Source organism: Pan paniscus, chromosome 13 (assembly GCF_029289425.2).
Source record: "Pan paniscus chromosome 13, NHGRI_mPanPan1-v2.0_pri, whole genome shotgun sequence".
NCBI classification, from domain to species: domain Eukaryota; kingdom Metazoa; phylum Chordata; class Mammalia; order Primates; family Hominidae; genus Pan; species Pan paniscus.
Genome location: NC_073262.2, coordinates 122141751 through 122279095, shown reverse-complemented (window position 1 = coordinate 122279095; position 137345 = coordinate 122141751). Strand labels below are relative to the sequence as shown.

Here is a 137345-nt window from a genome sequence, read left to right as displayed (position 1 = left end):
GCCCATCGTCTGGGATGTGAGGAGCCCCTCTGCCTGGCTGCCTAGTCTGGAAAGTGAGGGGCGCCTCTGCCCAGCCGCCCCTACTGGGAAGTGAGGAGCCCCTCTGCCCGGCCAGCCGCCCCGGCCGGGAGGGAGGTGGGGGGGTCAGCCCCCCGCCCGGCCAGCCGCCCCGTCCGGGAGGGAGGTGGGGGGCTCAGCCCCCCACCTGGCCAGCCACCCCGTCCGGGAGGTGAGGGGCGCCTCTGCCCGGCCGCCCCTACTGGGAAGTGAGGAGCCCCTCTGCCCGGCCAGCCGCCCCGTCCGGGAGAGAGGTGGGGGGTCAGCCCCCCGCCCGGCCAGCCACCCCATCCGGGAGGGAGGTGGGGGGGTCAGCCCCCCGCCCGGCCAGCCGCCCCGTCCGGGAGGTGAGGGGCGCCTCTGCCCGGCCGCCCCTACTGGGAAGTGAGGAGCCCCTCTGCCCGGCCAACCGCCCCGGCCAGGAGGGAGGTTGGGGGGTCAGCCCCCCGCCCGGCCAGCCGCCCCGTCCGGGAGGGAGGTGGGGGGGGTCAGCCCCCCGCCCGGCCAGCCGCCCCGTCCGGGAGGGAGGTAGGGGGGTCAGCCCCCCACCCGGCCAGCCGTCCTGTCCAGGAGGGAGGTGGGGGGGTCAGCCCCCCGCCCGGCCAGCCGCCTCGTCCGGGAGGTGAGGGGCGCCTCTGCCCGGCCGCCCCTACTGGGAAGTGAGGAGCCCCTCTGCCCAGCCACCACCCCGTCTGGGAGGTGTACCCAACAGCTCATTGAGAACGGGCCATGATGACAATGGCGGTTTTGTGGAATAGAAAGAAGGGGGAAAGGTGGCGAAAAGATTGAGAAATCGGATGGTTGCCGTGTCTGTGTAGAAAGAGGTAGACATGGTAGACTTTTCATTTTGTTCTGTACTAAGAAAAATTCTTCTGCCTTGGGCTCATGTTGATCTGTGACCTTGCCCCCAACCCTGTGCTCTCTAAAACATGTGCTGTGTCCACTCAGGGTTGAATGGATTAAGGGTGGTGCAAGATGTGCTTTGTTAAACAGATGCTTGAAGGCAGCATGCTCTTAAGAGTCATCACCACTCCCTAATCTCAAGTACCCAGGGATACAAACACTGCGGAAGGCCGCAGGGTCCTCTGCCTAGGAAAATCAGAGACCTTTGTTCACTTGTTTATCTGCTGACTTTCCCTCCGCTATTGTCCTGTGACCCTGCCAGATCCCCCTCTGCGAGAAACACCCAAGAATGATCAATTAAAAAAAAAAAGAAATACCTGAAACTGGGGCCAGGTGCAGTGGCTCACGCCTGTAATCCTAGCATTTTGGGAGGCCAAGGTGGGTGGATCACTTGAGGTCAGGAGTTCCAAACCAGTCTGGCCAACATGGCAAAACTCCATCTCTACTAAAAATACAAAAATTAACCCGGCATGGTGGCGCACACCTGTAATCCCAGCTACTCTGGAGGCTGAGACATGAGAATTGCTTGAACCCAGGAGATGGAGGTTACAGTGAGCCGAGATGGCACCACTGCACTCCAGCCTGGGTGACAGAGTGAGACTCTGTCTTGAAAAAAAAAAAAAAAAGAAGAAAAGAAAAGAAAAAAAAGAAATTCCTGGAACTGGGTAATTTATAAAGAAAAGAGGTTGAATCGGCTCATGGTTCTGCAGGTTGTACAGGAAACACAGTGGCTCTGCTTCTGGGGAGACCTCAGGAAACTTACAATCATAGCAGAAGGTGAAGGAGAAGCAGACATGTCTTAGATGGCCAGAGCAGGGGTAAGAGAGAGAGGGGGGAGGTGCGACACACTTTTAAATGACCAGATCTCATGAAACCTCACTCACTATCACAAAAGCACCAAGGGGGAATCTGTCCTCATCATCCAATCACCTCTCACTAGGCCCCACCTCCAACACTGGGGATTGCAATTCAACATGAGATTTGGGCAGGAACACAGATCCAAACCATATCATATGCCTACTAACTGTACAGTTATAAAGTTAGTACTTTTCCTTTAAATCAATTCACTAGTTTTAACATACGTATTTAGACTTATCCTACACAATACTGTCTGCAAAATTATGGGGCTCAAGTACTCATTGTATTTTTTTCTAAAACACATGAAAATATATAACTGTGACAGCTAAACTATCAAAACCACACCTAAAATCATCTCACACACCACTACTGGTATCCTTCCCCACTTGGGGAAATATTGCCTAAGGACTCCTCTGATCTCAGAGAAATGTTCCCCACTTCTGGGCTCTTTTCAGTAGTTTTGAGGACTTGCTGCTTTGTATTTGTTGACACAACTTGGTTATTTTAAAATGTTGTTTGCTGATTGGGTACAGTGTATACGGCTCGGGTGATGGGTGCACCAAAAGCTCAGGAATCACCACTCAAGAAGTTATCCATGTAACCAAACACCACCTGTTCCCCAAAACCTATTGAAGTAAAAATAATTTTAAAAATTAAATTTAAAATATTGTTTGCTGTGTGGGCCACATTCGTAGAACAAATCCACCTATCTCAAGAGCCTGATATCCTGACCAACTGCTCCGGACCTTATAGTCTAGGCTGGATGTCCCTGGAAGAGACACCACTTCCTGAGAGTGTGTCCTTCCTAAGCTCCCCCAACCCACCTTCTCTCTCCCAAGCCTGGAAAAGCTGCATGAGCTCCCTGGTGGCCCTAGAGCGCAAGGACCGCTATGGTCTCTCTTATGATAACCAGTTATCACAGACAAGGACGCACTGCTCACTGGATCTAAATGTGGTGGAGACTGTGACCTCTTGGTCCTTCTTTCTCTGCCAACTGCTCACCCCCTTACCCTCCATGCACCCCTGTGGCCAGGCACTGTGGGAGGCATTAAGAGTACAAAGGTGACTCAGGCCAGGTCTCTGCCCATCTCACAGCCTATAGGGAGACAGACAAGAACACGCAATGGGCGTGCAGTGAGAGAGGAGGCGTGGCAGGGGATGCTCAGGGACTCACAAATGAAAGTCTGGTTTTGCACCCTCCTCCACGCTCCCCTCACCCCCACCTTCCCACCAGCTCTGAGCCCTTGCTCCCAGCCCCTTCCTCATCTCCAGCTGTGCCCCACCCCCTCTTTGTCCCTCCTCTCCCATGGTCCTAAGCCTTGTCCCTGGAATTGCTGGCATTAAAGAGCTCCCTGCTCCTCCCCTCATCTCCCAAACCCAACTGTGACTCATCCACCATCCAGAGAACAACCCAGTGGCTGTCCGCTTAGTCAGCACTTAATAAAGCATTGTTCAGTAAAAAGAAACAGTTCCAACAAAATTAAAAATAATCTCAGCAGTAGGCTCAAATATTAAATCTTCCTTCCAGAACATAAATCCTACAAACACTGGAGTCTGCTTTTTGCACAAGTGGTGAATCACAATTATATAATTTATTTATCTGGAAACTACATTCCTCACTTTGCATTTCCTTTTTTGCCACACTGGATTCAATCCACCATTCCCTACTTGCCCAAAATCTGTTTTATTGTTGTTTTCGGCAATGGCTTAATCGCCAGCTGCATAGGCAGCGCTCAGCGCAAGTGCCCTTGAGTTCTGTGTCACCTTTCCTTTGCTGCTCAGAATTCCCTTTGAGAGCTCCAAGTGTCAACAGGCATGATCATTATTTGAGTCACCTGATAAGATACAAGAAGAAATGTCACACAGGCTGCCAAATGGGACACATTATTGCCACGTTCTGTGCCCTAAAGGAGGGGCCTAGGGCAGTCCCAGCAGATGGTCTATGAGCTCTGACAGCCAGACGCTGTCACAAGGGCATCAGATATCTTGAGTGAGCCGAATCCTCAGCATGAACAAGAAAGTGACAGCCGCCCTCTTTGCCCAAAGTAAAAGAATGAGCTAGCACTCCTCAGGGCCTGAAGTGGGCCTGCACTTGTCCGGGGATAATGAAAGCTTTGGGCAGCTACCCAAGATGTGGCCATAACCCCACTCAGAAAGCAGTAAGGGGCGGGGGAAATAGCGACAGGCCGGATGTCCTTACTGAAGGGCTGGTGCATGTGCACATTCCCAAAGCCGCTTCCAGTCCAGAGCAGATGGCAGAGAGGCCGGATGTTCAAAAATACAATGGCCTTTGTCCCCTTTTTAGTAACTGTCCTGTCCTACCCCCCAGAGCTGGGCCATCAGGGCCGGCTGGGGCTCCCCTCCACTAACTCTCCTCTGCACCTTGAAGAGGGCCTGAGTTGAGGGCCCCAGCACTCCGAGAGGAGAAGTTCAGAGGCCCAGTAAAGAGAAAGTCAGAGGAAACACCGGGGCTACAAAGGGCTTCAGGACAAACTCTGAATGTCCCCAAATGACATGCTCTCTGACCAGCCAGGCCCCAGGCCAGTCCCGGTTGCCTTTCTATGAGTTTGCCATGTATCTTGTCCCCCAGGTTATTTCTGGCAAAACTGAGGCTGTTGCACAAGGAGTGGCCTCGGGAATCCCAGAACTGCCTCTCTAAGCCAGCAGAATCTAAAATGGCCCAGGGTCCCCAAATCCGGCATCACCCTGGCGTCTAAGGGATTGGGCTGCTATCTCTGCTCCTCGGAAGGCCAGAGATCAAGAAAAGAAGAGAGACATTTTCCATTCCCTCTGTGGCCCCACAGCCTCTGATTTCTCCAGTAGCTACAATGGAGCTCATCCCCTGTGTCACACACCCAAGCTGGGTCTCTGTTTCCTCTCCTATCCCTCTGGGTCTCCATCCCTGGCAGCCATTTTGGTTGCTGCAGCGTCCTGGGTCTTCTCAACCCTCCATGGTCCCCCTGAGTGTGCTGGGTGTGTTGGGTGAGCTCAGAATGTTAGCTAACCCTCGCCTCCTGCCCTTCCTAAACTACGGCTGCCCTCCCTTGCCATAGATGGGTCGTCTTTAAATGAGTAAGGCTGCCAGGGTGACAAGCGGTTATCACTGGCTGTCACTGAAGCTTTTTCGCCTACTGCTCTGAGGCCTCAAGGCCTAGCTTTGCTGGAGTCCACCCTGACCCACCAACCGGGACCAGGACTCATTCCCCTTGTCAGAAGGCCCCGCCCCTCTTTTCATTTTGCAGTGGAGGAACACCCACAGTTCGCGGCTATTTGCCAAGCAGAGATGACTGACACCAACTGTGCCCAGTGAGGAATCCACCTTCTGGGCCCACACAGACATTTCCTTGCAGGGGCTGGAAAAAGTGCAGTTCCTTCCTGTGGGGTCTAGGCATCCCCGAGACCAAACAGGAGAGCCTTTCCCGCATCCGGGCCCGCAAGGAGAATCAGGACTCTAGGAAGGAACCAGGGTTCTCATATGCAAAGCCTCTCAACCAAACTTGTCTGAGAGGCCCCTGACATCTGTGTTTGGAATCTTCTCTGCACATGTCCCTTCTAGGTTTTGCGTTTGACCTTGACTTTGTTCCTTGGCAAAGTTCTTTTGAAATTCCACCCAGCCTTGGCCAATCTAAAGTAAAAGGAATCTTGTCCTCACATACACATACAAAGGAGAGGCTAAATGTAGTTAGAGGCCACATGGCACCAGAGACCCAGGGAGCCGAGGTGGACTGGAATAAAATACTTACACCCGGACAATAATCCAGGGCAGCTGGAGGGCTCTTCTCTTCCTTAGGAACACAACAAACAGCCTCACGGTGGCCTGTCCCTTCTCTCCTGACCAGTTTCGGGGCACCAGCTGTTGGCCTGAACACCTAGGAGTGTATGGTAACCGCACCTGACCGCAGGAACTTAAGCACAGCCTGAGAATGGCCCTGTGTGGCAGGCACACCTGAATGTATCTTCCAAGCTAGGGAATCCAGGAGTCGCCAACCTGGAGAGTCCTTCCTTGTCTATGAGAAACATCTGAGCCCCCAGGCTGTGGAACACGGGCCATAAAGGGAAAGGTCCAGGCCCAAGTCTGGGTTGAATGAAGATCCCCAGGTGGAGGTTGTTAGGGGGAAGGTGCTAAGTGGAAATGCTATAGAAACTGCTTTTTGCAACCGGTTGTGGTTTCTCCTGCCCCCGCTCACCACCAGCGGACTCTCTCCCCTGTATGTAAGCCCCAGTAAAACCCCATGTCTCGTTTGCTAGTCTGGGTCTCTTCTTCCACCTCTTGAGCCTGGTGCCTTCCCCACTGGTGTTGATAGGAGTTCAGCACATTGGGGAGCAAAATTGGAAAAAGAGAAGAAAGCAGCAGCACCAGCTCCGGTGGAAACCGCTAACGTGGAGCTGAGGGATCCCCAGCCTCGGAAGCTCTGAGCTGCCCAGAGCTGCAGAACACGGAACTTGCCTGACCGGGCTTGGTCTCCGCGGGAGGAACTGGATGCGCTTGAATGGGCTCTCTGAGCGCCGCGGATCCACCAGGTGGCAGTGCTGCTATTCCTCAGTCGGGACAGAGCCTGCAGCATGCGAGAGCGGCCACCGGAGGGCAACGGGGGACGATGCGCTCCTTCAGGCTGGTGGTTGCCTAGCAACTATGACGCAATGGGCTCCCGCTCCCCTCAAGTCCCCCAGGTTATTTCTGGCAAAACTGAGACTGTTGCACAAGGAGTGGCCTCAGGAATCCCAGAACTGCCTCTCTAAGCCAGCAGAATCTAAAATGGTCCAGGGTCCCCAAATCCGGCATCACCCTGGCGTCTAAGGGATTGGGCTGCTATCTCTGCTCCTCCGAAGGCCAGAGATCAAGAAAAGAAGAGAGACATTTTCCATTCCCTCTGTGGCCCCACAGCCTCTGATTTCTCCAGTAGCTACAATGGAGCAACTTTCTCCCTCTCCCCTCCCCGGTTCTCCGTCTTGCTAAGCAGGAGTTGGATTCATGGGCATGTGATCTTGAGCAGACCTTGAGTGCTCCCACCCCTACCGCCCGCTCCTCGGCTGCACTTGAGGGGGCCTGGGGGATGATGATAAGGCCCAGCTCTGGCCTTCTGTAGTCTCGATTCTCTCTTTTTCTCCCAAGGACTCTCCTTGACTCAAACCTCTCCCTGGTTTTGATAACCCTGAAAATAGAATTCTTCCAATTCCAAATGGATAAGTATGACCTGAGAAACCAAAGATGAAACCAAGAAAGTGAGGCAGACACGAGACAAGGAGTGTGGTTATAATGAGCTCAAAGCCTGTGCCGGTCTGGTCTGTGAAAGGTGAGGCGAGGTCAACACCCCGGGCAGAAGTCAGGGGGGCCACTCTAGCCATGGCATCAGGAGTGGTTCCAGGCACATCTCTGGGTCCTGAGGAGCTCCCCCAGCCCAGGGCTGGGCTCTGCCTGAGGCCCAGGTGTCAATCCCTAAGGTCTTGGGGTCTCTGAGGGGCACTGTCTTCAAGGGTCACACTGGCATGTGCAGCTCATTGTACTCATCCTGGCCATCCTCATCGAAGTTTGGTTCAGCATCTTCCGAGTCCAGCTGCAGAGGGAACAGAAGGTTGGGGAAGGCAGGGAAGCATGCTTGTCCCCTCCCATTCTCCAACTCCTCCTCCAACCTGCAGCCCTCCCTGCTCCCTGACCTTTCCTGGGCCTCTCTGCAAGTACCATGACCCTGGGTGGCAGCACTGCCCTTGACCAAAGCCTTCAGGTCACCTCCCAGACCAGATACCTGGCCCCTCCTGGTGATAATAATGATTATTATTATGAAGCTCTTTCCTGAGGCCACTTCTAGTTGCTATGGTACCTTTGTACACCATGTTTGAGTATGGATAAATTGCAAAAAGATGTCTTTTCCTCTAGGTGACAAAAACAGGGCTCAGGGTGGACACCAGTGCCACATCAACCCTGTAGCCTCTCAGCTGGGTGTTTTTGGTCAGGCACTACCTGCACAGCTGTGTGCAGCAGCCCCGTGCCAACTCCCTTACAAAACCACCATCCTAAGGCCTTTACCTGGACTAGCACTTGACCCTCCCAACAGTCCTATAAGGTAGGGTCTATGATTACCCCTATTATACAGGTGAAAAATAAGATTTCGGAAGGTGAGATAACTTGCAACACAAGTTACACAAGTTTCACAACTAACACAACTAGTGGGTGGCCAAACAGAGATTGGAACCCAGTGCCCATTTGCCCTAACACTGTTTCCCCAGACCACCACCCCCTTACCGCCTGCAGCTCCCTGTCCTGGAAGAGCCGGGGCAGAAGGCAATGCCTCAGAGGCACCGTGAGCAGCAGCAGGAAGGGAAAGGCGAGTGAGGCCGCCGTGGACTTGACCACCCAGAGCAGTGCGATGCAGCCCAGCTGGATGCAAGTGAACAGATGCATCCGCCACGTCTTCACCTAGGGGAGCAGCCAGTGGGCCCCAGTGCACAGCGTCCCGGCCTGCTCCCACCCACATCGTGGGGAATTTGGCTCCCAGGTCACAACTTCTCCTTCATATTCATCCCGTCCATCGATGCTCCCAGATCCCTCTGGATCCCCTTCCCGTCACCCCACTGCCCTACCCCCATGCTTCCTGGCCCTACCTTGGTCACATAGGGCTGCTCAGGATGGTGTTTTGCCGGCATGAGGATGAGCAACAAACGCTGGGACAGCTGGATACCAGACAGGGACGTGACCCCCATGTACAGGAAGATCCCAAAGAGCACAGCCAATGGGATCCGACGCAGCACAGCCCCCATGACGATGGACAGGCCTGGAGGAGGTGACACAGACCCGCCTGACCCTCAGACAGCCCCCGTGAGGATGGACAGGCCTGGAAGAGGTGACACAGATCTGCCTGACCCTCAGACAGCCCCCGTGAGGATGGAGAGGCCTGGGGGGAGGTGACATGGACCCACTGGACCAATCAACTTGGCCTTATCACCCTGAACAAGAGAAGGAGGGGCGGGGGGGGCAGACGCATTGGCTCACGCCTGTAATCCCAGCACTTTGGGAGGCCGAGGTGGGTGGATCACAAGGTCAGGAGATCAAGACCATCATGGTTAAGACGGTGAAACCCCTGTCTCTACTAAAAATACAAAAAATTAGCTGGGCGTGGTGGCGGGCGCCTGTAGTCCCAGCTACTCGGGAGGCGGAGGCAGGAGAATGGGTGAACCTGGGAGGCGGAGCTTGCAGTGAGCCGAGATCGCGCCACTGCACTCCAGCCTGGGTGACAGAGCGAGACTCCGTCTCAAAAAAAAAAAGAGAGAGAAGAGGGGGCAGGACAGAGAGCCAGAAAAGGACTCCAGGAGTAAAGGGCTAGGGGAATGCTGGGAAGCAGGTTTGGGGGTCAGATCGAGGGCAACACACAGCACATTGGGAGATTCAGGGTCAAGCCTGGGATAGTGAAGATGTAAGGCCATGGGGCCCAAGGAAGGGGGTGTGCAGGGTGGAGGCGGGCTCTCACCCACGAGGCTGGCGATGAGCACACCAGTGACCCGCTGCTCCCGCACCTCCTGGATCTGGGGCTTGTCACCAGGCGCGATGGCAGTACGCATCACTGTCAACGCATTGACATGGGTGACGGAGCGGACCGTGGCAGCCGTGAGCCAGGGCAACCCAAACAGCCCACAGAGCCCCCCCAGGGAGCCAATGAGGAGCAGGTCCAGGTGGAAACCGGAGCCCTTGAGCAGCCTCCGCGCCTTCTGGCTGACGATAAGCCTGCAGGGAGAAGGTGGGGAGCGGGGTGTGGCTGGCCTGGCAGGGGCAGGGGACAAAGACAGGCACGCACACAGAGACGAGATGGTGGGGGGAGGACGTGCAGACAACAGTTCTCTCTAGGACTGCCAGCTTCTTCTTTCAAGTTCCCAAATTGAAGTTCTCACATTGAAGCAAATGTGAGACAAATTCTCATACTGTGAATATTTAAAACACCACAAAAGCCAGATGCCAGATCTTACCACGTTATTGTGGTTTAACCAAAATTAGATACATGTGAGCATCCCTGGGTGCAAGCTTAGACTGCTAGAGTGTTCTGAGCACTGTCAAGTGCCACCCTGCAAAGAGTGGTGGCAACAGATAGATGTCATGTCAAACCATCACGGGGAAACCATGCCCCTGCCCCGGATGCCACTGCTCTCTGCTCCTCCCCCACCTCCTCCTCACCCCTGCCAGCTCCTCCACACACACTCTCTTCCTCAAGGATTGCCACCAGATCCCACCACCCAGCACCCTGATACTGATAATGATGTCCCTGCTATAACCCTGAAACCAAGCCAAGGAGCCAAGGAGCTTGGCCTCGTCCCTCCCACCTCCTCCTCCCATCTCTCTCACGCCGTGATCTGTGTCTCCATGAAGATCAGGATGAGGACGAGGAGGGCGGGAACAGCGGCTGCCACCATCATCCACGGCGGGAAAGGACGGGCACTGCCCAGGGGTGGGATGAACCACGAGCGCTTATCGGGAGAGGTCACTGAGAGCCCTGTAGGCACTGTCAGCTTCTGCATGGCAGGAAAACAGGGTTCAGGGACACAGCCTCCCCATGCTAGAAAGCCCACCAAGCAGCCCACTAAGCTGCATCCCCAGTCCAGGACTTCAGGGAGCTGGGGTGTGAACAGGTTAGGGGAAAATTAGTTTTGCATCCTCCAGAAGTCACTGTCCTTTCAAGGATCCAATAGAGGGCAGGGAAATGAAGCGCCTCCTCCCTGAGCCCCAGAGCTTCAGGGGACCTGTGTGGGATACTGTCATTCTGCTCCCAGCCCCACACCTGCTTCTCCCGGATTCATCACTCAGGCTCCCTGGGGAAGGCCCTCAGCCCCCAGGGCGGCCACTCCACTGGGAAAGTTGAGTTCAGGCCTGATCCCAATCCCAGGGCCCATGGAAGTATGTTGTGGGCTCCCTCTCCTGGCCTGGGGGTGACAGCAGCTGCCACAGGCTGGGGCTCCCTCACCTGCGTGTAGGTGTCTGTGATGGAGTAATCCACCAGGACCATCACCAGGATGGAGATGGGGATGCCAAAGTCCCCGATGATGCGACGAGCCTTGAGAGGGGCCAGTTGGGGAAGGGAGCAAAAGGTGGAGGCAAGGTCAGCAGACTAACACGGGGCTTGCCATCTCTGGCCCTGCCTGGGTCCAAGCTGGAGCCAGAAGGCCCCCCACCTGCCTCTCAACCCCACAGGTGCCAGCGCAGCCTGGGAGGCTGTTGTCTTGATTAGACTTCTCTGAGCAAAGGGCAAGAAGACACCCAGGGAAGAGGCTTCCGAAGGGGTGAGGGGCTGCCCGAGCTGGGTTTTGGTCCATGGGCTGACCGGCGAAGGGGTGCAGCCTCTCTGGGGAGCTCCTACAGCAGGAACTGTGGGACTCTTGGGGGCTCCACACCCAGCAGCCACGCACCTTGCCCCCCAGGAAGCGGCTGTTCCTGAACTTGCGCAGGAAGAAGGCTATGAAGAAGGTCCCGAGCATGAGGATGAGTGAGAGCAGTGCCGTATTGGGCTGGTTCCTCGGGCTGGGGGGGCCCTCGGTGGGGGGCAGGGCACTGCCATTTGGCTCCAGACCAGCATCCAGGGACCCCTCGAGGGCCCCCTCAGGGGGGTAGAATGGCAGCAGTGGGTGCTCTGTGAACACCTGTGTGTGGATAACAAGGATGCCTTGTCACTCACCTGGCAGGTGACCTGACTTCATCGTCATCAGTACACCTGTGAGAGAGAGGGTGGCCCCTCAATACCTGGTCAGACAACAGTAATGCACGGACATCCAGCTGCACCATACACACAACACACAGAACACACACATACAACACACACAACACGTAACAACACACACATAACACATACAACACACAAAAAAACAACATACCACATACACACCACACACACAACATACATACACACAACACACACAACATGCACACACAGGCACACACATGCACACACACACACACATCACACACACACACAACACACCATACTCACATCACACCCACACACACGCACACACACACACACACTCCTCTACAAAAGGTGACCCAAGGACACCCAGCCCCTTAGCACTGACAGCTCCCTCCCCATCACATACCTGTGCAAGTGAGTCCTTATTACTAAGCCTCCAACCAGGTGCTTGGAGTCGTGACCTGGCACCCACCCCCTGGGTCTGACTCCCTCCCCTTCAGCTCAGACCTAGCCTAGGGTGTCCCTAGAACCCCTCACTCCCAACACAGTCCCTTTCCTTGTCCCCTAGTTCTCCATACCTCCCCCTCCCATGCTGTCCTCCCCAGGGCAATGTCCACCTCCATCTCTGCCACCCCCAAGACCTCGCTGGACCTCCACCTTGTAGAGCTTGTAGAAGGTCTCGTAGATGAAAATGAGTGAGATGAGAAAGGCAAAGATCTCCTGGGTGAAAGGCGAGATGTAGCGGACCAGGAAGCTGCCTTCGGCGGCCACCAGGGCAAGGACGAAGACCACCAGCCAGAGACCAACCCACACCCGGCCAGTGAGGTACTCCAGGTCCTGGGCTCGGCAGAACTAGGTGGGGGTAGGAGCGGTCGTTACCCACAGGTGGACTGCCCTGGGTGTCAATGCCCCCTGGAATAGGCAGCGGATGAACTCCGAGGAAGAGGGAGAATGCAGGGACCCATCCCCTAGGTAAGGAAGAGTGTGGGGCAGGATGTAGGTAAGGAAGAGTGTGGGGCAGGATGTAGGTAAGGAAGAGTGTGGGGCAGGATGTGCGTAAGGAAGAGTGTGGGGCAGGATGGATGGAGCAGGGCAAGGCTTCGCCTCACCTTGAAGAAGGCTTCCTCAAACACGAGCAGCGGCCCAGAGAAGCCAACCACGAGCAGCGGCTGAGCTCCCAGCAGAGAGAAGAGGACGCCGAGCACAGCAGTGGACACGATCAGCTCGGACACACCCATCAGCCCCTCGGTCTTCTCTCCTGCGGTAGCACGGGTAGGATGGCCCTAGCCTGGCTCTGTCTATCTGCCCCCTTCTTCATCTAGCTTGTCCTAAACTGGGGCCCCCAACAAAAGCAGAGCAGCCCCTTAGAGCGACACACAGGGCCTCTTCCATACCCCATTGCTCCCAAACCCTCCCCACTAGCCCCCAATGGTGATCACAGGATCCCTCATCCCTTACACCTCTCCCACACCCTCACTTTATAGCTCCCCAAAGGTGATCGCTGGGATTCCCTGATCCAGCATCTCTGTAAGGTGCTTACACCTTTGCTAGCACGTCTAACCATTGGCCCCCTAATGTGATCACACCCAGACCCAGAATCCTGCAAGTGACACTGGGACCAGAAGTGACTAGAGGAGCCCCTCAACTCCCCAAGCCCCAGTCCCTTACCCAGCAGCCCCCCGAAGGTGATGGCAGGGCTGAGGGCTGCGAAGTAGATGAAGAGCACAGCGGCCACACACTGGGAGTGCAGCGCATCTCGCAGGTCACTGGGGTAGTGCGGGTACCGGCGCCTCACATCCCGCACAAGCCCCCCAAATACCGAGCCCGTCCGCAGCAAGGGGTCATCTTCAGGGGTCGCCTCAGAGCCCCCCAACTCCAAAGACAGTTCTGGGGGAACAAGGGGCTGCTGGGGCACAGACCACTCCCTCTGGCTCGGAGGCCCCGGGCTATTGGGATCAGGGATGCAAAGGGCTCCAGGAGTCAGGACGGGGCTGGGGTCACAGCCTTAGGGCCCTGGGATGGGGGAGTGTGTATTGGGGGCACTCAGCCTCCAAGGGTCTGACCTTTCCCAGGGGCCGTGTAGCCACCCCGTGTGGTCATCTCGACTTTGGTCTGTTCACGCTCTCGCCGCTTCCTAAGCAGCTCTCGCTGGAAAGCAGCCACGGAGCGCAGCAGGTCACGGCCCTCCACCTCGGATGGGGGGATCACAATGCTGCCATCCAGGAACTCGCTGATGGCGCTTAGGAGGTCTTGCCGGTCATCTGCCTGGTAGGCAGCCTCATGAAACAGCTGGGGGCAATGAGAGGGCCAGGACCCTCAGGGACAGCCAAGGGAGCCTCCAGGAGGGAGACTTGAGGCAGGTGTTGGGTCACTGAGCTACAGGCAGGGTGGACATTCAGTCGTAGATACTGGGCCAGTCCAACAGTGTTGGCTGTTGGAACACCGACACCCATCCCTGCAGGCCAGCAAGCCACTGCCCCAAAGCCCCAGGTGCCCCCCATTCCCCCAGGAGATGCCAGACTTCCACATGCAGCAACTAAAGGGATAACACCTGGCAGAGCAGGGGCTTCCAGAGCCATTCCAATTGGATCAGCTACACCTTACAGGCTGATAAATATTGTGAACGTTGCCCCTGGCTAAAGGACCCTCCTATCTAATCCCAGGAGAAGCCACAGCAAAGACCAGCGCATCCAGCCCTCCTGATCAAGTCTCACATCACATCCAAAGCTCTGGGGTCTGGGCTTTTCCCCGTATGTCACCAGACCCTCCCACAGCCACAGCCCAAGGCTCTCTCTTCTCCCCTGGGCCAACAGCTCCCCCCACCACCCTCCAGGGCATGGCCTCCACCCAGGGGCCTCTAGCACCCTTGCCTCTATGGGCACCACTGTGGACAATGAGGGACAGGGGTAAGCAGGGCCTAGGAGAAGAGGCCTTGAGAGCCAGCACGCGCCCAACCTTGTCAGACATAAGGGTGGCAATGGAGCGCCCAAGCTCGTGATAGTCAGTGCTGGTGTGGCTGGGCCCCAGCATCACGAAGAGGAAGCGGACAGGGACAGGGACCTCAAGCACAGACTCCAGGAGTACAGCCTCATTCAGACGCACGAAAGCTGCTGCAGGCTGCTCCAAGAAAGGCACACAACCTAGGGGAAGAGGAAAGCACAGGGCACTGGGCAAAGAGAAGCAGTCAAGGCAGGCTCTGGGGCAGCTATCTAGGGCTATCATGGACAGTTGAGCAGGTTGTAAACTGCGCAAAGAAACCCAGTCTAAAAGGGCACTATTCGCTTATGTGTCTACACATTGATTACAATTCACCAACAGATGGAAACTCAGGATATTAAAGAAGTGTTGCTTTTTTTTCTAATTCCAACTCCAAGATAGCAGAAAACTGGACAGGAAGCAGGCAGGGGACTACGAAAGAAAGGGCTGGGCTAAGACAGGTTGTGAGGAACAGCAGGGACCAGGTGGGAGCCTGGAGGGAGATGGAAAAGGCGGCCTCGAGGCCAGAGCTCAGACAAGCAGGCCCCCAGGAGAGGCACACACACACTGCAGACCCTGCCCCCGGCGCCCGGCCCTCCTCACCCACAAGCACAACAGTGGCCTCAGCATCTTCAGGGATCTTCTCCAGCAGCTTCAGGCTTTTCCCCCGGTGACCATCTCCCCCAGGCATGTGGAGGGGCTTCTGAGGACGCAGAACTGGAATAGGGCTGGGACCCAGACCGGAGGCCGTGGCAGGCCCTCCCAGCCCTGGCTCCAGCCCTGGCTCTGAGACCTGCTTCTCCCTCCCAGAGTAGGCAGGTACTGCACTGTGGCCCCACACTGGGAGCCACCAGCTGGGATGTGGACCCTGCCTCGATGTCCCCAACTACCGCCTCAGCCTTATCTTGTTTAAACAGCTCCTGTGGGTCTGCCACATCATCACATTCAAACCTCCTGCGTCTCAGGGCAGGGACCCCTCATGCGGGTCTCCTCTAGGTCCCCCAATGCCCAGCATGATGCCAGCAATCCAACCTTCCCAACCCACTCAGTGAAGTCGTTGATGACCTCGACTGAAACTGGACACCCTCTCAGTCCCCTGGCCCAAGCCAAAGCAAGGGCACTGACCTCCTTGGCATCAGGGTCATGTGGCCAGAGTGGGGCTGGCTCCCCCAGGTCATCAGCCATGGTAGGCACCGCCCCATCAGGGCCATGGCTGGGAGTTGGGTGATGATTCCCCAGAACCGAGTTCATGCTGGAGCTCGATGGGTTTCGGGGAAAGAAGCCACTGTCCTTGTCATCGTTGGGATGGCTGGAAGGGGCAGGGTGAAGCAGGTGAGGAGGAGAGGCTCATGGTAGACTGAGGTCATGAGGTGAGTAGTGGAGGGTCAGGACCTCCATCCCTCTGCCTCAGTGTAAAAAGAAACTTTATAATGATTGAAAGTGTCAAAAGATAGAAATGAGCTCTCTGTCACTTGTGGCATTCAAGCAGAGGCTGGGAGCCACTGGGAAGAGGATGTGCTCCTGGAAGGGCAGCTGAGCCGGACAGGCCCCTCCCAGGGACCCACCCCGGCACCTGTGCTTCAGTAGCAGGGTACGTAGGACGCTGGCCCTGTCCTCCGGCCGGATCTGGTCAGACACAATCATGGTCTCCACCACGAGGTGTGCAATGCCTGGCAGGGTGGTTTGCTCCAGGTCCAGGAGGGCAGCTCCTAGGGGGACAGTCAGGCACAGAGAGGGCACAGTCCCATCAGACAGGAGAAATCTCCTCCCACTCTGCCTTGCCCCCAAAAGCATGCGAATGTGCTGGAAGGGCAAAGCGCCCAATGTACCCAGGTGGATACACAGCTCCATATTGCCACAGGCCAGTCAGAGAGGGGCCATGAAAATGAAGCATGGAAACGAGGGCACGGCCCCTCCCCACCAAGGAAGGGGAAGCCATTTGTTGACTGACTGCATGCACCAGATACAGCCCTGCCCCTCGGGGCTCACGGGCTGCCCAGGCAAATGGACCCCCACAGTCCCAGGTGGCAGTTGGATCTTGCCTGTGCCCAGGACTCTAGAGAGTGTTCCTGGGAACTGAGCAGCCTGGCACAGACTGAAGAGGGCATGCAGCCTCGGGCCAGGCCTGGGGGTCCCTACCATGGGCGATGGTCCTCCTGAGCTCCAGAAGGCTACGGAAGGAGAGCGAGGCAACATGGGGCTTCCCCCAGCGCTCCGTCTCCTCCTCCACGTCCTCCTCAAACTTGATCCAGCGGGCCGTCTCCCGCCAGTGGGGCTCCTGGCTGCGGTCCAGCATCAGCTCATTCAGCTCCACGAACACCTGGGGGGCATGCCAAAGGTGAGGGCCCGGGGGCCAACAGGTGTGGGGAACACCATGATGGGGCAAGGCAGGGGGGCAAAGAGAGGAGGGCTCCGGGGCCGAGGGGCATGAGGAAGCCACAGGCCCACCCAGTCAGCATTCTGACCTCATGAGGCCTCCGGTCCAGCTTTTTCTTCTTCTTCTTCCTGCGAAGGATGGGGGCCAGGCCGCTGGGACTGCCCCTCCCGCCCTGCGTCCGGGACGGCTTTTTCACTAAGTGTCGCCGCACACCAGGGTTGTCTTCCAGTCGGTGACCTGCAGAGAAGATGGGCTTGGGGGTCCCACAGGTCCAGCTGGGGCCCTCGGGGTCACGGCCCAGCTCCTTCTGCCCAACCCATCTACTTGGTGAGCTCTACAGTCACCAACAGGCCATGCCGACGGGAACCACATAATCCCATGTGGCCATTTCATTGATAAGAAGACTGAAGCTCAGAAAGAGGGAAGGACCTCCCCATGGTCACCTGGGACCACCGGCCAAGATGCAATCCAAAGGTGGACCCAGCTCAGTCCACAGCCCCAGCCAGACCCTCCAGCCCCTGCCATGGCCACTGCCCCTCCTTCTCCATCTGGGTCCCATGACAGGCACTGAGTCAGAGTCCCCAGGCACTGAGCCCCCAACACTTTCCGTGCACCCTATCTCAACACCCACGTCCCCTCCCCGAAGTTACACAGCCCAGCAGACTCAGGCAGGGCTTCGCTCCTTTCCTCCTGTCTGCCCCACCCAGGCCAGCAGCAGTCGGGGAAAGGCCAGCAGCCCCGTTACTCACAAGTTGGTGGCCCTGCCATGGGGCCCAGCTGGCCCCTGATGGACTCCCACAGGTCACCATCCTCAAAGTCCAGCACAAACATCTCTAAGTCTTCCGGGGCCAGTGAGTCTCGAGGACTGGGGGCTGGATCCCTCCCAAAGCCCCAGCTATTGGTATCCCCAGGCCCAGGGCTCAGTGCCCCATTGGGCTCAGGGTCCTTCTCCAGTGGGCTCGTCATTCTCCCGGTGGCCGAGACCTCGGCCTCCGCTCCCTACCAGACCCCTCGGCTCTCCTACAAGGTGGGAGCCTGGACGGGGTGGCTTCTGTCCAACCAGAGCTGAAGGTGGCACAGCCTCCCGACCCCAACTCCCCAAGTCCACAAGCCTGCTCCCTGCGGCATCCAGCCCCCACTCTGGGTCTGTAAACACGCCCTCCCCCACCCCCCATCCTGCTGCTACTGCTGCCATCGGATTGTTCCTGTCCCTGTCCTCAGGCCCTGGCAACTTTCCATGACGTATTGAGCTCAAAGCCCTACCCTTCCCCCCACCCCACCCACACACTGTGGCTCGGAGGAGGGGGAGGGATCAGTGATACCCCTGGCCTGGGCACAGAGCCCCACGGGTGATGACAGGTGGCACAGAAACCAGGGCACTGATAAGATGGAAGGAATGTGCCGAGATCACAGCCAGGCCCCCCGCCAAGGGTAGTGGGATGGGAGTGAAGGGTCCTGACACAGGGAGAGGCAGGGGTCCAGAGCAATGGCTCAGACTCAGGGCCTGGTTTGGAGGGGATCAAAGAGGAGACAAAGAGTTTACCCTGAGAAGAGGGGCCTTGGGGAGGGATACAGTAATGTGAAAAAGAGAGCTGCCTTTTTCTAGGGGTGACTCAGAGGACAGAATCAGGACTGAGGCGTGAGGTGTCAGGAAAGGAAATCTCAGCTCTGGCCATCAGAGAGGGTGGCTGGGTGAGGTAGTGAGGTCCCCATCACTGGCCATATCCCAGCAGACAGGGATTCAGAGAGGACTCAGCCCTGAGCAGGGGACAGCTCAGAGCCTCTCCAAGGTCACTCGCAGGCTGGGAGTCCGTCGCAGTGGACCATGGGGGCTGCCACAAGGTCTCACTCACTCTTCATGTCATCCAGGTCTGCAGAACCCAGCATCTGGGCCTCCGCCTCATCTGTGGGCACCTGCTGCTCTGGACCACCTGGGTTGCCCACGGCACTGCCTGGGCACAGTCGCTCCCGCAGGTCATAACTGGCCGATGGGCTCCAGGGCCGGCTTTTCTCCCCAGCGAGTCGGGAGGCCCGGGCCCGGGGGCTGGGGGAGCTGGGGAGGCAACACAGCACCCTTGGACTTGACAGGGCCAGGTCGGTGGTTCCATCACCGTCCCTCAGCTCAGAGCATGGCCTGGAGTAGACCCTGAGCATGAGACCCAGGCCCCTCCTGGGCAGAAAAGGATGCTGACCCAGGCCCCCCTCCCCATCCCGTGGCTCCCCCTTTCCTCCACCTTTCTCCTCACCCTCTCTACTCTGTCACTCTCTCCTGGGGAACTCCTAACCTCTTCACTCTGCTCTTCTCTGTTTTTCTCCCCCCTTGTTCTCTCCTCCTTGTAAATCACAAGGACAGAGAAGGATCCCCACCCCCCTCCCACACCCTGCTCCTCTTTTCTCAGGGTCAGAGCTGGGGACACTCCCCAGGGTCAGGAAGGAGGTGACTGCCAGGAGCTCTGGACCCTGTGGCTCTGGGCTGGGCCCTGCTGAGTAGAGGCTGCAGCCAGTACCTGCTGGAGTGCTGGGGGCTCCTGTCAGTGTGTGGGCCCACCGAGGGCAGGGGCTTGGTGACAGCAGCCCTCCCGGGGAGGCCTGGACTGTCATCCTCGTCACTTCCAATGGAGAACTGCAGACATAGAATGTGCCCTGGGGCCTTGCCCCGACCTACCATACAGCCCCCAACCCCACCCAGCCTCACACAGGCCCCCAACAAGCACTCCTCTCCTCCTCTCTGTACCCCTCCCTGACCCCTGACCTGCCACCCATCCAAAGGGAAGCCCCTACCTTTGCCTTCTGTGGGGTCCCTGAGGTGGGGGGCTCCACAGGTTCTGCCTCAGATTCTCCTTCCTCTTCCTCCTCTTCCTCCTCTTCCTCATCCACTCCAGCTCCCCCCTCCTCCTGGATGGGAGGGGTCCCCTCGGAGGGGGGAGCAGAGGTTTTCTCCTTCTTCCTCTTTCTCCTGGTGTGCCGGGCAGAGGTGGGGGGCAGCCGCCGCAGCTTGTGGGGTGGAGGCAGGCGCGCTGAGAGCGGGTGGTGGGTGTGGTGGGATGTGTGCCGGTGAACTGGGGGTGCAGGAGATCCGGTTGAGGCCCCCACAGCAGAAACAGGGGCCCTCCCCACCCGAGGGCACACACCTTCCAGCTCAAGGCCGCAAACAAGGGCACCCTAGTCCTTCCTCCAGGGCCATGACCCCCCAACACCTGTGTCCACGTGCCTGTCATTGATGAGGTCTGGTGGAGTGGGAGGAGAGGGCGGATGGACAGGGAAGGTCATGAAGGGGGCTGGGAGGGGAGACGTGATACAGCAAGGAGGGGAAAGGCGGAGTTGGACTAGCCGAGGTGGGACAAGGAGGGAGTGAGTGGGGACGAAGGGGAAGGGGAAGGTCACCGTGGAAGGGCCCAGGCCCAGCTCCCTAGATCTCCCCTGGTCTGGGGCCCACCTCCCCTGGCAGGCGGACAGGCGATGGGTGGGGGAGGCAGGATGACTGAACACGGCATGTGGCCCAGCACAGAGTCCAGCACAGTGTCCGGCACAGGATGGCACTGGGTGACCAAGCCGGAGGTGAGCGCGGTGATGGTGGCGATGAAGGTGATGGTGGCGAGGGCGGCCGCACTAGGGGTCCCCAGGCTACCCACACTCAAAGTCCCGCTCGCTGTAGCTGCGGCTGGGCTTCTCGGGGTCCCAGGCCGGGGGCTTGCTGATGAGGTCCCCAAACCTGCTCACAGCCAAGGTCTTGCCCAAGTCATCGTCCTCCTCCTCCACGTCTGGACTTAGAGGGGGCTCCTCCAAGGGCACCCGGACCTGCAGGCCCAGACGGCCTCTGCTAAGGACCCCTGACCCATGAAGGCCCCACACCCACCCCAACTCCAAGCCCTAGTTGGGGGAGCTCAGCAGGCTCTCGCACCATCGGGCCCCCTCCCCTTGCTCCCAGGCCTGTGTCAGCATCCCAGAAACCACCCTCTCTGGGCTCCCAGAGCTTGTAAAGAGAGAGGGCTACGGATCTGGAAAATACCAAAAACCCCCCTCTTTCTCCGTAACCCCCAGCCCAGCTCATCCCTGGATCTGGGGGGTCCCGGGGTCGGCCAGAGGACTCCTCTACCCACCCTAAGGTCCCTCCCCTCTCCTCCCCCATCTCTCCCCCGCCCCCGCGCGCGCCGATCACCTGGGGTAGGGGGGAGGCGCCCCCGGGCGGCGGGATCACTCCGTTGGCCATGGCCAGGTAGGCGGCTGGGGACGCTCTCGCTCACTAAGGGACCCGAGACCCGGGTGAGAAGGAGGGGCCACTGAGGGGGGCTAGCGGGGAGCCCTGGGGGAGGAGGGCGGGGTCAGGTTCCTTGCGCTGGCGCCCCCCACCCGGGAGCCGGATGCACGCTCCCGGCCCAAGCGCCCCTCCGAGGCCCAGCCACGCCCGGGACAGCCCGGGTCCCCCGCCCTGCCCGGCGTGCCCCGCCCCGCGGTACCTCGGGGCTCCGGAGCCTGCGAGGCCCAGGCGGGCCGCCGCGCCCCATGTCCCCCGCGCTCTCTCCGGAGCGCAGCCGCGACTGCCGTCCGGCCTCTCGCAGCGCAGAGCCGGGCTGGCCGGGCGGACGCAGGCGCCGGAGCCCGCAGCCCGCGGCTCCACCTCCTCGCGCTCCGCTCCGCACCTCCGCCGCCGCCGCCGCCGGGCCGCACAATGGGAGCGGGCGGGCCGTGACTCACCCCGCCCCGGCCGGCGCGGCCCCCACGCGCGGGCACCGCAGCACCCCACCTGCCCGTGCGCCCCTTCTCCAGGCGCCCCACGCATCGCTGGGGGCTGGGGCGCGGCCCGATATTCCCACAATCCCCCAGATTCGCTCCCCAACCCTGCTTTTAGCCTCCCCTCCCCTCCAGAGCCCAGGAAGCCACCCCCTCCGCAGACACAGGCCCCTCCAGTCTTGGGAACGGAGCTCACAGACCCCTGGAAGCACCCACCACCTCCCCTTTCATTTCCACCACAGCCTTGCCCCTCAAAGGCCTGGCTTCTGTCGCGTGGCACCACCCAACGTTTGACCTTGACACAGTACCTCCCCTCCTCCCGCCTCAGCTTCCCCAGCTGTAGCGAGAGGGGCCTGCAATAGGGGTGTTCCAAAGTTCTATCCAACTCTAAGACTGTGTGGCTCCGTTTCCACATTTCCTCTCCCTTCTCCCCCTATCCCTGAGGTCACATCTCATTTTCCAAGGGCAAAAGGTCTTTCGAAGGAGCCACTGGACCCCAATCGGCCCCTATCCCGAGATCAATGAAACTGGACTTCTACACAGTGCGATGCCATAACAGCCCTGTGACCTTGGTACTTCACCCCGTCTGACCCCTGGCCTCATCTAGATCTCAGCTCAACCCAAGGAAAGATTTTCTGTGTGCGTAGCCTTCCAAGGGGAAGGGAGCTAGGATCTGTTGGACGCCCACATCGTCTTGTGTGTGCTCACAGTCCTGTGCTAGGTAGGCCCTCTCCAGATGGCTGCCTCGTCTCAGGCATAATAATAAGAGGAGCTGTTATGATTCCCATTTGGTCAGCAGAGGACAGTGGAGACTCAGGGAGGCTCGTTACCTGCCATGGTCACAGCTGGAAAGCAGGCTGCCGACAGGTTTGGGCATCATTATCCATGTATTGAAGTGACTCTCCAAGCCACAAACAAAATTTTTAACTGAAAGAGATGAACTATCCTCCTAAGTCTCACAGGGTGAGTCCCAAGGTGGGAATTCCTAGGGTGGGAATCAGCTGTGCCTAGGCAGAGCACAGCTGTGCCCCAAAACTCAGAATGGGAGACCAGCTGTTGGGAGTTGAGTAGTGTCCCCCAAAATTTATACGTTGAAGTCCTAACCCCTGGTACATCAGAGTGTGCCCTTATTTGGCAATAACGTTCTTGCAGATGTTAAGATAAGGGTGGACTCATCCATTATGACTGGTGTTCCAGTGAAAAGGGGAAATTGGCCAGGTGCGGTGGCTCACACCTGTAATCCCAGCACTTTGGGAGGCCAAGGCGGGTGGATCACCTGAGATCAGGAGTTCGAGACCAGCCTGGCCAACATGGTGAAACCCTATCTCTACTAAGAATTAGCTGGGCGTGGTGGCACACGCCTGTAATCCCAGCTACTCAGGAGGCTGAGGCAGGAGAATTGCTTGAACCCAGGAGGCAGAGGTTGCAGTGAGCAGGGATCGTGCCAGTGCACTCCAGCCTGGGTGACAGAGCAAGACTCCATCTCAAAAAAAAAAAAAAAAAAAATATATATATATATATATATATATATATGGGGGAAATTTGGACAAAGAGACGTGCATTCAGAGAACGCTTTCTGAAGACTGGAGTTATGCTGCCACAAGCCAAGGAACTACCAAAGCTAGGAGAGAGGCCTGGAACAGATCCTTCCCTAGTCCCTTCAGAGAGAGCCTAGCCCTGCAGACACCTCGATGTCTGGCTTCTAGCCTCCAGATCTGTATGACAGTAGATTTCCATTGTTTAAGCCACTGGGTTTATGATACTGTGTTACAGTAGCCCTAGCAAACCAGAGCTATCCCAATTCTTTATTCCTCTGAGCCAGGCAACGTGGTTCCAAGTCCCTACCTTGAATTTTGTTTTGGTAGGGCCTTCACGTCCTTAGAGACACTCAAGAGCCTTGGAACCTTTCCTGGTCGGCATTGCACAGGGGCTCTGGTCTTCAATCCACCTCGACATTGTGTTCCCAGCCCCGCTCCTCTAGCCTGTAAAGTCAGACAGCAGTTACTTTAATACTGAGACAGCCTGAGAAGGGTCTTGCCAACCAGGGACCCCTGGTGTACCAGGCCATGTACATCCTGCACACCAAGATGCCATAAGGGTGTCACAGGACTTGTTCCTCTGAGGTTCCATCCACCCCAGAGAGGATGCTGAGCACAGGCCCTCAACTTTTGGGAGCCCCAGACCCCCATTCTTTCAGTTGGAGACCCGCACCCCACCCAGAGTCTGAGGCTTCGTTCTCTACCCTTACAGACCTTCCTCTCTCCTCCACCCCTCTGAGATGATGGAGTAAAATCTCCCCTTGAAGAGCCTTTAGACACCCACGTTTATCTCTTTCTTTCCAGGCTGGGGGGAGTAAGATGATGCTGACACCCACCAACTCATTTGATGAGTTGGTATTTCGTACCAACTCATCCTATTAGACATAAACGCATGCTTTCATTAGGCCCGCTCTCGTCTTTGACATCCTGCCTGCGGTGCACCTGTAATTGTCAGTCCCCTACAGTGTGTTCCCGATGGGGTCTTCATTTCTGTGACAAAAGAGCACTCCTTGCATGCACAAAGGATGGCCACTCTGGGTATGTGTCAGCTTCTAGCTTACAGCCTGTAGACACTGAAATGGTGACAGAAAAGGTGACAGCAAAGGCTGAAGCCAGCGACAGGCCAGCTTAGAGCAGTAGCCAACTGTCACACCCTTCCCCACAGTCCAGTCTCATAGGAATGTCCCCACCCTGCATGCTGGCAGCATAGGACACTTGTCTGCACATGCAGCAGCACCACAGCCTGTCCCTTAAGTCCGAGGGAGCAGGAGCCATCCCGCCACACCACCCAGATTTGGAGGCAAAGCACGCCGTTCTCTGGGCTCCCCATGAATGGGCCAGAAGCCCTCAGGTGGATTCCTCTGATTCTGTTCCCTGAAATCACTCTGTGGGTCCAGCGTGCTGGGAACTAGACCAGTATGGCAGATATTTGTCATCTGTGGCCACCCAGATCTTTGAAAACCCACTTTTACATTTTGGTCATTTCTCATAAGTCTTCTCTTGCCAAGATAGAAGCCAGAAAACCATTGCAGCCAGGGCACAGATACTGACCTCGGTTCCACCAGTCAGACTCACCTGTGTAAGACCTGAATTTAGAAGTGAGCATTGTGCACAGGAGACTCAGACTTCTGCAGGCATGGAAGGCAGAGAAGTTCTCATGTTATAGCTGGTCATTAAGTCCTTGCTCTCTATTCCTCCCGAGAATACACTCTAATCCTCATTATTTTTTAGTAAATTCCCTTCCAGCTTAAAGTGGCTGTTATTTGCAACTAGGCATCCTGACTGCTAGAATCAGGGGAATGGGCTCTAAGTCTAGGTCATGGGATGAGCAGGCACCAGACATTAGTGATGCCAACATCAAGGAGCTGGCAGAGAGGATGTGAGGGAATGGCCCTCCTGTTAACAGGCCTGGGTAGCCCCTGCCTGTCTTATGATTACTGTGTCATTCGCCATCATCTCCATCCAGTGCTCTTAAGGATAACAACAATGATAACTTCATTATTTTAAATGCAGGTAGTGCTTTCCGGCTTACAAGCCACTTTAATATTCATATTCTCATTGGTTCCTCACAACAACCCTCTGTGGTAGAGCATCTTAACCCCATTTGACAAATGAGAAAAATGAGGCTTGGTAAGTTTAATTGGCTTGCCCAAGGTCTAAGGCTCATAGACAACATGGCCAGAAGCAGATGCAAGGGCTTCTGGCTTTATGTCCTATATTTATCCTCATATATCACATACCACAGTACCTCCCCGCACCATGTCTTTTTTTTTTTTTTTTTTTTTTGAGACAGAGTCTCGCTCTGTCACCCAGGCTGGAGTGCAATGGCACAATCTCGGCTCACTGCAACCTCTGCCTCCTGGGCTCAAGCAATTCTCCTGCTTCAGCCTCCCAAGTATCTGGGACTACAGTCGGGCACCACACCCAGATAATTTTTGCAATTTTAGTAGAGATGGGGTTTCACCATGTTGGCCAGGCTGGTCTCGAGCTCCTGACCTCAAGTGATCCACCCATTTCGACCTCTCAGAGTGCTGTGATTACAGGCATGAGCCACCACGCCCAGCCTCCCCCACCATGTCTTGATGCCCTCCCACAACTGTTAGACCTTCCATGCCATGGGCACAAACTGAAATAGACCACTAACTTCCCAGATCGACTTTTCAAGGAGACCACATCTTTGTGACTAGCGTCTGTATAGGGGAATAGTTAAATGTGAAACCTCTAGAGCCAAGCCGCCTGAGTTCATAGCACAGTTCTGCCACTTGACAGTTGTGTGACTTTGATCAAGTTATTTGCCCTCTCTGGGTCTCAGATTGCCTATCTGTAAAATGGCAATAATAACAGGGTTGTTGAGAGGATGAAATGAGTTCATTTGTATAAAAGGGTGACTGGCCTATAGTAAGTGCTCAACACTGTTAGCTAGTTTCAATACTACTACAAATCTAAGAGACAAAAATACCAAAAAGTCCTCAAATAACTTGCACTGTGAAAAATGGTGAAATGTACACACGTAAAATAAGCAAAAGCTTGTCCTTACCAGAGCAATAATTCTAAGAGCCATATTAAATATGACAATTGCAAACTCTAAGAAGGTGGGGACATCCAGAATGACTTTTATCCCCATCAGGGTAGATTGTGACACTCTTTGGTCATGGACCAATCTTTGCCTTGGAAAACCTAACTTGGCAGGCTGGAGAGTTTCTGGAATAGAGCAGGGTATGGGTTGAGCTAGCCCCAGTTTCACTTAGACTCTTGCCAAAAGTATCTCCCCACTCCCCACAGCAGAGCACCCAGTGCCATTTGCTGCTGACTGGCCTGGTGGTGAGTAAGATCTTATTTTTACACAAGAGATAACATGGCATTGAGAAAGAGCTCAGACTCTGGAGTTAGAGATGCTATATGTAAAATGCCAGTTGAATGCTTGGCACAAAATAGGTGCTCAATAAATGACATTCTTATTATTTACTATTGTTGTTACTCTGCGGTGGTTTATCCCATCATAATTCATGGGTTGCTTGGTAAATTTGGACTCAACTTTGAAATAAATCCAATCTCAGGACAGCACCAATGTCCCTGAAGTTTCTCCCACCCCTGCAGAAACCACCTTCCAGCTCCCGTCTTTACTGATGTATTTGGCTAACATAGAATTTTGAGATACAGATCTATGTCCTTGCATGCTCCTCTTCTGCCCCTACCCAAGCAGGTAACCTGCTTCGAGTTTTGTTATTTGGGGCGAATGGGTAGGACAGAAAGCAGAAATCGCCTACGAGCCCTTCTGCCTTTTGTTCTTCCAGAGACAATGCTTTAGGGAACCAAGGGAGGTTTGTGAAGGAAGAAAGAGGAAGAGGGTTAGCAAGAGAGACAGTGTCTTGGCTGGAAGATGGGGAAGGAGTGGAGGAGCAGACCCTTTGACCTCCCCCATCAGCAAAGCAGGAGGGTCCCCAAGATGCAGAGAGGGGAGGAAGTGAAGTCGGTGAGTCCTGCTAACCCTGTGGGATGGGGGCTTGAAATAAAATCAGGCTGTTCTGCAAATGTTATAAAGTAACATTTCACGCACCCAGTGTGTAAACTGAAGCTCACACACTCACTCAGAACTCCATGCCAGGTTGCGTATATATTGGTGAAAAAATCCTGGTCCCTGTTCTTGGGTACCTTAGAGACAACAAACAAGCAAACACAATTTATAATTAAGAAACATGGCAAAGGCCATGAAGGGAAAGGACAGTTACGGTGAACATTCAGGAAGTAGGATTAGGGACATCCTCTGTAAGAAGGTGACAAGGAGGAAAAACCTGAAGGGAATGAAAGAACTGGCCATGCCATGAAGGGTGAGTTGGAGAAGTGGGGAGAGAAGAACATTCTAGGCAGAAGGAAGAGCCTGGAAAGGCCCTATGGCAGGAAAGAACAGTCTGCCTGGATATTTAGATGATCTGGTTTGTGTTTTTCTGGAAGAATGTGGTTTCCCTGGAAGTTGGTGCCACAAGGAGATGAATAGAAAAGAACTGAAGGTCAGGCATGGTGGTTCACGCCTATAATTCCACCACTTTGGGAGGCCAAGGCAGGTGGATCACCTGAGGTCAGGAGTTCAAGACCAGCCTGACCAACATGGCAAAACCCCATCTCTACTAAAAATACAAAAATTAGCTGGGCCTGGTGGCACACGCCTGTAATTCCAGCTACTCGGGAGGCTGAGGCAGGAGAATCGCTTGAACCCTGGAAGCGGAGGTTGCAGTGAGCCAAGGTTGTGCCCCTGCACTCCAGCCTGGGCAACAGAATGAGACTCCAGTCAAAAAAAAGGAAAGGGACTGAAGGGGGAAGTAGGGTGGGCACTCTGGAAGGCCTGAGAGGCAACACAGTTGAGAGGAAAGAGCACAGATTCCAGACAGATGGCCCAAGTTTGACATCTAGTATCCCCTTGGTGAGATTCCCTGTATTTAACCTGAGCCTCAGCTTCCTCACCTGTGAAATAGAGATCACACTTTTCATTCAGGGTGGTCGTACTGAGTGAAATAACGTGAACAAAATTATTAGAGCAGGTGATCAGAAACAGTCACTATCGCAGTATTCTCCTACTGTAACCTTACCCAGCCTTCGCGACCACCTCCAGGGCACCTTTCCCCGTTTCCTCCCTGGACTATAAGCTCCTTGGAGGCAGGAGCATGTCTGATTCATCCTTGGATCCCTGCCCCCATCTTCTCACATACAGCCTGGCACGTTTTAAGAGCTCAATAAATGTCTGTGGAATTGAAAGCAAGTGCACAAGTAATTATAGTAACTAATAAACTGAAAAATGTTTTTGTGGAGAATGGAGAAGTCACTGAGTCCAAAACAATCAAATGACAAAGATGGGCCAAAAGAACAACAACTATGCTATGGTTCACTCCTGTCCCCAGAAGCGTCTGAAGACATATCCCCTTAGAAACACATGGGCAATAAAATGCAGGCTTTTTTTTTTTTTTTTTGAGATGCAGTCTTGCTCTGTTGCCCAGGCTGGAGTGCAATGGCATGATCTCAGCTCACTGCAACCCACTTCCCGGGTTCAAACAATTCTCCTGCCTCAGCCTCTTGAGGAGCTGGGATTTCAGGTACCCGCCACCAGGCCCAGCTAATTTTTGTATTTTTAGAGATGGGGTTTCACCATCTTGGTCAGGCTGGTCTCAAACTCCTGACCTCAGGTGATTCACCTGCCTCAGCCTCCCAAAGTGCTGGGATTACAGGCGTGAGCCACCATGCCTGGCCCTTCCCTCTTTTGATTACAAATAGTATTTCCAGGCAACAAAGCAGCTTGTGATAAGTAATAGGCAGGTTTTTGTTTGTTTCTTTGTTTTTTGAGACAGAGTCTCGCTCTGTTGTCCATGCTGGAGTGCAATGGCACGATCTCAGCTCACTGCAACCTCTGTCTCCCGGGTTCAAGCAATTCTCCCTGCCTCAGCCTCCCAAGTAGCTGGGATTACAGGCACCCATCACCACGCCCAGCTAATTTTTTGTATTTTTGGTAGAGACAGGGTTTCACCATGTTGGCCAGGCTGGTCTTGAACTCCTGACCTCAGGCAATCCACCCGCCTCAGCCTCCCAAAGTGCTGGGATTACAGGCGTGAGCCACCGCACCCGGCCTAGGCAGGTTTTTAACCAGCACTTATTTCATGTTTTATGGACCACATAGTACTTCCATATACATGATTACACACAAAAATTTTGTGAACTAGGTAAGTTACTGATCAGTCTCATCCCCAGGCAGTAGATGAGGGAACAAGGGTGAGCACTTTTGTGATTAAATATGGAGCCACAAAACTAAGGCATAACCCTGGATGTTTTAGAGCTAAATCCACCATCTCTTTTCCTATACCACCACCACCACACCACACCACCCCTTGAGTAGATGAATAGATAGATGTGAAATAATGCATATACTCAGTGATGGGCAAAACATAACACACAGAACCATAGCTGAATTTTCAACCACAGCCAAGCAATCTGGGTAGGGTCTCTTCAGAAGCTACCGCAGCATCTTGACAAGGGTGGAGGATGTCGCCTCCACGTGGCAAAGATGGACCCTCTCCTACAGAGAAAAAGAGACAGGTCTGTCGAGCTGGCCTGCTCCCTGCTTCTGAAATCTTAGTCATTGATTTTTCTATCACTTAGTTAAGTCACTAACCCCCATAGGGCCTTATATAAATTTTTAAATATAATTTTTGAATTTATAATACAGAGGGTTTTTAATTTTTCTAAGTACAAAAAAAAACCCCTCACCTCTGTGCCCCTTCCTCCTCATCCTCATCTTCATTCCCCACCACCGATTTCCTGCTTCTCCCTTGGATTTAGTTTCAGGTGAGAGGATCCCTTCTCTCCACTGCTTTCCAGGAGCCAGAGGTCTGCGTCCTTCATGCCAGCAAGCCCAAGGCCAAACAGAGGCCAGGCGATCAATAAGCACTTGCTGGAGGGAAAAGGCCAGACTGAATGGAGGAATCCATCTCTGGGAGTTGTCCAGGGTCAAGGGCCTCCTACTGACACCTGTGCTGAGCACCAGTGGGAAAGCAGTCACCTTTGCTCAGAGGGCGGAAGGGTCAGAGGGGCAGGTGCACCTGGGTCACCTGCTCCTAGTGAGGTGCAGAACTAAAGGGACAGACACCTCCAGGAGTGGTGATGACCTCACACTTGACCTCTGTCTTCTGCGTCACCAAAAAAAGAGCACTTTTGCATAAACACTGCAGAAGACTCCACTGCACTGTTCTAGAAAACAAGGTGTTCACAGAGATGGTAAGCACAAAGAAATGGAAGGAACTCCTCTTCCAACTCCCTGCCTCGCACTTCTCTACCAATCACCTTGAATGACTGGAGATTATTCTGCCCCATCTGCACCATGGCCTGATTTGACCCGGCTTCTGGGGAAGTGCCTGCAAACAGGCCTGGTGTGAAGGGCAGCCTCTGGCCAGGGAAAGGCCTTCCTCAGGACCAGTACCAGCTCCTGTTTGCAGATGGTCCAAAATCACTGACTGAGAAGGGGGTGTGTACCTTGCCAAGAAAGTGGACTAATATTTTTGGGAAGTTTTAATTTGCTTCAATTAAAAACTGAGGGCAGTTCTGAGCAAAACAGAAGTAGGTGAATTTATTTTCTGGGCCTCTGCACAGATCTTTCTGGGCCCTCAGCCTCTGCAGCTGTTTCCAAGGGGCCTCTACCCCAGCCAGCATTTCCCAACTAGCCGGTTCCATGACTCCTACCATTCCCCCCCTACTCTCCCGCCAAAGCAGGCCAGACCTGCCAGGGAGAAACTAATCTTAGAAATCTTTTTTTTTTCTTTGAGACGGAGTCTCGCTCTGTCGCCCAGGCTGGAGTGCAGTGGCACGATCTCGGCTCACTGCAAGCTCCGCCTCCCGGGTTCACATCATTCTCCTGCCTTAGCCTCCAGAGTAGCTGGGACTACAGGCACCCGCCTCCACCACTAATTTTTTGTATTTTTAGTAAAGACAGGGTTTCACTGTGTTAGCCAGAAAGGTCTCGATCTCCTGACCTCGTGATCCGCCCGCCTCAGCCTCCCAAAGTGCTGGGATTACAGGCGTGAGCCAGTGCACCCGGCCAATCTTTTTTCTAAATGGAAGTGAATGGCTTAATTACCCTTTTCTGGGGAAAATTGTGTACATGCACTGAGATTTTAACAGATACACAAAAATTGGGTAAGAATGCTTGAATCTAGAGTTAGGGGGTCAGGCATATGAGAGCAACTCACTCTACATTCTTAAGTACAGTATACATTTTTTTCCTGTATACATTCTTTTAAATATTTTTAATAATTTTAAATAAATGTAAAAGTACAGGATTTTCAATGACCCTTTTTCATTTTTAAAAAGTTCGCCCCATGGATTTAGAGATGTAGTGGGCTGGTTAGGCCAGGCAACCCTTCCCACACCCTTTCCAGGTGGAAGGCCCCAGTGACACAGCCCCAGTCCTGCTGTTCCCACCAAGCAGTCGGGTCACAAAGTGGTCAAGGCCATAGACCTGACACAAAAAGTGAGCTGGATTAATCATTCTGCCTCACTTCAGAATCGGAACCAAGAACCAGAGCCTCTCTGCACAACTGTGTGGCTGTAATGATCTCCATTGTGTTCATTCTTGGGTACAAGAAACAGATCTCAGCCCAGCTCAAGTTGGAGTTGGGGTTTGTTTAGTTGGGACTCTTGGTGGCTCATACTTGCTTCGAATTAGCTTAAGCCATAGAAACGGGGAGGGGAGGGCTTCTTTTTTAGATCATGTTACCTAAAGTCACAGGGGTTTCTGTCTTCGGGCACAATTAGACCCAGGGGCTCCAAAGATATCCCCAGGGTCTGGCCCTGCTCTCTCCATCCGGGCCATCTTCCTCTCTCTCATGGTTCCACTTTAGGAAAGCGCCTCCCCACTGCCAGCAGCTCCAGGCTTATCCTCACAGCAGCCCTGAGAGGAAACTTGCCTCCTTCTTGGTTGCTCTAGTCAAATGCCTGCGCTGGGGCTTCATAAGCCAAACGAATTCACATGAGGATTCCTGAACCAATCACTGGGGCCAGACTTGGAGACAAGAGGTGAGAGAGTAGGGCTGACCATCCAGGCCTCCAGGCTGAGTGAGGCGGTGCTGAGAAGGCAATGGCAGGAAGCACCAGAGGTCACCACTCAACTCCACACACCCTCTCCCCAGACACCCTCTGCGATGGCCTGAAGTCCTCACTACTTCCCATGTAAAGTTCAAGACAGCAGGACCGTATCTGGCCCGGCTACTTGTTTGGCAGCAATTCCATGCCAGGCCACATGACAAGTCACTGCCAGCTTGGGGCTGTGTGCCTGTGGGTCAGGAGCTCTACTTGATCTCCCATGCTGGGACCACAGTTGGGTTGGAGATGGGGTCTCATGGCACAAACAAGGCTGCTTGGAGCTGCCCATTCAGGAAAGGTGATGGGTGGGATAGCTTCTGTCAGAAGAGGTTAGGGGAACTGCAGGCCTTATGAGTGACTCTAAGTACCACACATGACCTATGAGTTGGAAACAACTTTATTGATACCTGAGAAAAAGTGCAGGAAAAATATTCCTCCTGACCAGGTGGCCTGTCCCCTGAGGCCAGATCATTCTCTCGCCTCTCCCTTAAGCCCTGGGTCATTTGGGGCCTCACTGGCCAGCACCCAGAGGCTGAAGACGTCCACAGCCAGAGCCTGGAAGCCAGACCCAGAGACCAGGAGAGGGAATGTCTACAGCGTGGCTCCTGAGGTCAGGGCCAAGGTCAGCGTGGGACCCTCATCGGTCAAGGGCCAGCGCCTCTTGGATCACTGTCCGGAGTCCGATGGAAAACAGCTCCTCCCATGGTTCCCGGATCCAGGCAAGCAGGGCTGTCAGCTGCTCCTGACACACCACACGGAGTGCCCAAAAGCTCTCCAGCCGGGACACCTGGCAGACCGAGCAGTTAGCAAGGCGAGGCTCATGGGGACCACACCAGGGTGGGTACAAGGGAGGTCTCTGGGAAGGCCTCACTGTCTCCACCTTGGCTCAGTGCCTCTCCCCTTCCCCAGGCCCGTGTCACTCCCCATAAAAGATCCTGACTCTGAGCTTCGTAAACAGAATCCAGCCGACGTTTACTGAAAGCCTCCAGAGGACCTGTCTTTTTCATCTTCCCTGTTGTACAGAAGATGCGGACTCAATTTCAGGGAACTGTGGATTCAATTCCCGGCTCCACCACTTTGGCCTGGGCAAACTGGTTAACATCCCCAAGCCTCAGCTTCCTCATCTGTAAATAGGACCAGTAACCGTATCTCCTCAGGTGGTGGTCACAAAGGCCAAACGGCTGGCATACAACCGGCCCAATCCTGCCAACTCAAAGCTGCCGGAAACCTCACTGAAAGCCTTGTGGCCCAGATAAATGGCTGGGCTCCCAGTCCAGGTGTCTCCCCTGCCTACAGCTGCCTCCCTCTCTGACTTGATATTCATCCAAGCCTAGAGTCCCCCAGTTCCTCCAACCCTAGTTCTCTCATCTGTAAGTGCCATCCTGCCACCAACGCCCAGGGTTCCTAGACCCATTTCCCACCCTGCCCTCATGGCCCCAACCTGTGCTCACCATCTCCCCTCCCTCCCTCTCACTGGAGATACACACACACACACCTCATCATAGAAGAGCAGCCGCAAGTCCTCAGGGGCTGAGCGGTAGAGCAGCACGGAGCTCAGGCTGCTGAGTGGCTGCTGCTCCCTGACACGCACAGCAGGGCCCGGCCCCGAGGGAGGCACCTTCTCAGAGGCTTCGCCAGATGCTGCTGGAGGAGAGGGCTCTGCCGGGGACCCTGCAGCATCCTCGTCTAACAGGAACAGGGTGGACGGAGTCAGCAACAGGGATACGAGGCAGGTGGAAGGGCCTGTAGGGAAAGAGGCATCCAGTGTGGAAGGTCGTGGAGGGGCCCAGATCCCTGGGGCCAGCGTCCCAGTGCTGCAGGGGAGAAGAGGTGTGAACCACACTCTGAGGTGGGTCACAAAGCAGCCTGTGCCCCTGGGGCCAAGACCCTCCCTTTCCCAAGCTCCATGAATCTCTACTCTGGAATACCTCTGAGGCCTACCACCCCCCACTGCCCCACACCCACCCTACTCAGAAACAAGGCTCCACCCTCTCCTTCTGTGACTGATGAGGCAGGGCCGACTCAGCCACGCTGCTCCACTTCATAGAAAGCCTGGGCCCGAGAGCAAAGGCTCTGGGTAACTGAGGATCCTGGGTGCCTCCTGACCCCACCCAGAGGGTCAGGGCACACTGAGGCTGTTACTCAGCTATGCCCTCGAGTGAGAAGTTCTCCAGGTTCCAGGAACTGACAGTTGCTGCAAGGGCACTGTACAGGTGCTGCGCGTGGGCCAGTGCCTGTGACAAGGTGGGGTACAGAGACCAGGGAAGCATCAGCTGCACAGAGGCTTCACCTTCAACCAGGAACGCCCGAAGGTAGAAGAACTGGCGAGCCTCCAAGGATGAGTCTTTTTCCAGCAATGGCCTAGAGGGAACATGGCAGTCACAGGAAGATCAGCTAGGGGTTGGGAAGGACTTGGAGAGAGAGGAGTGGGAAGAAAGCCCTGCAGGGGGTTGGGAGGAGACACTAGGGGCCCATAAGGGGCATGGCATGAGGTCAGGTGGCTGCCCAGGACCTACTCAGCACAGGGCCATGTCTGGGGCTCTGTGGAAAGAGGATTGGGCAGCAACCCCAGCCTCTGCCTCCTATCGACTCACCAGAGCCGGTGCTGGGGGGTGACCTCCTCCTCTGTGGCACTGACACAGTTCCTCCAGGCAGGGGGCAGAGACTGCAAGACATCTAGACAGAGCCAGGCCAGGGAACTTTAGAAGGCTCTGCTCTCCTCCAGCCTAAACTCACCACCTCTCAATCCCTTCCTATTCTCCACATTTCTGGATTTCAGAAACTTCTACAAGGGACAAGTCCTGTTACCTCTCTGTCTCCGCTACTCGGTACCAGGTGGGGAGCTTGGCCCCAAGGCCCTGCCCACCCTCGTGCCCACCCTCCTGCCTTCCCCTCCCCTCTCTCACCAAGGAGCTCCTCTAGGAAGGCCCGGCAACACCTGGCATCTCGGGGCAGCAGCACACAGCAGCCCGCCCCAGCTGCCCACTCTAGCCGCAGGCTCTGGCCTGCCAGGCCCAGCTCTATGCCACTCAGATCCTGCAGGGGAACAGCCAGGGTCAGCTGCAGCCAGCTAGCTGGAGGCTCACTGTGGAGAGAGGGGACAGAGCGATGGAGAAGCGTGAGGGTGGAGTGAGAGTCCCAGAGAGGCCCTGCCCCAGCTGCACCTGCCTCACTCACTGCATCACCCCCGTGCGCTCACCACACCCCATCTTCCCCCTCATTTCATCTCCTCCCTCACCCCATCTCCCCCTCACTCACCCCATCTCCCCCCTCATTCCATCTCCCCCCTCACTCACCCCATCTCCCCCCTCATTCCATCTCCCCCCTCACTCACCCCACCTCCCCCCTCACCCAATCTCCCCCTTCTCTCACCCCATCTCCCCCCTCACTCACCCCATCTCCCCCCTCACTCACCCCATCTTCCCCCTCACTCCCCCATCTCCCCCCAACTCACCCCATCTCCCCCCTTACTCACTGCATCTCCCCTCTCACTCACCGCATCTCCCCAGTCACCTTCAACAGGTACAGCCTGCGGTTAGACACAACCACAAGGCACATGAACTCCCCAGTGTGGCCTGCCAATGCCACTGGCACCTGGGGGAAGAGGAAGTTGGTGAGAAACCTGATAAGAGGCCTGGGGAGGTGGGGCCAGACTGAAAGCCGAGTTCCTGGGGACAGCACCCTCGGCCTGACCCTCCCACTGCCCACCCACCAGTCTATGGAGCTTCCCTCACACTCGACAGCCTCTTCATCCACCACCGCTCTCTGCCTTGCAGCCCCTGCCCGCTCAGAGCCTTGGCAGCTGGCTTCCCTGCCTGTCGCCTCACCCCCTCCACGCTCCGCCAGACTAACTGTTCTAAGGCACAAAACTGACCATCACTGCCCCATTTCAAATCCTTCAGTGGCTCCCGGTGGCCCTCAGAAACAAGTCCAAACTCCTTGGCAGACACAGGAGGCAGCTCCTGACCTGGCCCCTGCCGGCCCCCCAGAGTCCTCTCAGGACCCCTGCCACTCGCCCTGCATGTCCAGGTGCCCTCATCCTGTGCAGTTCTCCCCACCAGCGACACTCTCAGGCCTCCATGCATTTGCTGCTTCCTTTACCTAAGACATTCTTTTCCTCCCTACTCCTTAACTTACCCTTCAAGACTGAGCTTAGACATCACCTCCCAGGAAGCTTCCTTGACCCACTCAAGCTGGACTAGACAACCCTTCAAGGGCCTTAGCCCGATTACAGCATTTGCATATTGCACAATCATTGTCAGTTTCTCACACCAGACTGTAAGATCAAGGGCAAGATTGATCTGTAGATCCTCAGTGTCTAGCACAACAGGTGCTCAGCAAAGGCCTAACGACATCATGTGTTTATAATAATGCTAGGAGGCCCCATTGATGAGTGCCAGGTGCTGGGCTGGGCAGCTTCAACATGAGCCCTGACGCACGCCACTGTGTAAGGGAGGCATCGTTATCTCCATTGCAGACAGGCAACAACTGGGACTCAAATACCAGGGAATGTGTCCACGGCCACACAGCAAGAAGCTGCTGGGGTTGAAACCAGAAGCCAGATCAGGTCTCTAGAGTGCTTGATCTGACTCAGTTGGCTGTGATGGAAACGAGTGGGCACCCTGGCCAGCTGGGGGCATGGGCAGTGTCAGGGAGCACAGACCTTGAGGCAGCACTGGAACTCCTCCTGGGCATCGCTGAACACCTCAACATCCAGGAAGAGCCGGAGTCGGTGGTCCACAGAGCGGAGGCCACAGCGCTCAGGGGCTGAGGGCAATGAGGGGGCATCAGCCTGCCCATGGCAGCCCCTGGGCTCCATCTCCACCTCCCCATCAGTGCCCCTTCCCTTCCCCAAACTCGTCTATGTCTTGTTTTGCCTATACTCACGGGGACTGAGGCTCCAACTACCGTGGTCACGGGTGCTCGGTGCCTGAGGTGGGCTGTTCTTGGCCCTGTCAAGGTGGTCACCATGGCCAGGAGGGTCGCAGACAGGGCTGGCAGGCGGAGAGGGAGCCAGAGACTGCTCTCCCTGTTTCCGCTCCCTGTTGGGGGTTCCCCGAGACACAGCGAGGAGAACCACGTGGTCACTACCACAGTTAGGACACACAGCAGGAGATTCTGGAGGGAGGATGGACACAGTCCCCATGAGCCTCCCCCACACAGTGCCACAACTCCCACCATGCTCACGATGCTCCTTCCCCACGCTCAGGTCTCCCCTGAGCCCAAGCCTCCAGCTTCATACACAACCACCACGCCCCAGGCCACCAGCTCCCTCTCCCGGCACAGCTGCCAACTGATCACTCCCCATCCCAGGGAGGGATGAGCTAACGCTGGCCCGCAAACTCCTCAAAGTGCACTCTACCTTCTAACTCTAGGCCCTCTCAGACTGGGCCAAACACAACCAGGACCTGCTCTTATGCCCTCTTACAGACTTGGGCTGATCAAGTACTTCAGGGCTCTCCTAGCAACGTCTGAAAGACCAAAATCAACAGGTCTGGAAAGGCAGAGAGAACTCTGTTGCCAAATTTCGGTCCAATTCCAGGCTCCATCAATTAATGGCTCTGTAATCATGGGCAAGTCATCTAAGCTCTGTGAGCCTGGCTCCTCGTCTATAAAACAGGGATGACAATAGCATCTATCTTATACTCATTCTTAGTGTCAGGAAGCTGGGAAGGAATCAGGACATGGATCAGCAATGAGAGAGGCAGCACTCTGAGCAGCTACACTGTGCTGGGCATGTGCTACCTCCTATGCCAGTATGATCGCATTTCATCACCAGAGAAACTCTCCCTATCTCATTTTGCAAAGAGGAAAGAAAATATTAAATCATTTACACACGCTGCCCAGGACCATACAGCTGGGGGCAACGGCAGCAGCTACCATTTACAGGAGACATTTGTGTTGTGCCAGGCCCTCTGCTTGGTGCCTTACTGTCATATTTAAATAGCGTAACAGCACCATGGGGTGAGTTCATTCCCTTCTTTGTTCAGAGGAGGTAACTGAGGTGCAAGTGAAAGGAGAACGGTTGGCCGGGCGTGGTGGCTCACGCCTGTAATCCCAGCACTTTGGGAGGCCAAGGTGGGCAGATCACGAGGTCAGGAGACTGAGACCATCCTGGCTAACACGGTGAAACCCCGTCTCTACTAAAAATACAAAAAATTAGCTGGGTGTGGTGGCCGGCGCCTGTAGTCCCAGCTACTTGCGAGGCTGAGGCAGAAGAATGGCATGAACCCGGAAGGCAGAGCTTGCAGTGAGCCAAGGTTGTGCCACTGCACTCTAGCCTGGGCGACAGAGAGAGACTCCGTCTCAAAAAAAAAGAAAAAAAAAAATTAAAGGAGAACAGAGCCCACAGTAATGTTCATTAATAACGCCACCATGGAAGAGGCTCCAGAGACCCCAGCACCTCATGGTGTACAGCCAGGGTCCGGGAGGGGCTGGGGGCTGTTTCTGTTTGCGCTGTGTCGCTAAGGCTGCATGCCCAGGCCAGTCCACAGTGGGGAATGGAGCAGGGCTCCATTTTCTGAATAAAATCTAAACCCCTGCTCCAGCTGCCGCCAAGAAGAGAAAACCGTCTAATAAAATTCTGGCATTTCCACAGAGCTGTTATCAAGAATATTTATTTCTTCTTCAATGTCTTCTTCAAAGATAGTGCTGACTGGTCTACAATGGAAACAATTCTTGTTTTAAGGACTAGCGCATGAAGAAATGCCACAGGACATTATGTACCTTCCAAGGTCAGCCGGGAAGGATAAACCAAGCCAACTCCCCGAGCATCTCACTCAACAGCTACACTTGCTGGCAGAGGCAGCACCACAATCCGATACTGCAGTGAGGGCTCATTAGGTTTTATGTAGTGTCTGAAATATCAGCCAAAAAAACCCCAACACAACAAGCCTTCAAGTTATGAAAAAATAATGAGTATGTTTAAGCACAGTTACAGAGATTGCATTTCCTGACTTTCAGAGTTAAAAAAAAACAAAAAAAACAGGATATAGTTTCTTCTTTTTTTCTGTTTTCCTTTTTGTAAATGCAGCAGGCAGACGGTTTTCTTTTTCCTCCAGGCAGAACAACTGCTCTCCACTCTAGCCCCTTCTCCCTAAGGCTCCCCGTTCACACTCCCCTACACAGAGCCACTTTCCCTGGAACAGGGGAGGCGTGTGGGCAGAGAGGTCAAGGGCAGGACTTGTACCTGTCTTTTGGAACAGAGGCCTCCAGCCTTCCTCACTGTCTAATCCCAGCCTGGGCTCCTCTGGCTTGAACTCATGGCCACAGCGTAGACACTGGAATCTACCCAGCAGGAGGTCCCTGGCCTCCCCAAGCTGGTCCCGAGCCACATTGGTGACTGGGGTCAACACGGCAAGCAGCTCCTGACAGAGGGTGGATCAGAGGCAGCTGTGAGCAGGCGGACCCCAGACGGACACCTCCCACAGGCCCCTGGCCCTCAGGCCTGCTGCCACTCCCCTCTGGCTCTCTTAATCCCCACAGCCTCCTGGGCCCCCACTCTGGGCGCCATCACCTGGACAGCTGCGTGGGCATCAGGCTCCAGCACCAAATAGCGACGCGACTGCCGGTCAGGGCAGATGTAGGAGAAGCGCAGACTGAGGATGGGGGCTCCAGGGAGCAGATCTGAGCCCTGCGCAGCAAGAGGGGGACCGGGTGAAAAACAGCAGGGGCGGTGATCAGAGGGATGAGGGGATGCTGAGAGCACGGAGGATGGCAGGACCTCTGAAGCCTGTCAAAGGCCTGTGCTGACGTCCAAGCTCCAGCACAGAATCCCTGCTCCTCAGCCCAGCTTCCCGAGTGCTTGCAACCTCTGAGGCTCCCCTCCTCGGCTCCTAGTGCCAAGGAGAGACTGTAGGAAATGCCCAGCCCAGTGCAGGGCACACAACAGCCATGTTCCCATAACTGGCTCCTCCAGAGACCCTGCCACACCCCACTCACCGTGGGCCTGGGCGACCTCTGGGCCTGGGCCTCCGGCTCTATCTCAGCTGCCTCCAGACTCTGGAGCTCCAGTCGCTCCAGGGTGCGAGCTGCTTGGAGTTCCACCTCAAACAGGTGGGCAGAAGTGACCCTGAGAAAGCATTCCCTGCCCCGTACGCCCTCAGGCCCCTCCAGGGGACACACCAACATGGGGCGACAGAGTTCCGCTGTGGAGAGACAAAGAGAGAAGGCCTGCAGGGAGGGAAAGTACCCACACTCCGCCCTCCCCCGAACTGGCCCTCCACCCGCCAGACCCCACCACTCACAAACATCCCAAGGGCCCCTGGCCTCAGCTCGCCCCAGCCCACAAAGGGCTCACCTTCCACTTCCTTCTGGTCCTGCTCCTCTTCTTCCTCCTCTCCTGCCTCCTCTTCTCCCTGTTCCACCATCTGCCCCTCCTCCTTCTCCTCCTTCTCCTCCTTCCCCTCCTTCTCCTCTTCCTCCTCCTGTGGCTCCGCCCTGACCTCCTCTGACATTTTCTGTGGTGACTCCTGGGGGCCTCTGGCTTCCTCCTGCGGGGGTGAAGGTCTGGGTGCAGTGTCGGGGCCCTGGGAGCTGGCTGGAGGTGCACTGGGGGCAGAAGTAGTGGGGGTGGCCGGCAGAGGGTTTCCGGAGGGCTCCAGGTGACTCCTGTACTGCAGCCAGTTGCGGCCGAACCGTTCCCGGAAGCTGCTCATGAGCTCCAGCTCCCGGTGCTGCTGCACGAACCATCCTAGGCAGGAGGGGAACCCAGAACTGAGCAAGCCTGCCCCACACAGATGGCCCCAAATCCTTCAATGGTGCTCCTCAGCGATGAGGGGGCGATGGGCTGTGTATGGGGACACGGGCAAGGGAGGCTACAGGCGTCCCCTCCGTGGCATGTACTAAAGCGTGTCCTATGGAACACTGTGGTCACATGCAATCCAAGCTGCACATCCTATGCTACTTCCGGAGACTCAGCATACATGACAGCATCCTGAAGGGCCCGAGACGGCCGGCAGCTGACACACCTATTTCTCTTCAACCTCACATTTCTCAAACTTATCTGGCCACGATCCTATTATTTTATATATATACATATACACTTTCTTTTGTTTTGGGGTTTTTTACTTTTTTTTTTAAGAGATAAGGTCTTACTCTGTCACCAGGTTAGAGTGCAGTGGCATGATCATAGCTCACTGCAACCTTGAACTATCAGGCTCTGGCGATCCTCCTGCCTCAGCCTCCCAAGTAGCTAGGACTACAGGCGCACACCACCACGTCAGGCTAATTTAAAAGTTTTTTTGTAGAAATGGACATCTCTCTATGTTGCCCAGGCTGGTCTCAAACTCCTGGGCTCAGGCAATCCTCCCACCTCGGCCTCCCAAAGTGCTGGGATTACAGATGTAAGCCACTGCACCTGGCCTACATGATCTCTTGACACCCCACAAAATTAATGTTCCTCGAAGTTTTCAAAATGCTCCCAGAAGCAGTCTTCTCCTTTCCCTAAACTAAAAGAAAAGAAAAAAGACTAAGAAGCCCTCTATAATACTCTACCCCAACAAAAAATAACATTTCTTCCAGCAGATCTTCACCGTAACTTAAAAATTAGAGTGAGCTCGATGGGGACGAGAGAGGTTAGTGGGATGAAGCTGACTTACCAGCCGGAGAGGGGTTCAGAGTTCGGGGCTCCGGGTCCGTATCACTGGGTTCAGAGATGCTTGCCCGTCTCACACGGACTCGGCTCTGAGGTTGGTGGAGGGAAGAAGTTCTGTGAAAGCCAAGCCTCCAGCCCTGCCATCCATGGCTGGCCATCCAACCTATCAAAGAAACCCCGACCACGTGCAAGCACAGTTCCTACCATTCCCTGCCCACTGTAGCCCAGAGTCCCCGGAGAGACACCCAACCGCAGGCACAAGGCAGCGGAGGACGCTGCTTACCTTAATCTTATGAAGCAGGGGCTGGGTCACAACACCCCCTGAGGAGAGGCTGTCACTCAGGTCAGGGCCACCTGAGGTTTCAGGAGTACTCCCCACTGGCCAGGGCAAAGGTGGGCCCACGGGGCTGAGCCCCAAGGATGTGTGAGTCTGGCACGTGACGACAGGAAGGAGAGAGAGGTTGGAGCCTGGGAGCACCTCTGCCTTGCCCAAGCCAGCCAAAAGGCGGGACCCTACTTTCCACTGACCAGGAAGACCCTGTCACCAGCCAGCCCTCTGTTCTCTCCCCAGCGCCCTCCCTTCATGTCTTCCCCCAACAGTCCTCGCCCCCCAACCACACCGACCTGAAAATCTGTCAGCGACAAGACCTTGCCATCGAGAAGGAACTGAGCAAAGACAAAAAGGGGGAGGGAGTATGTGGTAGGCCCATCCTGCTGAGTTCCAGGTATTAAGAACACAGTAAGCAGGGTCCAGGTCCTTGGCCCCTCACCCAGGGATGGCAAGAGGGTGCAAGGTCGGGGAGGACTGGGCAGGAAAGGGGAAGCAGAGTGGACACAGGACGATCACTCACGCCAGTAGCAGCATCCCTGGCCCGGGGTGACAAGTACTGGGCAGTGGCTGCTCGGTGCTCAGGGTGGAACCAAAGAGGGTTCCCCTCCAGGTAGAGCTGAGGGGCAGGAAGGGGAGAATGAGGAGGGCCTGGGGCCCTGGCCCTCCCTGTGTGAAGAAGGCACTGACCAAACCAGCATGCGGGGGTAGGTGCAAGGGTGGTTTCCAGGCCCCTGATGCATTCCCATCTCACCTTGCGGAGCTCAGCCAGCAGCCACAGTGGTGACAGCTCCCGGTGTCCTTCCAGCAGGTTGTATGCCAAATCCAGGTGCCGCAGATTCCTCAGCTGCTCTAGGCCTGGGGTGGACGCAAGAAGGAAGGAAGAGCATGTGGATGAGTACACGCAAGTGAGTGTGGTGCGTGCACTGGGGGAGGGTGCAGCAGAAAGATCGGCCGGAGCACCCCTGCACTCCCCATAAGCCCTCTCAAGGCTCTAGAAGCACATGGTCCCCAGGCCAGCCCCAGCCTCACTCTCCCCCTTCCCCTCCATGCTTGCCCCATCACACACCCCTACTCACCATGCAGGCTCCGAAGCTCATTGCCTCGCAGTATCAGGACCCCCAGAGCAGCCCCTGAGGGTCCCATTCTTGGCACCAAATGCAGGCGATTATAGGAGATGTCCAGATGGTGGAGCTCACACAAATCCTGGCAGGGGTACGGGGGAGAAAAAGATTCTCTCGTTGAGCAAACTCTAGCCAGGGTCCTCTGAGACCTCTTCTGGACTAGGCCTCAACCTTGGCCTATATAAAAGTGCACACACTCAGCACAAATGATTTCATCCACCCCTCCTCCCACGTTAAAAGACTTGAACAACACCAGCACTGTTCCTAACAGTTCAAGGCCACAGCCTGAGCATGGCAACTCCAACCCCCTTAAATTCCTGCCTGGGAAAAGTCAAAGCTGCCAAAAGAATTTCCCATTTGTTTCAGCCAACTCCTGAAGATAGGGCCCCGTCTCCCAGTCTCTGTGAAAGGGTAAGGGCCTTATTTTGGTAAGTGCCAGTTAGTTAGCAAACTCAGATGGGTTTCATGTGGACCAACCTGATTTCCACTCCCCCAGCTCTGCTCAAGGCCCTACCATTCCCCTGCCCACTCCCCCACCGGCCCCCTTTTAAAATGCCCAGCCGGCCAGGTGCAGTGGCTCACGCCTGTAATCCCAGCACTCTGGGAGGCCAAAGAGGGGGGATCACTTGAGGCCAGGAGTTCGAGACTCGCCTGGCCAACATGGTGAAACCCCGTCTCTACTAAAAATACAAAAATTAGCTGGGCGTGGTGGCACACACTTGTAATCCCAGCTACTTGGGAGGCTGAGGCAGGAGAATCGCTTGAACCCGGGAGGCAGAGGTTACGGTGAGCCGAGATCGTGCCATTGCACTCCAGCCTGGGTAACAAGAGCGAAACTCTGTCCCATTAAAAAAAAAAAAAAATGGAAAAAAAGTCCACTGACACTTCTGTATCTTCCAGGCTCTGTTCAGGGAAATAACCATGACTGCAACACTGTCTATGCCGTCACCACAAACATTCAAACTACAGACGAAGAAATCCATCGGTTGCCACTGCTATCCTCATTCCACCATCTAAAGAAACATAGAGCTCAACGCCTAGAAATCTCAACTGGCTGCCCTCTGGACTCAGAAAATGGATTTATAGTCTGCTCCAACCATTCATCTTTGTTTCCTTTTTTGTTTCCGTAGAAATGTCCCCCATTAAATGCCTGGTCACTCTCACCATCCAGCAAAACTCATCCACTACCAAGTCCCAATAAATGGCTCAGTTGGTTTTTAGTGAACAAAAGGTGATCAAGGAAGAAAAGGATTTATATTGTTCAGGGGAAAGAGGAGTGTCTCTTCTTTCCCTGAATTAGAGGAGGTTCTCACCTTGATCAAACCCTACTCAGGCTCCTCTGGGCCTTCTTTTTGACTAGGCCTCAACTTTGGCCTGTTAAGAACTGCAGACTTGTTCAGCACAAGTTCAACAAAATTCAAATTATTCAAAATACAAATTATTTTTGTTGACTCCTCCAACCCCCACAGTAAAAAACCTGAACAAAAACAGCAAAGTTCTAACATCTCAAGGATGCATCCCTAGAATGGTGACTCTAGCCCCCTTAAGCTCCTGCCTGGGAAAAGTAAAGGCTGCCAAAAGAATTTCCCATTTGTTCTAGCCAACACCTGATGACAGGGCTCCCGTCTCCCAGTCTCTGTGGGAAGGTAGGAGCCTAACTTTTAGCAAACCCAGAAGGGCTTCATGTGAACCAACCTCCACTTCTGCTTTTCGTACATTTCCACTTCCCTTACTCTGCTCAAGCCCTCACAGTTCCCCTTCCTATTCCCTCGATCTCCTTTTAAAATGCCCAGTCACCTCTGCACAAATTGAAGTGGCGTTCAGTTCAGGTTGCACCCTCTTCCCCGCTGCAATAGTTTATCACTGATAAAAAATCTGTCCTTACTTGGTCGGGCACAGTGGCTCACACCTGTAATCCCAGCACTTTGGGAGGCTGAGGCGGGCAGATCATGAGGTCAGGAGTTCAAGACCAGCCTGGCTAAGATGGTGAAACCCCATCTCTACTAAAAAATACAAAAATTAGCTGGGCATGGTGGCGGGCACCTGTAATCCCAGCTACTCGGGAGACTGAGGCAGGAGAATTGCTTGAACCCAGGAGGTGGAGTTTGCAGTGAGCCAAGATCACACCACTGCACTCTAGCCTGGGTGACAGAGCAAGACTCTGCCTCAAAAAAAAAAAGAAAAAAAAAATCTGTCCTTACCACTTTAACTAGTTCGGCTTTATCTCTGACAGGTGGATGGGAGGACCCAGAAGAAAGGTTCTTCATCATAATCACAAAAGCTACCAGTTTCTGAGCTAGGCACTAGACTAAGCAACATTGGGTACTTCTTCACAATCATTTTAATACTATAAAAGCAGGTATTCAGCCGGGCATGGTGGCTCATGCCTGTAATCCCAGCATTTTGGGAGGCCAAGACAGGTGAATTGCTTGAGGTCAGCAGTTCAAGACCAGCCTGACCAACATGGTGAAACCCCATCTCTACTAAAAATACAAAAATTAGCCAGGTGTGTTGACACGTGCCTGTAATCCCAGCTACTTGGGAGGCTGAAGCAGGAGAATTGCTTGAACCTGGGAGGCAGAGGTTGCAGTGAGCTGAGATTGCGCCACTGCACTCCAGCCTGGGTGACAGAGCGAGACTCTGTCTCAAAAAAAAAAAAAAAAAACAAAAACCAGGTACTCTTGTGATTTCTACTTTACAGGTAAAAAAACCAAGAGGTAACTAACTTGCTCAAAGTTGCACAGGTATTAGAAGTTGAGATATGAACTCTGGTTTGTCTGATGCTAGTGTCTAAGCAGTGCTATCTCCCAGAATGCAGCTCCACCCTCATGGCAAGAGCAAGGTGGGAGTAAAAGCTGGTCAAGGAGAGAGAGTGAGAGCAGAGCAATCAAAGACCCATGGTGTGCCAGCTGCCAAACTGCCCATACTCACCATCAGGAATCCCTGACAGTCCTGGACTTGATTGTGGCTTAGGTTCAAGAAACGCAGAGCTGACAAGAGGCGCTGAGAGAGACGGGGAAGAGGCAGAGAATCGATGTTCACTACAATACTATCTGGTCAACCAGCTGGCCCTCCTCCCCAAAGGCCTGGCCTTGCCCTTCCTCGAAACCCTCTTCCCTCTGAGGCACTCACCAGGGAGCTGTCTAAGGCGGTCAGTGCATTGTAGCTGAAGTTGGCAGAAAGCAGAGCCAGCCAAGGGAGGGCAGAGCAGAAGTCGCCACCGCAGGCTGAGAGGAGCTCCTGAGCAGACAGATGGGTGCTTCATTACCCCACGCTCCCCTTCCTCCCTATGCCAAGGCCAAGCTCTACCACCCAGTCACTCATTCATTTTTTATACACTGAACTCCATCTGAAGATACAGGCTTAAAGCCCAGGTCCCTGACCCAAGAACTCACTGTAGGGACAGTGGGAAGGTAGACACTAGAATATGTAATATAATATGGTAGGTACGACTATAAATATACAGGCAGTTACAGAGTGCTGCGGGAACACAGACAGGGAGTGAGGACACTGTCTAGAGGGAAGCAGGAGGCAGGGAGAGCTGCAGAGAGGGGAGAACATCAGAGCTTGGTTTTCTACATCTCTCAAGTTGAGGTGTCTGAGCTCACCCCTCACTCTCCTTACCTCTAATGCCTGGAGGCTCCTGCTGCAAATCAGGGTCTCCAGCTGGGAGTAGATGCCTCGGAGGCCATGTAGACAGTGGAGGGGAACACCTCGGAGCTGGGACAAGGAAAGGGGAGGGAGGAAGGCAGAACCCCACAGAAGACAAAGACCTCATCCCCATCCCCTAGTTAGGAGGAGGGAGAAGACCACAAAGCCCAGCTATGGTTTAGGGAAGCAGTAAATGGAAAGATAGTGGATATCACATGACTGCAGAGCAATGGGTATACTCAGGCCTGGCCTCCTCACCAAAGAGGCTCTTCTCTTTACCATCCCCAAGGGGCTGCCTCAAGTTGGGTGCTGTGCACCAACATCCCCCCGTGTCCCCATACCTCCAGGTGCCGAAGGGATTTGAAGGGGAAAATCTTGATGGGCCCTGGGGGGCCAGGACCAGCAACATGGACCAGCTGAAAAAAAAAAAAAAAACTCAATTTACTGAGGCACGGCAGATCTCCCTGCCCTCAACATTCCTTCCTTAGCACAACCACTGGTACATCTGACACCCTCTGGATCCTGGCACTGCAGACTTCTGCACCCCTACCCTACCCCCAACTTCCATCATTCTCTTGGGCTCCTTGCACATCCTGCCTCTTCCCCACACCCAGAACCTTGAGTGAAAGCGTTTTCTGCAGCACGTCGAAGAGAAACTGAAGCTGAAGAATGACAGGGGAGTCGGCAGGATGGGAGGGCAGAGCCACAAAGCCTGTCTGGCCAGGGCCCCATGGCCCCAGGTGCAGCTCAAATACGTGGTTCAGCTGTTGCAGTGTGGGAGTCAGCAGGCTCAGGGTGCTACAGCCAGACAGGACCACATCCCCTGCAGAAAAAGGGGCAGACAGGAGGGAAGACACAGTGAAAAGATTTTTCTCTTTATTCTAAGGCTCTATGATGCCAAAATATACCCACTCCAATCCATATTGTAGATCTTCTATTGCAGGATCAAATTTTCTATCTCCTTCTCAGCTCAAAAGCATTCAATGGCTCCCCTCATCTTCAAAAAAAGTCCTAACATTTCATTCAGCCTGATGAGACTGCTTGGCTACACAACTCCAACCAACTCTTCCAAATTTTCTTTCACCTTCTGCTCAAAAGAGCCTCATCTACTGACAGTGCTGGAAATACAGCCAGCTTGGTTCACAGTTCTCTCTTGTTATGAGACACCCCCTTCCACCGCCTAGCTTGAGACCAGCCTCCTCCAGGAAGCCGCCTCAAGAAGTAATACTGCTGAATTTTCATATTGCAGTCACTCATTATTACATAAAAGTTAATTGGAAGTTTTATCTTTCTTTCTTTTTCTGATTGCAAAGCACATCTGTAGAAACTTTCAAACAATACTAAAAAGTATGTCATAGAATAACTATTCATTATAGCACTAAGGCATTGTTACTGCTGTCTGTTAAAACTGCTCTCTCTAATGAGACTTTCATCCTTGAGGGCATCTTTTGATCACTCTGGTATTCATCACTGCACCTAAAAAAGTACAGCTACAAGCTAGGCATGAAGGAATGCTTTTTTGGCTTAAAAAATATAATAAGTATGGAGTCAAAGAATGTTGCAGAAATAGTACAGAAAGGTCCCTTGTATCCTTTACCCAGTTTTCCCTAATGGTTACATTTTATATAGCTATAGTACAATATCAAAGTCAGGACACTGAGCTGGGCGCCGTGGCTCAGGCCTGTAATCCCAGCACTTTGGGAGGCCAAGGCAGGTTAATCACTTGAGGTCAGGAGTTCAGGACCAACCTGGCCAACATGGTGAAACCCCGTCTCCACTAAAAACGCAAAAAATTATTCTACGACTCTAACCTCGTCTCTACTAAAAATACAAATATTCTCAGCTGGGCATGGCGACATGCGCCTGTAATCCCAGCTACTCGAGGGGCTGAGGCCAGAGAACAGCTGGAAGCCAGGAGGCAGAGGTTGCAGTGAGCCGAGATTGAGCCATTGCACTCCAGCCTGGGCGACAGAGGTAGACTCCATCTCAAAAAAAAAAACAAAAAAAAAAAACAAACAAAAAAAAAAACAAAGGGCAGGCGCGGTGGCTCGCGCCTGTAATCCCAGCACTTTGGGAGGCCAAGGCGGGTGGATCACGAGGTCCGGAGTTAAAGACCAGCCTGGCCAATATGGTGAAACCCCGTCTCTACTAAAAATACAAAAATTAGTAGGGCATGGTGGTGCATGCCTGTAGTCCCAGCTACTCGGGAGGCTGAGGCAGAAGAATCACTTGAACCTGGGAGGGAGGCAGGGGTTGCAGTGAGCCGAGATCATACCACTGCACTCCAGCCTGGGTGACAGAGCGAGACTCCGTCTCAAAAAAAAAAAAAAAATTTCAGGACACTGATGTTGGTACAATATGTATATATAGCTATATGCTGTTTATATAAATTCCTGCAGCCACGCAATCAAGATACAAAACTATTCTGCTGCCACAAAGCTCTTCTCCTGCTACCTCCTTGTAGTCACACATTCACACACCCACTATTCATCACTGAATAAATTAACAAGTCCTACAACCTGACATGAAGGATTCTGTATGTACTAGACACTGAGGATAGATACAGACATGGTTCAAGGACTCTTCCCACGTTCAAAGGGCCTCCTAGTTGTCTCCTCCCAGAGAAGGATATAAGACATTTGCAAAGTTATCAATACAAGCCAGGAAATAAAACTGCTACTGGCCAGGTGCTGTGGCTCACGACTTTAATCCTAGCACTTTGGGAGGCCAAGGCAGGTTAATCACTTGAGGTCAGGAGTTCAAGACCAACCTGGCCAACATGGTGAAACCCTGTCTCTACTAAAAATACAAAAATTAGCCGGTCATGGTGGTGCACACCTGTAGTCCCAGCTACTCAGGAGGCTGAGGCAGGAGAATCACTTCGTCCCAGGAGGTGGAGGTTGCAGTGAGCTGAGATTGCGCCACTGCACTCCAGCCTGGGTGACACAGCAAGACTCTGTCTCAAAAAAAAGAAAAGAAAGAAAAGAAAACTGCTATAAAGAGAGCTTCCACAGATATCGTCAATAGGAGCATGGAGTGATGGAGGACAGCTAACATTAACTGTAGTATGTACCAGATGACTTTGGTATCTCATTCAAACCTTCTCAGAATCTCTCAAAGAGAAGCACTATTAACCCCATCTTACAGATATGAAAATTGAGGTTCAAAAAAGTGAAAAATCTTGATGGAGATCATATAATTGGTAGGAAGTTACTTCTCCTATCTGATCTCAAAGCCAAGGCTTTTTCTACCGCAACTAATGCCAACCAAGTATTCAACAACTACTGTGGCTCCACTATGCCCAGGCACAGTGCCAAGCATCAGGGAAATCATTACAATAACAATAGCTCCCAACTGTAAGCAGTTACTATACTTGCAGGCATTGTACTAAATACATGAATTAAAACGAATCCCCACAAATGTTAAGTACAATCACTATGCCAATCTGTGAGGAAAACTGAGCCTCAGGAAACAGTATGGCAAGTTTGAAAGAGGGTTGATATTCCAACCCAAGTGGGTCCGACTCCAAATCTCGTGCTTCTATCTACTGTACTTAGTACCTTGCTACACAATAATGATTATGATCGAGATCAGTCCCTGGTCCTGAGGGGCTTTTAGTCAGGTAATGATCACTTCCTTCTGACAGTGTCAGAAGGCACGGAGGGAGGGATACCGCCCTTTGGCCTCAAAAGACGTAGAGTTTAGGCTATCACAGGCAAAGGACACTGTACGGGCGAACAAACCTGGGAAAAGTAAAGAAATTGAACTCTGACACCTGGTGACCCTACCAGTCGTAACTCCATGACTCTCAGGGCGTGTCTCCAGAAAGCACCACCCCCACCTCGTCCGAGGTCCGAGGCCCAGCCCAACCGGAAGTCCACTCACCGGACTCCCGCAGCAACCCCGCGAGCTTCCACACCAGGGAGTCCCTCTGAGCGGTCGTCATGGCCACGGGACGCTGGGGGGCGGAGCCTGGGGGGGAAAGAGGAAGCGGAAGAGCCTCAGGTGGGCGGTAGTGCCAAAAGCCCACGGCGTCCGCGCAAACCGAGGCGTCATGCGGAGAAAAAGGCGAGCAAGAAAAGAGAGGAAGAGCATCCTCCTGGCCGCCCTTTCGAGGAACATAAGTCCTGGTCAGACATACCGAACCTCCCCGTCTGGTCCTCCTACCAGCTCAGCTGCCCGGCGCCTATCAATGATGGAAAGGAAGTCCCGCCCCGGAAGAAAAGCGAGCCAAGGGACGACCGGAAAACAAGCCTCTGCCGCCGGAAACCGCGCCGTAGGTTATGCAAACGAATCGAAAAGGGGCGGTGCGGGGGCTGTCTCCTGACCGCGGTGGTGGCTGCAGTGGTTCCCTGGGCTTCCTGGCCCGGAGCTGGGCTCCCATTATTCCCCCGCCCTGCGCAGCCTGGGGCTCCCGCTTGGCTTTCGGCGAGCCTACCGCGCCGGTGAGGAAACCCTGACTCTTTTGCAAACTGGGCGGGGAAGCAAAGTTTAGAGAAATGGAGCTTTGTTAGATAAAAATTTTTTCAAAGCAAACAGTCATTTTCCAGTGAAAGGAGAGCGTATTCGCCGTAGGATGGACTTAGATCGTGTAAAAGCTGAAGCTACCGAGGATATAACCTCCGGGGTCCTTTGCCTCCTTTTCCTTAGACTCCCTCCAAACTCGTGTATCTTTCCTTCAGCAGTACTGGGCTCCACGCGAACCTAGTCCTTTGTCTTTACCCTATTACCTTTCATAACATCCTAGTTGAAAAGTAGTTATTCAACCGCGTTTGAAAATGAGAACAGGTTCACAGAGGCTAGGTTACTTGCGAAGGTCGTTCAATTAGTAACCAGTAGCGCCAGGACTGCCAGTTTCTTGCTTCCGAATTCTCATGGTAGCTTTCACCAGGCTCCCCGTCAAATGCTAACGTCAACTACTGAACTAGATTAGCAAAAAGGTCTTTTAACAGAATTCCTGGTTTTCAGGGAGAGTTTCTTTCATGAAGCGCCCCATTTCTACAGAGGAAAATCAAAATGAATCCTAAGCCAGTTGAAAGGAGGAATAGGGTCATAGTCATCTTTATCCCCAGTTGCCAGATTTGAAAGATTTTATTTTCTAAAGACAAAATATTTGAAATGGCAAATATTTCAAATATTTTGAATATTTGAACCACACAATTTCGCATTCATGGCATACTACTTGTGCTCTGAGCTGAAAGCCTTTTAGGTTAAATAAAGTAAGTGGAGATACATCCGAAGCAGTGTTGAGCTCAGAAAAACAATACCCCAAAATACGGCGCTTTGGTGTGCTGACTATTTTGAACTAAAAGAGACTGGAAGGCCTCAGGCACAGTCTCTCCGACCTTTTCCTGCCCTCCTGTCTCCCAGCCTTCTTTCTTCCCCAAGGCAAGCCATAGAAACCGGAATTCCTCTTCCCCAAGATGAGTCACAGAAACTAGAAGCCCTCTCCCCCAAAGCCAACCATAAAACCTAAACTTCCCCCACCTTTCTATGTAAGAGCTGGCCGTGGCCTGGCGCGGTGGCTCACGCCTGTAATCCCAGCACTTTGGGAGGCCGAGGCCAGCGGATCACCAGAGGTCGGGAGTTCGAGACCAGCCCAACCAACATGGAGAAACCCTGTGTCTTCTAAAAATACAAAATTAGCCGGGCGTGGTAGTGCATGCCTGTAATCCCAGCTATTCGGGAGGCTGAGGCAGGAGAATCGCTTGAACCCGGGAGACAGAGGTTGCTGTGAGCCGAAATCACGCCATTGCACTCCAGACTGGGCAACAGGAGGGAAACTCAGTCCAAAAAACAAGCTGGCCGTAAAGAACTTCTCTGGCCTACCTTGTCTGATAGTAGGCCGTAAGACCCTCATTCTGGAAGAGATCCTGCCTCATACCTGGGAGGAAGGAATGCTACACAGAAAGACCTTGTTGGGTTTCCACCTGCTGTCTGTTACTATTAAGTGGCACACTTTTTGCCCAACCACATTACTGCAGGCTGTCCATTTTTCATAGAATCTAAGCATTAAAAGCAAGTTTTCCCTGGCTCTTTGGGTAGCCATTTCTGAAGGCTCCCATGTCATGTAAAACTTTGATTAAATAAACTTCTTAGTTTATTTTAGATTTTTCTCTTAACCTATCTTTTGTTATACGAGCTCTGACCCTTATGATGTGGAAGAAAGGCATCACAACTTTTCAGCCCCCACAACAGCTAACTAGTATGCAAATACAAAGTCAGAGTAAAAGCTCAGTATATTTTGTTGAATTATTAATCCCATAACCTGACAATTGTCAGTCCCTGTTTATTAATCACCTGGAACTTAGAAGGGCAGATTCTCCCAAACAGTAACTGCCAACTCTACCCCTCTTAGGCAAGAAACAGATTCTTTTCAAGTCACTGACATTGCAGTGTCTTGAAATCTGTTTCAGCCATGCCTTTTCAACCCATAGTTATTTTCTGAGAATTGCTCCACCCACATGGGTAGCCCCTGTAGCCAGGTTTGCTCTATATCCCTTTGCTTCTCAGAAACGTGGAAGTGGACAAAGGGAGAAGCAAAGAAAGCTGAACTACAGAGGGAGAGAAAAATAGATCTACTAAGGGAAAGCAACAGGAGACTCCGTAGTTCTTGTTTCCCTCCCCCTTGTGAGGCCCACTCTCCTTTCTACCCTTGGCCTGTAGGGGAGGCCTTGGCTGCCTTCCAGAGAATTCTCCCCCGCTTTTTTTTTGGCCTAAATTAATCTGAATGTATTTCTGTAAATTGCTACCATAAGAACTTCAACTAAGACAAAACCTTTACAAAATGAAGTCTAGATTAGCAAATCTAAAAGGGAAAAAAATTCCCATTCATCATAGCAGCCAAAAAATCAATAACTTATAGATATAAATACAAATACACACATGCTTATAATATTTTGAGAAATATGCCAGATCTATGTGAAGAGAACAAGAGAACTTTAGGACATTAAAAATGACCCAGCCAGGCACAGTGGCTCACACCCAAAATCCCAGCACTTTGGGAGGCCAAGGCAAGTGAATCACTTGAGGTTAGGAGTTCGAGATCAGCCTGGCCAACATGGTGAAACCCTGTCTCTACTAAAAGTACAAAAATTAGCCAGGCGTGGTCGCAGGCACCTGTAATCCCAGCTACTCTGGAGGCTGAAGCAGGAGAATCACTTGAACCCGGGAGGTGGAGGTTGCAGTGAGCTGAGATGGCGCCATTGCACTCCAGCCTGGGCAGCAAAAGCAAAACTCCTTCTCAAAAAAAAAAAAAATTCTCTTTATTAAAATGGTGTGCAGCCTGGTACGGTGGCTCACGCCTGTAATCCCAGCACTTTGGAAGGCCGAGGCGGGCAGATCACGAGGTAAGGAGATCAAGACAATCCTGGCTAACACGGTGAAACCCCGTCTCTACTAAAAATACAAAAATTTAGCCGGGCGTGGTGGTGGGTGCCTGTAGCCCAGCTACTCGGGAGGCTGAGACAGGAGAATGGCATGAACCCAGGAGGCGGAGCTTGCAGTGAGCCGAGATCGCACCACTGCACTGCAGCCTGGGTGACAGAGCAAGACTCCGTCTCAAAAAAAAAAAAGTATGCAATGCCATTTCAAAAATTCATGTTGCTGTAAAGTAGCATAACATGTATGGGCTGCTATTACATAATTTCATACTATCATCAATGAGTCTGTGTTTCTCAAAGACATGCTATGATATCACTCTGTTAACTTGCAAACACTCTTCTAAGTTTTAGTCTCCAGGACTGGTACTCCACCTAAAATCAGAAATGTCCAGTTGGTTCTTCTAAGCACCAACACCAGCTGCACATGACAAAGAATTCCTAGCACTCTGGTACTAGGGAGGCACTACTCATCTGCCTGGGGCTCCACCCCCATGTTATTGTGTGGAGAGAGAGATGCTGCTGGTAGCTTCCCTACCACCCCTGAGTTTCCTGGAGTAGGCTGTGCAAAGTGCTGATGATAAAAGAGGGTAAGGAAAGGTGTGCTGGTTACTAGCTTAGGTTTCAGGGATGAAAAGAAGGGAGAAGGCCGGGCGTGATGGCTCATGACTCTAATCCCAGCACTTTGAGAGGCCAAGGCAGGTGGATCACTTGAGGTCAGGAGCTCAAGACCAGCCTGGCCAACATGGCAAAATCCTGTCTCTACAAAAATTAGCCAGGCGTGGTAGTGTGCATCTGTAGTCCCAGCTATTCAGGAGGCTGAGGCAGGAGAATCGCTTGAACCCAGGAGGCGGAGGTTGCGGTGAGCTGAGATCACACCACTGCACTCCAGCCTGGGAGACAGACTGAGACTCCATCTCAAAAAAAAAAGAAAGAAAAGGAAAAAAGAAGGGAGAAGAGAGTATCTTCATACAAGAATGAAGAATGACTGCCAGCCGCATAATACAGATCTCAGATCCTGCTTATTTCTGATACCTTGAACCATGCGAGACCCAGGATCCTTGCCTACAGGGGAACAGAAGTCATATTTCACCTTTAGGATACAAGCCATTGTCCTGGGTCTAGACCTCCCTGTTCTGATGCTGCAGCCCCCAACAGAAGATCAGATAACTGAGACCTACGGATTCCACCAAAATGAAAATGTTACACTTGGGTTGGGGGTGAAGGGGGGTGAAATTGGATGATCTATTTGTTTCATCATCTTGCTATCTTTAGCTGGGCATGGTGGTGGGTGTATGTAGTCCCAGCTATTCAGGAGGCTGAGGCGAGAGGATTGCTTGAGCCCAGGAGTTCAAGGTTGCAGTGAGTTGTGATCACACCACGGCACTCCAGCCCGGGCAACAAGGTGAAAAAACTTGCTATCTTTGTGGAGTAGGAAAGGGGGAAGGATGGAAGAGAATGAAAAGGTATGAATATTACCTCCAAATATAGTTTTGGTAAAAAGAGTTTGTACCAGAGAGGAATCCGTATGCCTAGTAGCCACAGCCCCAGGATGAGTGGCCGGAGGTAGTTCTTTCTATAAGTAACCTTGGCTCTGCTACTAGACTTGGCCACAAAAGACTGGCCCAGGAATTAACTCAGTTACCAAAGTCAAAAACATACAGGACACATCAGCCACACTGGAGGAGGTCTGGCATGAGAACTCCGAGTTAGACCATGACCAGGCACGCTCATCAGAGCCTGCTTCCGGAAGAGATTTAATTTGAGGCACACAGAGGGAAAGCTGGGGAGGCAGAAACTAAGCTCACCGAGAAATCAGAGAAGCTGGGGCCTGAGAATGACTGACTGAAAAGAAAGCAACAGAATAACAATATTCCAGTGACCCAGCAGCCGCTCCACTCTCCCCTTATGAGAGGACTTGACCATTCTGCGTAAAATAAACTGAGTGCTTCCATGAGGAGCTCTGCAGTAAACCCGACGTTATATGAGAGTGCCTTTAATTATTTTCATTGTCTATCCCGGAAAGCCATGGAACCATTTGAGAAGGGGGTTAAGAAGGGCTATAAGAAAGACCAGAACTATGTGCTTCATTCAGGACACAGGAAATGGAGAGATGAAGACCCGAAGAATATTGTAAATAAGTAGAAAAAAAAAAAAAAAAAAAGAATTGGTCTTCAAAGGACAGAAACCTAATAGAAAATATGGATAGAGGTGGCTATGGAGAAGAGAGGAAAGCGGACAGAATCCGAGACAGGAAGGAAAACACAACCTGCTGTTTCAGGCATAACCCGCAGAAGGCTGGTTGGCAAAATCACCTATAGTATGTGACAAGTGTCTTCCATCTCAGTGCTCCCTACACACATGGCCAGAGAGAGGAGGGGAATGATCCACAGCAAGGGAGGAAACTGCACATAGAATAGCAGTCAGCCGAGCGCAGTGGCTCACACCTATAATCCCAACACTTTGGGAGGCCGAGGCAGGCAGATCACGAGGTCAAGAGATTGAGACCATCCTGGCCAACATGGTGAAACCCCATCTCTACTAAAAATACAAAAATTAGCTGGGCATGGTGGTGCACGCCTGTAGTCCCAGCTACTTGGGAGGCTGAGGTGGGAGAATCACTTGAACCTGGGAGGCGGATGTTGCAGTGAGCTGAGATCATGCCACTGCACTCCAGCCTGGTGACAGAGGGAGACTCTGTCTCAAAACAAACAAACAAACAAAAGAATAGCAGCCAGCCTTGCAGTGTTAAGCATGGGCCAATGGGGGAAAGGAAACGAGAAAACTGAGATCACATGGCTTAGGGTCTCCAGGACTAGGGTAAGCGTAGAGGCTGCTTTGGACGCTCAAAACCTCTGGAGAACCACAAAGCTGCAGCTGTATTTCGTTCTTTTGTTCATTCAACAGGTATTTACTGAGCCCTGACTGTGTGCCAGATCCTGTGTTAGATTCTGGGTGAATAGGCCAGGTGTGGTTGCTCATGCCTGTAATCCCAGCACTTTGGGAGGCCAAGGAGGGCAGATCACCTGAGGTCAGGAGTTCGAGCCCCGCCTGGCCAACATGATGAAAGCCCATCTCTACTAAAAATACAAAATTAGCCAGACATGGTGGTGCATGCCTGTAATCCCAGCTACTCAGGAGGCTGAGGCAGGAGAATCACTTCATCCCAGGAGGTGGAGGTTGCAGTGAGCTGAGATCATGCCATTACACTGCAGCCTGGGTGACAAGAGCGAAACTCTGTCTCAAAAAAAAAAAAAAAAGGATTCTAGGTAAATACAGGAGACAAAGGTGTTCTTGTTCTCAAGAAGCTAGCCAAGTGGTGGAAGAGCAGACACCACCAGTCATGTTACATTGTATCAGCTTCCTTCTGCTGCTGCAACAGGTTACCCCAAATTTGGTTGCTTAAAATGACAAAATTTATTATCTTTACATTTCTGAAGGTCAGAAGTCCAAAATGGGTCACACTGGGTTAAAATTAAGGTGTCAGCAGGGTTGTGTTCCTTCTTTCTCGCCAGGGGAGAACCTGTATTCTTTTTTTTTTTTTTTTTTTAAGACAGGGTCTCGCTTTGTTGGCTAGGCTGGAGTGCAGTAGTGTGATCATGGCCCACTGCAGCCCCAATCTCCCAGTCTCAACAGATCCTCCTGCCTCAGCCTCCCAAGCAGCTAGGACTGGATGTAAGGGTAATATGACTGCAACTTCTGTCACCCCATTGATCACCAAGGTTGATTCGGCTAATCTGGCTGGCTAGGCGGGTGTGTCCTTCCTCCCTCACCTCTCCATATGCGTCCCTCCTGAAGCTGTGCGCTCAGTTGAAGAAGATGACCGTCCCCGATAGAGGAGGACTGGTCTTTGGTCAAGGGTATATGAGTACTGTGCACCCCTGCTAGAATCTCCAAACAAGCTCCCAAGTAGCTAGGACCACAGGTGTGCACCACCATGCCCAGCTAATTTTTTATCCTTTGATCTTTTGTAGAGATGGCTTCTTGCTATGCTGCCTATGCTGGTGTTGAACTCCTGGCCTGAAGTGATCCTACTGTCTCAGGCTTTCAAAGTGCTGAGATTACAGGTGTGAGCCACCATGCCTGGTCAGAGAATCTGTATTCTTGTCTTTTCCAGCTTCAAGAGGCTGCCGTCTTCCCTTGCCTGTGACCCCCTTCCATCTCCAAAGCCAGCAATGGCTGCCTGAGTCTTTCTCACATCACATCACTCTGACACTAACTCTCTTGCCCCTCTCAACATTTAAGGACCCTTGTGATTACACTGGGCCCACCTGGATAATCCAGGATAATGTCCCTACTTTACGGTCAGGCCAGGTGCAGTGGCTCAGATCTGTAATCTCAGCACTTTGGGAGGCCAAGGCAGGTGGATCACTTGAGCCCAGGAGTTTGAGACCGGCCTGGGTAACATGGGGAAACCCCATCTCTATGAAAACTACAAAAATTAGCCAAGCATGGTGGTATGCACCTACAGTCCCAGCTACTTGGGAGGCTGAGGTGGAAGGATTGCTTGAGCCTGGGAGGTCAAGGCTAAAGTGAGCCATGACTGCACCATTGCATCCAACCTGGGCGACAGAGTAAGACCTTGTCTGAAAAAAGAAAGAAAGAAAATGATTTTAAGGTCAGCTGATTAGCAGCCTTAATTCCATCTGTAATTCTCCATTGCCACGTAACGTAACATATTCACAGGCTCTGGAGATTCGGATATAGGCATCTTTGGGAGGGGAGCCATTTTCCTGCCTATCACAAACATGGGGCAAGTTATGGTAGAGATAGCACTGTAGGAGATGGTTCCAGTCCAAGACTGCAAGCTGAATACCTGTCAGAGCCTCTCCCTCCCATCCCAAATGCTTAGAAATAGTAGTCCCACCTTATCCTCAGAGGGTTACTTTCTAAGACCTCCTCCACCACCAGTTGGTGCCTGAAACCACAGATAGTACCAAACTCTCTATATACCATGTTTTCCCTACACCAAGGTGTCCAATCTTTTGGCTTCCCTGGGTCACATTGGAAGAAGAAGAATTGTCTTGGGCCACACATAAAATACACTAACAATAATTGATGAACTTTAAAAAAATTTTTTTTTTTTTTTTTGGACACAGAGTCTCACTCTGTTGCCCAGGCTGGAGTGCAATGGCATGATCACTGCTCACTGCAACCTCTGCCTCCCGGGTTCAAGCAATTCTCCTGCCTCAGCCTCCTGAGTATCTGGGATTACAGGCGTGCACCACCACACCCGGCTAATTTTGGATTTTTAGTAGAGATGGGGTTTCACCATGTTAGCCAGGCTGGTCTTGAACTCCTGACCTCAAGTGATCTGCCCGCCTTGGCCTCCCAAAGTGCTGGGATTACAGGTGTGAGCCACCGCGCCCGTCCCTCCTAATGTATTAAGAAAGTTTATGAATTTGTGTTAGGTTGCATTCAAAGTCATCCTGGGCCACATATGGCCCATGGGCCGTGGGTCGGACAAGCTTGCCCTACACTTAGAGACTACGATAAAGCTTACTTTATAAATTAGGCACAGTAGGCCGGGCGCGGTGGCTCACTCCCGTAATCCCAGCACTTTGGGAGGCCTAGGCGGGCGGATCACCTGAGGTTGGGAGTTCGAGACCAGCCTGACCAACGTGGAGAAACCCGTCTCTACTAAAAATACAAAATTAGCCAGCTGTGGTGGCAGGCACCGGTAATCCCAGCTACTCAGGAGGCTGAGGCAGGAGAATCGCTTGAACCTGGGAGGCAGAGGTTGCAGTGAGCCAAGATCACGCCACTGCACTCCAGCCAGGTGACAGGGTGAGACACTGTCTCAAAAATAAATAAATACATAGAAATATAAATGGACACAGTAAAAGATTAACAACAATAACTAACAGTAAAATAGAACAATTATAACCATATGCTGTAATAAAAGTTATGTGGATGTGGTCTCTCTCTCAGAATACCTAATTGTACTATGCTCACCTATTTTCAGACCACAGTTGACCATGAGTAACTGAAACTGTCATGGTGTTCGAACCTGAGCGACTCCATCTTTGGTGAGGGTGAAGAAAATGAAGCTGGGACTTGCTGGGCTGCATTTCCAGAAACTTAGGTACTCCTAGCCTCTAGATGTTTACTAAACAGACCCAGATGTGGGAGTGTCCTAATATCCTGATTTTTTTTTTTTTTTTTTTTTTTTGAGACGGAGTCTCACTCTGTCGCCCAGGCTGGAGTGCAGTGGCGGGATCTTGGCTCACTGCAAGCTCCGCCTCCCGGGTTCATGCCATTCTTCTGCCTCAGCCTCCCAAGTAGCTGGGGCTACTGGCGCCCACCACCATGCCCAGCTAATTTTTGTATTTTTAGTAGAGACGGGGTTTCACCATGTTAACCAGGATGGTCCCGATCTCCTGACCTTGTGATCTGCCCGCCTCAGCCTCCCAAAGTGCTGGGATTACAGGCGTGAGCCACCACGCCTGGCCTTATCCTGATGTTTTGAGAACAGAAGCATTTCTAATTTTGCTTTAAAAATAATAACATTGATTCTTGCAAAATATGTTGATTAAGAAAATTAATCCTTTATCAAAAACCCTTGTAGCAGAGCACATCTCTCCATGATCTTTTTTATCCTGTATATAAACAACTAATGTACCTAGGGTGGACACATTCCTCCTCTTACTTTTGGGAATGCCCGACTCTGTCTATGAAGGATCCGTACTCTCTTGCTCTTTTTATTGAGACAGGGTCGCCCAGGCTGGAGTGCAGTGGCATGATCTCGACTCACTGCAACCTCCACCTCCTAGGTTCAAGTGATTCTCCTGCCTCAGCCTCCCGAGTAGCTAAGATTGCAGGTGCACACCCAGCTAATTTTTGTATTTTTAGTAGAGATGGGGTTTCACCATGTTGGCCAGTCTGGTCTCGAACTCCCGGCCTCAACTGATCCACTCCCTTCAGCATTGCAAAGTGTTAGGATTACAGGTGTGAGCCACTGTGCCCAGCCACCACTTTACTTTCTTAATAAACTTATTTTGGTTTGCACTATGGCCTTGCCCTGAATTCTTTTTTGCATGAGATCCAAGAACCCTCTCTTAAAGGTCTGGATCAGGGCCCCTTTCCTGTGACATCTTTCTGGCAAACCATGGAAGGGGCAATACTGAAGAGATACCTGGCCCAAAGGAAAATCATCTGTGCACCAGTTGACTGACTTTAGGTAAGTGGAGTTCATATACCTGGGTAAAGGATGGGATTGGGTTAGAGGCCCAACTTAGGGGAATTAGAATCTCTCCTAAGACAGAATGGGCTAGAAGGCCCTCTTAATAAAAGGGAAGGACACTTGACCAACTTTGGGTTAGAGGCCCAACTTAGGAAGGTTAAAGTCGCTTCTAAAATTGAAGGGGTTAGAGGTCCCTCTCAGTAACGTCCCTCTTGGCGAAGAATGGGTTTGGCACCACAGGATGTTAACTGCCATGCTCTTTGTATTAATCTGCCTTGTCCTATTCACTGCATGAATCAATTTATTGGTGCTGTCTCTGTTTCACTGTCATTTTCAGGAGACTTTATTTAACTGGTCTTAGGGATTTTAACATACTCTTCCCCTCCGTGCCTCCCAATATCCGTTCATTTGCTTGTGAAACATTGGGAACAAGAAAGCATTGAAGCCTCCATCTCTAAAATTCCTGATTGAGACTGGGTATTTAATAGCTATGAGCAGTAAGATTAGACAGATGTGGTTATGTTTTAATGCCGCTATGCCTACTAGGTGTGATCTAGAAGCACTAGGATGGAAATCAGGGGACTTTTCTCCTTGCTGTTTTGTTTCATTTTGCACACTAAAAAAACACTTCTTTCCTTTCTTGGATTTGGCCAAACCAGCTTTGCTTGTCCAATCCACACTGCCACTATTGCCCAGAACCTGCTTGCTCTGGTCATTCCCATCGAAATCCTCTTTATTTCCTTTGCCTTGTTCAACATTTCTTTCGTCAGAGTCCACGTTGTGGTTTATCTAAGATTCATGGCTCAGCTCACTTATATTATCTGGATAGTTAAATAAGAGAATTCAATTTTTGGCAGGGATCCCCTCATTAATGGGGCTGGCTTTAAAAACCTCTCTTATCCTTTTTAGTGGAACTTAGCCAGTGGCAATACAATCCTGCAGGTTTGGAACTTTTCTTTCAACATCACCTGCCTCTTACATGGGCACCACGGCATCCATCCCAAAGGACTCCCCACTAGGATGTATTCTTGAACATCGGGACCAGTTTAAACTAAATGGGCTTAAGAAGAGAAAACTGGTGTTTCTATGTAATACTGTTTGACCTTGGTGTTATTTGGAAAAACAAGAGAAATGGTACTATGGCCTTTAAAACTATACTTCAACTCGATTTGTTTTGTAAGCGGGAGGGAAAATGGGATGAAATACCATATGTTCAAGCATTTTTGCTGCTCAATCAGGATGAAACCCTGCAGCAGGTGCATGCGTGTTCGATGAGAGGAAAAGAAGAAAAAGAACTAGACATATTTGATGATCCTTTGACATAAGCCCTATCCCCAGTTCAGCGGGCATTTTTGGGTGGAGCAGAATCTCCTTCTATCAGCTCTGAAGGTTCAGGTTTTGTCCGTCCTTTCTCCCTCTAGTCCACTTGAAAGTTCTATTCAGAACCCTTGGTCCCCTCCTCACCTGCCTAGTCCCACTCTATACCCACCACTCCCTGAGGAATTTGGCCCCTCGAGTACTACTCGTAGTGGAGCCTCTTATCAACCTCTGAAGGGAAACCTTTTCCCCTTAGAGAGGTGGCAAATGGGGAAGAAGGCACTGTGTGAGAGGAAATGTCTCCTTTTCTATGTCTGAATTGGCTCTATGTAAAGAGAAGTTTGGTCATTTCTCTGAAGATTCAAGAAAATTCCTAGATGAGTTTGAGAAACTAACTTTGACCTATGGTGTAACTTAGCAGAAGCATGTTTCGTTGTCTCTGTGTTGCACAGTGGAAGAAAATCCATTTTGGGGACAGCTAGGACTCATGTGGACGAGGTATTGGCTCCAAACCCGAACCATAATGTATATCAGGCAGGAGGTATAGCAGTTCCAGATCAAGATCCAGAATGCGGCTGGGCACGGTGGCTCACGCCTGTAATCCCAGCACTTTGGGAGGCCGAGGTGGGCGGATCACCTGAGGTCAGGAGTTCAAGACCAGCCTGGCCAACATGGCAAAACCCCGTCTCTACTAAAAATACAAAAAAATTAGCTGGGCATGGTGTGGGCACCTGTAATCCCAGCTACTTGGGAGGCTGAGGCAGGAGAATTGCTTGAACCCAGGAGATGGAGGTTGCAGTGGGCTGAGATCATGCCATTGCACTCCAGCCTGGGTGACAGAGTGAGATTCTGTCTCAAAAAAAAAAAAAAAAAAAAAAAAGATCCAGAATGGAACTATCAAAGGAGCAGTGAGGACTTGGGGAGGAGAGATCATATGGTTGCTTGTTTGTTGGAAGGGATGAAGAAATGTATAAAAAAGCCTGTTAACTATGAAAAGGACACCAGGGCCTGTCAGGGGTGGCGTGGGGAGGGAGAGCATTAGGACAAATACCTAATGCATGTGGGGCTTAAAACCTGGATGACAGGTTGATAGGTGCAGCAAACCACCATGGCACGTGTATACCTGTGTAACAAACCTGCACATTCTGCACATGTATCCCAGAACTTAAAGTAAAATTAAAAATAAATAAATAATAAATAAGTAAAATAAAATAAAAAATAAAAGGTTAAGGAAGTTTGTCAGGGTAAAGATGAGAATCCAGCTTTGTTTCAAGGGTGTTTCATTGAGGCAATTAGAAAATATACTAACACTGATCCTGCCTCAAAGGAAGGATAAACTCTTTTGGGAGTACATTTTATAGGCCAGTCTGCCCCTGATATCCGTAGGAAACTACAAAAAACAGCTATGGGTCCCCAGACTCCTATGGAACAGCTTTTGGATGTGGCATTTTTTAGTTTTTAATAACAGGGACAAAGCAGAGGAAGCAGAAAGAGCAGGAAGTACCTCCCACAAGGTGCAGTTGCTGGCTGTAGCCCTAAGCTCACCTTCCACATGGGGTTGCCCTCCTGGCTCTTGGCCTGAACAAGGGAAGCTGAAAGGTGGGAAGCCCAAAGCTGGGTGTCCGAGTCACCGTGCCTTGGGTGTAAATCAGTGTGCACACTGTAAGAAAACTGGCCATTGGAAGAAGGACTGCCAAGCGCTTCGACGGGAGCCGTCGGCACCTGAAACAATGATGGCTGGAACAGCCAGACCAGCTCAAGAGTGACGGGACCGGGGACCTTCTGCCACAGCCCCTGTCGGACAACTACATATATCTCCAGAGGAGCCTTGGGTAACCCTTGACGTGGCAGGTAAGAATATTAACTTCCTTTTGGATATGGGGGCTGCTTACTCTGTTTTGACCCATTGTGACGGGCCTCTGTCACCCCAAAACTGTATGGTCATGGGGATAGATGGACAAGCTTATAGACACCATTTTACCTATCCTTTAAGCTGCTCTTCAGGGACTTTGGTTTTCTCATATACTTTTCTTTTCATGCCCCACCCCCTTGTTGGGAAGGGATTTGTTTACTCAGCAGCAGTGGTATCTTTTGGTTTTTTTGTTTGTTTGTTTGAGACAGAGCCTTACTCTGTTGCCCAGGCTGGAGTGCAGTGGCGCCATCTCAGCTCACTGCAACCTCCACCTCCCAGGTTCAAGCGATTCTCCTGCCTCAGCCTCCCAAGTAGCTGGGACTACAGGTGAGCACCACCATGCCTGGCTAATTTTTATACTTTTAGTAGAGACAGGGTTTCACCATGTTGGCCAAGCTGGTCTCAAACTCCTCACCTCAGGTGATCCACCTGCCTTGGCCTCCCAAAGTGCTGGGATTACAGGTATGAGCCACCATGCCCGGCCACAGTGGTATCTTTTGGAAACCACCAGGCAGACAAGGGATTGCTCTTTCTCCTTTCCTGTGATAAAGGAGGAAAAGCAATAGGGGACTTATCTACTTTACCTATTGAAGTAACCCCCCAAGTAAATCCTATACTATGAGACACTAAGATTCCAGGCAAAACGTTAAATGTTCCCCCAGTTTACATCCAACTTAGGCCTGGTGTCCCATACCCCTGGAAAAGACTTACTTAAAACAGTAAAGCAGGTAACTGAGGCCTGTGAACTATGTGCCTGGAATAACCCAAATAACCAATCTTTATCTCCTTCTTTAGTAAGGCCTGTTCAGCATAAGGGAATGTACCGTGGTGAAGATTGGCAAAGAGATTATACTAAGATGCCCCCATGTAAAAGGTTTAAATATTTATTAGTATTCATTGACACCTTTACTGGTTGGATCGAGGCTTTTCCTATGAGGTCCGAAAAGGCAATTGAGGTTTCTAAATTCCTATTAAAGGAAATAATTCCTAGATTTGGGCTGCCTAAGAGCTTGCAGAGGGATAATGACCCATCTTTCACAGCAATGATTACCCAAACATATCTTCAGCCCTAGTAATTCAGTACCGCCTTCACTTGGCATGGAGGCCACAATCTTCAGGGACAGTAGAAAGAGCCAATCAAACTCTAAAAAGGACTCTTCCTAAACTATGCCAAGAAACATCATAAACCTGGTTATCTTTATTTCCCATAGCCTTGTTACTGATTCCAGCAGCCCCCAAGGGAAAGTTGCAGCACAGCCATGTTGAAATAACATATAGAAGGCCTTTCTTAACTACAGACCTCCTAATAGACATAGATACTTTCAAGCTACAAAATTATGTAATCAACTTAGGACAAGTGCAAAATGCACTCCTTCAATATGGAAATCAAAGACTCCCTTCCCCCACTAAGGAAGAGACTCTGGTTACAACCCAGCCAGGAGATTGGGTTCTATAAACACTTGGAAGGAAGGATCCCCAGCAGATCAACTTTTCCCAAAATGGAAGGGACCCTATCAAGTTCTCCTTAGCACCCCAACTGCAGTTAAATGGGAATAAACAGCTGGGGCCATTTATCTCAAATTAAACCTGTCTCTTATAAAGTCCCACAGGCTGACAGAACACAAGAGACTGATCCCACTTATTCCTGTGAGCCAACCAGTGACCTCTGGCTCCTGTTCAGAAGAAAAGAAAGGGCTGGGTAACGTAAGGATATGGATTGGCATTCTGCTTTTGAGTACAAGTTGGAATCATGCAGAGTAACTTATTTATCGAGTGGGCACAGGCTTTAGCCTCTACATAATCAGACCAACTGTTGGGTACGTGGAGAATTACCACTTCCCTCCGCTTCCAGATTGCCCTGGCATATTCAACCGACCAACCAAATTTATGGAGATTTTATTATGATTGGGAAACTGAATATTATAAATGTAGTCCCTCTTTTCCCATGTATCATAGCCACACAGGCCGTAGCCCCTTCCCCTCCTGTGGAGAGACAAGAAGGCACCTTTTTAATCTAATTAGGAAACAGCTAAACTCCATCCCAACTTTAGGTTATGCTATACTTGATGAACTTGGGCAAATGACAGCTGTTCAAGTGCAGGTATTGAGCAAAGTGCCTCTGTGTTTTTTGTTTGTTTGTTTGTTTGTTTGTTTGTTTGTTTTTGAGACGGAGTCTCACTCTGTCGCCCAGGCTAGAGTGCAGTGGCACGATCTTGGCTCACTGCAACCTCTGCCTCCTGGGTTCAAGCCATTCTCCTGCCTCAGCCTCCCAAGTAGCTGGGACTACAGGTGCGTGCCACCACACCCGGCTAATTTTTTGTATTTTTAGTAGAGACAGGGTTTCACCATGTTAGCCAGGATGGTCTCGATCTCCTGACCTCATGATCCACCTGCCTCGGCCTCCCAAAGTGCTAGGATTACAGGCATGAGCCACGGCACCCAGCCACACCTCTATGTTTTGAAAGGTGCAGTAATAGTCACCACCAGACTGGAACCCATGATACGGGATGGCTGCCACCTCAACAATGTAATCAGGCTGGAGTGCAGTGGTGCCATCAGGCTCACTGTAGTCTTGACCTCCCTGGCTCAAGCAATCATCCCACCTCAGCCTCCCAAGTAGCTGGGACTACAGGCATGCACCACCATGCCTGGCTAATTTTTTAAATTTTTATGCAGAAACGGATCTTGGCATGTTGCCCAGACTGGTCTTGAACTCCTGGGCTCAAGCAAACCTCCCTTAGCCTCCCCCAAATGCTGGGATTATAGGTGTGAGCCACTGCACCTGGCCAACAGAAATAATTTTGTCTCCTCAGGAAGTATGCTTGAGGAGTGGAGGAGAGGTAATATGATATAGTGGTGGATACATGGATTCTTATACCAGACTTGTGGAGTCCAAATCCTGGCTCTATCACTTACTAGGGATGTGACTCTGGATAGGTTTTTTTGTTTTTGTTTTTGTTTTGAGATGGAGTCTCGCCCCATCGCCCAGGCTGGAGTGCAATGGCACAATCTTGGCTCACTGCAACCTCTGACTCCCTGGTCCAAGCGATTCTCCTGCCTCAACCTCCCAAGTAGCTGGGATTACAGGCATGTGCCACCACGCCCAGCTAATTTTTGTATTTTTAGTAGAGACGGGGTTTCACCATGTTGGCCAGGATGGTCTCGATCTCCTGACCTCATGATCTGCCCACCTTAGCCTCCCAAAGTGCTGGGATTATAGGAGTGAGCCACTGCGCCCAGCTAGGTTATTTTATCTCTCTGTGCCTCAGTTTCCTCTACTGTGCAATAGGTATAATATGAGTGCCTACCTCAAATGGTTGTTACAAGGATTGCATGAGCTTTTAGTTCTAACATGCATAAGGCACATAGTGCTGTATAAGTGTTCAGTATATAAATAATAAAATTGCTGGGCACGGTGGCTCACACCTGTAATCCCAGCACTTTGGGAGGCCGAGGCAGGCAGATCATGAGGTCAGGAGATCGAGACCAGCCTGACCAATATGGTGAAACCCTGTCTCTACTAAAAATACAAAAATTAGCCGGGCCTGGTGGCGTGTGCCTGTAATCCCAGCTACTCAGGAAGCTGAGGCAGGAGAATCACTTGAACCCGGGAGGCAGAGGTTGCAGTGAGCCAAGCTTGCGCCACTGCACTCCAGCCTGCACGACAGAGTGAGACTCCATCTCAAATAATAATAACAATAATAATAATAATAAAATTAACAAAAGGATCTTATTTCTGGCTGGGTTTGGTGACTCACGCCTGTAATCTCAGAACTTTGGGAGGTCAAGGAAGGAGCATCATTTGAGACTATGAATTCAAGACCAGCCTGGGCAATATAACAAGCCCATCTCTACAAAAAAAAAAATTAATAAATAAAATTAAATAATAGAATCTTATTTCTTTCAAGCGGAGGAATATAATTGCTAAGAAAATAAAGCTAATAGACTGGAAAATAAGGTCAAAACAAACTCGTAGAATATAAAGTAAAATAGTGGCAGCCCCATACACATGGCATGACACCATTCGTGGGGGGAGAAAAGACTTTTTCTACCAGATACGCACATGTGTGTCAACTCATGGAAATGTGTCTAGAAGGATACCTGCCTCTGTGGAGGGGACTAGAATTGGAAATAACGATCAAGGGGAACTTCAGTTTTATCTTTAATATTTGAATATCCACTGTGAGAATGTATCTCTTTGTGGCTTATGAAATCAAGAACAAGTAATTTTTTGAAATAAAAATTTTAAAACAGGCCGGGTGCAGTGGCTCAAGTCTGTAATCCCAGCATTTTGGGAGGCCGAGGCGGGCAGATCATGAGGTCAGGAGTTCGAGACCAGCCTGACCAACATGGTGAAACCTCATCTCTACTAAAAATACAAAACTTAGCCGGGCGTGATGGCACGCACCTGTAATCCCAGCTACTCAAGAGGCTGAGGCAGGAAAATCGCTTGACCTGGGAGGCGGAGGTTGCAGTGAGCCAGGATTGCACCATTGTACTCCAGCCTGGGTGACAGAACGAGACTCTGTCTCAAGAAAAAATTAAAAAACAAAGTGCCCAGGAAGTAGTGAAGAAGGGGTGAAGAGCTTTGCCATCTGGGAGTGAAGGGGAGGATCACAGAAAACGTGACATCAGAATTGAATCTTAAAGGAAGCACTGAGGTAGGAGCACAGCCGCTCATGCCTGTAATCCCAGCACTTCGGAAGTTGAGATGTGAAGATTGCTTGAGTTCCAGGAGGTCAGAGCTGCAGTGAGCCAAGATCATGCCACTGCATTCCAGCCTGGGTGACAGAGCCAGACCCTGTCTTGAAACAAAACAAAACAGAAAAAAAGGAGGTGTTGCTAAAGACATGGGCCCTTGAGAAGAACATTTTGTATCTGGAATTTGTGTCACCAGAGTTTGGGTGATGTGTTGGGTGGGGAGAGGAAAGGAGGACTGGGTAGATCAGGCTGCAAGGAAAGGGTTAGAGTTGGTTATCAAGGGCTTTCCGACCACATGAAGGAGGCTGAACTTTGTGGAGACAATTTTTTAAGCCACCCTAAGTAACATGATCACATCAGAAAAATCCTGTGTCAGCCATGTTGAGGGTGGATGGAGGGCAGGGAGTGACTGGTTTAGGAGGCTGCTAAATTGCCCAATCAAGAATTGCAAAATAGTGTCTACGTAAGGAGAGACAAAGCGGTTGATTTGAAAGATACTTAGGAGGAACAACAAACAATACTTGCTTCTCACTACCCCACCTTTTTGTGGTAACTGTCCCCTGCTTTGGGGACATCACCTTTTTTCACTTTTAGCCCTTGTGCTTTAGGCTCGAGGCTCTATGGGGAGGACAAGTGACCTAGGCTAAGGCATTAACGCAGGCCACCTTTCCTGGAGTAGCACATGACATTAATAAATCTAATCAGGCCATCAAGACCTGTCCTGGGACTTTTGTTTTGTTTTGCATTGTTTTAAATAGAGACAAGGTCTCGCTTTGTTGCCCAGGCTGGTCTTAAATTCCTGGCCTCATACAATTCTCCCGCCTTGGCCCCCCAAAGTGCTGGGATTACAAGCATGAGCCACTGTGCCTATCTTTGTCCCAGGACTTTTGTAAGTGAACTCCCTCCTGCTGGACCAAGCTGCATAATGATGGGAGCCTGTGCTGCCTGGAGTTGCCATGGACCCAGGATGGAGCTGATCCGGGGGAAAGTAGAGCCTATAGATGGATCCTAGTAGCATCTTTTGAGCCCAGAATTGAGCCATACCTTAGCTAGCTGTGCCTGTGGATTTATCATGAGCCAATGAGCCAGTGCTGGTGAGTTTTAAAAACTTTTTTTTTTTTTTTTTGAGAGGAAGTCTCACTCTGTCACCCAGGCTGGAGTGCAGTAGCGCGAACTCTGCTCACTGCAAGCAAGCTCCGCCTCCTGAGTTCAAGTGATTCTCCTGCCTCATCCTCCCAAGTAGCTGGGATTATAGGCAAGTGCCACCATGCCCGGCTAATTTTCATATTTTCTGTAGAGATGGAGTCAGAACTCCTGACCTCAGGTGATCCGCCCACCTCAGCCTCCCAAAGTGCTGGGATTACAGGCGTGAGCCACCGCGCCTGGCTTAAAAACACTTTTTGATCTAATCCAGTTGGAGCTGGGTTTTCTGTTTAAACTGACTCCAAACTAAGAGTATTCACAGTACGTCCCTAATGATTAGCATTGGGAACAGGGATCATCTTTGAAATTCACTGCTCTTGGGCTGGTGTCTTGATGAGGATAGAAAACAAAACGATGTCCGTAGCCACTGTGGAGCCCCTCTTAGGGATCTGTGAACATCTTTTCTAATTTGCTGCGTTAGCAGAATCTAGGTATTAGAGACCTTAGAAGGAGTGGCTCGGAACAGTGACTGTCAGACATTGGGATCTCACAGGTTTCACAGGGCAACAAAATTCCAAAGAAAAATCTTACATTCCAAACTGGAATTGCCAAGTTTAAATTTTGTTGGGTAGAAATGCAAACAAACAAAACCACTACTTTCTACCCTCTTCATAGCATCATGAAAGAGCTAATACTGTCACACACCCACAAGCAGAAAAGGTAATGGGTAGCAATGAAAGATAGCCTTTATAAAATGAATATATTTGGCTTTGTGAAAGACTCCCTCATACTCATTTTTCTCATTTTGTCTCAGACATGTGCACGCTTTTCACTTGCAATACCAATCTGCTAACTGGCCTCGTGGAGAATCCTGTACCCCTCAGTAATCTGCCCCCAGCCCTCAGCGCCCATCCTCATCCCTGGGACAGGGAGCATCTGGATAACACAGGGTTCTAGGGGGCCCCAGCAGGAAGAATGAAGAGCTGAAGCCTAGTAGGAAAATTGAAGATCCCAGGGAAAGACCTCACTGTTTGGGAAGGGAGGATCTAGCCAGAGAAGCCAGGCAGGGAGCACGTAGAACATAGACAGGCTTGGAAAAAACCTCCCCTTCCCACCACTGGCAGAGCCCAAGCAGCTGTCTCCCCAGCCCACTGCCTGAATAGGGATGCACAGAGCTCTGAGCACAGAGCGCTTCCAATGCTGAGTCAACACAAAGGTCCTGGGAGAGACTGGGGACTGCGAACAAGCAGGTTTCCCCCTCCAGAACAGTGACAGCCTTCTGAGGTACTCAGTGTCAACAGAGACTGGGGCGTGTACAGGAGCACGTACATGGCTCTGACCGCTCCTGTGCTGCAGGGAACAGTGGCTCATTCAGGTTAGCTCCAGTGGGGGAGGGGTGTTGGTGTAACTGTGACGGGATAGGATTCTTTCCCGCTGCACCGCTCACTGGAGCAGGCGCTTACCCTTCCACCCCATCAAGCCAGGCTAGTAGAAAGGAGTCTTTGACCAGTAAAAGACTCTGGTTAGATAAATACACACTGTAGTTGTGCAGTCAATATCAGAAAGTGCTCTCGAGTTCCAGTCTGATGGACCTGAACATCCCAGCCCTTCCCCTAAACACACACACACAAACACACACACACACACACACACGTGTTGGAGACTGGATGGAACCAGTGGCTGATAGCAGGGACCCTGGGGTGGAGCACAAGGATAACGAGACCCAGGGGGATAACAAGGAGAATGAAAAAAGCAGGGAGGAAGGCCAGCGGAGAGGGGCTTCCCCATGCCCAAATCCGGAGGCAGAATGGACTGATAGGAAACGCAATGAAAAAAGAAAAGTGCTGTTTTGCACCATGTCCTGCACGCACAAATTCACAAAAGAGCTTTTCTATTTTCTGGCAATAGCCTCAGTCTTTCCACTCTTCTGATGCTAAGGGCTGAGTTAAGGGGTTATGTAAACATGTACAGGTGACATCAAGGGAGCCAAAGAGTTCATGAACTAGAATCCTACTGCAGGAGGCCTCACGGAGTCTACAGCAAGAGTCAGTGACGGATTCAAAGAAGGGCCTTTGGCAAAACGAAGTCCTCAGGTCTTTGGTCAGGTGATCTGCCTGACCTTAACACAACACCACCTCTTTGCCCTTGTTAATTTCTTTCTGATGCTGCCAACACATGTATCTCTCCCTTACATCCCACCCAAGCTTCCCAAGTGACTCCAAGGTCTGGCCAACTCTGGACAATTATCTCAGTGGGGCTCCAAAGGCCACAGTCTCTGGCCAGGCTACAAATCACCTGACCTCGGGCTAAGTGCCCATCAGCTGTGGCAGAGAATGGCAGGGGAGGGGACTTATGGCTGCCTTGGATGTGGGCATGTGAGTGCAGCAGTCTCCCTTAGGTGTGCAGGGCAGGCAACCTGATTGACATGTCTGGTTCAGCTTGCATGCGTCCAGCTCTGTCTCCAAGGTGGCTCTCCAAGGAGCTTGGAGCACTATTGTCACCCCCAAGCGTTGTAGATTCCCAACCAATACACATCCAGTTATAGCTCTTGAACTTCATGTCTCTGAGGTCAAGTGTGGCTGAGTGACCTGAGATCTGACAGTCCCATGCTCCTGGGGGCCCAACTCCATATCAGAGAAGCTGGAGAACGTATGTCAAGTCATATGCACTGTGTTCTTTATTGAGATAGAAGTGGGGTGGGGAGGGTAGCCCATAGGCAGAGAAGTGAAAGGAGGGAGGAGTGGGAGCCATCTATTTCCCAACTCTGCCTTTCCTCCCAGCTGATGATGGTGGGGGCGTGGCCACCAGCCATGGGATTAAGAAGGAAGACCCCCCCGCTTAGATACAAGCACAGTGCTGCGTGAGAAGGTTGGGCACTGTCTCATACTTGAAAGAGTAACCTCCATCCGAGGTGGTGCGGACATGTAGGGGCCTCATGGTCCCTGGGAGAGCAGCACAGCAGGGCTGGGCCCCTGGCAGCAAGGAGTAGGGCTGGGCTGGGGTAGGGGGAGCCCCAGGGACTGGAAGGGACAGGTTTGGTGGGATGTGCAGCCCACAACCACCATGACAGTAGTGGAAGATGAAACTGGGAGGGTACACGATCCACCGTTCCCAGCCCAGCTCCTGGAAGGAGATGTTCAGTGCTACTCTGTGGCAGTTGGCATGGGCAGCCGGTTCCTCCGGAGGCCTCTGCAGCAGGCGCAGAGCAGAGGGAGACCAAGGCCAGGACATCAGGGGAGTTGAGCGTCGGGCTCTCTCCCCTCCACTGGGTGGTCTGGTCCGAGTGTGGGCCACCAGGAAGGGCGTGGCCTCAGGCCGGGCTGAGCAGGTACAGAGGGGACAGTGCAGCAGCAGCACCAGGACGGGGTGGGTCAGCAGAGAGAGAGCAGAGGTGGCCAGGTGCAGCACGGCCCAGCGAGGGGGAGCATGGCCCAAAGACATGGGCACAGCCACAGGTCCTCCCGGTGATAGTGCCAGCAGGCCTAGCAGGGGCTCAGAGCTATTGGAGGCTGCTGTGCCCTGCCTGTCCAGCCCGGTGTGGAACCACAGCTGGGCTGAAGTCACCTGGCGGCTGCGTGTATGCTGGGATGGCCGGAACATGTATCTGAAGAGGCCCTCCTCAGCCTCCTGGGCCAGCCCTCTGGCAGCTGACTTGTCCTCACAGCTGGCACCTGCAGGAGACAGAAGAAAAGGGAGAGGGCAGCCCTGACTGGCAGGACCTGGCACCCCTCCTCTTCAGCAGGAGGGATGTGGCCACCAGTCATGAGCCAATGATGGGCTGCACTCTGCTCCATGCCCTCCGGGATGTGGGGACTCTCCTGAGTTTTGGGAGAGCTTCTGTAGGCTTCCCATTTTTTAATTTCATCATGAAGGGACTTAAAAAAATAGAAGACATTGCCAACTTCTCTCTGAAGTGGTTTTACCAATTAACATGCCCATCAGCAGTGTGTAAGAGGCCCTCTCTCCACTTCACCAGCACTAAGAATTTGTATTAGACTTCAATGCTTACTCACCAGATAGTGTGAAACAGTATCCTGAATGGTGTCTACATGGATGGTTGTTATATTACCTTTTTTTTTTTTTTTTTTTTTTTGAGACAGAGTCTTACTGTGTCACCCAGGCTGGAGTGCAGTGGCATGATCACGGCTCACTGCAGCATCTACCTCCTGGGCTCAAGCAATCCTCCCACCTCAGCCTCCTGAGTAACTGAGACCACAGGCGTGTGCTACCACACCTAGCTAACTTTTGTGGGTTTTGTAGAGACAGGGTCTCGCTATGTTGCCCAGGCTGATCTCAAACTCCTGAGCTCAAGCAATCTGCCTGCCTTCACCTTCCAAAGTGCTGGGATTATAGGCATGAGCCATCACACCCAGCCATATTACCTTTTTTTTTTTTTTTGAGATGGAGTCTAGCTCTGTCGCCCAGGCTGGAGTGCAGTGGCGCCATCTCGGCTCACTGCAACCTCTGCCTTCCGCTCCGCCTCCCACATTCAAGCAATTCTCCTGCCTCAGCTTCCCGAGTAGCTGGTGCCACCATGCCTGGCTAATTTTTTGTATTTTTAGTAGAGACGGGGTTCACCATGTTAGCCAGGATAGTCTCGATCTCTTGACCTTGTGATCCTCCTGCCTTGGCCTCCCAAAGTGCTGGGAGTACAGACGTGAGCCACCACGCCTGGCCTATATTACTCTTTATATCTTTGGCATGTCAGGAATATTGTAGGATAAATTCTTTAAAATAATTCCATTTTTAAAAGACAGGTTTACACCAAAAAAAAGAAGAAGAAGAAGGAGGGAAAGGCAAGTGGGAAGGGGAAGCAAATGGAGAACAAGGAAGAGGGGGAAGAGAAGGAGGAGGGCTGTAACTCAGAACAGAGGGCAGTCCTTTCAAGAATGTGTAGTTGGCATCCTCACACTGACACACTCATAGACTATACTAATCATCCTGGAGCAGCACTCGTTCATGGACTGGCAATTGGAACTATACTGTTACATGGCTTCTCTCATTATCTAGTCACAATTGGTCCATTTTGCAGATAAGGAAAATGAGGCTTAGAGAGGTGAAATGACGTTCAACGACTAAGTGGCCAGGCTGGGATTTTGCCTGATCCCAAAGCCATCCTTCTCCCCACTGTGCTGCGAACGGACTGAAGTGAGGGAGGCAGGGGTCCTCTCTAAGAGAAAGGTGGACCAGATGACAAGAAAGCCCACAGGAGGGCTTATCCGTTCAGTCAGTGGAACAAGGGGACACATATATGTTGAGACAGGAACTCAAGAGAAGATAGACTAATTTTCCAGAAAAGTTTCCCAACTAATCTTTTGCCTGTATCTCTGATAGCTTCTCAGTGTCAGCTACCTGGGAGTAAAGAAACAGGGTTTGGAGCAGCGAGCAGAGGCAGAGATAGGAGGAAGGGTGGCAGGAAGGGGCTCAAGCCCAGATATCTCCATCTTTAGAGACCCCCGGTCTCCCAGCGCATACCTCCCAAATGCCTCCCACCTGCCATGCACTCTAGGTACAGCCTCTCACTTAATCCTGAGAGGTGGGCATTAGTCCATTTTACAGATGGGGAGACAGAAGCATAAGGAAGTTTAGTAACCGGCCTATTGCTGCAAAGCAACTGAGTAGCAGGACTGGGATTCAAACCCAGGTCCGCCTGGCCTGCAAACCCATGCTGTGCCTTGCTTTTTCTCAAAGTCATCCTGCCGGTTCCCCCACCCTCGTTACCTGTGGCTGGGAAAAGGATGGCTTGGGAGACATCCTCCTCTTCCTCGGGCTCAGAGCCCCTGTGTGTGAAGCCCCCCAGGGCATGTCTTCGGGGCAGCCGCCTGACTCCAGGGTCCCCACCTTCCCTGGTCACCGCAGGGGGCCCCAAGGCATCCAAGAACAGGGCCCTCACCTTGGCCAGAACAAGTTCCCGGGCCAGCTCCAGCCCCTGGCAGCTGTGCCCACCCTGTGGGGTCAGCAGCAAGAAGAGCAGTAGGTGCAGCACCATAGCTAACCTGGCCCTGCTAGTGGGGAACTCACACCCTGCCCCGTGCCCCTTCTGCCAGGGTCTGCCCAGGACCTTTCCACTCTCCCCTCCCCATCCCACACCCACCCTCTTCTACCCTTCTCACCCAGTCTTCCCCAGTCCTTTCCACGCCCCACAGTCCGAGTTGCCCCTGCCCGTGGCATTGAGACCTCCTATCTCTGACGCAGATGTCTGTGGCCATGAGCCTTATCTCCCACTCCCGCCAGGGATGTGGGGGAGGGGCTGGGAAGGATTTCGCCTCAAGCGACCTGACTCACACATGCAAACATACAACCCCTTCTCCCTACACACACACACACACACACACACACTCACACACTCACACACACTCTCACACACACACACACACACACACATCCAGAGGTGACATCAGGTGGGACAGGAGCCTGGGAGCTGTAGCCGGCCAGCCCCGGAAAGTGTTATTTGTCAGGGAGACAAAGTGCATCACCCCTCAGACCTTCTGGGGCCCCTTTCAATAAGCAGCTGCTGGGCGGCCAGCCCTTGGGGGCAGGGCTGGAACCGGGGCTAGAACCGGGGCTAGGGCCGGGGGCAGGTGGTCCTGCCTGCTCTATACTTAGACCAGTGGAGCCAGTCTGGGCTCTTGCCCTCCAGCTGTGTCATCAGAGAATATTTTTGGGATTGGCAGCTGCAGGCGCCTCTGCCACTCAGGCCCAAGCCTGGCGGGCGGCTGGGGACCTGGCGGCTGGAGGTGGGAGGGAGGAGGGGGAAGAGGCCCAAGCTGTGGGAGGGGGCTGGGAAGAGAGGCTCCCAAGAGCAGGAAGCCAGGCAGCGGGCAGGGGAGGCTGCGGGGCCCCTCGCTGGAGAGGCAAACAGGAAGGACTGCCCCCTGAGCGCCAGGCTTCGGGCCCGGGAATCGCCGCCGCCGCCGCAGAGCTGCAGCTCGGGGCCGAGGGTAAGGAGGCGAGCCGGGAGCGGGAGGCCCGGGAGAGCTCCGCGGGTCCCCGCGCCCGGTCCCCAGCCGCGCCCCGACCCCGCCGCCCCGGGCCTCGGCTCGCCCTCCGCCCCCCCCCGCCCCCCCACCGTTCGCCGCTGCAGGCGGTCGGCCGCCGCGATGAAGGCGAGCTCGGGGGACCAGGGGAGCCCCCCGTGCTTCCTGCGCTTCCCGCGGCCTGTGCGGGTGGTAAGTGGCGCCGAGGCCGAGCTCAAGTGCGTGGTCCTGGGGGAGCCGCCGCCTGTAGTGGTGTGGGAGAAGGGCGGGCAGCAGCTGGCGGCCTCGGAACGCCTGAGCTTCCCGGCGGACGGCGCGGAGCACGGCCTGCTGCTGAGCGCCGCACTGCCCACCGACGCGGGGGTCTACGTGTGCCGCGCCCGCAACGCGGCCGGCGAGGCCTACGCGGCGGCCGCCGTCACCGTGCTGGAGCCGCCGGCCTCCGACCCCGAGCTGCAGCCCGCCGAGCGCCTGCTGCCATCGCCGGGGTCCGGGGAGGGCGCCCCGGTCTTCCTCACGGGGCCTCGATCCCAGTGGGTGCTGCGGGGGGCGGAGGTGGTGCTGACGTGCCGGGCGGGGGGCCTCCCCGAGCCCACACTGTACTGGGAGAAGGACGGGATGGCCCTGGACGAAGTGTGGGACAGCAGCCACTTCGCGCTCGAGCAGGGCCGCGCCGAGGACGGCCCCGGCGCGAGCCTGGCACTGCGCATCCTGGCGGCTCGGCTGCCGGATTCCGGCGTCTACGTGTGCCACGCCCGCAACGCGCACGGCCACGCGCAGGCGGGGGCGCTGCTCCAGGTGCACCAGCCCCCCGAGAGCCCGCCCGCGGACCCCGACGAGGCCCCCGCGCCGGTGGTGGAGCCGCTCAAGTGCGCGCCTAAGACCTTCTGGGTGAACGAGGGCAAGCACGCCAAGTTCCGCTGCTACGTGATGGGCAAGCCCGAGCCCGAGATCGAATGGCACTGGGAGGGCCGCCCGCTGCTCCCGGACCGCCGCCGCCTCATGTACCGCGACCGCGACGGCGGCTTCGTGCTCAAGGTGCTCTACTGCCAGGCCAAGGACCGTGGGCTCTACGTCTGCGCCGCGCGCAACTCGGCGGGCCAGACGCTCAGTGCCGTGCACCTGCACGTGAAAGGTACGGCGGAGCCCGGGGCCTAGGGAGGGGCCTCGAGTGCCCTCCGAGGCCCTCCGAACTCCAGCCCTCCTCGGTGCCCAGCGCTGCCCCCAAGACTGGAGGAGAGGTGGTCCGCGGGAATATTAAAATACCAAACCCGCCCGCCTCTCACTCCCCAGGGATTCGGATTTGGTAGGTCTCCAGGGTACTCAGGAACTTCTTAGCAAACTCCTTAAATGATTCCGAGGCAGATGGTGGAACACCACTAAGGAGTGATTGATGTACAAATCCGGAGGGCCCTAGAACTCTTCTTCCCTAGTGGTTTTCAACGTCTTTGTTATTTTACTCCTCCTTCCCCAACTGAATTCACAACCAGAGCCCCAATATATGAGACAGATAAAGGAGTAGTTTATGGGCGTAAATTGCTGAGTCTACGTATATAACAGGTACTTCTAAACCATCAGTGAGAATAAGGAGGCTATTTTATTGAATACAGGAATTTGAAGTAAAGGCTGCATTCATGAGACCAGGCTCTGAACCCTGTGGGGACGGCCTGGCTGCATCTGTCACCTTGAGAAACAAGTGATTCAGTGGAAAGCTAGACTTGAGGGAGGACAAATGTCCTGCGTGTTTTTACTATTCTTTGATTAAACTGCTCCCCACGTTTGCAAGAAGAGGAAGGTGAAGGAGAGAAGGTTTATATTTCAAAGTTGAATCACCAACAATATCCAATAAATGGTTACATTCTCATAAACAGAAAATTCCAAAGGAAAAAAAAGCACACCCCAAACTCACCAGAAGGTAACACTCCCCATAATAGGATTTCATCACAACGCAAAAGATTACACCTGCACTAGTTATTGTCCAGTTTTTTCTCTTAGAGGAAAAAAAAGTTGGTAAATTCTCCTGAGTCCTGCCTGGCATGCAATCAAGCATGTTGCCCCCAGGCTGCGGTGGTGGCCTCACTGTCACAGTTCAATGCTCACAGATTCGTCAGGTTGGTGCTGATCTGGACCTCCATCAGGAAAGAAAAGCCCGGAGGGAAGGCTAGAGGAGCTTCCCCGAGTTGCATACACACACACACACAAAAACTTGCTTCTCCAGCAGCCCTAGTTAATCCTCTGGTTTCCAACATCCTGTTTTCTTTTCTTTTCTTTTTTTTTTTTTTTTTGAAATACACTTTTGAAAAGGGTTAAAATAGCTAGGCACGGTGGCTCATCCTGTAATCCCAGCACTTTGGGAGACTGAGGTGGGCGGATCACTTGAGGTCAGGAGTTGGAGAACAGCCTGGCCAACATGGCGAAACCCCATCTCTACTAAAAATACAAAATCATTAGCCAGGCGTAGTGGCGCCTGCCTATAATCCCAGCTCTACTTGAGAGGCTGAGGCACCAGAATTGCTTGAACCCGGGAGGTGGAGGTTGCAGTGAGCCGAGATTGCGCCACTGCACTCCAGCCTGGGCAACAGAGCGAGACTCCACCTCAAAAAAAAAAAAGAGTTAAAATATTTTAAATTCTACTCAGACCCTTGCGGAATATGTGAAATGACTGGGGGGTGCCCAGGGAACAGTTTGGAAATCACCAATCTAGGGCCTGGAGGGCCCCAGGGAACAGTTTGGAAATCATCAATCTGGTCCAACCCCTTCTCTCCCTTTCCCCATTTTAAAAGTAAGGAGACTGAGGCCCAGAAGCATTGAAATGGACTTGCTTAAGGTGATGTGGCTAGTGTCAGGGCTGGAGGAGAACTCAGGTCATCTTAGGAACCACCACTTCCCTTCTGGTAGTTTTCTGTGATTCCACAGTGCCCGCTGGCTCTGCATGAAGAGCACACAGCATGAGCTAATGCACTTCTAGGTATCCTACTCCTAGTCTGGGCCTTCTCCAGAGCCCTCTCTTGTCTCTCTCTCCTCTCTCCACAGAGCCCCGCCTCCGGTTCACACGGCCCCTGCAGGACGTGGAGGGCCGTGAGCACGGGATTGCCGTGCTGGAGTGTAAAGTACCCAACTCCCGCATCCCCACGGCCTGGTTCCGTGAGGACCAGCGGCTGCTGCCCTGCCACAAGTACGAGCAGATCGAAGAGGGCACTGTCCGGCGCCTCATCATCCACAGGCTGAAGGCAGACGATGATGGTATCTACCTGTGCGAGATGCGGGGCCGGGTGCGCACCGTGGCCAACGTCACAGTCAAAGGTCAGCTGGCCCGTGGGGAAGAGGCTGAGGCGGAGGCAGGCAGGTGCTCAGATTCCAGGTTGATGGATTCCTGTCCGCATCTCAGGGCCCATCCTGAAGCGCCTGCCCCGGAAGCTCGACGTCCTGGAAGGAGAGAATGCTGTGCTGCTAGTGGAAACTCTAGAGGCTGGGGTCGAGGGACGCTGGAGCCGTGATGGGGAGGAGCTGCCGGTCATCTGCCAGAGCAGCTCAGGCCACATGCATGCCCTGGTCCTTCCAGGGGTCACCCGAGAGGATGCTGGCGAGGTCACCTTTAGCCTGGGCAACTCCCGTACCACTACGCTTCTCAGAGTAAAATGTGAGGGCAGGAAGGCCTCTGGACAGGCGAGGCAGGGCAGGAGGTTGGCCAGATGCCGGAGCTGGGTTGGTGAAGTAGATTTAAGGTGGAAGGGCTGTGGAGGCCCGAGCAAGGCCGGAACACATCCCCGCCTTGGTTTCAGGTGTCAAGCACAGTCCCCCAGGACCCCCCATATCGGCAGAGATGTTCAAGGGCCACAAGAACACGGTCCTGTTGACCTGGAAGCCTCCCGAGCCAGCTCCCGAGACCCCATTCATCTACCGGCTGGAGCGGCAGGAAGTGGGCTCTGAAGACTGGATTCAGTGCTTCAGCATCGAGAAAGCCGGAGCCGTGGAGGTGCCGGGTGACTGTGTGCCCTCCGAGGGTGACTACCGCTTCCGCATCTGCACAGTCAGTGGACATGGCCGTAGTCCCCACGTGGTGTTCCACGGTTCTGCTCACCTTGGTGAGTTGGTCCTGCCAGACCCACCCATCACTTCTCCTCCCTTCCCCAGCCCTCAGTGCTGGTCCTCTCACAGGCCTGCCATCCGCCAGCCTCTGCCCTCTGCCACACCTTCTAGTTCTGACAGCTGCACTCTGTCCCTGCCTCAGTGCCCACAGCTCGCCTGGTGGCAGGTCTGGAGGATGTGCAGGTATACGACGGGGAAGATGCCGTCTTCTCCCTCGATCTCTCCACCATCATCCAGGGTACCTGGTTCCTTAATGGGGAAGAGCTCAAGAGTAACGAGCCGGAGGGCCAGGTGGAACCTGGGGCCCTGCGGTACTGTATGGAGCAGAAGGGTCTGCAGCACAGACTCATCCTGCATGCCGTCAAGCACCAGGACAGCGGTGCCCTGGTCGGCTTCAGCTGCCCCGGTGTGCAGGACTCAGCTGCCCTCACAATCCAAGGTTGGTGCCAATGGGGACCTGAGTGGGCAGAAAGGGTCAAGACACAGAAGTCCTGTTGGCAAAATGAGGCAGATGCTGTTTTTATTTCTTGTTTCTGGGCCAGGAGAGCAAGGAGCATCCATGATGGGCTGAGGTTGAGGGCTCAGAGGTCCGGAAGGCCAATTTCAACCCACATGCAACATCCAGGGCACCCCTTGTTATCTTGATATATGTCAGCATCATATCCCAGTTCTCTGGAGTGCTTTGTGGTTTACAGAATCCTGTCACATTTGTCATCTCATTTGAAAGACACAGACCCTGGCTGCTAGTCCCTGCCTGCCTCCTGCCATGTTGTCTAATTGTTGACATTGTCATCGCAACTTTCTACGTGCCAGGCACAGTCCTAATCACCTTACATACATTAACACAATCTTCTCAATGGCCCTATAAGATAGGTTCTTTTTTTTTTTTTTTTTGAGATAGAGTCTCACTCTGTCACCCAGGCTGGAGTGCAATGGCGCGATCTCGGCTCACTGCAATCTCCACCTTGTGGGTTCAAGAGATTCTCCTGCCTCAGCCTCCCGAGTAGCTGGGACTACAGACGTGCATCACCATACCCGGCTTGTTTTTGTATTTTAGTGGAGATGGGGCTTCGCCATGTTGGCCAGGCTTATCTCAAACTTAAGATAGGTTCTTTTGACATTCCCATTTTATAGCTGGGGAAACAGGCACAGATACGTTAAGTGACTTGCTCAAAGTACAGAGCTAATGAGCACAGGTGCTGAATTATGAACCCAGGCAGTCGGGCTCCTGATCACACTGTGCCACCTGTTGAAAGGGGGAAGGAGGGGAATGAGGCATCCCTGAGGAGAACAGCTGGAGGTGGGGCGCTCAAAGTTCAAGGATCACGCTAGCATTTGCCATGTCACCATTGCTGGAGTTTGTAAGACCAATCAAGGAATCTGTCGGCACCCATGCACGGGGTCTTGGGGTGATTCACTGTCAGCATCGCAGGCAGAGGGGCCAGGTGAGACCTGACCAGCAACCAGAGCAGCATTTCCAAAATGGGATCCCAGTTCACTGACATCAGAACCACCTGGAGGGCTGGTTTATAATGCAGATTTCCTGGCCCCTGCATGCTTGGGAATCCAAGAATTCTGCATTTTTAGCAGGCTCCCTAGGAATTCTTATGCACAGCCAAAGCACTGCTCTTAAGGGTTGGTGTGTAAGCCTAAGCCTATTTTTAAAAACCCCAACAACAGCAGTTGTTCCCTCTGATGCATCCGACACTGAGCCCATGCACCGGAGGGAGGGGTGCTTATCTGTACTTCTCCCCACACAGAGAGCCCGGTGCACATCCTGAGCCCCCAGGACAAGGTGTCATTGACCTTCACAACCTCAGAGCGGGTGGTGCTGACTTGTGAGCTCTCAAGGGTGGACTTCCCGGCAACCTGGTACAAGGATGGGCAGAAGGTGGAGGACAGCGAGTTGCTGGTGGTGAAGATGGATGGGCGCAAACACCGTCTGATCCTGCCTGAGGCCAAAGTCCAGGACAGTGGCGAGTTTGAGTGCAGGACAGAAGGGGTCTCGGCCTTCTTCGGCGTCACTGTCCAAGGTCAGGAAGCATGCCAGCCTTGGCTCCTCCAGCCAAGGCTGATTGTGGGGCCGCATAAGCCATGCCCTCTGGTCTGCTGCCTACTTGGGGGAGTCCTTTACAGGGAGAGTCCAGTGGCCCAGGGGACATGTTTCAGATAACTCTGCACTTGCTTTTTTGTTTTGTTTTTTTTTTTTGGAGACAGGCTCTCACTCTGTTGCCCTGGCTGGAGGGCAGTGGCGTGATCTCAGCTCATTGCAACCTCCGCCTCCTGAGTTAAAGCGATTCTCTCACCTCAGCCTCCCAAGTAGCTGGGACTACAGGTGCGCGCCACCATGCCCAGCTAATTTTTTTATTATTTGGTAGAGACAGTTTCACTATGTTGGTTAGGTCACCCCTGACCTCAAGTGATCTGCCCGCCTCAGCCTCCTAAAATGCTGGGATTATAGGTGTGAGCCACCATGCCTGGCTTTCTTTCTTTCTTTCTTTCTTTAAGATGAGGGTCTCACTGTTGCCCAGGCTGGCCTTGAACTCCTGTGCTCAAACGATCCTCCTTCCTCAGCCTCTTGAGCAGCTGGGATTATAGGTGTGTGCCACGCACAGCGTGACTTTGCCTCCTAAACCCCTGATACACTAACACTGTCTCGCTGTCCACATAGCCTCTGCTGGGTTGGGTGGGGGAACAAAATGCAATTAAGGGGAGGAGAGATGGGAGCAAACACTTTTTGGACACTTACTCTGAGCCAAGCACTATGCTAAGTATTTTCAATACACACTCTTTCATTTAATCTTCACAACTCGATGAGGGGCAATATATCTCCAGTTCACAGGCAAAGAAACAGAGGCTGTAAGAGGTTATGTGACCTCCGTCACACCATAGCTTGGCGACACACACAGGATTGTTCTGTTCCTGCTGCCTCAGGTAGAGTCAAACAGAAGCATCGAGTGCAGTCACCCCGTGGTTCTCACAAGGCAGTCCGTAGGCTGGCTGCTTTAGGAAGCTCCTGGAAGCTGGTTATAAATCCCTGGACTGTCCAGAGCCCCAGTATCCAGGGTGGAGCCTGAAGATCCTTTCCTAACAAGTGCAGACTCTCTGAGAGAGCAGCTTGGGAACCATGGATCCCACTCATCTCACTGAGTGGGAGTCCTGTTTTCCACACTGTGGCCCCTGCCTGAATGCACCCAGTGACAGGGAACCCACTACCTGGAGAGTGGCTGTCTCACTGTTGCCACTTGTTGGATCATCCTTCACCTCCTGCCCACCCTGGGGTCTTTCTCGTAATAGAGGCAGTAAGCATGGCCCTGATGTGACTTGTGACAGTGACCTCCCTTCAGCCTAGACAAATGGTGGCTGCCACTCTGTGAACTCTCTGTGCTTCCTTCTCTCCATGTACTCACCCCACCACCTCTGATCCTTTGGGGACCCACAGAGCACTCTGGTGCCACATGATCTCCTGCCATGCCTCACCTGCCATGCCTCACCTGCCATGCCCTCAGTATTCCTTGTCATTGTCCCTGAGTCCCTACACAGCAGGACCTTAGCCCTCCTCCAGTGTCCTCTTGTGCAGAAACAGTGTCTCCTGGCCACACAGCTAGTTTGGACTCATTGTGCGGGGGTGTCTGTGTGATGCCATCTCTGCTTCCCACCCAGATCCTCCCGTGCACATCGTGGACCCCCGAGAACATGTGTTCGTGCATGCCATAACTTCCGAGTGTGTCATGCTGGCCTGTGAGGTGGACCGAGAGGACGCCCCTGTGCGTTGGTACAAGGACGGGCAGGAGGTGGAGGAGAGTGACTTTGTGGTGCTGGAGAATGAGGGGCCCCATCGCCGCCTGGTGCTGCCCGCCACCCAGCCCTCAGACGGGGGCGAGTTTCAGTGCGTCGCTGGAGATGAGCGTGCCTACTTCACTGTCACCATCACAGGTGGGGGGCCAGGTGGGCCTCAGAGGCACAGGGGAAGGTGCCCCTGCTCCCGCTGGGACAGCTGCCACACCTTCACTCCTGGGCCACTGTTCCCCGCCCCTACTGCCCTCCCCCTGGCAGATCGGACCTCCTCCCTTTTTCCTCAAGCTATGGTCTAGTCACACTCAGGAAACGTGTTATCATAAGCACACTGGTCTTGGCTAAGGAAGCCTGGCTTTCTCTATTCTCCTGAAAACCTGTACCAAGGGAAATCTCTGGGGACAGTGAGTCTATTGCAGGGTAGGGCAGAGTCTAGGGCCGGTGGTCTCAGGCACTAGAGGGGCAAAAAAATCTTGGAGGAGGAGACCCCCAGCTCCTCCTCCCAACCCTCCTCTCATCAGTTCCACCCTTCATACCGTCCCTGTCCCAACCCAGAGAATGTGGAGCGTTTCTACAGCCGAGGCTGACCCCGTGGTCCCCTCTGTGCAGCTCCTGCGCAGCAGAAAGTCTGCTGTGCTTTTGTGACAGCTGTATTCGTGTGTCTCTAGCTGTGAGTAACTGTCAGCTGCTGTGAGATTTGGTCTCAGGAAGGTCCCTCTTCAACACATGGCCTACTTTCCAGGGGTAGGGAACACAACAGGGTCAGGGAGGGCGGCAGGGCACACCCCTCATGCCCGGCAGTGGCTGTCCCTGTCCTCCAGACGTCTCCTCGTGGATCGTGTATCCCAGCGGCAAGGTGTATGTGGCAGCCGTGCGCCTGGAGCGTGTGGTGCTGACCTGTGAGCTATGCCGGCCCTGGGCAGAGGTGCGCTGGACCAAGGATGGAGAGGAGGTGGTGGAGAGCCCCGCGCTGCTCCTGCAGAAGGAAGACACTGTCCGCCGCCTGGTGCTGCCCGCTGTCCAGCTCGAGGACTCCGGCGAGTACTTGTGTGAAATTGACGATGAGTCGGCCTCCTTCACTGTCACCGTCACAGGTGTGGGCCCAGCCCAGCTCCCCGGGGTCACAGAGACAGCCCTGAGCCCTGGAGGAGCTGGCCACATAGCCCCAGCTAGCACCCCGGGGAGGAGGGAGGTGTGGGCTGCAGGTGCATGTGCCAGGGTTCTTGCTGAGATGAGCCCAGGGCCCCTATTCAAGGAAACAAGCCCCTCCCCGGTGCCCAAGGCCAGGCCTAGCTCTGCTCCACAGCTCATTTACTGAGCACTTTCCCTGAATCAGGCACTGGGAGTAGCAGGGGAGTAATGCAAACACGGTCCCTATTCTGAATGAGCTGCCAGGCTAGGTGAGGAGGCAGCTGTTAACCAGGGGTCGCAAACGGGCAGTCCTGGGGCCCTGCGCATTCCACACATGTGCTTTGTTTGGTCTGCAGAGTCTTACCAAAGTCAGGACAGTTCAAATAACAATCCGGAGTTATGCGTCCTCTTGAAAAAGCCGAAGACCCGGCGGCTCTGGTCCCGCTTCCCCCCATGGCGACGAACAGCTGGCACTGAGTAGCAGCTGCCCCCATAGTTTGGGGCCCACATTCCTCTGTCCCACCTCCCTGCCATTGCTTTTTGCCTCTCCCCAGACTGCTTCAGCCGCTAACCTAACCTGGCCCCTGTGGGCATTTGAGTTTGCGACCCCTGTGTTAAACCAATAAACATGCAAATAAATGTACAGTGACACCTGGTGATAAGTACTGTGAGGGCCAAGGGCAGAGGGCTCAAGAGCACAGAGCAGGAGGGTCAGGGAGGGCCTCGGAGAAAGTCACCCTTCCACACACAGGAGCCAGCAGCACGCAGACACGGCCGCTTCCCTCTAGGACTGCACAGCCTGGCAGGAAAGCCAGACGCGTTCCAGGATCTTAGAGCATGGGTTGTTGAGGGCCACTCTAGGGACCCTGGGGCTGGGAGACACCACCCTGGCCAGGCAACAGGAAGTGCTTTCAAAGCTGATACTGGAGCTAAGTGGGGTGGGGTGTGGGAGAATATTCAAAGTGGGAGAAGCACAGGACAACTGTGGAAGTGACGGAGGTTCAGTGCCGGAGACCTCGGGGTGATGGCTCACAGCGCCCAGCCCAGTGTGTGTCTGGGGCTGGGGGTCCATAGGGCTAGGCAGCTCTGGGTGGCACAGAACCCCAGTGGCTGCACTGGAGCCCCCATCCTACTGCGGCCACAGTCCTGTCCTCTCCCAGCCCTGCCCTGAAAGTCACGCCCCATGCAGAGCTGTTTAGGGCCCCCCTGCTCCCTGCACCCCAGCTAATGCACTCTACACACACAAGCCCACAATGCCTAAGAGGCCTTCTGCACATATTCTGCCCTGTCATAATCATCTTCACCCTCTCCCACCCAGCCATGGCCAGACAGAATGGCCACAGCCACACAAACTCCAGCCCATGCTCAGGCTCCTCACAAACACCAGTCTCTTCACAGGGAAGTTCACACAATCACCACCTCTGCTCTAGGCCAGAGCGAATCAAGTCTGACACCAAGCTGAGGTCCCGGGGCTGGGCAGCCACCCGGTCCCATCACTGCACCCTGTCCTCACCCCACTGCCCTCATCACCTTCCCCACTCCTCAGGCAGCTGCATTCTGGTCTCTCCTGGCCTTGCTCGGCCCCAGAGGACCAGCCTGCATCCCCCAGACCCTTAGAGCAAGCAAGCCCATGGGGGAGGTGGGTTGTGTGGCTCAAGGCAGGAGTCTCCGTGGAGGCTGGGGGGCTGAGTGGGAGCTTGTGGTTACCTCGGCCCATGCATGCCCCTATAAACCACCCCCAGCCCCCACCCCCCCCAACCCTGGCCCCTGATTGGGAAGCTAGCAGTTCCTCAGCCCAGCCACCAGGGGGCCAGAGGCTAATGGAGCACTAGTCGCCCCAAAAGTTGAAGATTCTGGGGGGACCTGGGGGCAGCGGGGGTGTGGGCAGGCCTGGGCTCCATGCGCTGGTCACCTCTAATATTGACATGGTTCCCTTTCTGCAGAGGAGTGACCAGAACTTGGAGATGAGCTCCCAGAATCAGCATTTAGCACCCCTGGGGAACTCTCAGACAGACGTTGAATGCAAAAAGCATTACTGAGTTCCTGCAAGTCTTGGCTTGGAATTCCTGCCACTACCTGTGGGGTCTGAGCCTCCCTTTAACAGAGGGTATTTCCTCCTCCTGCCCCAGAGTGGGTGTAGCCAGCTGTGACCTTAAGAAAGTTGTATAACCACTCTGTGCCCAGTCCCTTATATGGAAAATGGGGACAAAACACTACCTTCCTCTTAGGATTGCCATGAGAGTTAAATGTTTCAAGTGCTTGGGACTGTTCCTGGACCTTAGGAAGTGTCATGTCAATGTTTGCTATTGCAGATCCACCATCCCTTATCCATAGTTCCAAAATTCCAAAACTCTCAAAATCAAAAGGCTTTTTGTAAGTTTTGTATTCCAAGTCATTTCAGGAAAACCTGAGCTTGATTGCTCTGAAGCTATTTCCATGCTTTAATTATCCTGCCGAGGGTGAATATAGCTATAGCTGTATATCTATAAGATATGAGTGTCTTATAGATACATTCTTACATCTATAAGATTCTGTATCTTTCAATCTATCCTGCTTAGGGTGAATGTAATATGTGTTATACCACAGACATGTTAACATGACTGATGAAGGGGGAGGCTCCCGTGGGGGCTGAGGAAGGTATGTGATAGATGAGAAACGCATCATTTCTGGAATCCAAAGCATTCTGGATTCTGTAACGCCCTCTGGCCCCAGGGATTTCAGAGAACAAACTGTGGACCTATTATTGCTTATTATTATTTTACTTATTATTCTCATTATTATGTGGGTGATAGGGACTTCATGCTGCCGAATGGCTCCAGAGAGACTGACGGTGAGCTTGTGACAGGCTGTGGTTGTCCCCACCCTGCAGAACCCCCAGTGCGGATCATATACCCTCGCGATGAGGTGACCTTGATCGCCGTGACCTTGGAGTGTGTGGTGCTGATGTGTGAACTGTCTCGGGAGGATGCCCCTGTGCGCTGGTACAAGGATGGGCTGGAAGTGGAGGAGAGCGAGGCCCTGGTGCTGGAGAGGGATGGGCCACGCTGCCGCCTGGTGCTACCTGCTGCTCAGCCCGAGGACGGGGGCGAGTTTGTATGCGATGCTGGAGATGACTCGGCCTTCTTCACTGTCACTGTCACAGGTGGGCAGTCTCTGCAGCACACAGAGGAGGTAGAGAGGTAGGGGGCTAAGGGACAGACACCCACCTAGCCCCACCTCCCCCACCCCATCCCCAGCCTTCCCCTTATCCAGCTTCCTTGTGTTTGGCCATCAGAATCCTGCTTAGCCACATCAGGTCAGGACCAGAGGCCTGGTGGGAGGGTGCCCAGCAATTAGAACCATTCGTTCATTCATCCATTCAATACTCATTGAGCAACTACTATGTGCTTGGCACTGTTTTAGATGCTAGGGATACAGTAGTGAACCAATAAGACTAAACCTCTTGTCTTCACAGAGTTTAAACTCTGGCGAGGGTGGACAGACAAAAAATAAAAGAGATGGTTTGTCAGGTGGTAACAAGTGCATCAGAAGCAAGGCAGGGAAAGGGGATAGGAAGTGGGGGTGGTTGTGGAGTGGGGTGTGTAGATCTGGGTGTGAGTCTAGATCTGACTCTGTCTGTGTGACCTTAGGCAAGTCAGTTTCTTCTAAAGAGGCCTCAGGTCCTCAGCCATGAAGTGCAGCCAGCAGCTGTGCACCTCTTGAGGGTGGTCAGAGTAACTGATTGAAAAAACACAGGGTTCTTAGGACAGTGCCTGGCACACAGCAGCTGCTCCATGGACTGCAGCTGGCACTGTTCTCAAGAGCTGTGCTGCCAGTGGGGAGGGCTGAGGATCTGGCGGGTGAGGCAGGAGAGGCCTGCTGGCCAAGCCTATGTGCCCCTCTCCATGCCCACCCACCAGCCCCACCAGAGAGGATTGTGCACCCGGCAGCCCGCTCCCTGGATCTGCATTTTGGGGCTCCAGGGCGCGTGGAGCTGCGCTGTGAGGTGGCCCCAGGTGGGTCTCAGGTGCGCTGGTACAAGGACGGGCTGGAAGTGGAGGCATCAGATGCCCTGCAGCTGGGTGCCGAGGGGCCCACCCGCACCCTGACCCTGCCCCATGCCCAGCCTGAGGACGCCGGGGAGTACGTGTGTGAGACCCGGGATGAGGCCATCACCTTCAATGTCATCCTGGCTGGTGGGTGCTCCTGGCCAACCCAGGGCAGGGAGGCAAGGGCAAGCATGGGATGACACCTTCCTGTCTTCTCCAGAGCCCCCAGTGCAGTTCCTTGCTCCAGAGACAACGCCAAGCCCGCTCTGTGTGGCCCCCGGGGAGCCAGTGGTGCTGAGCTGTGAACTGTCCCGGGCTGGTGCCCCCGTGGTCTGGAGCCACAATGGGAGGCCCGTGCAGGAGGGCGAGGGCCTAGAGCTCCATGCCGAGGGCCCCCGCCGAGTCCTCTGCATCCAGGCTGCAGGCCCAGCCCATGCAGGGCTCTACACCTGCCAGTCTGGAGCAGCCCCTGGAGCCCCGAGCCTCAGCTTCACCGTCCAGGTGGCTGGTGAGTACAGCCTGGGCACTAAGCCTGAGAGTGGCACCCCAAGCCCTGCGGGATTCCTGCTTTTCCAGCATGCCTTGCCCATCCCTGGCCCCACTTCTCTCAGTATCTTCCCCATCATGCCTCCCCCTGCCCTCCTCAAAGCCCTGAGCCTCTCCCTCCCAGTGACCTCCAGCTCTGACTCCACAGAGCCTCCTGTGCGGGTGGTAGCTCCCGAGGCAGCCCAGACGAGGGTTCGGAGCACTCCAGGCGGGGACCTAGAGCTGGTGGTGCACCTCTCCGGGCCAGGGGGCCCTGTACGCTGGTACAAGGACGGGGAGCGACTGGCAAGCCAGGGGCGGGTGCAGCTGGAGCAGGCCGGGGCCAGGCAGGTGCTGCGGGTGCAGGGGGCACGGAGCGGGGACGCTGGGGAGTACCTGTGCGACGCGCCCCAGGACAGCCGCATCTTCCTTGTCAGCGTGGAAGGTAACAGTGTACCCCTCACACCCTGTGGGCTGTGGCACCCCAAGGACCATCTGCCACTTTCTAGGGCCCCCTTACTCCTCCACCCCCGCTTTGCTGCTTCTGGCTCCAACCAGTGCATGCATGACCATCACTCGGATAGGGGCTCAGGGCTCCTCTTTCCAGAAACCCTCATGTTGAGAGCAGCATAAACCAGTGGTTAAAAGCAGGGGCTCTAGAGTCCACCCAGCCAGGTTCCAGCCTAGATTCTGTGCCCCAGTAGCTGTGTGACATTGGCCAAGTTCTTCAACCTGTCTGAGCCCCGGCTCTGAAAAAAGGGGATAGTGCTTTTCTTATAGGCCTGTTGTGACAAGTAAATGCTGTAAATAGGGTCCCTGGTAAATGATATTATTAGGGTGCCACCAAGGTGGGGTGCTAGGCTAGGATTACGAGGAACTGACTAAAAGGAGTGGCAGGGAGCTGGCATCTTGTCCTTTGGGCCATTGGTGTGGTCGATACATAGTAGGTCCTCACAGAAGGTCTGTTAAATGACTGGGGATGAGGGCCTGCATCCTGAGGAGGGGATGAAAAGGAGAGAGGAGAAAAGACCCAGCCCAGCTCACTGCCTGACCGTGCCCCTTAGAGCCACTGCCGGTGAAGCTGGTCTCGGAGCTGACACCACTCACTGTCCACGAGGGCGATGATGCCACGTTCCGGTGTGAAGTCTCCCCACCAGATGCCGACGTCACCTGGCTGCGCAATGGGGCCGTCGTCACTCCAGGGCCCCAGGTGGAGATGGCCCAGAATGGTTCAAGCCGCATCTTAACCTTGCGAGGCTGCCAACTGGGGGATGCGGGGACCGTGACTGTGCGGGCAGGGAGCACGGCCACAAGTGCCCGGCTCCATGTTCGAGGTTAGGTCCTGATGAGGATGAGATACTCTGTGTCCCGTGCCCGTACTCCCAACCCGGATTCCAGCAGCCTTGCCTCTCCACCTAGGGACAGACCAGTGGGATGGAGCAAGGGGCCAGCCTCCAACCCCACCAGACTCCATGGCCTCCTTCTTCCCCACCAGAGACAGAGCTGCTGTTCCTACGGCGGTTGCAGGATGTGCGGGCAGAGGAAGGCCAGGACGTGTGTCTCGAAGTGGAGACAGGCCGAGTGGGTACAGCGGGGGCCGTGCGCTGGGTGCGAGGTGGGCAGCCCCTGCCCCACGACTCTCGCCTGTCCATGGCCCAGGATGGGCACATCCACCGCCTCTTCATCCATGGTGTCATACTGGCCGACCAGGGCACCTACGGCTGCGAGAGCCACCACGATCGCACCCTGGCCAGGCTCAGCGTGAGGCGTGAGTGCCCTGTCCTCTCTTAATGCATTACCCACCCTACACCACAGCCTTTTCTGGCTGTCCTGGAGTCCCTCAGGCCCCCACCAAAGTGCCCCTCATCGCTGAGAAAAGTCACCCATGGCCGTCCCAGCAGCAGCTTGCCCAAAGCAAAACTTTTCTTTTTCTAATATTTTTTATTTACCTTAGAAGTCCATGTGGATTTTGCATTCCATTGCATATTTCCAAGTTGGCTTTGCTATAAACACAAATATTCTCCAGAAAGACTTGCCATGGGCATCCTTCAGGCATGTATTCTAGGGATACACATACCCACTTAAGTAGCAGGGATGGCTGACAAACAGCACCCCACACCTCCCACCCAAAGCTGGAGCCCTCTGTTTCCTGTGTGACCTCATGCAAGTTAACCTCTTTGAGCCAAGTCTCCTTAAAAATGGGGCTGAGACCAGGTGCAGTGGCTCACGCCTATAATCCTAACACTTTGGGAGGCCAAGGCAGGAGGATCCCTTGAGGCCAGGAGTTCGAGGCCATCCTGGGCAACATAGCAAGAACCCATCTCCACAAAAAAAATAAAAATTAGCCGGGCATGGTAGTTACTAGGGAGGCTGAGGCAGAAGGATTGCTTGAACCCAGGAGTTTGAGGCTATAGTGAGCTATGATCATGTCACGGCATTCCAGACTGGGTGACAGCAAGACCCTGTCTCAAATTTTAAAAACGGGATTGATCCCTGTCTCAAGTGTCTCTGGGAATATTAACTGAGATAACATGAAAATTCTTACACAGAGCTTGGTGAATGGTTGTCATTGGTGACACATCTCTTCTAACTTATTTCATTCAAGAAATCATCACAATAGACCTGTGTCCCAATGTTATTCACCTCGTACAGCTGGGGCAACTAGGGCCCAGAGAGGTCAGGCCATTTGCCAAAGATCGCATAGCACACAAACTATGTGGTAGAGCGAGGTTCCATTCCTAGTGTGTCTGACTCCAAATTCCGTGCTCCTTCAAGTGTCACAGCACCCCTCACCCAGACTCCACGACCCCCTAACCACACTTCTCCCCCTTCCTGTGCCCTCATCTCCTAACCCTGATACAGCCCTCCCCCCGCCAAATCTGTCCACTGTGCCCCTTTCTTCCTGCACCCTGGTTCCGAACTTTTTTGGTCAGGACCTTAGGTTGGGTGTTCAGGGGTGTAGGCAGGGCCAAGGGATGAGGATTGACTGCAACCCCTGCCCAGAGCTGGAGGCCTCATCCTCCCTCTCTCCATTTCCCCCAGCCAGCGAGGCAGCTGAGGGTGCTGCGGCCTCTGGAGGACGTGACCATCAGTGAGGGGGGCAGTGCCACCTTCCAGCTGGAGCTGTCCCAGGAAGGTGTGACCGGGGAGTGGGCCCGGGGTGGAGTACGGCTGTATCCAGGACCCAAGTGTCACATCCACTCGGACGGCCACCGTCACCGACTGGTACTCAATGGCCTGGGCCTGGCCGACTCAGGCTGTGTCTCCTTCACGGCGGATTCCCTGCGCTGCGCAGCCAGACTCATTGTGAGAGGTGTGGCCTCCAGGACCACAGCCTACCTGCTGACCTGTGTGGCCCTACTTACCCCAGGCATGAATACTGACCCCCAACTCGTGTGACCCCCACTGACCATGCCTGTCTCAGTGTGGCCCTCATTGACATCCCTGCCAGAGTGTGATCCCCCTGACTCATAGGCCCTGTGTGGCCCCAGAGTCCTCTGCCTGAGTGTGGCCCCTGACTGCCCAAGGCTCAGCCAACCACTGACTCTGCTACCATGAGCATGCCTTTGCCATTGTGGTCACTGCTGTCTGCCCGCCTGCACACCACCCCACTGACCACTCTAACTGTGACCCTACTGGCTACACTGTCTGCCGTGGCTCCCTCTGCCCGCCTAAGTGTGGGCCCCGTGACCACTCCAGTCCCTTGAATCCGCTGACTGCCTAAGGGCGACATCACTAGCAACTCTGCTTGAGTGTCCCCCATTTTTACTTCCAGTCCCAGGATGTTCCCACTGACCACTCCACTGGCATCTCTGCTTGTTTCCCCATTGCCCTCTGGCCCCCAGCTTCTCCCCCACTGACCACCTTAAAGTATGACTCCCAGTTGGCCACTCCTAACCCATTGGCCCTGTGGCCCTGCCCACCTACCCCCCCCCCACCCCCACCACTGACAGATCCTTCTTGGACCACTTGTCCCAGCTCGAACCCCACTCGCTATGGACCACTTGTCCCAGCTCGAACCCCACTCGCTAGTGTCCTCTACCGCCCGTTGTGCCCAAGTGTATGTCCTCCTTGTCCCTGCAAGATGGGTCCCCATCCTGCTCCCTCTGCACTGTCTTCCCTCTCCCACCCCCAGAGGTCCCAGTGACCATCGTGCGGGGGCCACACGACCTAGAGGTGACCGAGGGCGACACAGCTACGTTCGAGTGCGAGCTTTCCCAAGCTTTGGCTGATGTTACCTGGGAGAAGGTCAGATCCCAGCCCCAGCCAAGCCCACTTCAGTGTAACACCAACGATAATAATGCCCCAGACAGAAACAGCTAATATTCCTTGAGCGGATGTGCCTGGCACTGTGCTAAGATTTGCATTATATTTAATCCCTTACTCCAAGGACAACTCTAGGAGGTAGGTCTTGTCACTGTAATACCTATCAGGAAACTGATGCTCAGTGGGAAAAATTACCTACCCAAGGGCAGACAACAGGTAGAGCCCATATTCGAATCCAGGTTTGCCTAACTCCAGAATCCGTGCCCATGTCCCCTGTGATCGATACCTGGCTCTGGGCTTCCCGAGCACCTTGGCGGCCCTAAGGTCCCCAAAGGGTGACGCTTTTTCAAAGAGGCTTCTGGCACGGCCCCAAAGGCTTCGGGACAGTCCGACCCCAGCCTGGGAACACGAGACACGCATAAACGCGCCTCGAGACCGCTTGGCATCAACAAAGGGTGCGCCGCCTGCCAGGGCCGGGGTCGCCTGTGCCCAGCCGGGCTCGCCCCGACCCTCTGCAACTCCCGCCCCTAGGACGGGAGCGCGCTCACGCCTAGCCCGCGGCTCCGGCTCCAGGCCCTCGGCACGCGCCGCCTTCTCCAGCTGCGACGCTGCGGCCCCTCGGACGCCGGGACCTACAGCTGCGCGGTGGGGACGGCCCGCGCCAGACCGGTCCGCCTGACCGTGCGCGGTGGGTACGGGGTGATGCGAAGGCTGGGCACTGCTTTGGGCGCGAGACTTGCGGAGCTGTCTTCCCCGGACCCTGCTGACCGCGCGTGCTTCTAGAAAGGGGGCGTGGAGGGGGCGTGACCGGTAACTGCCCTCTGCCCCGCCCCACTCACGCCCCGGGCTCCGCCCCAGAGCGTACTGTGGCGGTACTCTCCGAGCTGCGGTCGGTGAGCGCCCGCGAAGGCGACGGCGCTACGTTCGAGTGCACCGTGTCGGAGGTCGAGATCACGGGGCGCTGGGAGCTCGGAGGCCGCCCGCTGAGACCCGGAGCCCGCGTCCGCATCCGACAGGAAGGTCTGCCCGCCTGGTTACCCTTTCGGGCCCCTCGCTGCCCCGCCCAGGCTCGAACAGATCCCGCCGCACCGGGACAAGCCCCGCCCCTGGCTCCGACGGGCCCCGCCCCACGGCCCTGTGAGCCTCGTCCCCGGTCTTTCCCCCGCCCCCAGCCCCTAGTCCCGGACCGCTAGGCTTCCCGCTCCGCATCCCTGTTCCGCCCACCCTAGCATACACTAACAGCGTCCGAACCGACCCAGGGGCCTGCTGCGCCCCCACCTTCGTCCCCAACGCTCCTCAGAGGTGGCTCCGGCCTCGCTAGCGACCCCCTCACCCCCAGGGAAGAAACACATTCTGGTGCTTAGCGAGCTGCGCGCCGAGGACGCCGGTGAAGTCCGCTTCCAGGCGGGGCCCGCCCAGTCCCTGGCTCTACTGGAAGTGGAGGGTAAGCACGTGGGGTGGGAGCGACAGAGAGAGTACATCCTGTCTCTCCTGCCATGGGACTGACGGACTTGGGGCTGGCCCCAAGAACGCTGCCTCTCTCTCTTCCCTTCCCCCCGAGGGGCTCTCCTGGGCCGGGTCACAGAGGGCAGCGCGTTTCCCCGGCAAGAGGAGACTTTGGGTCTGAGGTGCAAGGGAACGGACTGGTGGCATAGAGGGCTAAGGCCAGGAGTGGAGACTTCAGGGAGGGAAGATGCATCTCTCCTCCTGGGGGCCATGCGTGTCCCTATTAACTTAAGCCCCCGCCCCCTACCCCCAGCATTGCCTCTCCAGATGTGCCGCCACCCCCCTCGCGAGAAGACCGTTCTGGTGGGCCGCCGGGCGGTGCTGGAGGTGACTGTGTCCCGCTCGGGGGGCCACGTGTGCTGGCTGCGGGAGGGGGCCGAGCTGTGCCCGGGAGATAAGTATGAGATGCGCAGCCACGGCCCCACCCACAGCCTGGTCATCCATGACGTTCGACCTGAGGACCAAGGCACTTACTGCTGCCAGGCCGGCCAGGAGAGCACCCACACACGGCTGCTGGTAGAGGGTGAGTAAAGCCAACTGGGCAGCGGCAGGAGGGTGAGGGCGCCTGGGAGCTGATGGGTTAAGCCACACCTATGGGAGGCTTTCCAGGACTTGGGGTGGCAACGGGTCCTGGGATACGTAGGAGGTAGGGATGGGGGAGGGGAGGGGTAGAGCACACCCAGGGCTGGAAAGCCCTGGAACTGCTTGGCTCAGATCAGCTGCTCCTGGTCAGCTGTTCGCACCTTTCTACGCCCCTTCTTGCCAGGCTTCTCCTCTCTCCTGCCACTGGACCATGTTTGTCTCTCTTGAACAGCCCTGTTTCTACCAGTTCCTTTCCTCCCCACTTCACCAACACTGCCTTCCTCCAGCCTGTCCCTCCTCCCTCCTGCCCTCTGCCCAGCTTGCCTCTGCCCATCTCAGCAAGTTCCATGTCAGCCTTGGCAGAAGCCTCTTTCTTTCCTCTTCCCCATAAGAGACATCCCACCTTCTATCCCAAATCCCAGCATTCCCTTCAGGTGCTGCGCTGTGCCCCACCCCTAGCTGACCCCCACCTTCCTGCCGCCAAGACAGCCCTGACCAAGGCCCAGAAAGGGTAGGGCAGAGCCTGGGGGCCCAGCTCTTTGTGTACTGGTGTCCAGGCTCTGCCAGGGGAGAGGAAGGTGGTACCCCCTTCTCTCCCCAGCCCCATGTGGAGTCATTCCTCTGCAGGTAACTAGGAGGACCTAACCAGACCAGGCGGGTGCCCTTGGACAGCTTGGAAGGCGTTTGCCCTTACCGTGGGCAGGGGTAGAGAGACAAGGAACAATAAAAGTGCTACAGCTCATTTCCTTGCCTCTCTGAGTGATGTGGGAGGGCAGACCTTGCCTGGAGCCCCTGTGCAGTGAGCGACACTGGGGACCGAGGGCTGTAGTGCTTGTACCTGGCCCATGAAAGTGCCAGCCACCAAAGACCACCATTCCTGGCAGAGGCCACACAGTTTGGCACATTTATAAAAGATGTAAAACAGAGTGGGGTGGGGGAGACAGAAGCATGAGGTGTCCAGGTTGGCATGACAGACACCAGACATGCACCGTGCATTTAAACCCCTCCCCAACTCCCTTCCCAACCCAGCCCAGAGCAGCACCCCCCCACCCCCATCTCCTGCCACTGCCCTCAGGCTGGTGGCTTTGCAGAGGCCAGGGGACCAGGGTGAGGGATGCTACAGTTTGCCCCATAGACAAGGACAAGAACCCTTAGATGAGTCTGGCTGCGAGGCAGGGCGATGGGAAGGAAGGTAGCCCCTCCGCGGAGACATGCAGGAGGTGGCCCATGGGACCCTGGCAGGGGGTGAAGAGGTGGGGCTGAGCCTGGAGAAACCCTACCAGTCAGAAATCTAAGGCAAGGGTCCCAGCGTCCCCTCCAAGCCCGCCCACCCCCACACACATACACACAGACACACGGGCAACACACTCACAACCCTGAGCACACCCCAATGGGGTTCACACCCCGAGTTCCTCAGGAGCCTCTTGGGAGCTTGGGAGGGGGCTTTCCTCTCAGGCCAAGACTCGCCTGAGACAATCCTCCCTTCTAGTGACCAGGCCAGCCCTCTCCAGGCTGGGGAGAGGGACAGCCAAAGCCAGGAGGCTGAGTGGCAGCCTAGCAGGCCTCCTCGAGCTGGCAGAGCTGGTGACTGCAGAGTCTAGACAGGCAGATATGGCTATACCCGCACCGGGGGGCCTGAGCAGGCTGTCAGAGGTCCCCGGGACCCATACTCATAGTCCGCATCTGTGGGTGAGGCCATGAAGGAGCTCAGGGAGCTCCCAGTCTGCCGGTCTCGGAAGCTCTGGATATAGCTCTGTGGGGGAGCAAACATAGGTGTGAGTCCCACCGCAGAATCCTGCCCTAAAAGCCACCTCTTCCTGAATTCCCACAAGCCTGACACTTCTATAGACTGCCATAGACCCAGAGTCCACAGCCCTGAGACCCCACCACATACCATATCCCACTTAAAACCCATACTCAGGAACCTTTCCCCCAATTCCCCCACCAGCTGGACCCGCCAAGCCCCTGGTGCATGGGCTCCGATGCATGGACAAACAGGCCTTCTAGATAGTAACCAGCCCGTGGGGAAAGCCCAGTCCTGTTTGGAAAGAGTTTCCACACTTCCTTCTCATCTGGCTGGATGGGCTCAGGGAGCTCACCGGGGAGAGGACGTCTCCATTGAAGCGTTTGATGGGCACTGGCCTGCGCCGATAAGCAGGGTCTGGTGGCCCAGGCCTGGGAGGAGCCCGGGGACCTCTGGGGGGAGCCCGAGGAGGTCTCTTTTTCCGCCTTTTCTCCTTGCGATCTTCCTGCTGCCGAATCCGCATCAGTTGCACGCGTCGGCGCTGCCGGCTGATGACCACTGTGGTGGGATGGGTAGAGAAGGAGCTCAGAGGACGGTGCGCCTTGTTTCCCTTGAGCCCTTCCTCTCTCATCCCACCTGTGGCTCTAGGCTTCCAGATTCCTCTTGTCCATAACCCCTTACTCCCACCCTGTCACTTCCTTTCCTGGTCTCCTACCTCTCAGAGGGGACTTCCCGCTGTTGTTCTTTTCTCCCATAGGTCTTTATGGAAGATTCCTAGGCTTCCAGGTACCCCCTTCCAGGCTGTCATCCCTCTCCCAATCACCTAGGCCAGCCATCATCATCTTTCCACTGGACAATCACAGCTGCTTCTTCACTGGTTTCCCCCTACACTTGCTCCCTCCAATGCTTTCTACACTCGGCAGCAGAATGAGCATCCCAAAAGCTAAATTAGATTCTATCCTCCCCTACTTTAAACCCTCCAGTGGTTTAAAGTCTCATTGCCCTTCTAATAAAATGTGGAGTGCTTCTTACGACCCAGAGGGTCCACGCAATCACTCTGGCTCCCACACCTCACCTCCCATACTCCTGCCCCACTTCCTCAAGCAAGCTGAGCTCATTCCTTCTCAGGGCCCTCGCCCTTGCTGTTCTCTCTTCTCTAGCTCTTTGCATGGCTGGCCCCTTAGCCTTCAAGTGCCTGCTTACGTATCACCTCCTTCAAGCAGCCTTCCCTGACCACCCTAACTCTAATAGCTTCCATAGGTCACTCTTTCACATTATCCTGCACAATGTCTCTGTCATATCACTCTACACAACTGGAATCATGTTGTTTGTTTGCATCTCTGTTATCTGTCTCCTGCTTGCCTTGAATCCATAAGGACAGGAACCTTGTCTGTGTTATCTCTGCTGTATCCCTGGTGCCTGGAATGGGGTTGGTGCGGAGCCAGCACTCCATATGTTGTGGAATGAACGATGGCACCTGGGTGCTATCCTCCCAGACCCTGAGCAAGTCAGCTCTCTACCGCCATCAAGGCCTTCTGCTGCTGTCCCCCACTCCCCAGTCACTCGGCCCCCCAACCCATCCCTGGCCACCCACTCCTCTCATGTCCACCTTGGCCTGTGCCCCCTTACCTTCCGTGTGGGAGTCCCCCTCAGCTGTCACCCTCCACTGCACCAGAACGCCCATCAGGCTGAGCAGGGGCCAGAGTGCCAGCAGGGCCCAGCTTCGCCAGCAGAGTGGGGGCACAGGAGCAGCCCGGAGTCGCTCCACCACGTAGCGCCCCAGCAGTAGCAGCTCGGCGAAGTAGTCAGCGGCAGTGGCGATCAGCGCAGCACCAGTCACGGCGGTGGCCAGGGTGGTGAGTGGGCGGGGCCAGCGCAGAGTGAGCAGGGCACAGAGCAGGCCGCCCCCCAGCAACAGCCCCAGTGGACCCCACACGGAGCCTGGCTGGTAGTAGGGTGCAGAGCCCAGCAGGGCAGCAGCTGCGAGCAGCAGGCCGAGCAGCAGCCCCACCAGGAAGAGGCCCACGCTGCGCACTAGCATGGCCACCAGCCCGCAGAGCAGCCCGATGCCCAGAGCGATGCCCGCGCTCGCCCCAGCACTCAGCTGTGTCTCTAGCACCCGCTCTCGGTAGCAGAGGAGGAAGATGACCACCGAGCCAAACAGCAACCCAGTGAGGAAGAGCACTGCCTTGAAGCAGCGGTAACCTGGAGGGGAACAGGGGCTAGTGAGGGGCCAAGATGAGGGCACCAGGCTGGAGGGAGCAGGTCCAAGGGGTCAAGGACATGGGATCCCAGGGGAACCAGAGACAAAGACACTAAGATCAGAGAATTAAGGGTCACTGGAGTCATGAGGGCATCAGTGATGGGGCCATTGAGGTCAGGGGAGGTTAGAGAGATATGGCTGTTGGTGGTCAATGGGAAGGCAAACATAACCATTGAGATCATGAGGGTTGATGTATTTGAGGATCACAGGAGTTAGGATAAATCTTTTGAGTCAAGAGTGAATTCGTGCATTGGTGTCTTTGGGATCATAGGAGTCAGAGAGATAAGTCACTGGGGTCCCGAGGGGATCAGCAAAAGAGTCATTGGGGTCTTTGAGAAGGGATTGCTCACAGAGATGAGGTATTTGGAAATCATAATAAACTCGAGGGCCGGGCGTGGTGGCAGCACTATGGGAGGCCAAGGCAGGTGAATCCTGAGGTCAGGAGTTTGAGACCAGCCTGACCAACGTGGTGAAACCCCGTCTCTACTAAAAATACAAAAAATTAGCCGGGCATGGTGGCACGCACCTGTAATCCCAGCTACTCAGGAGGCTGAGGCAGGAGAATCGCTTGAACCCAGGAGGCAGAGGTTGCAGTGCACCAAGATCGCACCATTGCATTCCAGCCTGGGTGACAGAGCGAGACTCTTGTCTCAAAAAAAAAAAGAAAGAAAGAAAGAAAGAAACTTGAGAGGTGAGGGTCACACAGGTTCAGAAAGATGAGTCTTTGGGGGTCACAGGGCTTCAGAGATATGGCACCACTGAAAGGTTACAAAGAGGACAGAGTAGCAGCATTACTGGGGAGTTGTCCCAGAAAATGAGGTATTTGTAGGTTAGGGAGATTGACAGAAATAGAATCATCGAGAGTATAAAACGATTTCCAAGAGAGAGGAACACTGAGACCAAAACAAGGAATTACTGGGATCACAGTATGGGGAGGGGTGATCAGATAATGAGGTTATGGGAATTAGAGAGGAGTAACCAGGGATCAAAACTAGGAGTAATAGAGGGGGTCAGAGGGATGGAAGGTAATGACATAACTGGAGGTGAGGGGAGGTGGAGGTCACTAAGGCTTACATGAGGTCACACAGAATCAAAGAGAAGGAAACAGTGTTTGTGGAGTTTCAGAAATAAGGAGGTTATAGGGCCATTAGGCCCATTAGAGATACTTGAAAGGGTGAGGGAAGTGGAGATTCTGAATAGTTGGAAAGATGGAAATCAGAGATGGGGGTCAAGGAGTCAGGGAGAGCCAAAAAGAAAGATAACAGAGGAGAGTCACTTCCAGGAGTGGGGGGAAGTATGAGAGTCCAGGAGGCTCGTGATCAGAGAGAGGAGTAGGGCGTGGACAAGGGCTCAGAGTCCATGAGCCTGGGCGTAGTGACATCCAAGAGGGGTAGGATGTCAGGAAGCCCAGGAGAGGGAATATGAGGCTGCATTGAGCAACATGCAGAGGGAGTGGGTACAGATATGGAGGGGGTGAGGTGATACAGAATCCTTGGAGGCCCAGAACGTGTCCTGAACCCTTGCGGGGGGCACTTCCTCCTGCCTACTCTTCAGTTGTTCAGCCCAGAGTTTGGGGGAGGAATGGGAGGGACCATATGGCTCCCAACCCTGTCTACCCACCCATTGCAGGGGGAGGCTGCAGAACACAAGTCTTGCACTACCTCTGCCCAACCTGGAACCCCAGCCCCCAAGACTCATTTGCCCCCACTGGTCCCACTCACCTACAATTCTCCTGGAGGCTTTCTTTGGGCCCTCAGCCCATAGAGCTGACTCTCCTCTCTGAAGTTCTGTAACTCTTGCTGCAAAGCCACTGGTCACTTACTCCCATTATACTGGGCCACTAGCCCATCTGGCACCTTTATGCATATTAGAAAAAGGTGTGCCTTTCTCTAGGCAAAGCAGCTTTGTGCCAAGGCCCAGAGTTTGTCAGGTAGAGCATGAGCTGGACTTTAGCCCCCACTTGCCCACTCAGCTGAGCTCCCTTATTTAGTACCCGTCCTGTATAAGTATTCACAGCAGCTCTGATTACCGGAGCCTGCCTTGTAGGCTGGATGGATGTGTGTGACCACCATCCAGCCCACTCTAATATGTATCCCGGGTGTAAATGCTCCAGGGAGTCTCCTCCCTGTCAGACAATATGCCCTGTGGTAAGGGACCATGTGTAATAACCCTGCTAAGTGTTTTCAGTGGCTACCTAGCACAGTTACCCAAACACATCGTCACCACAATAGCTACAATTTATTGAATGCTTACTAATTCTCACAACACTACATGAGACAAATATTGTGATCATTGTTCAGATGAGAAAACTGAGGCTCAGACAGATTAATGTGCCCAAGACATCACAATTAGTAACTGCAAAGCTAAGTAAATTCACACTCAGGTGTGCCTAATCCAAAAACCTGTTTTTCCTATAATCTAGAGTCTAGACAATCTATAAATGTGTGGGATGAAAGAAAAGGAAGAATTATTCATGATGGTAGAGGGATTCAGAGAAGACTTGGGGGCCCAGAAAAAGAACTCGGGGAAACACTGGGGAGCCCAGGTGAGGGATGAGATGGGGATCTCACCGAAGAAGCAGTAGACGACTCCAAACAAACAGCACATGATGCAGACGAGGGCCGGCAGTGCCTGGTACCTGCGCTCCGGGGGCTGTTCACAAGGTGCACCCCAGAAGGCATCATCTGGCTCAGGGGGCAGCAGCTGGAACCGCAGTGTTGCCACAGTCCCCGGCATAGTGCTGGGAATAGAAGGGAGTCACCCTCCCAAGTTAACCTGACAGAGGGAAAGTTGGGGTCACGGAGGAGTCCTGGGTCCCCACCAGGATGGGGGTGGGAGAGGGATTGGGAGAACTCAGCAAGGACAGTGGACAAAGGAGTGGTATCCACATTTGTGCAGCTCTGGAAGCATCTCTGGAGTGGGGAGCAAAGACAAAGGGAAACAAAAGTGCCTGGCTAGTGGAGGCTGGGATGAAGTTAAAAGAGGGACGGGAGTCAGGGGGGATGAAGGGAGAGTGCTGCCAGTGAGAAGGAGGCAGCCAAGAGATTGATCTGTGGGCGGCTCAATATGGGATTGTCCAAGATTTACCTGGGCTGGAGGCGACCTGAGCTTCTGAGTGAAAGAGGCTGTGCAGAGGCCCGAGGGGCCGGGGTTGCGGGGCGCCAGAGGCTCCAACTGACTGGGGTCCAGGGAAAGTCCGTCGTGCGAGGAAGGGGGCTGCTGGGCCAGAGAGAATGGTGTCGGCGCGGTGGTGGCGCCGCTCCACGTCCAACACCGGCTGGCACTCCAGTCCCGCGGCGTCCGGGAACTCGGGCTGGGCCTGAGGAAGGGGAAGGCGCAGGAGCCGGGGCTCGGGCCGCCCCAGAACCGCGGCCCCATGCCCTGAGCCCGCCCGCGGCCTTTGGTGCTGATGGACAGCTCCGGCCTCTGCTCCTGACGTCACTCGGCGCACCATCCAGGCAGGGGCGGGCTGCTTCTGGCGTCACCTGGGACGCACCAACCACGCCGCGGGAGGCAGGGGACTCCGCCCCCGGCGTCTCCCTCTCCCGCACTGAGGAGGGGGCACTTCCGGGGGTCCTTCCCCTTTAACCTCCCACTTCTCCTCCCTCTCCGGTAGCGAGAGCCCGAGACCCCACCCCGGGGGCGGGGCCCTTGCAGTGACACGTCGGACAGCTGCGGCCGCGGCTGAGGCTCCAGTGCCGAGCGCAAGAACCCTGCGCAGCCCAGAGCAGCTGCTGGAGGGGAATCGAGGCGCGGCTCCGGGGATTCGGCTCGGGCCGCTGGCTCTGCTCTGCGGGGAGGGAGCGGGCCCGCCCGCGGGGCCCGAGCCCTCCGGATCCGCCCCCTCCCCGGTCCCGCCCCCTCGGAGCCTCCTCTGGCTGCTCTGGGGCTTCGCCGGGGCCCGGGACCCGCGGTCCGGGCGCCATGCGGGCATCGCTGCTGCTGTCGGTGCTGCGGCCCGCAGGGCCCGTGGCCGTGGGCATCTCCCTGGGCTTCACCTTGAGCCTGCTCAGCGTCACCTGGGTGGAGGAGCCGTGTGGCCCAGGCCCGCCCCAAACTGGAGACTCTGAGCTGCCGCCGCGCGGCAACACCAACGCGGCGCGCCGGCCCAACTCGGTGCAGCCCGGAGCGGAGCGCGAGAAGCCCGGGGCCGGCGAAGGCGCCGGGGAGAATTGGGAGCCGCGCGTCTTGCCCTACCACCCCGCACAGCCCGGCCAGGCCGCCAAAAAGGCCGTCAGGTAGTGATCGGCTGCGCCCGCTCTACCCCCTGGGCAGCGGCCGGGAAGCGCGCGGGGAAGTCGCCCGGGCCCGGGTCGGGCTCCGGAAGGAAGGGGCTGGCGAGCCAGGAAGTCTTTGGGCCCCGATAACTTCCGATGGCCCTGCCTTCCCGAGAGCCGTGGGGCCAGTCCGAGACTTTCTCTGGGCCCTATCCCGGCCTGGGCTGAACTTACTAATCTCTGTCCTAAACTGGCTCGACCCGATGGCACCCCAGAGATCCTACTAGCTCCCTGGCTGGGCTGCTGGTGTTAGAGAAATGATTTGTATATAGGGTGAGTGTATAGAGACAGGGAAAGAGAAAGGAGAGAACTAGGATTTACCTGGATCTCTTGTTCCTGAGTGGGTTACAAGGGCCACCTCAGGGTGAGATGGGGGAGGGAGGAATGTACCTATCTCATTAATGTCTCTGCTGATGAGTTGAAATAACTTCTAAGTAACATTGGGTTCAAATGCTGGTTCTGCAATTTACCTTCTGCCTTACCAAAAGGTAAGTTCCTAGAGCCCCTGAGTGCAGTTTGCCCCTCCCCGCAGAAACACTCAGTACACCCCTATGCCAAACGTTTCTTTATATCATTTATGTGAGGCATTTGTGGCATAATGGCATATTTATATAGAAATGAGTAGATACATGGTGTGTCCAGCGTTTGGCTGGGTGCTTTAAACAGATATAATCAGTCCCATTTTACAGATGGCTCAGGTTAAATAACATGCTCAAGGACATAACTACTAAGTAGCAAACCCCGGAGTCAGACCCACAATATCTCTCTCCTATCTGGGTGGGTATTGCCATCTCCCAAATGCAAAGCACTACCTGTTTAAGACCATTTCGTTTAAATCCTCATGACCCCTGGGAGAGAGGGTTTATTTTTAACCTATTCATAGGTGAGAAAACAGATACAGAGAAGATGTGACCTGCCAGGGTCTGTGCTGACCACTCCCCCCACCCCCCGCCCCGTTGTCTTTTTGATAAGCTTGTGCCATCTCCTCCCCTAGGACCCGCTACATCAGCACGGAGCTGGGCATCAGGCAGAGGCTGCTGGTGGCGGTGCTGACCTCTCAGGCCACGCTGCCCACGCTGGGCGTGGCCGTGAATCGCACGCTGGGGCACCGGCTGGAGCGTGTGGTGTTCCTGACGGGCGCACGGGGCCGCCGGGCCCCACCTGGCATGGCAGTGGTGACGCTGGGCGAGGAGCGACCCATCGGACACCTACACCTGGCGCTGCGCCACCTGCTGGAGCAGCACGGCGACGACTTTGACTGGTTCTTCCTGGTGCCTGACACCACCTACACCGAGGCGCACGGCCTGGCACGCCTAACTGGCCACCTCAGCCTGGCCTCCGCCGCCCACCTGTACCTGGGCCGGCCCCAGGACTTCATCGGCGGAGAGCCCACCCCCGGCCGCTACTGCCACGGAGGCTTTGGGGTGCTGCTGTCGCGCATGCTGCTGCAGCAACTGCGCCCCCACCTGGAAGGCTGCCGCAACGACATCGTCAGTGCGCGCCCTGACGAGTGGCTGGGTCGCTGCATTCTCGATGCCACCGGGGTGGGCTGCACTGGTGACCACGAGGTGGGACGATAAGCTATCCCACTGATACCTCCTTGTCATGTTCAAATCCCTCTGAGAGGCAAAGGGATGTTGGAGATACAGGCCTGCTTTTCCATGCCAATTCGGACATTTATTTTCTATCTCTGTGACCCCCAGTAAATTACTAAATATCCTGGGCTTCAGTATCTTCCTTTGTGCCAATGGAAATAATTATTGCTCGGGGTTGTTACAAGGATTAGAAAAAATCAGGGAGCCTTGTACATAATAGGCATTTGATGTTAGTTATTATTTTAGCCCTTGGACAGCTCTGAGACAGGACGCATGCCCATTTCGCAGATGAGCTAGCGGAGGCATGCTGAAGGTCACACAGACTCACAACTGGTCAGGGTAGACTTAAACCCTCAGACTGCAAGTCCACAACAGGTCATAGGCTGAGGAGATGAGACACTTACTATGAGACAACGGAAGACAATGCCAGCTCATCACAGATCCCTTCCCTTCCTCTCCCCAGGGGGTGCACTATAGCCATCTGGAGCTGAGCCCTGGGGAGCCAGTGCAGGAGGGGGACCCTCGTTTCCGAAGTGCCCTGACAGCCCACCCTGTGCGTGACCCTGTGCACATGTACCAGCTGCACAAGGCTTTCGCCCGAGCTGAACTGGAACGCACGTACCAGGAGATCCAGGAGTTACAGGTATGGTCTAGGTCTGGGGGTGGCAGAGTGATGGGGACGGGATCTGAGAAGTCACAGCCCAGAGAAATGACAAGTTAGCACTAGAATCACAGAACAAAACTACTTCCCAGCCCCTGCCTGTTTCTACATTCTCTGATGAGCCTCCTGGCTGTCTATGCTGGGGAAATGATAGGTATGGGCCCTGGGTGGGCAGAGGTTGGCAGGGGATGAGGGGCCCATCCTGAGTGGCACCTACTGCCTACCCAGTCCCCCAGCTGTGTGCTGCTCCCTCTAATCTGTCTCTTGCTGATGGCCTGTTTCTCTGATCCAGTGGGAGATCCAGAATACCAGCCGTCTGGCCGTTGATGGGGACCGGGCAGCTGCTTGGCCCGTGGGCATTCCAGCACCATCCCGCCCGGCCTCCCGCTTTGAGGTGCTGCGCTGGGACTACTTCACGGAGCAGCACGCTTTCTCTTGCGCCGATGGCTCACCCCGCTGCCCACTGCGTGGGGCTGACCGGGCTGATGTGGCCGATGTTCTGGGGACAGCTCTAGAGGAGCTCAACCGCCGCTACCACCCGGCCTTGCGGCTCCAGAAGCAGCAGCTGGTGAATGGCTACCGACGCTTTGATCCGGCCCGGGGTATGGAATACATGCTAGACTTGCAGCTGGAGGCACTGACCCCCCAGGGAGGCCGCCGGCCCCTCACTCGCCGAGTGCAGCTGCTCCGGCCGCTGAGCCGCGTGGAGATCTTGCCTGTGCCCTATGTCACTGAGGCCTCACGTCTCACTGTGCTGCTGCCTCTAGCTGCGGCTGAGCGTGACCTGGCCCCTGGCTTCTTGGAGGCCTTTGCCACTGCAGCACTGGAGCCTGGTGATGCTGCGGCAGCCCTGACCCTGCTGCTACTGTATGAGCCGCGCCAGGCCCAGCGCGCGGCCCACGCAGATGTCTTCGCACCTGTCAAGGCCCACGTGGCAGAGCTGGAGCGGCGTTTCCCCGGTGCCCGGGTGCCATGGCTCAGTGTGCAGACAGCCGCACCCTCACCACTGCGCCTCATGGATCTACTCTCCAAGAAGCACCCGCTGGACACACTGTTCCTGCTGGCCGGGCCAGACACGGTGCTCACGCCTGACTTCCTGAACCGCTGCCGCATGCATGCCATCTCCGGCTGGCAGGCCTTCTTTCCCATGCATTTCCAAGCCTTCCACCCAGCTGTGGCCCCACCACAAGGGCCTGGGCCCCCAGAGCTGGGCCGTGACACTGGCCGCTTTGATCGCCAGGCAGCCAGCGAGGCCTGCTTCTACAACTCCGACTACGTGGCAGCCCGTGGGCGCCTGGCGGCAGCCTCAGAACAAGAAGAGGAGCTGCTGGAGAGCCTGGATGTGTACGAGCTGTTCCTCCACTTCTCCAGTCTGCATGTGCTGCGGGCGGTGGAGCCGGCGCTGCTGCAGCGCTACCGGGCCCAGACGTGCAGCGCGAGGCTCAGTGAGGACCTGTACCACCGCTGCCGCCAGAGCGTGCTTGAGGGCCTCGGCTCCCGAACCCAGCTGGCCATGCTACTCTTTGAACAGGAGCAGGGCAACAGCACCTGACCCCACCCTGTCCCTGTGGGCCGTGGCATGGCCACACCCCACCCCACTTCTCCCCCAAAATCAGAGCCACCTGCCAGCCTCGCTGGGCAGGGCTGGCTGTAGCCAGACCCCAAGCTGGCCCACTGGTCCCCTCTCTGGCTCTGTGGGTCCCTGGGCTCTGGACAAGCACTGGGGGAGGTGCCCCCAGAGCCACCCCCTTCTCATCCCAAACCCAGTTTCCCTGCCCCCTGACGCTGCTGATTCGGGCTGTGGCCTCCACATATTTATGCAGTACAGTCTGCCTGACGCCAGCCCTGCCTCTGGGCCCTGGGGGCTGGGCTGTAGAAGAGTTGTTGGGGAAGGAGGGAGCTGAGGAGGGGGCATCTCCCAACTTCTCCCTTTTGGACCCTGCCAAAGCTCCCTGCCTTTAATAAACTGGCCAAGTGTGGACTTGTGATTCAGAGGTTTTGAAAGTGTAGGCTGGCGTGGGGGAGGGAGGACTGGCTGAGCACCACAGGCTCCCCTGCCCCTGCTGGGGCCTGCCTTTCCTTTCACCCGGGACCAAGTCATGCATGTGCCCAGCCTCACCCCGGCCCCCAGTGCGTGCTTGGTCACACATACACACAGAGAATTCTTTATGCCTCTTTATTCCCAATCTCATCAGCACTTTATAAAATCAGACTGGAGGGAGAGAGGACTGAGAAGGCTCCCTTCCCACCCTCCAAGCTCAGCCGAAGTCTGGAAGGTCTCCTGCCCCCTCCCTATAGAAGGGACTCTAGGGGTGGGGCTGGTGCAGGGGGAACTGGGAGCTGGGCCAGGCCTGCTGGGCCATCCTCTCCCCCTGCCAAGAGGGGAGCTGGGCCTGGAGAGGGGCAGGAAGTAGGACCAGCCCAGCACTCCTGAGTCCTGGGGCTCTCCCTATCCTGCTGACATTGGGCCTGGGACCCTGGCTGTCCCTAAATCACCCACCCCTGTAGCCCTACCCACCTTCTACATCTGTATCCCCCCACCCCACCCGGCTTTCCCTAAATATTTACAAATGTACAGAGGGCTCCCCCTCCCCGGCTGGGATGGGCTCTATCCTTCCCCTCCCTCTCCTTCCTTCCCTTCCTCTCCATGAGGGCCCATGGCCTGGTCTCCAGCCCTCCCGGGGCACCAGCCTGGGGATAAGGGGTGTGGACAAGAAGGACCTTTGTGCAAAGCAGCTGACATCAGGGCAGGGGAGGATGAGAGCAGGAACTGAGTCCTGGCCCTCCCAGTGAGCACCGCCCCCAGGCCTCTCCCAGGAGCAGGAGAATGTGCTGGGGATCCCAGGAGGGGTCCCAGACTCCTGGGTCCTTTCAGTCACAGCACCGTCCTAGCAAGCGAAATCTTCAAAGAGACCTCCTGGGGGACCGTGAGGGTGGTGGTGGTTGGGGAGCAGACTGCTGACCCCCCCACCCTCCGCTCGGCCCCGGCTCGGGCAGGGACTCTGCAGGAGAAAGAAAAGAGAAAGTGGGACAGGGAGAGCTCAAGTGGTGCCCCCAGGGCTCACACCGCCAGCCTTTCCTTGTCACCTCGGGCAGAGGCTCCAGGGCCCCCTCCACAGGCTGGTTCAGAAACAATGGATGTATTCAGTCCTGGGGAGGTGTGGCTGCATGCTGTGTAGAGCTTGTCCTCACCTGTTCCTTCAGCTCCTGAAGCCCCAAAGTGGAGATGCCCCCAGTGGAGGTCCGCAGGGGGGTCTTGGGACGCCTCCATACCCGCTTCAGTCGATCCCAGGACACCTTGGGGTTCAGGGTGGGGGACAGCAGTGGGCTCAGGAAATTTGGTTGAGGAGAAGCGTGAGCCTTACCATGCCCAGCTGCCCATAGGACTTACTGCCACAGCAAACTCCCAGTAGGACACCCTCCTCCTCCTCACCCATCCCTTTCTCCTGACTCTGAGCCCTCAGGCCTGCCAGCCAGTCAGGGGACCCTGGCAGAGAACCCTGAACCTGACTTTCCACCCAGGCCAGCTCCACCAGGCACCCCATACTGCCCACTTCTGCTTTGCCCACGGCCCCCACTCCCACCCTGCCTTCTCCAGGGCCCTTGCCTCATAGATGTAGTCGAGGATCTCCAGCAACGTGAGGATGCTGGCCCCAATGAACAGGCCCATCTGTCCCCCGAGGTCTCCTGGGAAGCAGGAGAGCAGTGTCAGAGGGAGCGGCCGGGCTGATCCACCCCCACACAAGCTGGGGGCAGGGACACCAGTCTCACCCAGCAGGGCTGACAGGCCATAGGCTGCTCGCTGCTCCATGGCTTCAGAGGTCAGGGCCTCAAAGAAGACGTCTAGGACCAGGAAGTTCTCCCTGTGGAGACAGGAAGCAGGGTATTCGTGTGGGCCTTTCTTCCTGAGAAGGGTGGCAGGGGCATCCTGGATCCAGCAGATCCTGATCAGAGATCACTACATGGGGAAGTCAGTGACTACCCCCCGGACTCCCCAAGGCTGTGAGGGGAGGCAGTCCCGGATGTGTGTTAGCTTCATCTTTTGAGGGGTAGCAAAGGGCCTGGGAGAGCAAAACACAACTCCTGCACCTGAAGGAAACGCTCCTCCCTCCTCTAAAGCAGCCAGTGGTGTTGCCTTTGCCTCCTCCTTACGCCTCTGCGGACCCTTCAGTGACCCCTGTTGCCCGTCAGTCCACTCCACAATGCCCCTTCTCGGTGTCCTGGGCAGCCGGTGGCCTGTCCCCGGCACCTTCCTCCCCAGCCGCCGTCTTTTCTGCTTCCTCCACACAGCTGCCTATGGCTCAGGCTCCGCACCACACCACCCCACCACCCCGTGCCACACCACCCCACCGCCCCACGTCCTGTCACTGGACGCCTCCCCATTGCCTCCTCTCTCAGACCCAAACCCAGGGCCCTCAGAGGCCGGCTCACGCCTCCCCAGCTTCCCTCCCCGACTGGGGCCTGAGAATCAGTCCTACATGATCAAACGTGGGCTCACTGACAAATTGTGGCATGGGTTTTGTGTCATAATCATCTGTCCCCACGGAACCCAGCACTGAGCCTGGCACCCAGACCACGCTCCACAAGTGTAGACTGGCTGGAGGGGACTAGACCCAAGGCTCAGGGCGGTCCCTCCTGCCTCCCCCTGCAGGGTACTGTGTTCCTCTCCTGTCTCATCCTGTCCCTCTCCCTCCGTGCAGGGAAGAAAGATGCATAAGCAAAGCACTCTGAAATGTGGCACATGTGTAATGACAGAGATCTGTACGGGTGCTGGGAACTCAGACGAAAGGTGTTTGGACCTGGAAGCGCTTCCCTGGAGGTGGAGACACTGAACGTGACTTGAGCAATGAGTGGGGCTGCTTAGAAGAGAAGGGCTGTGGCCAGGCAAGGTGGCTCACACCTGTAATCCCAGCACTTTGGGAGACCAAGAACGGCAGATCACTTGAGGTCAGGAGTTTAAGACCAGCCTGGCCAACATGGTGAAACCCCATCTCTACTAAAAAGACAAAAATTAGCTGGGTATGGCTGTGGGTGCCTATATCCCAGCTACTTGGGAGGCTGAGGGAGAAGAATCGCTTGAACCTGGGAGGTAGAGGTTGCAGTGAGCCAAGATTGTGCCACTGCACTCCAGCCTGGGCGACAGAGCAAGACTCTGTCTCAAAAAAAAAAAAAAAAGAAGAAGAAGAAGAAGGAGAAGAATAGAGCTATGAAAGGCATTCCTGGTAGAAGACTCATCATAGAGATGCGGCCCACTCCCTGCCTCCACCATGCCCAGCGCCTGTTGAGGGCAGCCTCCACCACACACACACACACACGCACACAGACCCACACAGACATAGACACATTCTCTCACACACATACCCATTCACAGATACATACACTCATAAGTGTGCATGCACACACACATCACACACTCATACACTCACACACCCACAAGAAACACACACACACGCCCCCCACACAGATACACACAAACATGCATGCACACACACGTACACACCCACATACACCCCACACACATACACACCCACATACACACAAACACATACATACACTCACACACACGTACACACAGAGTCACACAGCCACCCACCCACACACACACACACACACACACACATACCGTATGTAGGTCTCGTTGCGATTGTACTTCCTCGCCAGGTACCGGGCTGAGCCCCTGTTGGGGATCCTGACCATGGAGATCTCTTTCCCGTAGCGCGTCAGGTTGCAGGGGGTGGGGCAGAAGCACGGGCCCTCAGGGCCCCCACCCAGGGAGTCTGCAACACAGAGGTAGCAGCTACAGTGGGAGTTGGAGAAGGGTGGTCCAGTGGCCCACCAGCTGCAGAGAGGAGGCCCAGGGGCCGTCCTGAGGCAGGCACACCCACACTGAGGGCCTTTACTGGCCAGCCCCAGTGCTTCCTAGAGGGGACTGGCTGCAGGTCCCCGCCTGAACCAGCTTCAGACTGCTCCAGAGAGCAGATATAAGCAGAATCCCCCAGCACCCTCCCAACCCCCTGGGACTGGGGAGGGGGTCCTCGTGGCCCAGAGGGAGAACAGAGCCCATCCACCAGAGCTAATCAACTATGTGAGGCCTCAGACACACAAGGAGGTGTGGAGAGGATGCTGGGATGCATGCATGGATGGATGGATGGATGGATGGATGGCAGATGGCCAGATCGACGGATGGGCGAACAGAAGAACAAATAGACGGACAAGCTTCCCAGGATCAATGTGCTGGGCTTTCTCTGCCTGCCCCTTCAGATCCACTCTCCACTCTTCAACCTTGCTCTGCACCCTATGAGGCTGATCTCCCCCAAATGCATCAACTAAACTCCCTTGTCCTCTGGCTTTGGGTTGAGTTTGGCCAACAGGAGGCCCCAGCAGAAACAGAAGGTGAGAGGGAAGAGATGCCAGGGTATTTCTCCCGCCTGGCTTCCTCACTGCCAGGCCGTAGGTGGCAGAGGCTGTGCTCCTCCAGCCATGCTGCTGTCAGTCAGCCCTCTCGGACAGCCACAGGTCTCTCTCTCCTCCTGCAGGCCTGGTGGGAATGAAGGCTCCCCATGTTGCTAGCTCTGTGGTCTCCCGCTGTGCCTTGCAGGCGCCTTACTCCTGATCACATATCTGTTCCTTCACTAAACACCTCCAGTCACCCCTGTGACAGATGCACGTGGTGTGGGGGACAGAGAAGGGCTGGATGTGTGTGTGGCTGCCCAGTGTCTCAAACCCAGCCCCAAGGCCCCAGGTGTCTGGATTACTGCAGCCAGCTCGGCCAGTCCCTGGCTTTGAGTCTCCTCCCCTCCTATCTCATTGGACTCACTTGGCATTCCTGCCTTGCCAGAGGCCTTTGTTGGCTTCCTAGAGCCTTTGTTGGCTTCCTAGAGCCTCCCTCCTCTTTTTTTTTTTTTTTTTTTTTGAGACAGGGTAACTCTGTAGCTCAGACTAGAGTGCAATGGTGTGATCCCAGCTCACCGCAGCCTCAACCTCCCAGGCTCAAGCCTATCCTCTTGCCTCAGCCTCCCGAATAGGTGGGACTATAGATGTGCACCACCACACCCAGTTCACTTTTTTATTTTTTGCAGAGACAGGGTCTCACCATGTTGCCCAGGCTGGTCTTGAACTACTGGGCTCAAGTGATCCACAGACCCTGGCCTCCCAAAATGCTGGGTCTACACTTGTAAGCCACCGTGCCTGGCCTCCCTCCTCCACTCTACTCCCTCCCCTGTTCTCTGACCTGCAGCCACACAGATCTTTCAGTGCCCCGGACACAGCATGCTCTTTCTGGCCACAGGTCTTCAGTGTATGTCCCCCTTTGCACCTGACTCTTATACACCCATCAAGCCTCAGCTAATGTGTCCCTTCCTCTAGGAATCCTCCCTACCTTCCCAGGCTAGGGCTGCACACCCCTCCTTGGGGCCTTGCAGCACACCCGAGGCTCCCCTCTCCGGGAGTTGACGGGCTGTGTGGGAATGGCTGTCCACAGCCCTGCCGGGGTGTAAGCTCTCCAAGGGCAGGGCTGTCGCCCCCACTCTCACCTCCAGTACCCAGCACAGGCTGTAAAGGTCTGGAGAATGCGCGAATCGATGAATGGATGGATAGATGGATGAACTGCAGATCAGGCAAGATCTGTGGACAGATGGGGTTTGCCTTACCCACACCGATAGCCAGCAATGCATTTTTCCTGAGACCAAGAGAGAAGTCATTTCACTTTCTCAAAGTGGGTGAGCTCATTGGCTGAACCAAGATGAGAAGCCCAGACCTTCACTCCCAGTCCTGGCTTCTCTGCAACCCCCCACCCTGCTGCCTCCACTTACCCAAGTGTCTGTACCTGCAGAGGTCCGCAGACCTCTCCCCGACCCCACTGAAGTATGGGCTAAGGCTCAACCCCCAGGAAGAACCCTCCAGGAAGAGATTGGGAGGGGAGGATCCAAGACAGTGAGGAGAAGAGTGGACAGACATGAAGAGGCTGATGGAGAGGTAGGAAAGGGTAGGCAGCACGGACCCAGTGTGTGGTCGGCACACTCGATGTAGATATTTGGTGGGCAGATGGTCTCATTGCCTGAAAGGAGAGAAGATTATTCCTGGAATCTACGATCACTTCCCCTGTCCCCCACACGCCCAAATGTAAGCACGTACATGCATGCACACACATATGCACACATTTGCATAAATGTGCTTGAACACCACACACACAACCCCCACAGATACGCAACCACGGATATAAATGAGCATGCACGTACACAAATACATATTAACATGCACACAGGCATCTGCATGCCGGCATTCCCACATGCATATGTGAAACCATGTTTAAAAATCCCAAACACTCACACTCACACGGGTACAGACACACACACGTTGTATACATGCACCTGCCTGTGCACATGAGCAGTGCCTTGCCCCGGGAGGCTCTGGAGCCTAGCAGGGTGGCATGGAGGGCTGGCTGGGGGTGGGGTGCCCACCTGGCATGTGCACCATCCGGCAGTGGCAGCGCTGAAGCACGGCCTCCTTTTCACAGCGCAGCCGGCAGGCAGACACACTGTAGGCCGAGTAGCCCTGAAGCTCAGGCTCCCTGAGCTCACTCTCTGCGCGGCAGTTGCCCCAGGGCTGGGGCAGGTAGGTCAGCTGCAGAGGTGGGGCATGATGAGGTCATGCTCAGGAATCCCACCCCGGTCCTCCAGTGCCCACAGCCCCAGCAAAGTCAACACAGCTGGCAGGTTCTGAGCTTCTAGAGGGCAGGTTTGCTCCACATCCCCTCTGAGCCCAAAGGTGAGCCCTGTGCCCAATCCAGGGCCTGGCAGGAGGTGCTCACCCGCTGTTCCTGGCAGGACACAAAGGTCTGGAAGCCTGGGGACACCCCGAACCCCAGCTGGTGGATGTAGGGCGGCTCCTCCTGGCTGTGGATCTGCACCCGAATACCTGCCTCAAACGACGTCTCATCTGCACAGCAGAGATGGGGACCTTTGGAAACCCATCCCAGGCAGAGGGCCCAGGCCCCAGTCCCCAAGGTGGCCCTTGTCCCTTTCCGGCCTGCGTACTTGTCTCCCTCCAGATGGGCAGGTACTCCTCCTGCTGGATGTCCAGCATGATCTCCAGGCCACTGCCCATGCCCCCTGCCCGGCTGGGCAGCGAGCTCCGCGGGTCCGCGTTGAAGGTGTAACACTTCCCATAGCGAGTATAGACCTGGGAGGTGGGGTGAGAGAGCAGGAGGGGAGATGAAAGGAGTGGCCAAGGCAACTCCAAAGTTCCCTGCTCCCTGCTGAGGGCCACCAGATCTGCTTGGACACTCCAGTCCCGTATCCTAGCAAGCAATGTACAGCCCAGCCTCTCCAATGAGCGCCAACTTTTCTACTGATGGCCTCCCTTAGATGATTAGAAAGCTTCTCCAACCCAACAGCACATCAACACCTTCCCAAACTCTGCCTGCCCCCCACGTTTTCCTCCACCCTAGTAAACCACCCCACTATATCCACCCAGTTTCTCAAGTCGGAATTTCTGAAATCTCCCCTTCCATCACTCCTGCATCCAAGCCAACAGCTAGTCCTGGGACACTTCTTTCTCTTCTTTTTTTTTTTTTTTTTTTTTTTTTTTTTTGAGATATGGTCTTGCTCTGTTGCCCAGGCTGGTGTGCAGTGGCACGATCTCGGCTCACAGCAGCCTCAACCTTCCAGACTCAAGCCATCCTCCTGCTTCAGCCTGACAAGCAGCTGGGATTACAAGCATGCCACCAAGCCCAGCTAATTTTTTTTTTTACTTTTTATTTTATTTTTGTAGAGACAGGGTCTTTCTATGTTGCCCAGGCTGGTCTTGAACTCCTGGGCCCAAGCAATCCTGCTTTGGCTTCCCAAAGTGCTGGGATTACAAGCATGAGCCACCACATCCAGCCTCCAGCCCACTTCTGAAATACATTTAGAATCCATCCACTTTCCTTCCTTCTCCAGCAACCCTCATTTTGCCATCTCCTCCTAACTGCTCTCCCACCTTGGTCCACCCTTGCCCCTCCCTACCGGAAGCCATGGTGCCCAGTCCACAGTGCTCAGATCCAATGAAACCACTAACTGACTTACCCAACAATAGCTTCCCATTTCCCACATAATGAAGTCATGCTCCTTCCCTAACCCAAAACTGCCCATGTGATGTGGCCCTTGCCTGCCTCTCCCACCACCTCCCCCATATGTCTGTGACAAGTTCAGACACCTGGACTCCTTTTCTCCTCGGGCTTTTGTTGTTGTTGTCCCCTCTCCTGGAATGCCCCCGCACACACACTCATGGTATGGCTAGCTGCCCATCACTGAAGCCTCAGCATGTCACACTCCTACATCACACAGCCACATTCAGTGTCACCGTCCATGCATCCACATGTCTGTTGGTTTGCTCGAGGTACCTATCAAGACCTGAGATGATCTTGTTCATCTACTTGTCTCCTGTCCATTGTCCATCTCCCTCAATGAACATGTATGCCGCACAGGGGCAGGAGCCTGTCTGGTGTCCCCAGCCTCTGGCCCAGTGCAGGGCACAAGGGACACTTGAATAAGCAGTCTCTGCAGCACAGAAGCCCGGCTCCCTTTTCCTCTGCGGAGAGTTCTCCTGCATGGACAGCAGATGGCGCTGGCGCCCCGGAGATGGAAGCCCAGGCTCCCGCTGGGGATTTAGCTGCCACCAGGAGCTGCGCAGCGGCAGGGGTGGAGAACAGGCTGAGGGAGAGGCGGGTTCTAGTTCCCCCCGCCAGGCTTCCCTAACAGAGCCGAGCCCCTGGGTCAAACCCATCACAGGCAGCACCTTCCCTGGGGGCAAGGGGTCGGCGCACTCAATCACTCTCTCCCGCTCCCCCTTCCCTCTCCTTGGGAACATTTCCCACTGGTAAAAGCTGGAAGAAATGGCAGGAAGCGGTGTGGAAGGAAAAAGAGATCCTGAATGCCTGGCTTCACAGGGGGAGTGCAGAAGGGAGAGAGGCTGGGTGGAGGGCAGCGAACCAACTGAGAGTCCTCCTGAGACCTCCTAGGGGGCAGGGTGAAGTCCCCATGCCTGAGAACTAGACCACCCTGCTGCAGTGCTCTGGGAGTCGCAGCCCTGATCCTCCCCTCTCCCACAGTTCTTCTACCACCCAACCACCCTGCCTCCAGTTACCGAAACAAAAACGTGTGCACCACAAACAAAGCACCCTGAGTTTACAGAACATAGTGCCGTCTACCGTTGCACACATCCCCTCAGTACCAGCTAGGTGTAGTTATCCCAACTACTCCAGATGAGGACATCACAGCTCAGAGAAGTGAAGTGACGTCCAAAGTCACACAGCTGGGAAGAAGGAGAGGTGCACCTCATCCAGGGGTGAGGCTCCAGCTGCTCCCACAAACCATTGCTGGCACCCCCCACCCCAAGCCTACCCTACCTCGGGACCCAGCTCCTGCCCCCGCCTCATCCAGGTAGATGAGACAGGAATGGGCCCCAGTCCCGTCCCTTTCTCTTCTCCCATTCCTCCTTCCCTTCTGCATCGTTCCTCTGTACCTTCCTCACCCTTTCTTCTCCATATCAGCTTCTCTTCAATTCCTTTCCTGTCCCTCAAGTCCTCTCCTTCCCTCAACATCCCCCACACACCTTTACCAGCTCCCAGATTCAAGTCCTTGACCCCACAGGTATCACCCCTGCCCTCCTCCCTGCTATGTATCCATCTGTGGGGCAGGAGTGGGTGTCATGTACAGCTCAGGAGCACTCAGTATGCCCCATGCACTGTGCTAAACGCTTCACATGTTCTATCTGGATGAATCCTCACAACTACCCTGTGAGGTGGGTACTATTATCTCCCCATTCTACAGAGAAAGAAATGGAGGCTCAGAGAATTCAACTGGTTTCCCAAGATTTTCAAGCCCAGGGCTTAAACACTATTGTGCACACAAATCAGGGGGATCTTTTTAAAGTGCAGAGTCTGGTAGAACAGATGTGGGGAGGGAGTTGGACAAGGCTGAGAGTCCATGGGCCACACTGTGAGTAGAAAGGCACTAGGTAAAGGAGGAGAACCCAGCAAGACAGCCCGACTCTAGACCTGTGCTCTTATCGCAAGTGACTGGAGGTGTAGGAACTCTGAAATGGGCCTGGCGCAAGATTCCTCTGTCCCATCCAGGTGCAGTGGCTCACACCTGTAATCCCAGCACTTTGGGAGACCAAGGAGGGCAGAACACTTGAGGTCAGGAGTTCAAGACCAGCCTGACCAACATGGTGAAACCACATCTCTACTAAAAATACAAAAATTAGCTGGGTGTCATGGTGGGCACCTGTAATCCCAGCTACTCGGGAGGCTGAGGTAGGAGAATCGCTTGAACTCAGGAGGTGGAGGTTGCAGTGAGCTGAGATCACACCACTGCACTCCAGCCTGGGCAACAGAGTGAGACTCCATCTCAAAAAAAAAAAAAAAAGTCCAGACCCCGGGACTCATGCATGTAATCCCAACACTAACACTTGGGAGGCTGAGGCGGGCAGATCACAAGGTCAGGAGTTTGAGACCAGCCTGGCCAATATGGTGAAACTCCCGTCTCTACTAAAAATACAAAAATAAGCTGGGTGTGGTGGCGGGCGCCTGTAGTCCCAGCTACTCAGGGGGCTGAGATAGGAGAATCGCTTGAACCCAGGAGGCAGAGGTTGCAGTGAGCTGAGATCACGCCACTGCACTCCAGCCTGGGCGACAGAGCAAGACTCTGTCTCAAAAAAACAGAAAAACAAAATTCCTGGGTCCTGGTGGTGTGGGAAATGCTGATGGGAGGCATATATTAGTATTTGTAGAAATCTGAAAGTACTCAACCTCTTCCTATTTCAAACCAAGAAGATGCTAGAATCAGCTCTTGCTGACACAGCCAGTTTTGCATATACGCTCCAGTTGAAAGGCTAAAGAAGGCATGGGCGACGTGGGGTACCCACGTTATGAGCTCCTCACTCATGTCCCTCAGCATTCAGCACCACCTCGGCGGAGCCCTGACTGCCAGGCACCGTTATGGTCTCTCTGAAGCTCAGCCTCACCCATGGGACCATGAACTCCATGTGACCAGGAGTCCTGTTTCCCTCTTGGCATCCCCAGAGCCCAGCGAGATTTGCAGGAGGTATGAGGTGGGAGGAAGGAAAGCAAACACTATCAAACATCCCGACTTTGTACCAAGTCCTGTGATAGGTGCTTTTGATCTATTTTCTCCTTTGAGTCTCCAAGAAACCCATATGAGCTAAGTATTTTTGCCCCCATTTAATGATTAGGTACCTGAAGCTCAGAGAAGGAAAGTGACTTGGCTAAGGGCACACAGCAAATAAATGACAGCCGAGATTCAAACAGAACTGAACCCCAGGTCAAAGCACAGTAGGTGCTTATAGAACACCTGGTGGGTGTTCAGTGAATGAATGGCTCTTGGAGGCTCCTGACTCTCGGAGGGGCTGGGGCAGCGTCCCTACCTGGTACCTCCAACAGACACACACACAGACACACGCTACATGGAACCGAGCCCACCCTACACAGGGCAGAGCGAATGCCCAGCTGGCGAGGGTGGTGGTTCCTTGGCACACAAACCCTCAAGGTGGCTGTGCAGAGTCGGGGTGACAAAGGGAGATGGGTGGAAGTTGTCTGGGTCTCAGGGATACTTTGCAGGGAACGGACTGGCCAGACTGGCAGGAGGAGGCCACCTGCACAGCCCGGGTCAGTCCTGACTGCTGGTCAGAGCACAGCGTTGCCCAGGAGACAGTCCCTGGGCCAGGCAGGCAGGGGCGGGTGGAGCCATCAGCTCCTAAGTGGCAGAACTCTGGTGGCAGCACAGCCCACAGCTTCTTCCATGGAGACGGCACGGCAGCTCTGCCACAAGGTCCCACAGGTTGTCCACTGCTCCCTCCCCATGGACTGGCCCAGGAAGGGGGGGCAGTATGCAAAGGAGTTGAGAGTCCAGGGTCCAGTCACGGAAAGGGGAAGGTCGTGGGCCAGGGAGTGTCCTGATGGCAGAGGGGCTATCTCCAGATCACCAGCTCTCAGCCTCTGGGCCCTGTCCCCATCTCAGACCCCCATGTCCTCCTTTGGTCTGGCCCTCCCTCTCTCTCTGCCTTAGCTCCAGGCCCACGCTCCTGGCCCTAGCTGGGGCATATGTCCTCCCAAAGCCCCTCCCGGCCTTGGCTGAGAGCTCCTAGACAGGACTATGTCTGTGCTGTACACTGACACTCAGGTCCCCTCCCCCACCTTCCTTCTGGCCAGCACCGGCCTGTCCTTCTCTGATCACCCCCCCTTTAGTGTTGGCCTGAACCCCGGCCTGGGTCTGTCTGCCTCGCTAGCCTCTGTTTCCTGATCTCAGTCTGTCTCTCGAGTACTTCTCTATCCGCCTGACCCGTCTGTCCCTGCCCCTGATCAGTTATCCACTTGGACTCTGTTTCTCTGCCCCTGCCCTCTGTTGACCTGTCCATCCCCTTGGCCTCTTTCTCTCCCATTGTCCTGGATGCCCCCTGACCTTTTTGTCCCTTGCCCACTGCATTCTCTATCCTATTTGCTTTCTTCTCTATCCATCCCTTAGTCTGGCTGTCGAGTCTCAGCCTCTTGTCTTCCTCCTAGACTTTTCCCTGGGCCTGAGGCTCCCCACCCTGACCCAACATGCCAGGAACCCCTCTCCAGGTGCCCTCCACCTCCTTCTCCCTGGCCCCTGTCTCTCAGGGTCTGCCTGAGACAGTGATGAGGGGTTGGGAGAGAGTTGTCCAGAGCTTGCTCCTCCTGAGAGCGGTGGCTTGTCTCAGCCCTCGGAACTCCATCTATTCACAGCTTCCATTTCTCCAGAAAGCTCTCTCCCTGGCTGGCTTGCTTGCATCCTCCCTCCCTCGCAGAGCCCACAGGGTTAACAGGCAATTAGTGGGGCCAGGGCTCAGAGCTGTGGTGGGGAGAGGGCCCTGGGCCTCCAGGAGATAAGAAGCAGCCAGGAGATGCTGAGGCCAGGCTAATCCCAGAGCTAATCTTCGGCCTGGGCTTTATCTCCACTGCCTTCTGGGCACCCTGCCTCTGGTCCCGGCACTTCCCCTGACATTCTTCCATGGTATCCCTTCCCCCAAATTCTATCAGCTCTCCCCTTGACGGGGTCCACCCCCATGCCTCTCTCTTAGGTACCCCTGGAATGAATTCTTCTGCCCCTAGGTCCAGAGTGGGCCAGTGGAATGGGGTGCATCTTCCTCTGCCCTGGACTGTGACCAGCACCCTGGGGTGGAACAGCTCCCAGGGCCTAGCTTTATTCAGGGGTGGCCCAGTATCCAGGTTCAAAGCCTCTTCCTTCCCTATCCTTTCCAGGTGCAGAGGAAGGAAGATGGCACCAACCAAAATGCCTGAGGTGTCTGCGCTGCTCAGAACTTCGAGGTCACTCAGTCCAATCACTCATTGTACAAAGGCAGAAACAAGCCTAGAGACGGCAAGGTTCAGATCCAAGGGCATGCAGAAAACAGGGGCAGATTCAGAAGTGGACCCCAGGTTCACGGGCCAACATCACCTCCCTGGGAGTCAGCAGGCCCTGGTTTCAGCTCCAGCTCCATCACTGATAGCCTGTGTGACTTAGGTTGGTAAAGTGATTTATCAACTTCTCTGGGCCTCAGTTTCTTCATGTGTCAAGTAGAGACAGAAATCCCTGCTTATTTCACAGATTAGTTGTACATCTCAAAAGAGAGGAAGTATGTGAAAGGCATTTGCAAAGTGCAGTCATATACGTGCACCAGTAATAAAGGTTTTGTAGAGACCAGCATGAACCAAGCTAGGGCAGAGATTGATCACTATGTGGTGCTGGAAATGGATACACAGGAGGCTCATAACATGGGGAAAGGGGCATATATTTTGTAGGCTGACAGAACACGGTTCAAATCCAGCCTCTCCCACCAACTTTGGACAAACAACCTCAGATGTGTGATTGAACCTCTCTGAGCCTCGGTTTGCTCATCTGTAAAAGGGGAATGGTAATTCCTCCTCCTAAAGTTACATGAGAGGATTAGAGATCAATTCAGTGATTCCTGGCAGGTGCTCAAGGGAGGGGTGAGGCCCTTTGGGGAATGGAGCTTCCTGCCAGGACGGTGCAGCCATTTTGATCTTGGATCCCCACTGGGCGCAACCTCACAGGGCATCAAGCACCTTGCAGGCTCTCTGTGCAATTTGGGAGCGGCTTAGAGGATGGAGCTCTGTCACAGCGAAACCCCCAGGCTCTGAGATATGGCTCTTCTACCAGATGGAAAGCCCAACCTAGTTTACATCTGGGCCTTGCCCTTAGTTAAGTCTGTGGGATTCAGATTCAATCAATTAACCTCTCTGATCCTCCATTTTTCATCTGTAAAATGGGAGTAACAACAGGCACCCTTCAAAGGTGTTATGAGGAAAGACAGAATGTACGTAAATCATAGCAACCACTAATATTTACTTAGTGCTTACCTCTGTGTCAGGCACAGTTCTAAGCACTTTATATAGATTAACCCCTTAACCCTCACAAAACTCCTATATGGCAGTAGTCCTATCGTTTTCATTTTACAGACAGGGTAACGGAGGTACAGAGAGGATAAGGAAGCTGACAGGGGACCAGGCAGTCTGGCCCCGGAGTCCACCCATAGCCACTGTGTGACATACACCTGGCACACAGTACCTACAAATAGTAGGCGCTCAAGAACTGGTGAATGTTCAAACAACACTTACTTTGTCCAACACTATTCATTGAACCTGTGCTCAACAGTGTCAGGCACTGTGTGCTTGGTGCTGGACATACAACAGAGAACAAAACAGACAGCCTCTGCCCTCAAGGAGCTTGCTGTCTGGCTGCAGAGACATTCATTCATTCAAAGTACTTATGGGCTAGGCACGGTGGCTCACACTTGTAATCCCGGCACTTTAGGAGGCCAAGGTAGGAGGATCGATTGAGCCCAAGAATTTGAGACCAATCTAGGCAACATAGCGAGACCTCGTCTCTACAAATAATAATAAATTAGCCAGGCATGGTGGCTCACACATGTAGTCCCAGCTACTCAAGAGGCTGAGGTGGGAGGATCTCTTGAGCCTGGGAGGTTGAGGCTGCAGGGAGCCACCGTGATGGCACCATTTCACTCCAGCCTGGGCAACAGAGCGTGACCCTGTCTCAAAAAAAAAAAAAAGTGCTTATGGGGCACTTACAACATAAACACTTTGAACTGCACCAGGCATGTTCACAAATCCACCAGTCACACAAATGGATAAATTGTTACTAGTTGTAATCCTTGTAGTGATGGGGTGACCTAGCCAAGGCCACCACGGTGGAACAGGAGCTCAATTTGGCTTGCAGGGTCAGGAAAAACTTCTCTAAACAAGCCACCTGGCTCAGCCAGGAGGGGCATCAGACAATGCCACACTCAAGAAAGAGGAAGACACAGCGCCCTCAGCAGGCTTAGTTCTACACGTGCATACAGGGACCCCGCACCTCCACCGCCACCCATGAGCTTTTCAGGGCCACTTCCTCCCTACGGTGGATCTAGGAGGCAATGGCTGAGGTGTTTGTTCAAATGTAAATGTGTGAGCTGTGGTGGAAGGGACAGGGGAGCCCTAAGAGCCAGGGAGGGCTGGGGGCCGTGGAAGAAGGCTGTGGTCCCCGGCGGGCGCCGCGCTTCCACGGGAGAGGAGAACGGGAGGATGAAGGCCTCCGGGACCCAGGTAAACAGTCAAAACCATTCCCCGGGCAGCGACCGCTTAGGCCTTACACCCTAGAAAGTCCATTTTTAATTGGTGAATTGGTAAGTAAGTCCTTCCCTGACATTCCCGCCCCTCGACGCAAAGTTCCTCGTCAAGAGTTTTGCTTATACAGTGGAGCACACACCCACAGCCAGGCGGGAGTTCAGGAGACAAGACAGAAGGAGGCGGCGGGGACGGTGGGTGGGTGGGTGTGCGCCTGCCAGGAGCCCTGGCCCCCCGCCCTCTCCCGCACACACAGCCTGGCCGCCCAGGCCTGGCCCACCCGCACCCAGAGGGCCACACCTACCGGCTCGCGCGCCTCGCCGCCCTCCGCTCCCTCCCGCGGGCCAGGCATCCATCACGGCTCCCGAGCGCCCTCCCTCCCATCTCCTCCGGGCTCCTCCGCTCTCCTCCCTGGGTCTGCCTCATTTGCATTCCCCCGGCTCCCGGCTCCTCGGCAAAGTGACCTCCGCACACAGCAGCGCCAGAGGCTTCTACCGCGGAGGGAAACACCGCCGCCCGCCCCCGCCGCGGCCGGGGAGGGGGCGACGGGGGCGGGGGTCCCGAGGAGATGGATGCGGGGCTGGGCCTGGCTGGCGGGCCTGAAGCGGCCGAAAGGCCCGGGGCCGGGGACACTGAGGGACTTGGGTGCTCGGGTGGGATTTGAACCCGCGACCTCAGATCCCCAGCCAGGCGGGAGTGAGACATGATCAGCACGAGGCCCGAGAGGCTGCGGCCAGAAACGGAACCCCTACTGGGAACCTGGGGCTCCCCAACGTCCCGTTTCCTTCCCCCGTGAGCCCCCACTGGGGAGGGGCCGACCCCACCGGGCAGTCGCCCAGGGGTTCCCAGCCCTCCCGGGGGCCTGCCCAGCCCCCACCCCACCCTCCGGGCCCGCCGAGCCGCCTCCCCTCCCCCCGTTTGGTATTTACACCTTCCACACATTTGTAAGCTATTATCCTGTCCACGCTTAGTCACCGCTGAACCAAGCGCCACGGATTTAGCTCCTTTAATCTTTCCTCCTAAATCAATCCTCCATTTCCCCTTAATCATCCCGTGGCTCCTCTCTGAACTCTTGCTGCCGCCTCGGCTGCTGCAGCCCGTGCCTATCTCTCTGGAACTGCTCCCCCTCCAACCCAACACCCACGGGTGTCCCAAGGGCATGGTGAGCATTTGAGGGGTGGGTTGGATTTCCAGCGCTGCCAGCCCCAGCCTAGGAGCCAGGGGAAGAAGTGCAGACCCCTGCCCACCTCTTCCTAGAAAACACACCACTGAACCTTCCCATCTCCACTCTCAGGATCTCTGCCCCTCTGTCCTGCTTTCCCATCCTCACTCATCCTTCTGAAGACCCTAAGTTTCCACCATGATTTGCAAAAAAACAAACAAACAAACATGGCAGATCTTCTCCCCTCGGGCCTCCTGCCCCCAGTGCTGGCCGTTCCCACCTCCTCTTCCCAGCTGCTCAAAGGAGGTGGGCTGCAGGGCCAGCCTGGAAGGGCAGGGAACGCTTATAACTCGGCAGCCTGAGGCCGGCCTCTGTTCCCTCCTGCAGGGTGGCTGTCCATCTCTCCTGGACCACCTCAGGCTCCACCCCCTTCACTCCCTCCTGCCTGCCCATGGGACCCACTGACGACTCGGGGACTGAGTAGCTTGGGTCTTGGCATTCCAATGCTCCCTGTAGTGCTCCCTGGGTGCCCCTGCCTCTCCATTCCTGATCCTTCCTGCCCCCTGCCTGGACCTAGCAGAGGCAGCCCTGCCGCCAGCCACAAGAGGGAGCAGATTCCTCCCAAGAAGCAGAAGGGCAGGGGTGGGGGTCCAGGAAGGAGTGCGGGCAGGGGAGACAGAGGGAGGATCAGAGGGGGACAGGACGTGGGGCCATTTCTTCAAACGCTAATCAGCATCTTCCGGCAGTGTCTGAGAAGCTGAGCTGATAATGAGCCCAGCTCGGGGCTGATTCCTGATTAATGAAGAGGCCACGGGGCTGCTGAGTGGGGCTGGGTGGGGCATGTCCCTCACGGCCTTCCCACTGCCCTTGAAGACCAGCCCTCTGAGACAGTAACAGTCACTGCCCTTCCCTGCCAGGCCACACCACTTACATCCCCTCCACCCACTCCACTGCCCAAGCAGGCAGGCTGACAGCACCCCTCCAGGAGGGTCTCAGCCGCAGCTGGTGTGGGGTGGAAGGTGGGTAGGGTGGGTGCACCTGGTTCTGCAATCTGAGGGGTTGGCAGCCCTCAGTATTTTTTAAATCAGTTACTGTTCTATTAAAATAATCACGATTTGGAGCTGCTTTTGACAGACTGGAAGACCCAGCCATGCTGGGCTCCTCACACAGGGCAACAGTTAGCTAGGGCTGAGGAGCAGCTGCGTCCTTCAAGACTAAGTGGTCTTCAGTTCTCCTCAGACCCCACCCTTCCCTACTGTATCCCCCCACCCCAACCTGACCTGCCTGGCTCCTGAGGGCAGGATCAGCCCTGAACCAGATGTTGAACTAAATGTGCTTAAGGCTCATGCCTCAGGAGAAGCTGGGACCACAGGGAACAGAGGGCTGGACAGGCAGGGGGAGTCAGAGGGACGCCTGTGCGGTAGATAAGAGGCTTGGACCCACCTCAGTGGGCACCCTCTCCCTTCCACAGCCAACGGGGCAAGGGGCAGCCCTTGGAACCTCCAACCCAGTGGCAAAGATGTGGAGTTGGGATGGAGTGTGGAGTAGCTCCTCCCAGGGCCAAGTGTAAGGGGTGGAGGGCAGAGACTGTCAGTAGTGGCCTGACCACACACTGGGAAGAGAAGGAGCTAAGGAGGTCGCTGGGACAGAAGGAGTGGGTGCTAAGGAGCCCGAAACTGGGTCCTGGGACAGCCAGAGAGAGAGACAGAGAGAGGGCTTGCATGCTTTCTGTGCCTCAGAGCTGTCCTGGCTGGCAGCTGGGTGGGGCAGGGAGAGGAGAGAGGAGGGCAGGGGGGGTACAGCCCAGCTGGAAGAGGCCTTGTCTAATTGTGCCTGATTAGTAGAGAGGAAGAGAACAGGGCGAGTGATTAATAGTCACGGCAGTCACCAGCGTGTGGGGAAGGAGGGTCGGGAGGGGGAGGGAGACCGGAGAGCCCATAGGGGATGGAGATAGTGAGGCGCCCACAGGGCCCCGGGCTCCTGGCCCCCCGGGGCTGCCTGGACCCTTGAGGACCCTGAGGAGTGGGGCTGGCTCCTACCCATGCCTCCTCAGGGTTTCTTCGCCTCCCCCAGCCTCAATTTTCCAGACAGTAGCGTGGAAAAGACCAAGGTCATGTCCTGCACCTGGGAAGAAAGCACCTTTGCTCACGTGGTGTTTCCAGACACCCCACTGCCCCCAGCCCCCAGCCCCCAGACACAGGCCCTATCCTCAGCTCCACCTGAGATCACAGCCCACAGAGTAGATGGCCCGACTTCCAATCACAGCCCGCAGCTACCCTTTATATCCTGTGGTCCCAGTTGTAATCCCAGCCCTGCCCTACCCAGACAATCTCATTCCTAGGGCCATCCAGAGCTGCGCTGTCCAACACGGCAGCCTATAGCCACGTGTGGCTATTTGAATGTAAAATTCATTTTCTCTGTCGCACTAATCGCATTTCAAGTGCTCAACGGCCACATGTGGCTAGTGACTACCATGTTGGACAAGCACAGGTGCAGAGCGTGTCCATCACCACAGAATGTTCTATTGGCAGCACTGATCTAGACAGTGTGTGCACACTCCTGCACCTATGCACACGTGCATGCATATTTTGGAGGGCTAGATAGAATGGAAATGCTAGTACAGGGCAGAGGAGGGTGTGGGCCAGAGGGTCAAAAGCTGGGGGGATGACTAGGTAATGGAGAGTAATGAAGATGCCAGCACATGGGTCGGAAACCAGTAGGTGGTGCTGAGAACAGTCAGGTTAAAGATAGCCAGCAGTTGGGGTGACGGCATTTATAACAGCTGACGCTTACACAGAGTATACGATGTGTGTGCCAGGTAGTGTGCTAAGCTCTTTAGGAGCATCTCTTTAATCCTCACAACAACCCCCAATTTTTAGGTTCTAATATCCTATTTAAAGAATACACCCAGCACTTTGGGAGGCCGAGGCGGGTGGATCACGAGGTCAGGAGATCGAGACCATCCTGGCTAACACAGTGAAACCCCATCTGTACTAAAATTACAAAAAATTAGCCGGGCGAGGTGGCGGGCGCCTGTAGTCCCAGCTACTCAGGAGGCTGAGGCAGGAGAATGGCGTGAACCCCGGGGGGCGGAGCCTGTAGTGAGCCAAGATCGCACCACTGCACTCCAGCCTGGGCAACAACGAGACTCTGTCTCAAAAAAACAAACAAAAAAAAGAATACACAAACTGATGCTCACAGAAGCTTTTTGGCTTCCCCACGGCCACACAGCTTAATGCGTAGAGCCGAGGTTCGAATCCTGGTGGTCCCCAGGTGAGAGGAGATGCTGAATTTTAGAGCCACCCTTGCATTTTACAGCTCAAGAAATGAAGCCTAGGGAGAAAGAGTGATTTCTGCCTTTTAGTAAGAGGGCAGGCTGAGAGCAGGCCGCAGTGGGGAAGGTAGAACTGGGGCTTGGAGGAAGGGGGTGTGGGTAGCAGATGGCGGCAGGAATCAGGGAGGAAGGGAGAGCTGTCTACAAGGCTGGGGGTGGGGGACATACAGGTGGTAGAATGGGCGGGAGTGAGATGGTATGAGACTGAGTGAAGAGGGGAGGGAGAAGAAGAGAGGAGCAGAGGTAAACTAGCTGGAGCTAGCCGCCATGCAGAGCAAACATACGGGGCCCACCTCCCAGGGCCCTCTCCTCTCTCCCCTCTTCCCTCTTCTCTCCAAACTGCCCAGCCTGCCTCATCCCCTAGGCCCTCCCAGCTCTCCTCCACCCAGAATGGCCTCTCCCTCTCTGAACTCGACCTCTTACTACCCATGCACCTCGTCTGGCAATTGATCCTGGCACCTTATGACACCACTTGCATGGCTGATTAACTCTTGCATGGTTGCTTAAACTTCTGAGTGTCCCTGTCCCCACTCTACCACGAGACTATAGGCTGCTTGAGGACAGGGACTGGGGACAGGGCTTCCCATCTTTGCTGTCCTCCACAGCTCTGAGCAGGGAGCCCAACACATAGTAGGCACCCAGAACTCCATGTTGATTGATTGACTGACTGATTGGGAATGCATGAAGGGATATTAGGGAGCGTGGGGGGAGAGCGATTGCAGTGGTAACAGAAGCAAGAGCAGCAGCAGAGGGGACTGGGGGAGGGCACATTACCCGGAGTAAAAATAGGCTGGAAAATGTGACATTTATTAACTTGGATTCCAGAGGAAAGGTCACAGCAGAGTGGGGAGTGGGAAGGAGGAAACAGGGAAAGCAACAGAAAACACATCACAGCCCCTTGGTGAAGCCTGTCCCTGTCTCTGACCATCTCACCACCCATACCCCGGCAGGCTCCCCACCAACCAGCTCACATACCCATCTCCCCACCATAGACCCCAAATCCCCATCATTGACTCCAGGTCCTCACCACAGAGCTGATTATGGACCTCATGTCCTTTTTGGAGACCCCATATCTTCATCTCCATGCCCATTCTCCAGTCTTTCCCCTGTAATACACCCCATCTTCCCCACTACCATGGATCATGGGCCCCCAGCCCAATCTGTAATTCCAGACCCTGGTGAATCTGCAGCAGACTCAGCCCTTGAATGCCAGACCCAAGACAGAGTTACACTCAGCAGACGGGGGATGCAGTGTGTGCAGAAGAGTAGGAGGCTGGGCTGGAGACAGGAGAAATGGAAATCCCAAAGGGGAATTCCTGTCCCCCAATGCTAGCTATGCCCTCTACCCCTCACTGTCCTGCACCAGGGCCAGAACCTCAGCCCACGGACTTCTACCATCCTCCTTTCTCCAGCCCCAGCGTACCAGAGGGCCTGTGGGAAATCCACCCACACTCCTCCGGGCCATCCCCAGGATTCCGGGGACTCACCAGCCTTGATCAGGGGATCCCCGTTCCTGTATCCTCCAGGCACCGCCTCCTAGCCTGGAGACCAAGCAGAACCCTCTGCCTCCCTCCCCTTACTTCCTCACCCCCTCCAGCTCTTCCTCTCCTTTCCTCCCACTGAGGTCTCATCACCCTTCCCCTTTCCTGCCCACCCCCAACTCCCGCTCGGGGACACAAAGATCCCATTGATTTCTGTCCCAACAGCACCTGCTAAGACTGAGCTCTGCCCAGCCCCCAATACGGAGTGGTGAGGATTGAGGACAGCAGAGCCCTATGGATCCCAAAGGCCACACTCACCATCCATATCCCACCTCCTCCTCGGGGACTCTACCAACCCTTGCTTTGGGGAGCAGTGCTTTTCCCCAGGAAAGGGGGTGTACAGCCGGACAACAGGCCAATGCCCCCGACTCTTCTCCCTGCACAATGCTCCTGCTCCTGTCCCTCTATTTCTACCTAACTCCCCTGCCCAATGGCAGGAGGCCCCAGACACTGCAGGCATGGTGGGGGCCAGAAACCTGGTTGGCTGGAGCATGTTTCCTGGTGATCCTGAGGCAGCGGGTGAGTGAGAACCTGGCGGGGGTCCCTATCACTGGGGCTGGCTGCTGGAGGCTGGGCCGGAGTGGGCACCATGTTGATGCCAAACATTTGCATATGCACTGGGCAGTGGCAACGAGGATGAAACATACACGCACACACACACAATGCTGGGAGCAAACTGTGGACTAGGGACAAGCATCTCGAGCGCCATGAATACTAGATACCCTGTGACTATGGGTGAATGGAGCCCTGACAGACAGGCAGTGTACAAGACACGCCCACCCCCTCACATACCTGACTGTGGGAGGCGTGCATGGCAGAGCAGCCCAAGCTCACACCCCTCTCCCGGAGAGGGTGCTTGTGTTTGTGCTCACATGTAGGTGACAGATGGCGCCAGCAGTCTCCAAATGGGGAGCAGTGGTTGGGATAGATGGGGGTGGGGGTGTCATGAGAAGGGATGGCATCCACAGTGGGACCCTGTCCTTGGCAGCTAAGCGAGAGCTGGGAGCTAGACATGGAGATGAGTAGCTCTCTGGGTGTGGGTGTGCAGGTGTGCATGTGAGTGTAGTGACAGGGACAGTGAGTGTGTGAGAGAGGGAGTGTGCAGGAAACTGTGTCCCCCAGCAGTGCGTGTGTGTGTGTGCGTGTGCATGTGCGCATGCACCCGTGCTGGGGCAGCAGTGAGGGTGAGTTATGCACATAAGAGTGAACCAGTGATTCCCAGTGTAAGAGCCAGAGCTGGGCATGGGAGCCGCTAGAACAGGAGACAGAGGGGGACTGGCCCCCAGGAGGGCTGGAGGGCAGAATGAAAGAGGGATGTGTGAGGGAGTCTGTGAGGCGGGCATGTGAGAGACACACAGAGATCCAGAAGAGACACTGGCACCCAGTGTCCTGAAGACCGGGTCTCTCCAGCCTGCCCACCAGGCCAGCTCCCCAGGAGGCCACCCGGGGTCCTTCCCTAGATGGAGCCCCCGAAACCTCCCCTCCCTATCTCCTTCGTTTGGTGGGAAGAATCCAGTAGCCTCAGAAGAAAAAGGGAGCAAGAGAAAAGTGGGAGTCAGTTGGTCTGGCCTTGGGATGGTGCGTGCGTTCCCTGCAAGCCAGCCAGCTCCAGGACACCTGGGCCCATGCCTAGGAACCCCCACCCCAACTCCCAGACCTGGGCACTGCAGCAGCAGCAAAACCAAGAAGAGGAGCAGCAGGCGCCCCAGGGTAAGCCCCTATGAGCGGCCACTGCTCCATGGCTGGGAAGCCAGAGGGAGACGCCAGGCTTGGGGAAACACGAGGCCAGCCTCTGGTGGTGGAAGGAAGGGAAGCCCTGTTGAGGATGCCCCTGTATACCACTGCCACCACTCCTCCCCACTCCCCAGCCTCCAGCCATCCAAGGCCAGGCAGCCCAGCTGGCAGAACTCACCACAGAGAAGTTGCTGGCGGAGCAGTGATGCCCACTGAAGTTGCAGCTCTTAAGCATGTCGGCGAGCTGGTGGCCAGTGCGGTTGAGGATGTCTACCATGTCAGGCTCTGGGTAGCGCAGGCCAGCCGCACGGTGCCCATCCCGGTCTTTGGGGGGCAGCCCTGTCAGATTGGCCAGGTGGAAGATGTCGGCATCGCTGAGTGCCGAATGCCGGAAGCGGTTGATATTGCAGAGGGTGACAGCCGGGAAGCCCGCCACTGGGGCTGGGGCAGCGGGGTCCATTGCCACCAGGTGAGGCCGGGTCAGGTAGCCCCGGGCCAGGCCAGCCGCCTGGTACAGGAAGGCAGCCAGCGAGGTGAGTAGGGCCAGTGCCCACAGGGTTCTGCGCAGTCCGTGGGGGCCTGGGCCACAGGCCCGGCCCAGTCCATGCAGGGTGCTGGTGCTGGCAAAGGTGGCCAGGTCTCGGGGGGCTGCTCCAGAGGCAGCAGCCCCAAGGAGGCTCTGCTCATCCCCTGCCTCCTTCTCCTTGGGTTTCGCATCCTCCTCGGCAAATTTGATTTTGCACACAATCTCGATCGGCATCTGTCCCTGGCTGCTGGGACTGGCCAGAGCCTCCCTGCCCTGTCCCTCCCTAGCCAGCAGCCCTGGTGCCCTCCCGAGTGGCGGTGGTGGCAGCGGCTGCTCTTCTAAACTCAGGGCAAGCGGGAAGAGGACAGGGACAGGGTGGGGGCCCGAGGTGGGGGAGTCACTCCCACTCCCAGCAGCTCCGCAGCCCTGGTGCTGCCTCTGCCGCTGCTGCCTCTGCTGCCGCTTGTCTCTCTCCTCGATCGTCTCCTTGTGGCTTCCCTTATCAGCACCAGCACAGCTGTCAGCCCCTGCGTGTGTCCCTGCGAGCGAGCAAGTGAGCGAGGGAGCGAGCGCTGCTCCGCCACGCCGCGCAGCCCCAGCCGCTCCGCTCAGCATGTGCTCCGGAGCCCACCCCGTGCTTAATAATTCAGGACATGTCAACAGCGTTTCACCGGCAGCACGGGCGTCAGGAGCCAGGCCAGGGGAGGGGGCAGTCCCCAGCCCAGGACAGAGATCCCAAGACTGGGGCTATCCCCCAAACTCCTGCTGCACCCTAGCCGCTCACTGGGTCCCCAGATCTCCCCACTTCCTGGCCACCCAGGGAAGGGTGCCGTGCCCAGGGTCCTCAGCTCATTCTTTGCCACTTTCCTGGCCCACACCCCATGAAGGGTCAGCCAACTCTATCCCCCCACCTCCTGGCCTCTGAGACTCCTGACTCCAGCACCCAGCCACCACCTGATCCCACTACCCGACTCACAGCATCTTCCAGAAACTCCTTGAGAGAGCCACTTGTTTGAATGATGGAGGGAGGGGGGCAGAGGAGGGCAGGCTAGACAGACCAGGGGACAACGGTGACTCCAAGATTCTCAGCTTCCCTGGAGCTTTGCTCCAGACTTCAACACCCACCATGCCCCTGCCCCCTCTGGGAGGCTGGCTGCCCTCACCCTCATTTTGCCCCCAACCCCAATCTCAGTCATTCATATGTCTGGGACAGACAGCACCCTGGCCAGCTTGCATATCTGTGGCCACTTTGCTTCCCCAAATGTTCCCCAAATCCCTTGCCACAACCAGGCTTCGGGGGAGGGCTGTTGGGTAAGCAAGCCAGGGAGCAAAGGGGAGGTGTGCTTCAGGGGTGCTCTATATGTAGGGGGACGGGGCATGCAATGGAGGGAGAGGAAGAGCCCCAGTGGGGGCGTGGAAGGGAGCAGGAAGATGTGCTGGGCGTCAATGGGAGCGAATGCTCTCCTAAAGAAAGGGGTTTGAGGGGTGCCTGGCAGAGTGGGGCAGGAGAGCCCTAAGGGGTCTGCTGTGTTCTTGTGGAGGGGAACAGGCATGTGGGCCATCATCATAGGTGGGGGTGGGAGCCTCAGTTGACTGGCCAGGAGGGGATGCATCCATGCCCCCAGGGTGGGGGTGGCAAGAATCAGTGCTTGTGCTCTGGGGCCCCATGCGACAGCATGTGCCCTCACGGGGGAGGAAGCCCTTGTCCCCGGGAGGAAAGGGGGGCTGATTAATCGGGGCGCTAATGAGCAGCAGGGAGAGGAAGCGTGGACGGGCGGGGGGAGGTGGCTCCATCGATCCAAGCCGCGGAACCAGCAGCTGAAAAAAAAGTGAGAAGGGAATCGATCTGAGGGAAACGGCAGCTGCTGGGGATTAGAGCCCGAGGTCCACCCGCTGCCCAACGGCCACCCCGCCCCCTGCGTCAGGCCTGGCCCCACAGCCTCTGCCTGGTCCCAGGGGAGGGGCCTAGGGATGGCTCCCTTAGCAGCTGGAAGCCACTTTGCCCACCCTGGCTGCAAGGCCAGGTCAGGCCCCATCAGGGTCACCCCAGCATGGAGCCTGCCCACACACCCAGCCCTGGCCATGCGTGGTGCCCTGCTTAGGTTGTCCCTAGCCTTTAGGCAAAGTGGCTTCCCCAGGGACCCCACAGCTGGGCTTCCCCACAAGCCTCCAATGAGTCTGGGTCAGCTGGTTCCCCAAGCTGGGAAGATAAGACCCCTGGGGCAGGGTGATGCATCTGGCTGGGACATAGTGTCCCAGAAGGGAAAGTGGGATTGGCATTGGACAAAGCTGCTGAGTTAGCACTGAAAGTGGCCAAGTGACCACAGACAGCCCCCTCTCTCTGTCCCATGCCCAGGCAGCCGCCTCCTATGCTCTCCCCTCCCTGGTAGACTTCCAGACCTTTCCAGAACTCCCCCCACTGTTCCTCCCCATCCTTCTCTCTCTTCCCCTTTCTCCTAATATTGATTTTTCTTTACTGTTTTTTTTAAAAGGTGATTTAATTGCTTTTTAAGGTTACTTTAGTCTGGGGCTTTGCCAAGAAAGCGGGAAACTGCCCCCCAAACTCTCCGCAGCACTCGTTGCTACCCTGGAGTGCATACATATCTCTAAATTCACCCACCATCTATTGAGATCTTGGGGTCACACTTCCCCGACAACATACTGGCCTCCATCATGAGACAAATCACATCCTCTTTCCTCCTGAGGGTAGGCAGGACGCCTTCAACCTCTATAAGGAAAGAAATCGGGTGGTAACTGGGTATAAGGGGCATGTGGGGGGTGCTGTGAGGGGAGCTCCAGGCTGCCAGGAAGTGGAGCAGCAATTAGCTGCATGCACACCCCCACCACTGCCCCACAGCCAGCTGTCTCCAATTGTCCCCAAGCCCCCAGCCTCCAGTCTCCCAGATCTCCAGGAATCTGGTGATGTTCTGAGGGAGTGCCCCAATACTTCCAGCTCATCTCTTGACCTTTCCCTCCGCTTCTCACCAGGCCCTCTGGACCCCTCCCTGTCTCTCTATACCCCCTTTGCCTCTGGCCCCGTCCCCTCTCTCCTCCCTCTCCCCGCTTCCCTGCCTGCCTCCCTCTCTGCCCGGCTGCAGTTGGGTGATAATCTCCCTCATTTAGCCTCCCGGCTGCTTCCCCGGCTCATTGCCCAGCTGGTCCCTGGGGCCCGGCCCAGCTTCTTCCCCACCCCCACCCCAGCCCTGTGCCCAAGCTCCCCCACCCCTCCCTGCTTCCCCCACCCACTCCCGGGGGACCAGCTGCCCCTTGCAGTGAGGCATCAGGGACAAATGTGGCTGGCCAGGCCTTGAGCTGGGTGTGAGCAAAGGGGGCGGGGCTGTTAGGGACCCTGGACTGGGAGTGCGGGGGAGCTGGGTGTTGCGGGGTCAGAATGT

At 54.7% G+C, this 137345-nt stretch overlaps 7 protein-coding genes across 18 annotated transcripts; 2 read left to right on the top strand and 5 right to left on the bottom strand.

Annotated features, from left to right (window-relative positions):
* Positions 1-7051: 7051 nt before the first annotated feature.
* Positions 7052-21435, bottom strand: SLC4A3 (solute carrier family 4 member 3). 3 transcript variants are annotated; one of them, XM_034955252.3, is made up of 23 exons: positions 21291-21435; positions 20993-21136; positions 20466-20631; positions 19615-19892; positions 19341-19456; positions 18687-18886; positions 16922-17070; positions 16596-16776; positions 16030-16165; positions 15582-15765; positions 15060-15159; positions 14436-14620; positions 13544-13769; positions 13149-13367; positions 12590-12738; positions 12138-12332; positions 11206-11436; positions 10764-10853; positions 10148-10314; positions 9282-9535; positions 8419-8588; positions 8060-8233; positions 7052-7373 (listed from the first exon to the last, which is right to left on the bottom strand). In XM_034955252.3, the coding sequence occupies exons 2-23, from the start codon at positions 21041-21043 to the stop codon at positions 7296-7298; spliced, it is 3699 nt and encodes a 1232-aa protein (XP_034811143.2). In that variant the 5' UTR covers positions 21044-21136; positions 21291-21435; the 3' UTR covers positions 7052-7295. The 3 variants fall into 3 exon arrangements, with proteins under 3 accessions (XP_034811143.2, XP_034811144.2, XP_034811146.2); XM_034955253.2 differs by having other exon boundaries at positions 20993-21076; positions 21291-21434; XM_034955255.3 differs by lacking the exons at positions 20466-20631; positions 20993-21136; positions 21291-21435 and adding an exon at positions 20270-20440.
* An 11165-nt stretch (positions 21436-32600) lies between these two features.
* Positions 32601-55439, bottom strand: STK11IP (serine/threonine kinase 11 interacting protein). Of its 3 annotated transcripts, XM_034955249.3 has the most exons (25): positions 51059-55433; positions 50803-50889; positions 47535-47740; positions 47259-47333; positions 46891-46986; positions 46399-46506; positions 46198-46269; positions 43222-43348; positions 42897-43000; positions 42666-42761; positions 42439-42480; positions 42098-42244; positions 41819-41903; positions 40519-40911; positions 40161-40366; positions 39736-39852; positions 39409-39586; positions 37107-37337; positions 36883-36986; positions 35716-35813; positions 35126-35304; positions 34814-34895; positions 34510-34580; positions 33715-33962; positions 32601-33006 (listed from the first exon to the last, which is right to left on the bottom strand). In XM_034955249.3, the coding sequence occupies exons 2-25, from the start codon at positions 50861-50863 to the stop codon at positions 32857-32859; spliced, it is 3276 nt and encodes a 1091-aa protein (XP_034811140.1). In that variant the 5' UTR covers positions 50864-50889; positions 51059-55433; the 3' UTR covers positions 32601-32856. The 3 variants fall into 3 exon arrangements, 2 of the variants coding, with proteins under 2 accessions (XP_034811140.1, XP_034811141.1); XM_034955250.3 differs by lacking the exon at positions 42666-42761 and having other exon boundaries at positions 51059-55434; XR_004670327.3 differs by lacking the exon at positions 32601-33006 and having other exon boundaries at positions 33825-33962; positions 34185-34580; positions 51059-55439.
* A 17767-nt stretch (positions 55440-73206) lies between these two features.
* On the bottom strand, positions 73207-77370 carry INHA (inhibin subunit alpha). Its single transcript, XM_003818666.7, has 2 exons — positions 76274-77370; positions 73207-74223 (listed from the first exon to the last, which is right to left on the bottom strand). Exons 1-2 carry the CDS (start codon positions 76539-76541, stop codon positions 73391-73393), a joined length of 1101 nt encoding a protein of 366 aa, XP_003818714.1. The 5' UTR covers positions 76542-77370; the 3' UTR covers positions 73207-73390.
* Positions 77371-77557: 187 nt separating this feature from the next.
* On the top strand, positions 77558-98193 carry OBSL1 (obscurin like cytoskeletal adaptor 1). 7 transcript variants are annotated; one of them, XM_034955235.3, is made up of 22 exons: positions 77558-78664; positions 80563-80832; positions 80918-81169; positions 81312-81614; positions 81761-82057; positions 83379-83651; positions 84454-84552; positions 85282-85554; positions 86235-86507; positions 89414-89686; positions 90444-90719; positions 90793-91080; positions 91267-91542; positions 92162-92431; positions 92593-92865; positions 94144-94467; positions 95233-95345; positions 95895-96051; positions 96222-96383; positions 96703-96807; positions 97123-97392; positions 98053-98193. In XM_034955235.3, the coding sequence occupies exons 1-22, from the start codon at positions 77653-77655 to the stop codon at positions 98094-98096; spliced, it is 5883 nt and encodes a 1960-aa protein (XP_034811126.2). In that variant the 5' UTR covers positions 77558-77652; the 3' UTR covers positions 98097-98193. The 7 variants fall into 7 exon arrangements, with proteins under 7 accessions (XP_034811126.2, XP_034811128.3, XP_034811127.2 ...); XM_034955236.3 differs by having other exon boundaries at positions 77559-78664; positions 98079-98193; XM_057301517.2 differs by lacking the exon at positions 84454-84552 and having other exon boundaries at positions 77613-78664; positions 94144-94410; positions 98079-98193.
* Positions 98194-98325: 132 nt separating this feature from the next.
* On the bottom strand, positions 98326-105115 carry TMEM198 (transmembrane protein 198). Of its 2 annotated transcripts, none has more exons than XM_008972028.7 (5): positions 104546-105115; positions 104029-104233; positions 100825-101400; positions 99551-99753; positions 98326-99204 (listed from the first exon to the last, which is right to left on the bottom strand). In XM_008972028.7, the coding sequence occupies exons 2-5, from the start codon at positions 104192-104194 to the stop codon at positions 99067-99069; spliced, it is 1083 nt and encodes a 360-aa protein (XP_008970276.1). In that variant the 5' UTR covers positions 104195-104233; positions 104546-105115; the 3' UTR covers positions 98326-99066. The 2 variants fall into 2 exon arrangements, with proteins under 2 accessions (XP_008970276.1, XP_003818713.2); XM_003818665.7 differs by having other exon boundaries at positions 104029-104198.
* On the top strand, positions 105112-109979 carry CHPF (chondroitin polymerizing factor). Its single transcript, XM_034955242.3, has 4 exons — positions 105112-105696; positions 106730-107303; positions 107794-107973; positions 108284-109979. Exons 1-4 carry the CDS (start codon positions 105383-105385, stop codon positions 109541-109543), a joined length of 2328 nt encoding a protein of 775 aa, XP_034811133.1. The 5' UTR covers positions 105112-105382; the 3' UTR covers positions 109544-109979.
* Positions 109980-110153: 174 nt separating this feature from the next.
* ASIC4 (acid sensing ion channel subunit family member 4) lies at positions 110154-137035 on the bottom strand. Its single transcript, XM_003818661.6, has 11 exons — positions 136571-137035; positions 133603-135768; positions 117027-117171; positions 116801-116928; positions 116451-116613; positions 115991-116047; positions 113615-113768; positions 111763-111854; positions 111599-111678; positions 111184-111288; positions 110154-110993 (listed from the first exon to the last, which is right to left on the bottom strand). The coding sequence occupies exons 2-11, from the start codon at positions 134563-134565 to the stop codon at positions 110880-110882; spliced, it is 2001 nt and encodes a 666-aa protein (XP_003818709.3). The 5' UTR covers positions 134566-135768; positions 136571-137035; the 3' UTR covers positions 110154-110879.
* Positions 137036-137345: the final 310 nt, after the last annotated feature.

Bases quoted from the DNA above. Each gene is read 5' to 3' on its own strand.
- SLC4A3 (XM_034955252.3), bottom strand. From the start codon at position 21,043: ATGGCCAACGGAGTGATCCCGCCGCCCGGGGGCGCCTCCCCCCTACCC. The intron at 15,160-15,581 runs GTCAGTGCCCTT...CTGCGTCCTCAG, and splicing joins ATGACCCTGATGCCAAGGAG to AAGCCCCTCCACATGCCTGG. The intron at 10,854-11,205 runs GTGCGTGGCTGC...GCCCCTCTCAAG, and splicing joins GCCGCTTCCTGGGGGGCAAG to GCTCGTCGCATCATCGGGGA.
- STK11IP (XM_034955249.3), bottom strand. From the start codon at position 50,863: ATGACGACCGCTCAGAGGGACTCCCTGGTGTGGAAGCTCGCGGGGTTG. The intron at 46,987-47,258 runs GTATGGGGACAC...TCCTTGTCCCAG, and splicing joins AATCCCTTCGGCACCTGGAG to CTCCGAGGTGTTCCCCTCCA. The intron at 35,305-35,715 runs GTGAGTGAGAGG...CTCTCTCCACAG, and splicing joins AAGGTGACTGGGGAGATGCG to TGAGCCTCCAGCTAGCTGGC.
- INHA (XM_003818666.7), bottom strand. From the start codon at position 76,541: ATGGTGCTGCACCTACTGCTCTTCTTGCTGCTGACCCCACAGGGTGGG. The intron at 74,224-76,273 runs GTAACGAGGGTG...TGTCTCCTGCAG, and splicing joins CATCCTTTTCCCAGCCACAG to GTGCCAGCTGTGAGGACAAG.
- OBSL1 (XM_034955235.3), top strand. From the start codon at position 77,653: ATGAAGGCGAGCTCGGGGGACCAGGGGAGCCCCCCGTGCTTCCTGCGC. The intron at 90,720-90,792 runs GTGGGTGCTCCT...TGTCTTCTCCAG, and splicing joins CTTCAATGTCATCCTGGCTG to AGCCCCCAGTGCAGTTCCTT. The intron at 92,866-94,143 runs GTGAGTGCCCTG...TCCCCCAGCCAG, and splicing joins GGCCAGGCTCAGCGTGAGGC to CGAGGCAGCTGAGGGTGCTG.
- TMEM198 (XM_008972028.7), bottom strand. From the start codon at position 104,194: ATGCCGGGGACTGTGGCAACACTGCGGTTCCAGCTGCTGCCCCCTGAG. The intron at 101,401-104,028 runs GTGAGATCCCCA...GTTCCCCTCCAG, and splicing joins AGTCGTCTACTGCTTCTTCG to GTTACCGCTGCTTCAAGGCA. The intron at 99,205-99,550 runs GTGAGCTCCCTG...GCTCCCCCACAG, and splicing joins ATGGAGACGTCCTCTCCCCG to AGCTATATCCAGAGCTTCCG.
- CHPF (XM_034955242.3), top strand. From the start codon at position 105,383: ATGCGGGCATCGCTGCTGCTGTCGGTGCTGCGGCCCGCAGGGCCCGTG. The intron at 105,697-106,729 runs GTAGTGATCGGC...CTCCTCCCCTAG, and splicing joins GCCGCCAAAAAGGCCGTCAG to GACCCGCTACATCAGCACGG. The intron at 107,974-108,283 runs GTATGGTCTAGG...TCTCTGATCCAG, and splicing joins AGGAGATCCAGGAGTTACAG to TGGGAGATCCAGAATACCAG.
- ASIC4 (XM_003818661.6), bottom strand. From the start codon at position 134,565: ATGCTGAGCGGAGCGGCTGGGGCTGCGCGGCGTGGCGGAGCAGCGCTC. The intron at 113,769-115,990 runs GTCCGTGCTGCC...TCTGTGTTGCAG, and splicing joins GTGTGCCGACCACACACTGG to ACTCCCTGGGTGGGGGCCCT. The intron at 111,855-113,614 runs GTATGTGTGTGT...CTGTCTCCACAG, and splicing joins CGCAACGAGACCTACATACG to GGAGAACTTCCTGGTCCTAG.